The sequence below is a fragment of the Myotis nattereri genome, assembly GCF_964212035.1.
Source record: "Myotis nattereri genome assembly, chromosome: 8".
Lineage (NCBI taxonomy): Eukaryota > Metazoa > Chordata > Mammalia > Chiroptera > Vespertilionidae > Myotis > Myotis nattereri.
Window position 1 is genome coordinate 89625449 of NC_138083.1, and position 104233 is coordinate 89729681.

At 39.5% G+C, this 104233-nt stretch overlaps 1 protein-coding gene and 1 pseudogene across 3 annotated transcripts; one reads left to right on the top strand and one right to left on the bottom strand.

The window, feature by feature from the left end:
• Positions 1–15849: 15849 nt before the first annotated feature.
• Positions 15850–88525, top strand: TRAPPC8 (trafficking protein particle complex subunit 8; the record flags this gene model as incomplete). 2 transcript variants are annotated; one of them, XM_081097593.1, is made up of 30 exons in its annotated part: positions 15850–16006; positions 22642–22836; positions 33092–33181; positions 34460–34634; positions 36750–36903; positions 39408–39501; positions 39955–40211; positions 41034–41149; positions 41869–42019; positions 44719–44819; positions 46541–46646; positions 52784–52804; positions 53679–53810; positions 55407–55631; positions 57310–57418; positions 59017–59211; positions 59631–59761; positions 61924–61998; positions 62472–62598; positions 67698–67852; positions 73264–73706; positions 75424–75571; positions 76846–76942; positions 79219–79287; positions 79376–79434; positions 82196–82363; positions 84177–84278; positions 85294–85439; positions 86442–86531; positions 87504–88525. In XM_081097593.1, the coding sequence occupies 30 exons, from the start codon at positions 15850–15852 to the stop codon at positions 87736–87738; spliced, it is 4323 nt and encodes a 1440-aa protein (XP_080953719.1). In that variant the 3' UTR covers positions 87739–88525. The 2 variants fall into 2 exon arrangements, with proteins under 2 accessions (XP_080953719.1, XP_080953720.1); XM_081097594.1 differs by lacking the exon at positions 52784–52804.
• Positions 83649–83990, bottom strand: LOC308523633 (small ribosomal subunit protein eS12-like; annotated as a pseudogene). Its single transcript has one exon. The product of its transcript is annotated as a small ribosomal subunit protein eS12-like (transcript).
• Positions 88526–104233: the final 15708 nt, after the last annotated feature.

Sequence of the window (104233 nt, forward strand, 5' to 3'; positions counted from 1 at the left end):
TGTGACCCTCCTCCGGCCCTGGCATGGGGAGAAGCGTGTGCACCTGTGCGGCGTGGCCTCTGAGCTCCGCCCGGGAGTCCTGTCTGTGAGTGCCAACTCCTGTCCCCGAGTCTGATCTACTTCAGTCCAACCCGGATTACTACCGAGGGGACTGTGGTGTGGACACGGAGAGACGTGCAGGCCACTGACCGTCAGGAAGCAGCACCCAGGACCCAGCTGCTCACCCTGCCTTGCTTTTGATCACTCATTTAAATCCCGGGGCTTCTTCCAGGTCTGTGGCCAACACCTCTTTTCAAGCTTCCTCCAATCCAGCCATGCTAAGTGAGGTAACCTCCCTGGGGCCAGAGTGGGAGACCCCAGGGCCTGCCCTGCACAAGTCCTTCCGCAGCTCCGGATTTTTAACGTCTAGGAACGACTTGGTAACTAACTAGGCTGAGATACTGTCGCGCTGGACAAGTTACTTCACTCTTCCGGATCCCAGTGCCCGTGTCTAAAATACAGAGGTTGGCCCTAACCGGTTTGGCTCAGCGGATAGAGTGTCAGTCAGCCTGCGGACACGAGGGTCCCAGGTTTGATTCCGGTCAAGGGCATGTACCTTGGTTTCGGGCACATCCCCAGTGGGGAGTGTGCAGGAGGCAGCTGATCGATGTTTCTCTCTCATCCATGTTTCTAGCTTTCTATTCCTCTCCCTTCCTCTCTGTAAAAAAATCAATAAAATATATTTTTTTAAAAATAAATAAAAAGTAAAGAGAATTAGGTAAAACTAACTTAATAATTAACATATTAAAAAATAAAAGTAAAATACAGAGGTTGGACACTGCTTTGGGAGGCCCCATCCTGCATCAGTATTTGGGTCTTTAATCTGATGTTCTTGCTTTTAAAGTAATCCTGAAAAAATGTTCCCTCCTTGCCAGGCCTTGTATCGACTGCTGGCGAGATGACCAATAACGTTTGCATCCTGTCCCCAGCAGTCACCAGCTTGGACAAATTGTGATTTCAAACTCTGACCTTGGTGCAAGAGCATTTTGAGAAGGGCAGACTTGTACCTGGTTACTATCGTGACTACAGAAAACATGCCTTCGTCTCACAGAAGCATCTGCTCTGCTCAAAAAAGAAATGTGAGTGATGTTTACATTGGAGAATAGATGGTGCCAGTTTTGTTTCTTGTTCTCTTCGAGAAGAGCCGCGATATCAAGGAGTGTCTGGCCAAGGGCCGCATTGTATTCATGCTCTGACTAATCCTCTCTGGTGCCATTCTCTGTTCAGGCAAGAATCACTTCTGAGCAGCCAACAGACTGCTTGAAAATGGAGTGAAATTAAATTAGTTACTGATGCAACTATTTCTGAAAAAAGGGTAGAATACCCATGCTAAACCTGAATTCAAATATACTGAGAAGGTGGGTACAAAATTAAATGTCCCATAAACCTTTAACCGTATATTCTGTAAGTGTTCTTAAAAACACACACACACACACAAACAAAAACAAAAAAAGAAACAAGCAAAACATGCTGGCTTTTTATTTGACAACATCCAGGCATATTTTTGGAGTGTCTGCTACGTACATGGCAGTCACTGTCAAACTTGTTTTGTTTTTTTAATTTCTATTTGTAAGCGAAGTCCTCTCCAGACGATGGGAGACAATAGCTGTATTGTACCGTGTACTGGTCGGACCACATCTGGAACACTGTGTCCGCTCTAAGCACTGCATTTTGAGAGGAACACAGACAAATGAAAGTCTCCTCTGAGAAGTGAGGGAAAAATGGAGAGGGAACGTAAATCCGTGCAGAAATGGAGCTGCCAAAGAGGGTGTGTATTTTTAGACCGGAGAAGAGCAGGTTATGAAGGCACACAATAGCTAGGTAGCTCTCTTCCGATATGCAAACGTAGGCAGTGTTCTAATTTATTGCTCTGGAAAGCAAAACGCAGACAACAGGTTGAAGTCGTGCAGAGCCACGGCTGAGCTCAACCCCAGGTGCAGCTCAGTCTTTGCTTTGGTGCTAGTACTGGTACTTGATCACAGAGGGAACCAAGCACAGGCTGGGCTATCACCCGGCTGCAATGGGGTCGCTTCTGCTTCTGTTTTGAATATTAGATTTTATGTCCCTTCTTGCCTTTCGGTCAATGTGAAACCCAGAGTTGGATGAAAAATTAGGTCACGTGGTACAATTCTAAAATCCACGTGGAAACTGTAGCTGGTCCAATCTGGTACGGGACCCAGGTCTTCGATGGAACCCCGTCTCTCAGCTCTAACCTCACTGCAGAGTTGCGCCTGACGTCAGTCATCGCTCTGATGTATGTTTCCAAACACAAGCAGTAAACACTCTCTCAGATTATTACCTCAAGGACATAATTTGAAGACACGAATAAGTTGCAGGGAGAGCTGGAAGGGGTCTACCTCAGCGAACGTACCTCAATCAGAGTCGACCCCTTCCAACTCTCCCATCCACACTTGTCTTTTGTACTTGTTTCATCCCTCCTTTCTTTCCTATATGTCCAAACCATCTCAACATACCTTCCTCAACCCTCGACACTGCACCTTCTTTCACTCCACAACGTTCCCTGTACATGCGCGCCCGCACGTGGCATTTTGTGGAAGAGCCACGCTCAAGGGACCAAAGAGCCGCATGTGACTCGCGAGCCGCAGTGTGCCGACCACTGGCCTATGAGACTGCTGCTAGGAGACAGTGGGAAGAGTAAGTCGCCCCTTTCCAGGAGCACTTAGCTGCATGGCAGGAGAAGGGCATACTCTCAGATGTCAGTCCATCGGTGTTGAAGAATAAAGAAGCCTACAGGTTCTGATGATGGTTAAAAAAACACGACTTCATATTTGAATACTAGCATATATTTGTCAAAGTTCGTTCACATGTTATGCGACCAAATAGAACATTGTAAAAACTTTAAAATAGTCTTGAAATGTTCGGAGTCCGAAACACCAAGTTCTGGGTACCCAGTGAAAGGCCAGTGAGTGTGGTGGGTATCAGGGATGACCTCTGCATTTTACCTTTGCAGTAACCAACACAAAGACCATTTCCCGGATTCGCATTTTGGCCGACTGTGTCGTTTGGGCGGTGAGAGTGAGTTTTGTGGTGCATATGTATTGTCCAGAGGGAAATCTGACCAGGTAATTGACACAATTGCTTAAAAGCATGGACAGCAGGTCCAGGCTGCATTTCATAAGTCTATTCTGGTTGGTTCTAATAAATCTTCTCGTTTTAGGGCTTGGGACAGTGAATCCTCAAACAAAAGCAGAAACATTGAGCACTATTTTTTCAAATTATTATTCCTTTTTTAAAAAATATATTTTATTGATTTTTTACAGAGAGGAAGGGAGAGAGACAGAGAGTTAGAAACATCGATGAGAGAGAAACATCGATCAGCCGCCTCCTGCACATCTCCCACTGGGAATATGCCCGCAACCCAGGTACATGCCCTTGACCGGAATCGAACCTGGGACCTTTCAGTCCGCAGGCCGACGCTCTATCCACTGAGCCAAACCGGTTTCGGCACAAATTATTATTCTTTAGACCTGTGCTACTTCTCAGAAAAGGTCAATTCTAGTATTTCTCAAGTGCAACATTAAGAATTTGATTCAGCCCAGCCAGCATGGCTCGGTGGTTGAGTGTTGACCTATGAACCAGGAGGTCAAAGTTTGATTCCCAGTTAGGGCACGGCAGCCGATCAATGATTCTCTCGTATCTTTGTTGTTTCTATCACTCCCTCTCCCCTCCTCTCTGAAATCAATAAAAATATATTTTAAAACATATTTAAAAAATAATTTGATCCAGGTCCACTCAGGAAGTATTTAATGAGGAGAACGTACAAGCTCTGACATTACAAAGAGTAGTGGCAGCAGCAGAGGCATAGCCTGTAATAGACAAAACTGTGGAGTCAGGGCCTGACAGCTGGAGTTATTTTACTTTTTTTTTTTTAATATATTTTATTGATTTTTACAGAGAGGAAGGGAGGGATAGAGAGTTAGAAACATCAATGAGAGAGAAACATCCATCAGCTGCCTCCTGCACACCCCCACTGGGGATGTGCCCGCAACCAAGGTACATGCCCTTGACCGGAATCGAACCCGGGACCCTTGAGTCCGCAGGCTGATGCTCCATCCACTGAGCCAAACCGGCTAGGGCGGGAGTTATTTTACTTTTAATTTATTTTTTTGACAGCGGGAGTTTAGCTTCTAACTCCACCACTGACTGCAGCCAGTTAGTTTCTCTCGGCCTTGGCTTCCTCAGTTGTGAAGTGGAGATAATGACAGCACCCACTTCTGACTAGAGTTGCTGCGCATTTTCAGCGAATTCACACATGTAGAACACGCTCACATCTAACCTTTGGTGAACGGTCTGGAAGTGCCAGCTGTCATTATTCAAGGATTTCTACTCGGAGTCCTAAGAATTAAGCAAACATTTCCTTAACCCTACCATGTCATTTGAACTATCAGGAAAGAAATTTAGATCCTAGACCTTTTTTAGAAATTACATTTTCACTGTCTTAGAATTTCAATCATAGATGGACAAATGTAAACATAATAACACTTGGCTATTTAAAATAAAAGGATTTCATGTTTAAAAAATGAGAGACTTTCCCTGGCTGGTGTGCTCAGTGGTTAGAGCGTCAGCCCTCACACCCAAGGGTTTTGGGTTTGATTCCCAGTTAAGGGCTCATACCTGGGCTGCAGGTTCGACCCCCAGCTCTGGTCAGGGTGGGTGCGAGAGGCAACCAATCGATGTCTCTCTCTCACATTGATGTTTCTCTCTCTTTCTCTTCCTTCCTTCCTTCCTTCCTTCCTTCCTTCCTTCCACTGTAAAAATCAATGAGGAAAAATATCCTCTGGTGAGGATTATCAAAGAGAGGGAGGGAGGGAGGGATGGGGGAAGGCGGGAGGGAGAGAATTTAGGTATATGTAGATTAAGGGACTTACTGGAGATGGACAGAGGAAGACTATACTAAGGGATTCTGTTTTCTGATAAACTCTAAAGCATTGCTTAAGTATATAAGCCATAATCTGCAGACAAAAATAAATAAATACCCAGAGCCAACTTTGGATCACAGATACTATTAACCCTTTTGTGCCCTTGGTGTTTTTATAAACACAGCTTTCAATAGAAGGTCAAAGCCCAGCTCGAGTTTGCACAAGCGAGTTAAGTCACATACCTTCTGGGAAATGTACTCATTTGCTTTCTTTAAAAATACATTTTATTGATTTTTTACAGAGAGGAAGGGAGAGGGATAGAGAGTTAGAAACATTGATCAGCTGCCTCTTGCACACCCCCTGCTGGGGATGTGCCCACAACCAAGGTACATGCCCTTGACTGGAATCGAACCTGGGACCCTTCAGTCCGCAGGCCGACGCTCTATCCACTGAGCCAAACTGGTTAGGCCCTCATTTGCTTTTTTATTCCAGCAACATTAAAATAGCATCTATACACAGGCAAGGTGGAATGGCTAACTGGGGAAAGCAAACCATACAATTCAAACCAAATGACTGCCTTTGGTCTGAGTTATCCAAATAACTATGACTAAATTGGCTGTTCTTTGTTTTATTTTGTTGGCGTTCTTTCTGAAACAGTGGGGTCAATGGGAAAAGTAGATGAACAAAATTATTCAAATAGTTGTCCCAATTTTCTACCCAGGGACAGTCAGTGCTGGCCCTTAAAATAGATAATTTGAGGTACGGTGGAAATGTTTTGCCCAAACATAAGAACCTGAGCTCCTGTCATTTTACTGTTACAGCATAAGTTCTATTTAAATTTTATGTTTTAAAAATATTGACACTACTCAGATGTTTACTTTAAGCTAGTATCAGCCCAAACCTACATTTATGGTGTCACTACTGCCTGTCAGCAGAAAGCAAGGCTAGCACATTGAGTTCTAAATGCTGTCTAGGAGGAGAAAAAGAGTTCAGACATGACATATAAGAGAGGACCAGTGTTTTTCAGTTTTTGTTTTAAATTGTTGACAGTAAATTGATGTCCTCCAATTCCTTCCCCTTTACCCTCTTCCTCCCAGCCCTGCCCACCCCAGGCCACTATTATCTGTGTCCACTGGTTATTCTTAATCTCTTCCCATCTCCCCTCGGAGACATATTAGTCTGTTCCATGCCTCCATGTCTCTGGACTTATTTTGTTCATTAGATTCCACTTATAAGTGAGATCATGTGATGTTTATCTTTCTCTGACTGGCTTATTTCACGCAGCATAATACTCCCCAGGTCCATCCATGCTGTTGCAAAGGGTGAGAAAGCCCTTTTTTACTGCTGCATAGTATTCCATTGTGTAGATGTACCACAGTTTCTTTATCCACTCATCTGCTGATGGGCACTTGGGCCGTTTCCAGGTCTTAGCTATTGTAAATTGTGCTATGAACGCAGGGGTGCGTATATTCTTCCTGATGGTGTTTCAGGCTTCTTAGGATATATTCCTAGAAGTGGGATCACTGGGTCAAATGGCAGTTCCATTTTTAAACTTCTGAGTAAATTCCATGCAGTTTTCATAGTGGCTGCACCAGTCCGCATTCCCACTAGGGTTCCTTTTTCTCCACATCCTCCCAGCACTTGTTTGTTGAATGTAAGGCTATAAAATTTTCTCTGAGCACTGCCTTAGTTGCATTTCCTCTCCACCCCAAATAAGTAGCTTGTATTTTCGTTATCGTTCAGTTTGAAATATTCTACAATTTTCCATTTTTGTTTTTTTATTTGGCCCATGGATTACTTAGAAGTCTGTTGTCTAACTTCTAAATATTTGAAGATTCACAAATATTATCGACTCAATGTTTGTGTTCCCCCTCATTCATATGCTGCAGCCCTAACGCCAATATAGCTGTATTTGAAGATGGGGCCTCTAAGGAAGCAATTAAGGTTAAGTAGGGTCCTAAGGGTGAGGACCTGATCCAAGAGAATTAGTGTCCTTATAAGAAAAGACACCAGGGGATGCAGAGGGGACCCTAAAAGGCCTTGGGGCTCCCCAGGTCGTACTTGAGGGGGAGCCTTTCGAAGAGACACTCATCCAGCCCAGCCTGGGGCCCGCTGCCTGCAGAGGTGAGTCAGGTGTCACCCATCTTCCTGATGAGTTTCACCTCCTCACCCAGGAAGTGGTACTCGGGGAAGTGAGGAGTTGAGCTCTGCACAGGTAGAACCAGGGCCTGCAGATCCACTAGGGCAGTGGTTCTCCACCTTCTGGCCCTTTAAATACAGTTCCTCATGTTGTGACCCAACCGTGAAATTATTTTCGTTGCTACTTCATAACTGTAATGTTGCTACTGTTATGAATCGTAATGTAAGTATCTGATATGCAGGATGGTCTTAGGCGACCCCTGTGAAAGGGTCGTTCGACCGCCAAAGGGGTCACGACCCACAGGTTGAGAACCGCTGGCCTAGGGCCTGGGTCAGGTTCCTCTCCAAGGCCAGGGCAGCCTTCATGGTGGCCTGAGTTTTGCCCACTGATCTTGGGGAGGCTCCTGCACGTCCTGGGGAGAATGCGGCCACCACGCTGGTTTTGCATCTTTAAGAGACGCTGGGCGCCCTGGTGCTTCTTCTCTGCCAACTCGAGGAAAAGTGGTCCACGCCCTCCAGAGCCATATCATCACGGCCGGTCAAAACAGAAGCCCAGAGAGAGGTGGCTGACCACAGCCTGCACCTCGATGGAATAATTCTGATGAATCTGGGAGCTCATGGTTGTTCGGCAACAAGGAGTTAAGGTAGGAAAAAAACCCGGTGTGTTCGCTGGTCTCAGATGTGCTTTTGAAGGTGGAGACTGGATAAGACACAGGAGAGTGGCTGGAGGGACTCAGGGAGGCTGGGTTCCTGGGTCTATTCCATCCAAACACTGTTGAAGCCAGAGACAGATCCGGGACCACCAAGGAAACTGTCCATAATCTTCTTTTTTAAAAAACTGAGTCATATTCCACATGTGTATATACCACAATTTCTTTATCCAATTCTCTGTCGATGGACATTTAGGCTGTTTCCACATCTTGGCTATAGTGAATAGTGCTGCAATGAAATTGAAATGCTAAAATGTCTTCAAGATACTGAGTTGAATTCTTTGAATCCAACAAAGTAGGACTGTTGGATCGTATGGTAATTCTATTTTTTAAGTTTTTTGAGGAACTTCCATACTGTTTTATTTATTTAATTAAAAGACTTTAAAAAATTGATTTCTAGAGAGAGGAGGAGAGAGGGAGAAAGAGATAAACATCAATGTCAGAGCAAAACACTGACCAGCTGCCTCTTGCATGCTACTAGAGCTGGAGCCTGCAACCTGGGCATGTGTCCTGACTGGGAATGGAACCTGTGACCCTTCAGTGCAAGAGACAATGCTCCAACCAACTGAGCCACACCAGGCAGAAACCATACTGTTTCCTATAGTAGCGGCACCATTTTGCATCCCCATCAACAATGAATATCACTGCCAACATTTGTCTTCTGTTTTTCTGATAATAGCCATCCTGACAGGTGTGAAATGTTATCTCATTTGATTTACGTTTTCCTGATGATTTTGTGATGTTGAGCATTTTTTTCATAGGACAATTGATCATTTGTATTTTTTTTTTTGAGAAATGTCTATTCAAGTGCTTAGCCTATTAGTTTCTTTGCTATTGAGTTGTGGAAGTTCTTATATATTTTGGAGATTAACCCTTTATCAGATATAGAATTTGAAAATATTTTCTCCCATTCCATATGTTGCCTTTTCATTCTATTGATTGTTTCCTTTTTGGTGGAACTTTGCAGCTGAAACTATTTGACAATAATCCCAAAAGAAATCTCCTTTTTTTTCTGCCTGAATCTAAGTGGCTATGCCTTTGCCATGATTTGTCTTCCTCCGGATTCCACATTTCTGTCTTACTACTCTCTCTTCTCCGCTCTGCTTCACAATACTGGGGAAAGATTACCTAGGGCAGTGGTCGGCAAATTGCGGTTCGCGAGCCACATGCGGGTCTTTGGCCCCTTGAGTGTGGCTCTTCCACAAAATACCACGTGCGGGCGCGCATGTACAGTGCGATTGAAACTTCGTGGCCCATGCGCAGAAGTCGGTATTTTGTGGAAGAGCCACACTCAAGGGGCCAAAGAGCCATATGTGGCTTGCGAGCCGCAGTTGCCGACCACTGATAGGGGATATTAGTGAAGTAGACTGTGTCGTGTTGGGTGTAAGTATGGTTCAGAACCATGGAGAGCGGCACTCAGGGTTCAAACCTCTAACAGCCATGATCTATCTGATATTGACACGTCTTTGTTGGCCTGTTCTAAACCCTAGAGTTTAGAGCAATGCCTAACATATAAAAAGTAGTCAGCAAATATTTGTTGAATGAAATGAAATGACCTGCATTCTCCCTAGTGGAATCAATGTGTGGAGGACTATGAACATTTCTGTAGCTCTTGATACATGCCACCAAATTCTTTTCAGAAGCGGGACATTAATTTATACAGCCACCAAGTAAAACTTTGATTTTTCTCTTTATATCCTTCACTCATTTTTCTTGTTTATTAAAGTACTAGAGGTCCGGTGCATGAGTTTTGTGCACTGCGGGAGGGAGAGGCCTCAGCCCGGCCTGCGCCCTCTCACAGTCCGGGACCCCTTGCTCCTTACCACCCACCTGACTCAGAGGCAGGAGAGCCTCCCACCGCCACTGCTGCACTTGCCAGCCATGAGCCAGGCTTCTGGCTGAGTAGCGCTCCCCCTGTGGGAGTGCACTGACCACCAGGGGGCAGCTCCTGCGTTGAGCATCTGCCCCCTGGTGGTCAGTGTGCATCATAGCGACGGGTCTATAGATTTGCATGTTAGGATTTTATTATATAGGATATTTGACAAACAATATTATATTAGTTTCAGGCGTACAACGTAGTAGATCGACATTTATAATCCTTACAAAAATTTGTGCACTCGGGGGAGGGGCGGAATCCCTCGCCTGGCCTGTGTCCTCTCGCAGTCTGGGATCCCTTGGGGGATGACCACCTGCTGACTTAGGCCTGCTCCCGGGGAAATTGGGCCTAAGCTAGCAGTCAGACATCCCTCTGGCAGCCCGGGAGCCCTCGGGGGATGTCCACTTGCCAGCGCGGAGCAGGCCTAAGCTGCAGTCGGACATCCTTAGCACTGCTGAGGAGGCGGGAGATGCTCCCACCACCACCGCTGTACTGGCAGCCATCAGCCTGTCTTGTGGCTGAGCAGAGCTCCCGCTGTGGGAGCACCCTGACAACCAGGGGGAAGCTCCTGCATTGAGCGTCTGCCCCCTGGTGGTCAGTGTGTGTCATAGTGACCAGTCATTCCCAGTCGTTCTGCTGTTAGGGTCAATTTGCATATCACCCTTTTATTATATAGGATGATGTGATCACCACAGTAATTCTAGTAACCATCTGTCACCATACAGACTTATTATGATAATATTGACTATTTTCCCAATGCTGTGCATTACATCCATATGACTTATTTTTCATAACTGGTGGTTTGTACCTCTTATTCTCCTTCATTTTTTTTTTTTCCAATTCCCCCACCTCCCTGCCCTCTGGCAACCTTCAGTTTGTTCTCTGTATCTATGAGTCTGTTTTTGTTTTGTTTGATTTGTTTGTTTTTTTATTGCCCATTTAAGTGAAATAATATGGCATTTGTCCTTTCTGACTTACTCATTTAGTATAATACCCATTTAATGATGTTAAGTCTTCTGATCCATGAACATGAGATGTCATTCCATGTGTTTAGGTCTTTTTAATTTTTTTTTCAAATTGCATACACACACACACACACACGCACACACATATATTTAACTTGCATAGCTAGTTAGCTAAAAAAATAAATAGCTTTTGGGTACTGATTAGCAGCTATAACTATCCCTGTTATTTTTGTGTAGCTAAAATAATTTTTAATGTATTAGAATTAAGAATATTTACAAAGAAGTACTCATTAGTCCTGGCTGGTGTGGCTCAGTTGGTTGATGGTCGTCCTATGCACCAGGTCACCAGTTCGATTCCTGGTGAGGGCACATATCTGGGTTGTGGGTTCAATCCCTGGTCAGGGTGCATATGGGACCCAAGCGATCGATGTTTCTTTTTCTCTCTCTCCCTTTCCCCCCTCTAAAAAAAAAAGGAAGTACTCATTAAAACAATACTTGTTGCTCTAATTAATTTCTTAAATCAAAAGAAACTGATTTAGTTAATATATAAAATTTAGTTAATATATAAACTGAGAAAAGTATAATGAAAAGTGCTTGAGACTGGAAGTCAGGAAATTGGGAAGCTTTTACTAGTTGTGTGCCTAAGTAGGCTTATAACCTTTGGAAAAATTATTTTACCTCTCTAGGACTGTTATCTCACATTCAAAATAATATTGCAACTTTTCCTAAATAGGAAATCAAGGGGCTATGATAGTAATCAATATGGCATGCAACTATAGAGAGATAGAAACATCAATGATGAGAATCATTGATTGGCTGCCTCCTGCACACCCCACACTGGGGATTGAGCCCACAATGGAGCATGTGCCCTGACTGGGAATCGAACCCTGACCTGGTTCATAGGTTGACACTCAACCACTGAGCCAAGCTGGCCGGGCCTGTATTTATTTTTAGATCAAATCTTGAGAAATAAAGTATTTATAAACTGTTTGCAGTTGAGATGTTCAATATTTCCATGCACCCTCCCCCCATCTTAGAAGTATGAGTGAAAATATATATTTTTACTTGCTGCAGATTAAATTAGAGGAAGCTATATATGGAGGTTAAATACCTATAAGTATAAAATAAAATTATGGGCTTTAGAATGCAAAATTATGGTTATGATTCATTCTTAATATAATTGAGAAATAGATGTCATCTTTTGTAATCAGAATATTAATGTTAATAAGTTGTCTTAAAACATCCAGTACAGTAAATAAAATAAAGTATGGGCCAATATGCAGATTATATACTTAAACCTTTCTTTTTTAGTGTTTTAAAGTAGCATAACAAGACATTTTCCAGCTTAACACACTTTAACATGCAACTTTTCTGGGCACCCCCTGACCTCCCATTCTCTGAGTAGGTGTCTCCTTTGAAGAAATGTATTTAGTAATTAGAATTGTTTTATTGGGTTTTAAAGCCAGTACTCAATAGCACCATCTACTGTTAACACAGTGAAATTTAATAACAGTGGAAAGAATGTTATATTCTCAGATCTTCACGTTGAAACAAACACAAGAAATATTCAAACCCCAAATTTCTAAGCTTACAGATAAAGAAAGCGAGGCTCAGAAAAGATAAGTAACTTGATAAAAAGTCACAGATAATACTATTGCAAACTAAAATTTCTCTAGGTGCTTTCAAAGCAAGGAAACATGGAAAAGCAATTTATCGTACTTATCAAGTCTCCAGGGTTAAAAACCAAGCTGGCTGTTTATGGCTCCCGTGCTGACTATCTTTCCGCAAGTTAATCAACGGCTTTGTGCTACCGTTTCTACATCTGAAAGCTGGTGACACATCCTTTTGAGGGTTTGTGTGAGAAACAGAAGTAGGGGACAATGTATATAATGTACCATGCTTGATACATGTGTATCGGTAATGATGACATTATTTTTATTCACAAGTGGTAGAACTGCTTTTAAATCCAGATGCTTCTGGTTTCAATGTCTGTGCTGTTTAAAACTGACCACACCAGCCAACAGTCTTATTATATGTACAAAATAAAACAAATCATGAACATTTGCTAACACAGCATGTAAGCCCATTGACATTCTATAGGATTCTTTGATTTTGGTGAAGAAGAAAGCTGAGCCTCACCTTCAGTACTTGGAACACAGATCCTTAATTTCTTGTCTTATTTAGTCCAGCAAGCTTCCTTTCTTTCAGTCATAGAAGCTGTCCTCTCGGCCTTGAGGGTGTGCACATGGCCAAGGCCTGGCCAGTCATAGCACCGAGTTTGTCCTGGACACAGAGAATGGTCCAGAGGACATGGATGCAAAAAGAGCCAGTGTCTGGAGGAGTCAGAGACGCGAGAGCAGTGTGGTATCTTTGGCCCCACGCAAATACCTTCCTCAGGGTACCTCCCTCTTAATACAGTGTGCTGGGGACCCTGGACTGTTATCCCATATTCGTTTTCCTCCTCTTCATGAGCCCCTCCGAACCCATGTCTTCCGGTCTCCTTTGGAGATAGGTGTGGCCAATAGGCTCACTGGAGCCAATGGGATGCGAGGGAAATTGTTGAATGCCCTTTCTACAGTTTGCTGTTACACCATCAGTCCATGTTTCCCAATGTGTCAGTGACTCAGCTCTGACGTTTAATGAGAGCAGCACCTGAGGAAATGGACACCTTGGATTAACTGGGAAATAAATGGATTTTTACAGTGAATGACTCACGGAAAACCCTGTGTGTGAATGTGCTGGGAGATGGTAAAGTCCAAGCAGAAGATCACTTAAGCTCAGCCACGAAAAAGGAATGAAGTACTGATTCATATTATCACAACATGGAGGAGCCTTGGACACATGAAGGTTCAAACACAAAGACACATGTTGTATGATTCTACTTATATGACATGCACAGAATAAGTAAATCTACAGACAGGTGGAGAGTGACTGGGAATGGGTATCAGGTTTCTTTGGTGGTGATGAAAATGTTCCGGAATTAGACAGGAGTAATGGTTGTACAACTTTCTGACTATACTAAAAACCGCTGGATTGTATACTATAAAGGGGTGAATTATATCTCAAGAAAATAAATTTAAGCTAAATTGCCCTTAAAGATCCTTCTTTAAAAATGTAATACAGCCCTAGCTGGTTTGGCTCAATGGATAGATCTTTGGCCTGCAGACTGAAGGGTCCCAGGTTCGATTCCGGACAAGGGCACATGCCTGGGTTTTGGGTTTGATCCCCAGTAGGGGGGCGTGCAGGAGGCAGCCAATCAATGATTCTCTCTCATCATTGATGTTTCTATCTCTCTCTCCCTCTTCCTTCCTCTCTGAAATCAACAGAAATATATTTTAAAAAAATGTAACACAGCTTGTTTTATCTTTAGTGTAAAAAATAAATCGCCTTTTTACTTTTTGAATTGAGCACCAGATAAAGTAGTACGCTTGCCTTTAGGAACCCTGTTTCTAAAAATATGTATCTTTTAACTCATCACATTCAATTGCATGAGATTCTTACATTATAAAATGCAAGGGAATGGCATCAGAGGTATTCAAAAGGGAACTTATGTACCTCCGGGGATGCAAGAAAAATTTCCAAGAGGTGCTCTGGCACGGATAGTTTTAAGAAAATTAATTTCCGGCCGAAACTGGTTTGGCTCAGTGGATAGAGCGTCGGCCTGCGGACTGAAAGGTCCCAGGTTCGATTCCGGTCAAGGGCATGTACCTGGGTTGCGGGCACATCCCCAGTGGGAGATGTGCAGGAGGCAGCTGATCGATGTTTCTCTCTCATCGATGTTTCTAACTCTCTATCTCTCTCCCTTCCTCTCTGTAAAAAATCAATAAAATATATTTAAAAAAAAAAAAAGAAAATTAATTTCCGTATCCTCAACGTGCAGGTATTACCTTTTCACAACTGATCTGCGGCTAAAGCGGCCATGTCGTTACCATTCCTCAGTTTACAGAAGGAAGTCATACGTCTCACCTGTCCTACGTTCCTACCATCGCACAGACCTCACGGGGTCAAACAATCCGACAATTTGCGTTCCTGCTGTTGGGGAAACCTCCTTTATATCAAGGCACCATAAACCGCCATGGAACATGGCATTTTCCCTTGCCTTATGCTTTTGGCCCATAATTCAGAAGCAATGCAGACAACTGAGTAACGCTATGGTAAAATTCATCCCGTTCCCTTCTACCCATTCAGAGGAACAGTCTGTAAAAATGGAAGCCAGGGATGGAAGCCGGTCCAGGGCCTCACAGCCCCCGCAGCACCGCAGGCGCAGGGCGTTCCCCTCCACCCCGTTAACTGCAGGGCACGCAGGGCTGTTCTCGGGTTCAGTTCGCATTCGTGTCACTGTGTTTCCAAAAGGCAGGCTGTGGTCAAACGACGCGTGGCCTCATCAGGCCGCTCCAGGGGACCCCCACGCCCCGGGCTGGTGTGAGAGTGTGGGGGGCAGGGGGTAGTGAGTGAGGGCGGGGCAGCACCCCCTCCAGGGAGCAGGTGCCCTCGCCGCTGCACCGGGAGCGTGGGAAGGGCCGGGCAGGGCTAGGCGAGCGAGCAGAACACCGTTTACCTAGTTTCCCAGAGAGCCTTTGGGGTCCCACAGAGGCCGGGGGGCGTGGAAGGTGGGCGGTGCCTTTGCCACTGGGACAGCGTGGATCCTCCGCGGGGGCCCGCCCGGGGGCCCCACACCGCGCTGGGCTCCGCCGAGACCCTGCGAGTTAAGCGGCGGTAACACCGCCTATCGCCTCGCCTGGCCCCGCCCACCACGCCCGTAGCCCCGCCTACCACGCCTGTAGCCCCGCCCCAACCCCGCCCAGCGGGAGGGTGCCAGCCGCCACACGACTTCCGGTGCTAGCGTCCAATCGGCTTCCGCCGCTCCCCACTTCCTTCTCCTCCGCTCTTTCCCCGCCCCCACTGCCTCCTTCAACGCCGTCACGTGAGGGGCGGGCGCGGGGGCCGTCGGGACTAGTTCTGCCGGTGGGTCAGGGTTCGGCCTCAACATGGCGGTTCCGGTCGGGCCGTGACCGAGGTTTCGCGGTCGGAAGGACTCCCCGGGGCTCGTCGGCGTGTCCGCCTCATGGGTGGGACGTGAGCCGCCGTGGCGAGCGCGGAGGAGCGACGGTGACGGGGCGGGGTCGGCGGCGTGGGCCCCGGGCGCCGAGACGGCGGAGTCGGGTCCTCGGGTTGGTCTCGAGGCTTCCCTGCGGGGCCCCGCCCGGCCGGGCTAGGCCGGCGGGCGGCGGCCGTGAGCGATGGCCCAGTGCGTGCAGTCGGTGCAGGAGCTCATCCCGGACTCCTTCGTGCCCTGTGTCGCCGCGCTGTGCAGCGACGACGCCGAGCGCCTCACTCGCCTCAACCACCTGAGCTTCGCGGAGCTGCTGAAGCCCTTCACCCGCCTCACTTCCGAGGGTACGTGGTCCTCTCCCGGCCCCCGGAGCGTCGGCGCGCGGGGCCGGGGGCGGGCGGGGCGAGGGCGATGTTTACAGCCCGGAGGGCGGCGCGTGCTGGGCGGCGGGGCCGGGAGGGAGCCTGTCGGGGCCGCGCCGTCCTCCCCTCAGTCCCTCCGCCGCTTCCTTCCCGCCTCGCACCTGCCGCCTGTTCGGTGGTTCCTGTCACGGAAGCGGGAGCCGCCGCGGGGGCGGGGAGCTGTCGGAGGCGAGGACGGTCCGGAGCGGAGGCGCGGAGCCGGCCCGGCTGTCAGACGGCACGCGGGGGACTGGCTTTGAACAGCAGCGAGGCGCCTCTCTTTCTCAGCTCCTGTTTGCTTATTTTGCTTTTTTGTTTTCTTCGAAAACTTTAACTTTTTCTTATATTCCTCTATCATATTTTACTTCTCCAGAAAATAAAAGAAGTGTTATGGAAATAATAGAACTTGACACAGCCTCTGCCTAATGGGCCAGGGAGGAAGAAGAAATGGTTCATTGAGTCTGGACGGAGTCATCTAGATGTATAGGGAAGGGAAAGCCCTAAAATTTGGTGTTTCAGATCGAAATTAAATCATTAGTAGAAATGTGGCTTTTATTGAGGAGGTACCTGATTTTTTACAGCTTTAGACTGCAGTGGTTCTGAACCTTCTGGCCCTTTAACTACAGTTCCTCCTGTTGTGACCCAACCATAAAGTTATTTTCGTTGCTGTTTCATCACTGTCATGTTGCTGCTGTGATGAATCGTCATGGAAATATCTGATCTGCAGGCTGGTCTTAGGCGGCCCCTGTGGAAGGAAGGGTCGTTCGACCGCCAAAGGGGTCGCGACCCACAGGTTGAGAACCGCTGCAGCTTAGAGTCTTTATTAGGGGGAGAGAAAAAAAATAGGTGTAACAAAACCCCAGGTGTGATTATCCAGTGCCTTCATCTGTACTTCGCACACGGAACCTAGGGAAGTGCGTGGGAAGCCAGGGCTTCATGCAGCGCGGCTGTGCACGTGGACGCAGCGATGATGGGGATGTGGTTGTGGGCACCTGTGCGCGGAGCGGAGCCACAACCTGCCGCAGGCCACGCTCCGGGCGGGCAGTGCCTGTCGGTTCCCCTTTAGTTAGCATTGGAAGGGCAGGGAAGGGTCCGCACAGCTTTTGGGAGCCCTCGGGTCCCGTCGGCCTGCGCCGTGGCCAGCGCCTCCGGGGCTGCACCGAGTCCACAGGAACAGCCAAGTGCCCTACATTCTTCAGGGCTGTGAGAGGCGTGCGCGCTCTCCTGCGCGGTGAATAAGTAATAATGCCAGTACCCGATACCTGTTTTCCGAAGCTTTCCTCCTGTCGTCCTTAGGAGCTCCATGGGGCAGATAGTGGTGTCCTCATTGCACATTTGAGGACACGGGGGAGGCAGGGAGCCGACGTGCCCGGTCTTACAAGTGGGAGAGATTTACACAGGCGCCCTGTGACTCCAGACAGGTGGTCATCTTACCTCCTGGCATATTTTTTTATTTTTTTTTAATATATTTCTTTATTGATTTCAGAGAGGAAGGGAGAAGGAGAGAGGTAGAAACATCAATGATGAGAGAGAATCATCGATCGGCCGCCTCCTGCACACCCCACACTGGGGATGGAGCCCACAACCCAGGCATGTGCCCTTGGCTGGAATCGAACCCGGGACCCTTCAGTCCGCAGGCCGGCGCTCTATCCACTGAGCCAAGCCGGCCAGGGCATCCTGGCATATTTAGAATTACTCACTCATACTGGGCAGCAGCACTGTCCAACAGAGATATAATGTGAGTCACGTATATAATTTAAAATCATTTAGTGTTCCCGTGATAAAAAAGTGAAAAGAAGCAGGTGACATTAGTTTTAATGACTGATATGCATCTTATTTAACCCAGTATTTCCAAAATGTTATTTCAATATATAATCAGTATTAAACAATCATTTACAAAAATCCTCACTTGAGGATATGGTGTTTTGTGCCTTTTTTTTTTTTTTTTGGAGGATATGTTTTTATTCATTTGAGAGAGAGGAAGGGAGAGGGAGAGAAAAAGAAAAACATCAGTTGGTTGCTTCTGGCAGGTGCCCAGACCTGGGATCGAACCCACAACCTGGGTATGTGCTCTGATTGGGAATTGATCTGGTCACCTTTTGGTGTGTTGGGGCTCCACTGCAACCAATTGAGCCACACGGGTGAGGGTTAAAAAGATCTTAATGAGGGGGCTGGGCGGGGTGGGGCAGAGGAGGGAAAAATGGTGGACATCTGCGATACTGTCAACAGTAAATAAAAAAAAAACCAATGAATGCATAAAAATGACTTAATTTTTATCTGAAAAACCAGATTTTAGGACTTTGCCTTCTCTATAAATCTAGATGACCCCATCTAAATTAAATTAAAAACTTGTTCTTATTCCCTGGCCCATTAGGCAAAGGCTGTTTCAAGTTTTATTATTTCCATAATACCTTTTTCTTAGATATATACTATTTTTTATTTCCCAAGTTTATTTGAACATGGGATCAATTTTTCAGAAACAAGCTCTTAACTTTCTTGAGGAAGCAGTATTCCATAGAGCAGCATATACTGGGAAATATTACTTCATAGTAAAGTATTCAAGATACGATCTGGTAACCTATAAAATTAAGAAAATGGTAGATTTGAATTTCATTTTTTTAACTTTAATGGAATTTTATTGACTTTTTTTTATTTCTCTTCCATCCTCATTTATCCTTCCTATATCCTCTTTCACACCCCTTTCCCCTTTTCCAGAAATCACCACACTGTTGAATTTCATTTTGAAACTGAGATGTTATATGATATACTAGTGACCTGGTGCATGGATTTGTGCACATTGAAAGGACATTAATTAGAAGGTAGCCGGCGGGGCGTGTCTGGGCGAGATGGGCTGGAGACCCAACTGCCAATCTCCTGCAGTCTGGGGAGTGAGTGGGGTCCCTCTGGCAGGTGGCCTGCGGGGATTCTGCTGAAACCAGCTCTCTGACATTCCCCACGGGGTCCTGGAGTGCCAGAGGGCACTCTGCGAAGTTCTGCTGCTGCCAGGTCCCCGCAGCTCAGCTGCTCCTGCGTTGAGCATCTGCCCCCTGGTGGTCAGTGCGCATCATAGGTACTGGACAGTTGGATGGTTGCTTAGCCTTTTTTATATATAGATAGTCTCCTTTTGTGCAGTTATAATCTTTTTTAAATATATATTTTATTGATTTTTTACAGAGAGGAAGGGAGAGGAATAGAGAGACAGAAACATCGATTCAGCTGCCTCCTGCACACTCCCTACTAGGGATGTGCCTGCAACCAAGGTACATGTCCTTGGCCGGAATTGAACCTGGGACCCTTTCGTCCTCAGGCCGACGCTCTATCCACTGAGCCAGACCCGTTAGGGCAGTGCAGTTATAATCTTAACAAAACCTTGATATAATTTAGTTCTGAAGCTTTTGAATTTAAGAGATTTCTCTTAATTATAATTAGCTCTTATGTTGTGATATTCCTGTTTCTATTATCATGTAACAAATGACCCCCAAACTTAGTACCTTAGAAACAAAAACATTTATTGTTTCTCAGCAATCGGAGTGGCTTAGCTGGATGCTTTTGGCTCAGGGTCTCTCTTGAAGTGGAGCTGTCAGCAAGAGCTACAGTCATCTGGGGCTTGAGGATCCTCTTCCCAGCTCACTCATGGTTGCTGGCAAGTCTCACTTCCTCACTGATATTGGCCTGAGACTTCAGTTCTGTGCCATGTGGGCCTGTCCATAGGCTCCCTGAGTTGCTGTGGCATGGCAGTTAGCTTCATCCAGGGGGAGTGATCAGAGAGAGAGAACCAGGATAGAAGCTGTGCTCTTTATAACCTTATCTCAGAAGTGCTATACCATTGCTTTTGCTGTGTGCAGTTGGTCACACATAGCAACCCTAGGATGTGGGAGGTGACACAAGTGTGTGTAACAGGAAATGTCAGGATCATTGGGGGCCATTTCAGAGACTGGCTGCCACACCTGTTAACTCATTTCTGGATTTATTAGTAGGGTTACCTAACTGATAAGCCCATTCTGAATATAGTGCAAAACTAGAGCATCCTTTTTGTGTTAATACTTATGAATACTAAAAGATATCTGGCCAATTTACAACTTTGAGAGAGGTTTATATATATATATATATTTAATATATATATTTATTGATTTCAGAGAGGAAGGGAGAGAGAGATAAAAAACATGATGAGAATCATTGATTGCTGGCTTCCTGCATGCCCCCCACTGGGAATGTGTCTATATCGGAATTGAACCAGACCTCCTGATTCATACGTTCCACGCTGAACCACTGAGCCACACTGGCTGGGCTTGAGAGAGGTTTAATACACACATGGCTACTCACGTTATTCAACAATTATGAACTGACTTTAAGGAAAATACTTGTTTCTAAAAATGTCAGAAATGTACCATAGTATTTTCTTGTTTTTTGGTTTCTCTGTTTCATAGTTAGACTAGCTGGGAAGTTTAATTAGGGAGAGAGCTCTGTGTGTGTTTAAGTTAGAAAAAATAAACAGTTACAGAAGAATGCAGAGAATACAAGAAACATCCAGCTTCCCACTACCCAGAACCAACAAATATTAACCTTCTTATCATATTTACTTTGTGTCTTTTTCTTTCCTTTGAAAAGAAACCAAACATTAGAGATACCCTTGAAGTCACCTTTAAACCTTTCCTTGGTCTCATTTCCTTCCTTCATAGGCAACCATTATAATGGAATTTGCATGTATTTTATTTGTACTTTTGTACATATATTTATAATACAAGTGCACATATTTATTCCATATAGTTTTTATAAAATTTTGTTTTATTTTTTTTTAATTAAAAGTTTAGAAATCAATAGAGGTTCACAGGAAATTTAGGAAGACAGTTTTTACAGATGTAACCTTATTTAAAATTTAGGCAGGCCTGAAATTAAAAGTTTAGTATAAAGCATTTTCCATTGGGAATAAAAGTGTTATTTTATTTATTTATTTTTTTAATATATTTTATTAATTTTTTACAGAGAGGAAGGGAGAGGGACAGAGAGAAACGTGGATGAGAGAGAAACACCAATCAGCTGCCTCCTGCACACCCCCTACTGGGGATGTGCCCGCAACCAAGGCACATGCCCTTGACCGGAATCGAACCTGGGACCCTGAGTCCGCAGGCAGACTCTTTATCCACCGAGCCAAACCGGTTTCGGCAAAAGTGTTATTTTTTATGGGTAGGTATCCAAAGCCAGTTTTCCAGAGTTGCCTCTTATTTGTATACAGTGATTCATGATGTTCTTATAATAGTGTGTTATACCTGCTGCCTGCATCACCTCTTGAACACTTCACTACATGATTATGTATGTGCCAGGCATGGGGCTCAGTGCTTTACATTTACTATCTCATCCAACAATATCCCACGTACATCTTTAAAACGCTGTGAAGTAGGTTTTAGTCACGTTACAGGTGAGGAAATTGAAGAACAGAAAAGTTAAAAGTTATTTAGGGTAACCTGGTTAATAAGTGGTGGGTTGGGATTAAAATAAAGTCTGACTCCAGCCGTTGCTGATTTGGCTCAATGGATAGAGCGTCAGCCTCCGACTGAAGGGTCCCGGGTTTGATTTCGGCCAAGGGCACATGCCCGGGTTACAGGCTCGATCCTTAGCAGGAGGTAGCAGATCAATGATTCTCTCTCATCGATGTTTCTATCTCTCTCTCCCTCTCCCTTCCTCTCTGAAGTAAATAAAAAGGTATTTTCTAAAGAAAAAAGAGTCTGACTTCAAAAATTGGACCTTAATATAATGGGCTGTTCTAATACTTCTCCAGAAACTGCTTGAATATATTTTATGAAAAGATATGCTCACATTTCGTACTGTGCACTGTGGATACTGTCTCGGTATAATCTCCTAAGAACCTACATCTTGGCCTGACACTCTGAGCCACTGGTTATAAATCCCATGGACTTGAGGCAAGACCTGTAACAGGGTAGCGGCAAGAGCTATTAGGGATGGGAGAAGGGATTTGGGTGTTGATTTTTTAAAATACGCTTTATTTTTTAGTGCAGTTTTAGGTTCACAGCAAAATTGAGCAGAAAGAATAGAGAGTTTCTGTATACCTTCTGTTCTAGTGCCTTCCCACTATCAACATCCCGGGATTTTTATGATAGTACAATAGTGGCCGAGAATGCAGGAAGCACACTTTGGGAAGTAGAGGAATCCCCAATGCACCATTTAGCTCCCCTTTCTTCCCCTTTACTATTTTCAGCATTGATATCACAGACTTCACACTGCTCTGGACAGCCTTAGTGTGAGGTGAGAATTAGCAACGTGGCATGTATGGTGGTTGGTCCCTGGCAACTCCAAACAGGAAGAAGGAAAATACTTAACTGTAGGGACATGAGCAGTAGCATTGCGAGAGAAGGTTAGACTGTCTGGCTAACCCTTTTTTTATATGAGAATGTTGTAAGTCAGTTGTATTTATGGAAGACTCTTCCACTAGGAATTTCTGGTTTCTGATTTGATCATCCTTTTTGTTTGTAAAACATTAACCCAATTTTTTTTATTGTTGTTATAGTTGGGTTGTTATGAATTGTGTAGAATTAATTTCATGTTTTTTTTTCCCCCTAAAGTTCATATGAGAGATCCTAATAATCAGCTTCACATAATAAAAAATTTGAAGATAGCAGTAAGCAACATCATCACCCAACCGCCTCAGCCTGGAGCCATTCGGAAGCTTTTGAGTGATGTTGTTTCTGGCAGTCAGCCTGCGGATGGACTAGTAGCTAATGTGATTACGGCCGGAGATTATGACCTCAACATCAGTGGTATGTAATAAGGTTTATTATTTTTAAAAGGAATTTTTTTTTTTTAGAAACAGTAAATTCTGTAACTTGGAACTCATTTAACAAACGCTTACCTGCTTACTGAATGATAGATCTGGAATACAATGTTGAAAATAGCAGTTACTGCTTCTAAGGAAGTTATAATCAAACTAGAGGCCCGATGCACGAAATTCATGCAAGAGTAGGCCTTCCTTCCCCTGGCTGCTGGCACTGGCTTCCCTCACAGCCCCGGCTTCATCCTGAAGGTCCTCTGGTCTAATTAGCATATTATGCTTTTATTATTATAGCTAGATGAGTAGGCAGCCATTGAAACTGAATTACATGATTTTATTTTTTCATAATAAAATTGATTTATAGTTCTACTTGTGAAGCTAATAGATGCTCCATGAAGGCATGGACTTTGGCTCTTTATTTTACTCCTAGCACCTAAAGTAATGCCTAGAACATGTATATAATAAGTATTTCTTTCTTTCTTTTTTTTTTTTTTTTTTAAATATATATTTTATTGATTTTTCACAGAGAGGAAGGGAGAGAGAGAGTTAGAAACATCGATGAGAGAGAAACATCGATCAGCTGCCTCCTGCACACCCCGTACTGGGGATGTGCCCGCAACCCAGGCACATGCCCCTGACCGGAATCGAACCCGGGACCCTTCAGTCCGCAGGCCGACGCTCTATCCACTGAGCCAAACCGGTTTTGGCAATAAATATTTCTTGAATGAAAGAAAAATAGTAGATGAAAAACGACATATTCTTTTGTGACATAAATAGTACTATAATAAATAGTACTATAATTAATGTATGGATAAATATTTAATATTTTCTGAGTGCTTTAGTGATAAATATTTTTTTGATAAGATTGGTGGGTGAGATGATATATTAATATGTAAAGTGAGTTAGCAGTATTTGGTGTGACTCAATATGAAAAAGAGGGACAGGGGATAGGTTTTTAGAGGGAAAAGATTAAAAGTACATCATTTAATCAAGATATTTCAGTAGCCTAATAAAATAATCTTTTTAGGTCAGTGCAATTTGTAATATAATATTTTAATTTATTTAAAATAATTGCATACCATATTTAAAGATTGTGGTAAACATACCAAGAACTTAAGTGGTTTGTTTTAGGTCACAAAGTTAGTTGGTTATACTTGTATAGATAGAAATATTTGTAAAATTATTTTGTTTAAATGTTCATAATTTTTCTCCTGTGTTAATTTTAATTACAGCAAGCTACATTGATAATTTCAAGTTTAGACTATTATGGTTATCTTTCCATATCAAAAGATCGCCTTTCTGAAGTCTTCTTCTACTCCATGGGGAATGATGTCCTTCAGTGGGAGAGATAGTTGGGGGACAAAAAATCTAGATATTACAATGGTTTGTGGCTCTCCAAAGGACTGTGGTACATAAATAGATACACAGTATATCTGTGGTATTATTTAAAAGTATTTTTTTGGGGGGAAGAACCAGTTAGGAAAGAAAAAGGCTCATGGGGGAGATAATGAAATAAAAGTTGCAAAACACCATTCTTCTCCATTTTGGACTGATTGCTGTCCAAGGCCTGCTCCACAACTGTCATCTTTGGGATTTCCTTCCCTTCCCTTCTCTGTAGTCTCTTATTCATATCTTTTTTGGCATATTTCCTGGGTTTGGTGAAGGACATCTCCAAGTACCTTCCTAAGAAACTGCTGGGAAGGTAATTTTTTTGAGAAATGAATGTCTGAAAAGTTTTTTTCTTTTATACTTGATTATTGATTGGTAATTTCACTATATATATTCTAATTTAGAAATAATTTCTCACAGAATTGTTTCACTTCTGTAACTTCTAGTATTGTAAAGAAACTGTATGCCATTATGATACTTATCCCCTTATTCCCTTCAACTTTTAGAAGCTCTTCTGCTTATTTTGAAATTTCATGTTGGACCCGATTTAACTCCTTTTTCACTCATTGTATTGTGTAGCCCCTTTTGATAATCTGGTCATGCATAATCTTTAATCCTGAGAAATTTCTTGTGTTTTTCTTTTTCTTTGTTAATTTCTTTGTTGTTTTCTTTGCTCTTTCTAGAAGGACTACTGTTAGCTGGATGTAGGACTTCCTGAGTTATTCCTCTGATGTTTTCATCTTCTAATATTGTCCATCTCCATCTCTTAGGTCTTTATGTTTTACTTTCTGGGGGTATCCTTGATTTATTTTCTATCTTCTATTGAAATTTTAATATTCCCTTGCTCTTGGTTTTTCTTTCATTTTTAGAAAATACATTTTTTATTGATTTCAGAGAGGAAGGTAGAGAGAGAGCGAGAGCGAGAGAGAGAGAGAGAGAGAGAGAGAAAGAAGCATCAATGATGAGAGAGAATCATTGATTGGCTGCCTCCTGCATGCCCCCCACTGGGGATTGAGCCCGAAACCTGGGCATGTGCCCTCTCCAGGAACCTGTGACCTCCTTGTTCATAGGTTGACGCTCAACCACTGAGCCACTCCGGCTGGGCTGATTTTTCTTTTTGTGGCATGTAGTTCTTGTTTCCTATTGTGGTAACTTAATTCTGAGAATATTAATAAATTGTTAAGTTTTCGTCTCTTACGATTTTTCTCTCATTTGTATTATTTTTCAGTTTGTTTTGATCTCTCTTTCATATTGGAATCTTACCTCAAATGTCCGGTGAGCCTGTGGCGTTATTTTCTGTTTCTAATTGAAGCATTAAAACCCTGACTGGGCATAACAAAACTTGTCTTCTCTATTGGGTAGTGAGACTGTAATAGGCTTGAATGTTACCCTGCTTTTATTACTCACAGTTCTTTAATATGGGGTCATTTATTTTCTCCAGAGTAAGTTTCTCAAATCTGATGCCTGGCTGCTAGAGGTGGGCTTATTATTTTTTTAAATGATGTATTAAAGTGGTTTGATAGTTTATAGGAACAATATGGTCATGATTTGGCTGTGAGAAATTATTTTATCCAGCTGACTGGCATGGCTCAGTGGTTGAGTGTCAACCTGTGAACCAGGAGGTCACAGTTCAATTCCCGGTCAGGGCGCATGCCCAGGATCTGGGCTTCATCCCCCGTGGGGGACATGCAGGAAGCAGCTGATCAATGATTCTCATTATTTAATGTCCCTCTCTCCCTCTCTGAAATCAGTAAAAATATATTTTTAAAAAATGTCCTGTATGTTAATATCTATTAATAAAATGATTGCAAAGTAATAGTTTAAAAATTTAGTTTATCCAGTTAAATTAATTATATTCTCAGGCCCCTGCTAACACTCCACATAAGGAAGGATTGAGTGCTGTTTGTCTTTAAACACAGGTGGAGGCACTGCTTTATAGGCGATGCCTTTAGGCAGATTTTAAAAAGAACCCCCGGTGCTTTGGATAAGCTACATCGAAGACATCTCCTATGTCGGTCTTGAAGACTGGGAATGGGATATGCTGAAGCACTGAATGCATTATAATAAAATTACGTTATAACAGTGATACTCTAGAGATGTATGAGTGATTTCATCCGTTTCAAATAAGATATTCTCTATGTCTAGAAAAATACTTTTAATTTTTGCCATTAATGTGAGCATACTTTTTACCCATTCTATTTAAGAAATACATGTTATATCTTTACTTCATGAGACTAGCTTATCAGTGCCATGTTTTCTTCATCAGATCGGTCAATTAAAGCTAGTGTTCCTTGGTACAGTAATTGGAAAGACACATTGATGGAAATGAAAGAATCCTCATTAAATACAGGTATTTTCTATATTGGTCTGAGTTTTCCAGATTGTTCTCACTCTACTCCTTGCCTATTATCTTTTTTCTACTCAGCTACTTAAAAAAAAAAAAAAAAAATTTGTCCCAATTAACATGTCTGCCTAACTTTTCTAAAGCAGAGGCAGTCTGGTGATGCGTGTGCAACTTATGTTATCGATCCTATCTATTGTTTATTGTTTACTCTTGATTTACATTATCTTCTAAATCCAGATATTGTTTTAGAATAGTATAATTTGGGTTACACCTTGTTTTGATAAGGAAGAATGTTTTTTCCTACTTTCTTCTCTGGAGAGTAGTCATGTGTAAACACTATTTTAGAGGATTGTTTAAATATTCTTTAAAATTTTTTCCTAAATTTTTATGTAAGAATAAAAAGCATAAAGAACGCTTTTAAAAATGACAGTTATTTAAAATGTCTAGTGCAATATAAGAACTTAGTGTTCTTATTTTTCCAATATCTTAAAGTATTTTGCTATTTTTCATCATCCTGTGAATTATTATCAATTACTGTCAACTAAGAAAGTGCAAGAACGATGAAATTGCCTAGATGATACAGTAGTGAAATAAATCATTACTACTATATCACCCTTCAGTTTTAAATTTTGTGTTGCCCAAAGTATATTGCATCTTTTTATTTTACATACCAAAATTGGTTTTATTGGTGGCCTTTTAAAATGTTTTTATCTAAGAATAATCTGTTTCTTCTAATAGCTTTCCTCTTTGTTGTGATCTTTGTCATTTCATACCAGTTGCTTTCTTTCAGTTTTTGCTAATTCATGGTTTTCTGCTTAAAGGTTAAAATAGGTCAGAAAAAAAAGGAAGCATATTGGAAACATACTGAAAGTTTTGGGTTGTGTAGGTGCTACTTTTCAACAGTCGTCTCAACATTTTCTTTCAAGAAGTTATAAAGGAAGAATAAAGACATATTTGTAGCCATTATCTTTGTTTTCATCTTTTTTCCTTTGAACGCAGATGAGTATAGAGAACTTTCATTTTTAGTCCATATTGGCAAAGAAAATAAATTTGACAGTGGAAGACACAATTTTTCACAATTAGCCAAATCAGAAATGAGGGCAGTGTAACAGTAGCATTCTAGACTAGCACTGTCCAGTAGAAAATTGTGAGCCACTTACATAATTTTTAATGTTCTGTAGCTACAGTCCTATCTAATAATAGACAAACATGGTAATTAACCGTACCTTCTCTATGCCTCCCATGTGCTAATCAGCACTATATGCAAATTAACCAAACCAAGATGGCGGCCAGCAGCCACGCAGCTGAAGCGAGCAGGAGGCTTCCTTGCTCCAGTGATGGAGGAAGCCAAGGTTCCCTGCCTGCCGCAGCCCAGCTCTGAGCTCTGAAAGCAACAAGTTTTAATTATAGAAGCTAAACAAACCCCAGATACCTGCTTTCAGCAGGCCCTGGCCTCAGGGCTGGAGCAACCGGCTCTTAGCAACAAAGTTTCAGTTATAGAAAGTAAATAAATCCCAGAATAAAAAAAAAAAAGAAAAAAAAAAAAAGGAGGGGCTGGGAGCTTCAGTCGCAGGCCAGCCTGAAAACGGCCCTCAGCCCCTCACCCAGACTGGCCAGGCACCCCAGTGGGGACCCCCACACTGAAGGGGGTGTGGCCAGCCTGAAAACAGCCATCAGCCCCTCATCCAGGCTGGCCAGGCACCCCAGTAGGGACCCCCACCCTGAAGGGGGTGTGACCAGCTACAAACAGCCATCAGCCCCTCACCCAGGCTGGCCAGGCACCCAAGCGGGACCCCCACCCTGATCCAGGACACCCTTCAGGGCAAACCAGCTGGCCCCCACCTGTGCACCAGGCCTCTATCCTATGTAGTAAAAGGGTAATGTGCAAACTGACCCTAACAGCAGAAAGACTTGGAATGACTGGTCACTATGACACACACTGACCACCAGGGGCAGACGCTCAATGCAGGAGCTGCCCTCTGGTGGTCAGTGCGCTCCCACATGAGGGAGCTCTGCTCAGCCACAAGCCAGGCTGATGGCTGCCAGTACAGCGATGGTGGTGGGAGCCTCTCCTGCTTCCTCAGCAGCGCTAAGGATGTCTGAGTGCAGCTTAGGTCTGCTACCCGCTGGCAAGTGGACATCCCCCGAGGGCTGCCGGGCTGCCAGAGGGATGTCTGATTGCCAGCTTAGGCCCAGTCCCCCCCGGGGAGCAGGCCTAAGCCAGCAGGTGGTCATCCCCTGAGGTGTCCCAGACTGCGAGAGGGCACAGGCCGGGCTGAGGGACACCCCCCCCCCCCCCCCCCCCCGTGCACAAATTTTTGTGCAGCCAGCCTCTAGTAAAGAATATTGAAAAACACGTGAAGCCTGGCCAGTGTAGCTGAGTTGGGCATCGTCCTGTGCACCCAAGGGTTGTTAGTTCAATTCCTGGTCAGGGCACATGCATGCCCAGGTTGTGGGCTCGATCCCTGCTTGGGATGTGCAAGAGGCAGCTGATGAGTGTGTCGCTCTTACATCAATGTTTCTCTCTGTTTCTCTCCCTCTCCCTTCTTCTCTTTAAAAATCAATAAAAAATCTTGTTAAAAAACAGGTGAAATTAATTTTAATACTATATTTTTCTTAATCCAGACTATACAAAATATTATTTCAACGTGTAATTGGAAATTTTACTTTTTTTGTACTGCCTTTGAAATCTATATCACATCTTGATTCAGACAAGCCACATTTCAAGTGCTTGCTAGCCACATGTTGCTAGTGGCTAACTACTTACTGGACAGTCCTGCAAAAAAATTTTACTATTTTTCTTTCTTTCTGTGCCTTTATTCTGTAAATAATCTGTATAGTGAGTAAAAAATACAGTAAAATATCAAGGGTCAGTTAGATCCAGTTAGTAAACGGCAGTGACTATTTTTTCCTGATATACTGAGGACCAAAAGGAATATAGTTTGACTAGAGGACAATTTATTTTTAAAAGATCTTCCACTGTGGTGTCTTAGAAATTTAACAGTAGGGCGTAAATAATCATGACCCTCATCTCTTTGGAATACTTTGATTTTTGCTGATTTTTCTGAAAATATTTGATTAGAAATAGTCTCCTCAAGAATAGTTCTCATGGGTGTTGTGAAAATATAAGGTTAGTATTTCTTAGTTTTTATTACCTAAGATCTTTTATGATTTGCAAAATGCTCATAAGTTTTATGATTTCTGATTTCAGTTTTTTGTAGCTTTTATACTAAGATTCTTTGTATTAAACAGTGTTTTCTGATAATCATAATGTCAGATATTCTTTACTTTGAGGCTATACATTTATATAATTAAATATTTTACATTTAATTGTTTAATTTCTTTCCTTTATTAGGATATTTTTATTCTGAATATATACAGGGTGGGGCAAAAGTAGGTTTACAGTTGTTCATATGGAAAATAATAAACTGTTTTATCAACTAAATATTAGGTTTAGAATATTTATGTAATGTTCTAAATATATTTAAAAAATAAATCCTCTGTCATTTCAAGAAAATAACAATAAATAATACTGTAAGAATAAACTGTGTTTTGTGTCCTCACAACTGTAAACCTACTTTTGCTCCACCCTGTATTTAATTTTGGTATATCTGCTACTGTTTATCTAAAGTTGCATAGTCATAAGTGCCAACATTATTTGTAACATTTCTTAGTTTGATAGTGATTTTCTGGCACTTTCAGCTTTTGTATATACCTAGGAAGGGTAAATACGTGATTTACAGGTGATGCTTATATTTCGGACATTCGATCTTTTTCACCTGCAGATTTGGGGTCAGTAAGTACTTTTGGTTTCAGTAGAATGAGGACCCAAGTTGCTCTCGGTTTAACTCACTGCTGTAGCCCTTGTTAGACATTTGTTGGGAATAGTAATAACTTCATGTCTCAGAGCACTGACACCGAAAAGGGAACCAAGAAGGATGGCTGGGGGTAGCCCATCCTGTTGTTTTTCTGGCCCTTCGCTGCCTTCCTAACCTTCCTTACCAAGACAGACTGCATTCTGCACAGAGAAGCTGGTGGGATAACATGGGTGCTCTTTAAATTCCAAAGAAAGAACATACAGAGGTGGAAAGGGGTATGGGCAAAGTACTAATTTCATCCCCAAATAAGTATAAGAGAATTTATTAAGGGAGAGAATCATCACTAAATGTTGAAGTCTTTTGTTAACAGAAGACATTTTGGGTTACTCTACAGTAACAAGACTATTATGTTTTCCACTTTCTACAAAAATGTCATTTGAAAAAAAAAAAAAAGAAAGGTTGCCCTTGATTTATTGGCATGTAAAGTAACTGAAGGAGGACTTCTTAATTAGCTCCTTAAGGAAATAAAAGGCTGAAGGGAAAATTTACTCTCTCTTTGTGAAAGTGACCTTCTTGAAAGATAAAACCCACTTTTGCCATATATATTTTTAAAACTTTCCTTTGTTTTTCCTTTCCTTAGTGAATACCCAGTATCTTGTTACCAGTATTTAGAAAGTATTATTTCAATTTAAGAACTCATGTGTGTATACTTGCTTTTTTAAAATTTAACTTTATTTTGAAATATACATATATTTTTATTGATTTCAGAGAGTAAGGGAGAGAGAGATAGAAATATCAATGATGAGAATCATCGATCGGGTGCCTCCTGCACGCCCCTTACTAGGGATGGAGCCTGCAACCCAGGCATATGGCCTGACCAGGAATTTCGGTTCACAGGTCGACGCTCAACCACTGAGCAACACTGGTTGGACATAATTTTTGCCACTTTTTATATAATAATATTTCTGGCAATGTTTTTCTTTTTCTGTAGCAGTGAACATGAAATTGTTACACTAATAGCCCTCCTAAACAATACTAATATATGGGTTATTCTCATAACGCATTTGTTGGAATTAAAGGTTTGTGTATGTATGCTACCAGGTGAAATGTGCTATTTGGTCACGCTGAATAGCTTTTTTCTCTTCAACCTTCCCACTCATTTAATGTAGTATTAAACAGGAAATCTATGTGCTGTTTTCAGTGATTAAGATGAAAACAAAAAATACATATGACTTGGTAATCAGCTTAAGAAACTAGGAATAGAGTGTCCTTTCAGAAATACTGTGATTTAGATCCCTGGTCGGCAAACTGTGGCTCGAGAGCCACATGCGGCTCTTTGGCCCCTTGAGTGTGCCTCTTCCTAAGCCTTAGGAGTGCCCTGATTAAGTTAATAACAATGTACCTACCTATATAGTTTAAGTTTAAAAAATTTGGCTCTCAAAAGAAATTTCAATCGTTGTACTATTGATATTTGGCTCTGTTGACTGATGAGTTTGCCGACCACTGATTTAGATAATCTACTTAAACCTAGTGAAATGACTAAGTTTAAGTTCAAATAAAAAATGTTAGCCCTAGTTGGTTTGGCTCAGTGGATAGAGCACCAGCCTGTGAACTGAAGGGTCCCGGGTTTGATTCCAGTCAGGAGCACATGTCCAGGCTGTGGGTTTGTTCCCCAATAGGGGGCGTGCAGGAAGCAGCCAATGATTCTCTCTCATTGATGTTTCTATCCCTCTCCCTTCCTCTCTGAAATCAATAAAAATATATTTAAAAAAATGTTAGAATAGTTGTAATGTAAAATGCTTAGCATGGAACAAGAGGGATTTGATATTTTAAGAAACACTTAATATACATGTATACAAAAAGTGAAAACACCTATCTTTTATATTTGATTATAAGGTAAATATGCTTTGAAATTCCATTTAAAGAGGTTTTGTTACTGTCATAGTCAAGTAATTAAGTTATAAAGTAGTGTTTGTCAGCCTTGCCACTATTGACATTGAGCCATATAATTCTTTGAAGTGGGGGCTGTCTTGTTCTGTTTATTGTAGGATGTTTTGCATCATTCCTCTTTCCCTTGATGCCAGTAGCACCCCGTCCTCACTCCCAGATGTGACAACCCAGAGTATTTCCAGACATGGCTAAATGTTTCCTGGTGGTTAAAGCCACTCTCAGTTGAGAACCAGTGTTCTGAAATATCATTTATGACACTGTGACTAGTGGCAAGAACACAAACTGTATTTCTAAAATTGTTTTACTCATGTAGGTGATAATTAAAGCATTAATAGGTAAGTAAATTGTGGGATTATTATGTAGGTTTGGGAATAATTCAGTTTTATATTTGCAAATATATAGGGTGTGCCAAAAAATGTATACATATTTTAACAGCTGATTCTATTACATTTTGAAAAGAAAATGTATTTTAATAAATACTGCCTTTATAAGTATTCAAAGTGTGTATACATTTCTTTGGGACACCCCCTGTATGTACTCCCATATATGAATGTATTTGTGTATATGGCTTTATACATACAGATACATCATATGTATATATTAAATAAAGCACAGGTGAAAATGCTTGTTTATTGCTAGAAATTACTAATTTATGCCTTTAAGGAGTATGGACTTGAAATTTTGTCTGTTGTAAACTGATTCTATTGAGAAATTTTAACTGTTTTGTTTATGATTAATTTTAGCTACTACTCCATGGTTTGAGTCTTACAGAGAGACCTTTCTTCAGTCAATGCCCGCATCAGATCATGAATTTCTGAACCACTATTTAGCGTGTATCCTTTGACCTTTTTGTTCTCTTAAAATCAAATATTTTGAAAGTTACTAATCTCAAAAATAGTTATATGAAGTCGAAATTATTGAAAGGATATAGAGAATGTGGTTTTTAAAAAAAATATATTTTTATTGATTTCAGAAGGGAAAGGAAAGGGAGAGATAGAAACATCAATGGTGAGAGAGAATCATTGAATGGATGCCTCCTGCACACCCCCTACTGGAGACCGAGCCTGCAACCCTGGCATGTGCCCTTGACCAGAGTGCAACCCGGGACCCTTCAGTCTGCAGGCGGATGCTCTATCCACTGAGCCAAACCAGCAAGGGCTGGATTTTTTAAAAAGTGATAATGCTTCAGAAGTTTTCGTTATTGTTGTGTTGTTAAGTGGTGTCCTACATAGGGATTGGTGTAATAAATTAATTTTTGATTATAAAATAAGAATACTGAGGGATTGTTTATTGTTTTTCTTTATCCCCCAACTCAAGTGGTTTATGCATAAGTGTTTTTTAAAATAATATGTTTTTAATTATTTTAGAGAGAAAGGAAAGGATAAGGAGAGAGAGAAAGACATCGGTGTGAGAGATACACATTGATTGGCTGCCTCCTGCGCATCTCTTACTGGGGATTGACTGAAACCCAGGCATGTGCCCTGACCACGAATCAAACATCGACCTTTTGGTGCATGGGATGACTCTTAACCAACTGAGCCACACAGGCCAGGGCATGCATAATAAATTATTAAGCCATTTTAGAAAGAGAAAATGTAGACTGCAGTGTTAATTGGCTTGTGAAGATTGCCTCAAAATTAATTGCTTTTGCAAAAGCTCATATTTAAAAAGTTTTTCAGTTTTTTAGTAAGCTGTTTTGTAGCTATTAACCTCCTTTGACAGTTAATGGTTTTTTTTGTTTCTTTAATGAGATTACAGAGAAAAGTTAAGAGGTAGGATAGAATATGAAACTGCAGGGAAATGGAATGGGGAGGAGCAAGTTTCAGCAGAATTGTTGGATATATTGATAGTTGTTCGATTTTGATACTGTCCGTTTTTATTTTCTTGGATTTCCATATTGATATGTAAATGACCTAACAACTGTCAAGAAAAAATCTTTATGATTTAGAACCTTGAATAATATTGAGGTGTTGGAGACACTATTTTGTGCTTGCTGTGAAAACCTATGATATCAATTTCTTTGGCTCAGAAATTACCTTCCTAAGTTTAATTTAATAGGATATTTTTATCACTGAGTGCTAAGTGATAGTTACCTTAATATGGTTTATAAGGTATGCTGGTAGCATCGTCTAGTGAAGCAGAACCTATGGAACAGTTTGGAAAGTTGTCACAAGAGCAGCATCGAATTCAGCACAATAATGACTATTCCTACCCCAAGTGGTTTATACCAAATACACTTAAATATTATGTGCTCTTACATGATGTAAGTGCAGGAGATGAACAGAGGTAAGCTTTCCATTTTTAATTAAGAGATTTTCTTCTTTTAAATGATACAACTTTAATTTGAAAATGGTTAATTTAAATTTTAAGTATATTTTTCATCTGAGAAAGTAAAAATTTAGTAAAAAAACATATAACTATCTTTTATTTCAGAGTTATATTCAATAGCTGAATCATTTTATGTTAGATTTCATATGCTTACCCAAACTTTTCTCTCACTGTGAATCTCTATTAGCCTAATCATTGTACACAAGTGCTTGCCATTTTACACCTATATGTCTAAGGTGTTATTTCTTACTTTATATATAAAATTATTTCTCACTTTCTCTCTTTTTTCCTTCCCAGTTTTCGTCTGACTTTTCACTTCCTGGCTGTTGCTTATAGGCACTTCATTTTTCATTCTTCACTCTCTTGTCACTTTATATTTTTTAGCCTTGATGTTTTTCACAACCTCAGAAACACCCAAACATTTCTTTCTTATGTTCCCTTTGCTATTAATTATTAGTGATTTGCTGTAGTCCTTTTATCTTTCAAGATAAGTGAATAACATATCTTTAAAAATTTCTTAAAAAATAAGATAACATTAAAAGCAATGTTACTTACGGAGTTGACTTTGACTTTTGGTTTAAGATGTGTATCAAATCTTTTGTTTCTCACTTTTCTGATGTCACAGTGACATTTACAATATGCAGTTAAGTAATTATTTCTTGCCCTTATTTTGAGCACAAGCCATCTTTTTAATAAATTTTTCTCTATAAAAGCAAAGAATTATTTTGAGGATTACTAATCTTTGAAATCATAAATAGTCTGTAGCCTGTAGGATAAAGAATAGGAATAATTTTGAACTGGCTGTTAAGATTAGTTTCTGTCAGTTAAATACGTTATGTATCTTCTAGGACATTTAAGTGGTAGTTCGGGTATTAGTGATTCATATGTTTAGCAGTATCATTGGTAAATCGAGTTTAGTTTATTGTACTTGAGTATATGTACATGCATGTATCCTTCCTTATATCTGTGTTTATAGAAATTTATAACTACTTTACTTTTCTAGCCTTAATTTTATAGTATGTACTATGGTTTAATTGTGTGCTAGGCTTGTTATTTGCATAGTATTAGCAATTTAAACATGATATATAGGGGTGTTTTTTTGTTTTTGCATCAGATGGCTGATTGACTAAAAAAAATACCTGTTTTGTTTGTTTGTTTTTGCATCAGATGGCTGATTGACTAAAGAAAAAAATACCTGTTTAAACTAGATTAGCTCGAACTACCAAAATTTCATTTTCCATCAGAATGTACTGTTTGCTTCTTAGGCTGTTTTGTCATTTGAATTATTTTGTTTCCCACCGGCGAGGAGGTTTAGCTAACATAAAGTATGGAAATCAAAATGCTTTTTGTTACATCTGATATACTGCTCATGGATATAGCTATTATACATTTTGTAAGAAAAATGGAATGATTTTATGTAATACATTCTGTGGCTGCTCTTGAGTTTCCTCTTTCTTCTGTACTGTGTCCCTTTGGAGACAGCTAAGTGAAGGGTAAACTGGCAGCTAAAGATTTGTAAGTGTGGGGTACTATACTTTTCTATTTTAGCACTTGGGTTTTTGATAAATGTCTGTTCTCTAAGACAGAATTTCCCAAAGTCATATTTCTTGAAATCCTCAGAGTTGAAACAGTTAACAGTACTGTTTGCTGCTCTTTGTAAATTCATAGTGCACATTAATAAATGGAAGACTTAGAGATGGTTTGTTGCAAAGAAACGGACTGTTTACTGTAATTTCCCAAACTAGTTTGACCACCAGAACTCTCTTTGAGTAACATAGGGGTAGCTTGCAAAATTTTATTCCATGAAACACTTTGGGAACCTTGCTTTATCCAAGCTAGATGAATTTCAGTTAAGATCATTATCTTTGTTTTCAGTTCAAAAAATCAGTCCATTGAGCCACACCCACCGGGCAACACACTGTTAAAAAAGCATTGAAAATTAGTCTATCTCTAATTTTCTGTTCTGCCCTTTTAGGGGATTATTTTTACATCATCTTAAAATTATTTTAGTATCTTTTATTGCTTAAAGTCTGCTCCCTACTTACTATAAACGTTTTTAATTTTTTAATTTAGAGCTGAATCCATTTATGAAGAAATGAAACAGAAATATGGAACTCAGGGTTGCTATTTACTTAAAATTAATTCTCGAACATCTAATCAAGCATCAGATGAACAGATACCAGATCCTTGGAGTCAGTATCTTCAGAAAAATAGTATTCAAAACCAGGTATATGTAAAAAACAACAATGAAGCAAACCATAAAAGCTCTATTTCAGTTTTATGACATAATGGTATCTGTAGAATTTTTTTATATTTTAGTTTAACTAATATAATTAATAATATTTATTTTGGAATCTGGCTAGCTTTCATTCATCACCATGTGAACTCTTAAATCAGTGGTTCAAAGCTATTTTTAACTAATAATAATCCCTATGTTACTCCTTTCAGGCACATACTATCAATGTTAATTGATCTTTTTTCCTTAAAAGATGAAAAGTGAATTACACATTGAGAATTGAATTATGTACATTTAATTCATTATGAACGCTTACAGTCAGTTCTTTATTATTCACATGCTCTGGGGTTGCCTTCCTTCATTTTCAACATGCTGTTCTTATGGCCACCTTTTAGAGCTCATACTTTTTTAGGTGGTGGGTGGGCTTTTTTCCATAACTTTCCGTGATTCTTTTCCTTGGAATTTTCAGGAAGTGTTTCTTCCTAATCTACTTCCTTAATCTAGAGTTCTATACTAATGTTAACTGTTGTCTGAAATGGGTTGGTATATGGTTTCACACGGTCAAACTTTCTAAAAAAATATGTTTTTATTGATTTTTTTAGAGAGCAATGCGAGGGGGAGAGAGTGAGAAATATTGATGAAAGAGAAACATCGATAGGCTTCCTCCTGCACAACTCCTGTTAGGCATCGATCCCACAGCCTGGGCCTGGGCCATGACCAGGAATTTAACTGGTGACCTCTTGGTGCATAGCACTAGGATCAGTCCATTGAGCCACACCCACCGGGCAACACACTGTTAAAAAAGCATTGTCTACCGCTTGGTAGTAAATAGTCAAATGACAAGTTCCTAAGATTAGTTAAGATAATCCAGAGTTGACTGTTTTTTGTTTAGAAGTAGGATTTCTTAAGTAAATGGAAAATATTTTTATTTTGTATAATTAAATAACATTATATTCTCTATATGTGATCTTTTAAAAAATATCAATTATAAAGTTTAACTTTTGATCTACTGTAAATATTTAATAATCTGTTTATTTGCCCTTTTTGATCCACATATAGTTCTGAACTGATATTTGCAATATTAAGATGATTACTGACCATCTTTAAGATAATGCTGGGGGAAGGTAGAAAGAAAGAACCAGTTGGATGTGAAAGGGCTCTGTTTTAAAATGGTCCTAAGGCCACACTCAGAATAGGAATAGTAGTGGAATATTCAGTTTAGAGCCCAGTATCTAAGGTTGAGAAGGGCAACATAAGTCAGACTGTTCAGTTTGAGAACTTTTAACACAAGACCAGAGGTATCAACAGTTTTATAGCTTATAACGCTAGAGGCCACGATTGGAGGATAGTTTAAACGTTACTGAATCTAACCCCTGTTTTAATGCTTTCCTTTCCTTTGAACCTATGAATGAATGACCTCAGTTACAGTACGCACTATCTTCCCAGGTGACCCTTTCCATGTCTGAACAGCTTGAGGGTCAACCAAGAATTTTCTCCTTTTGTTTGTACTCATTTGTCCTGTGAGGACTGTATAAGTTTTCTGTTAAGACAACTTTTAAGCCGAAACCGGTTTGGCTCAGTGGATAGAGCATCGGCCTGCGGACTGAAGGGTCCCAGGTTCAATTCCGGTCAAGGGCATGTACCTTGGTTGCAGGCACATCCCCAGCGGGGAGTGTGCAGGAGGCGGCTGATCGATGTTTCTCTCTCATCGATGTTTCTAACTCTCTATCTCTCCCCCTTCCTCTCTGTAAAAAATTAATAAAATATATTTTAAAAAAAAAGACAACTTTTAAAATATAGGAGGATGGCGTTCATGTCCCCTTCTGTATTTTTCCAGGCTAAATATACCAAGTTTCTAAAAAAAATTTCTTAAAGGGTTTAGACTTTTGTCAAGATCACTTTCCCGTTATTAAATTGTATTTTATATAGAATTTGGAATATTTGGAATAATACCTCACACTCACTGGTCTCATTGACTACACCAAGTATATTTAGTTTGTTTTCTTTGTTGACTGAGAAAACAGTGTATTTGTTCAAATAAGCATTGCATTGGATATTTTTCCAAAACATTTTGATATGTTCAGTATGCATTTCAACTTATTAACCCTGGGTTCATGGCCAGGAGATTCCCTGCCATCTCTTTTTTCCCCTGGCTTGACCTTAGTAGTACATTTCTTTTGCTGTTATTCCTTACTTAGATGCATACACAGATATTCATATTGGCTTGTACCCATCACATATAAACAGATAAACTGGGATGGAGATAATTTGATTCCAGAAGAATCAGGGTAATAGATTGGATGTGAAAGTAAATTTAAGAATATAGTAGGTGTGGACTGGAATGCTAGAAAAAGCTGTATAGAAAAAGAAGAAAAGAGTCTTGCTGTAGCAAATAAATGAGGCTTACAGTTAGCAGAGCAGCCATATTTGTTGATGGATTTAGAGTTATCTTAGATTAAGTATAAGTGCTAATGCTGTTTATTTTGTTTTGATAGGAATCATATGAAGATGGCCCTTGTACTATATCTTCAAATAAGAATTCTGATAGTAACTTGCTTTCATTGGATGGATTAGATAACGAAGTCAAAGGTCTTGATACCCTTTCTGTAAATTTCTCTTTTTGATTGAAAATATGCACTGTTGTCAAAACATGCTAAACTTTATAGATTAAAGATAGGGGAAATATTCATAATAAAAAAGATAATCTACAGGTTAGCTTTTCTGAAGATTTTATTGAGACATTTGGATTGTTTTTATTTGACATTTAAATTTTATTTTATGATTATTGAAAATAATTCTTTATATCTAAAAACTGTATTTTTCCTGATTTATTTACATGACTTTTAAAATTTCTATTATGCTTAACAAGTAATAACCCAAGCCCTGTAATTTTAAAGGGGAAAAGATTAATGTTATTGTATCATAGATGTCTAAGATATACAGAAAAATAAAGGATTCCAACATTCTTTTTTTTCTTTAACAGTATGATAGTAATATTGTTACATTAACAATAGAGTAAAAGAAAGGTCTTTTTTTCAGTAGATGGCTTACCAAATAACTTTAGAGCCCACCCACTTCAATTGGACTCATCTAGTGACCCTTCTAACAACATTGATGGCCCAGATCATGTAAAATCTGCCTCCTCATTACATGAAACAAAGAAAGCAAATCCTGGAATTATTCATGGTGCATGCTTAACCCTTACTGATCATGATAGAATTCGACAGTTTGTACAAGAATTCACATTTCGGGGCCTTTTGCCACATATAGAGAAAACAATTCGGCAATTAAATGATCAGGTAAGATTTGTTTCTTTTTAGATTAATATTTTTTTTTTTAAAATATATTTTATTGATTTTTTACAGAGAGGAAGGGAGAGAGATAGAGAGCCAGAAACATCGATGAGAGAGAAACATCGATCAGCTGCCTCCTGCACATCTCCCACTGGGGATATGCCCGCAACCCAGGTACATGCCCTTGACCGGAATCGAACCTGGGACCCCTCAGTCCGCAGGCCGACGCTCTATCCACTGAGCCAAACCAGTTTCAGCTAGATTAATATTTTTTAAAATTTTAGTACATTGTACACTTGAGAATATAATAGTATAAGTTTTTAAAAAGTATTTAAAATGTTTTGTTTTTTTTCTGCCGAACCGGTTTGGCTCAGTGGATAGAGCGTCTGCCTGCGGACTGAAAGGTCCCAGGTTCGATTCCGGTCAAGGGCATGTACCTGGGTTGCGGGCACATCCCCAGTAGGAGATGTGCAGGAGGCAGCTGATCGATGTTTCTCTCTCATCGATGTTTCTAACTCTCTATCTCTCTCCCTTCCTCTCTGTAAAAAATCAATAAAATATATTTAATAAAATGTTTTGTTTTTTTTTTAAAGAAAGACCAATATTAGGTTTTAGTAGCATTACTATCTCTAATGAAATTCTGTTAAATCATTTTCACTAGGGATTTTTCAGCATATTCAACAGTTTATAAAAAAAATCAGTGTTGTTAAAAATAAATATTTTCTTACTATTAAAGCTTTTTTACTTATTTAGAATAGTTTTCTTTTGTATGTAAAATAAAAATATTAAATTCTCATATTTGTCAATGTATTTAATCTTTTCTTTTAGCTTATATCAAGAAAAGGTTTGAGTCGATCTCTATTTTCTGCAACTAAAAAATGGTTTAGTGGCAGTAAAGTTCCAGAAAAGAGCATTAATGAGCTGAAAAATACATCTGGATTGCTGTGAGTGAAATAGTATCTTTTTTTTTTCTCCCCGTGTTTAACTCTATAGTGTTTGGCTATACGATGACCTGTAAAAATATGACTGTTTTTACACTTTCTTACTTTCACATTGGTCAAAACTCAGGTAGGTAAGAACAGTGACTATAGGTAAATTCCATTAATTAAAAAAATTTTTAAAGTAATTGGGTGTCTAAAAATAAAGAAGATACCTGGGAGTCACTTTACGTTGGTTCTGTTTTCCTATTTGTAAAAAGGTGCTTTTTTGTGTGTCTTTGTAAGATTAGGTGTTCATTAATGATTCTTCTGTGGTAAAATATTGTGGTCTTGTGATTCTAAGACAGCCTGTACTTAGAACATTTTATTTAATATAAGATATTGTTTTAAGGTAAAGTAAAAGCACGTTTTGGATTTAAATTTTTTTCCTGGTTGTACATAAAACTGGTATTAGCTATTTACTTCATAATTTGACCATGGAGAAAGTGTTTGCCTGTTGTTGAGAAGTTCTCAGTATAGGGGTATAAATTATTTAAATATAGATATAACTATAGTTCCAAATATCTTTGAGACATGACACTCTTTCCTTGGAGATAGGATTTTTGTAAAACATGATCGGTTTTTACAATGTTCTGGGCAGTTAAGCAGCTATTAAACATTTGATAATACTTAGTGGTGTATGGGTCATAAATCACAAATTACTTTCTTATATTTTGTATTTATAGGTATCCACCAGAAGCACCAGAGCTTCAAATCAGGAAAATGGCTGACTTATGTTTCTTGGTGCAGCACTATGATCTGGCTTACAGTTGTTATCATACTGCAAAGAAGGATTTTCTTAATGATCAAGCTATGCTTTATGCAGCTGGTGCCTTGGTTGGTATTCTGTATAATTTATTTCCGCTACCATAGCTGTAGAAATTTCTGCTAATGAAATGGCAAACAAAATACCTAGGGATAAAGTTGTACTCAAAGAGCATACAATGCTTTATAGGTTTTGAATTAGCTGAATTGATGGATTTTCCTCAAGCTAGTGCTTTTAAACATGGTAGTAGGTAAAGGTTGATTTCTTAGTTTTGATTAACACTTTCTAATTTTTCTGTATGTTTTCAAAATTTAATTCCAATTTCAGTTACTATATTCAAAGTGTAAAGTTTACTTTTTTTAGAAGATGCTTTTATTTTGGACTTCTTGAATAGTCTTTTAAAATTGCTTGAAATTTTTTTTTCCTGATGTAAGACTATAAATTGGTTAAGAACATGTACTTTGACGTAAGACAGACTGTTCTCTTATGTAAATTACTGAGTATTTGTAAGTTTCGGTTTTCTTGTCTATAAAATATAAATCCTAATGGCACAGGATTCAGTAAGGTATAAGGCATGTAAGGTGCTTAGCATACCTCTTTGTATGTAATAAGCTGTCAGTTAGCATTGTACCACCTATGGTACAACGTCAGTAATTGGTATGTAAACTTAGGTGTTTTAGAAAGAATTTCCTATACCTGTTATCACCTTTCAGTATTTTTGAAAAGTTGTTTTAAATATATATATAAAATTTGCTTCCTGTGCCTAGAAAAGAGTAAAACTAGCATTGTTACTTTCTACTTAATCTTCTTTAAAACATGCAAGCTTATAAACAAAAGTGTGAAGAACAAACTGTATAAGAACTTAACCCCAAAATGCCGGGGAGCGCGATCGCGCTCCTCTTGCTCCTCTTGCCTTTCGCCAAAAGTGCTGGGAGCTCTATCGCGCTCCTCCTGCAGTGTCACTATTAGATGCTAGTAGTTCACTCTTTATGTGGGGAAAAAAATTTAAAGACCTTAACTCAAAATGCCTTGGCAATTTTAGCATCGTTCCTAGGATATTGGTTGGCACTCAAAGGGTTAAAATACTCCGTTGGGCCATTATGATGTAGACACTTGTTTAATTGCTTCTGTTTTGTATTTTATAATCCTATGTATATATAAAACTAAAATGGGTAATTTAAAAATGTGAAGCTAAAATAGCAAAATTATATTACAATTCCCTTTTATTTCTGTAATATTTTCAGTGAAAAAGTCAACTAACTTGTTGACCATCTTGTTCAGGAACAGAAAATATGCTGTGTTCAAGTGTTTTAAAAAATTATGTGAGCCCTGACTGGTTTGGCTCAGTGGATAGAGCGTCGGCCTGTGGACTCAGGGGTCCCGGGTTCGATTCCAGTCAGGGGCATGTACCTTGGTTGTGGGCACATGCCCAGTGGGAAGTGTGCAGGAGGCAGCTGATCGATGTTTCTCTCTCATCGATGTTTCTAGCTCTCTATCCCTCTCCCTTCCTCTCTGTAAGATATTAATAAAATATATTTTAAAAAAAATTATGTGAACTGTTCTTGGTTAGACATTCTCTGATTTTTCTATTATAGTCATCTAATGTAAGTTACTGACATCACACATACTGAATGTCATCTCATTAATACCTTATAACATAGGTTTAAATTTACAATTATTAAATTTTACATAATGTACCTGCAAATTTAATGTTTGTATGGAGGTAAAAATCTTCTAAAGATATGGCAAAAATTTCTATGATTTTATGACACTTAAGTTTTTTCATTTTTTATCTGTAGTATGATAAATACTGCCTTAAGCCATTTATTTATTTATTTATTTTTTTAAAAAAATATATTTTATTGATTTTTTACAGAGAGGAAGGGAGAGAGATAGAGAGCTAGAAACATCGATGAGAGAGAAACATCAATCAGCTGCCTCCTGCACATCCCCCACCGGGGACGTGCCCGCAACCCAGGTACATGCCCTTGACCAGAATCGAACCCGGGACCCTCCAGTCCGCAGGCCGACGCTCTATCCACTGAGCCAAACCAGCCTCGGCAAGCCATTTAGATGAAGATATTAATAGTAGCTATATAAGAGAAAATAGTTTAGCACTGAAAAATAAAGGCTTATTGCTATGACATAATGTGTGCGTGCGTGAAAATCCTGGTAGTCTGTAAAAGCTGCCCTAAAAGTAATGGGCCTTGAGGAATCGGAACAGTCCTCTTAAAACATGTGTCTCTGTAACTGGAACACAGACAAAAACATAAGTAGTAAGTATGTATTTTTTGTATAATATAAGTATAGTATAATTCTACATGGTCAATATATTTGATATTTTTATGCAACATAGAACTATGTAAATTCATTATATTAAAATATAAACTAGTTAAGAAAATACATTTCAGAGCTGTAGAATATTTTGTCACACATGGATATGACATAGTTTTATTTGGTTTATTCACTAAATTTTGGAGCAGGCACTTCTGGGTGCTGAGGATACAGAGGAACTTTGAAACATACAGTTCATATTGTCATGGAAATCATAGTCTGTCTCATTTAAATACTGAATAACAGACTTGGGAATTTGACTAGAGAATTTAAAATTTAAAAGCTTTAAGTATATTTTTAAAGTCAGTGTTAGGCTATAAAATTTGTACATGCACATGCATAAAAATCTCATCAAATTTCATTCCAGTATTTAGGCTTCCTGAATGCTGAACCACAAGCGTTTCTGAAATAGTGTAAATAATGTCTTTTCTTCCAGGAAATGGCAGCAGTGTCAGCTTTTCTTCAGCAAGGAGCAGCGAGGCCATACCCTGCACATTACATGGATACGGCAATCCAAACGTACAGGGATATCTGCAAGTAGGTGACTAGAATATTTATGTTCTTTCCATTTAGAAGTAAATTGGCATTTATATTCTTATTGAATATAAATGGTTCTGTGTTTTTCATGCAAGTTAATATAGTCAGAGACAAGATGAGGTAATTTTCTGAAACTAGTGTTTCCTATTTTATTTGGATTTGTGCTCAGGAATTGGTTATGTGTAATGTCGAGGCTACATGTTATATTGCGGGTGATTTGTATTGTGGGAACATCTAACCTTAACCGCTGTTAAACCAGGAGTTAGCCATTTTGAACTTTCCAGGTTAAATAGGCAAAACACAAACAGTTCAATAATAGTCCAGGGAAGGAAATGAGAGATGTTTTGTACACATCGTGAGAACTGTTAGAACTCATTACTTATAATGAGACTGTGAGCTGGTCCAGAAGTAGTCAGGGAGTTTCATGGGATGGTTGGGGAATAGACCTTGAAAGAAAGGTGGTTGGGATTTGATGGACATAAAGACAATTCAGAAATTGTGATTGGCAGGAATGATGTTTTGGATGCTGCCTGACTAGAGAAAGGGAATTGAGCCCTGGCGAGGTTAGGGGGTTTGAGAGTATTAAAAGTGTTGGGTGGTGCATATGGTAAGATGGTATGCGAGAAATCACTGTGGGGAGCCTCAACCCTCTATTGTTTAAGCTGAAGTTAAGAGTTACGTAGTAGTAAATGGGAACTTACTGAATATTTGAGTACAGCCTTGACATAATAAAAGTTGTTTTTCAGGAAGATTAATTTGACTTTTCTATGTAGCATGCATGGGTTGTCTTAGAATGTTGTTGGAGTATAAGTAGTACTTGTCATGGTGTTATATTTACAGCACAACACTAATACTAATAATTGACATTTATTGAATGTTCAGCATTTGCTACTATGCCGAAGTAGTTTACATGCTCATTTAATCTTTTCTTTTTATATATACTTTTATCGATTTTTTACAGAGAGAAAGGGAGAGGGATAGAGAGTCAGAAACATCAATGAGAGAGAAACATCGATCAGCTGCCTCCTGTACACTCCCCACTGGGGATGTGACTGCAACCAACGTACATGCCCTTGACCGGAATCGAACCTGGGACCCTTGAGTCCGCAGGCCGACGCTCCATCCACTAAGCCAAACCGGTCAGGGCATCATTTAATCTTAAGCCTATAAAATGGTACGATTATTATCTGTATTTTACAGATGAGAAGACTGAAACTTAAGAGTTTAACTTGCCCAAGGGCACACAGCTAGTAAATGGTGGAGCCAATATTGAATTTTACCTATTATACCTTATGTAATCTATTTGAGAATAGATTTGGAGATTCTGGCAGGAGATACAGCTTTCTGTGAAGAAAGAGGAAGGATTGAAAGAGACTGAAAAAGAGCTAGGAGAGTGAGGTAGCAAAGGGAGCCAGAAATAAGAGTGAAAAGTTTGTATTCATTTCTGTTCCGAGCAAGTTTTATTTGTTAAATAGCTGCTGGTTTATGGATACTAGATAAGTCTTAGCGTTTTGCACACTGGAAATGTTACTTTACTTAGTAATAGTTATGAGAATTCTTAGGGTTCTTTTAAACTTTTTTGGTAAGTGGAAAACAAGGACATGGATTTCTTTTTACTCAAAAACTAGAATTGGAAATGTTTGTTGAACACATAGTTGCTATGATGTATAAAGATATTATTGTAGTGCTAATTATATTTTTCTTGTCTTTTATTTTTTTAGGAATATGATATTGGCTGAAAGATGTGTATTGCTTAGTGCTGAAATCTTAAAAAGCCAAAGCAAATATTCAGAGGCTGCAGCTCTTCTAATACGGTTGACCAGTGAGGTACTGAAACTGTGTAGTATTTGTTTTAATTAGTGTTATTTCATAATTTTTAGAAAGTGTCCCCCTTTTTTTGAGGATGTGTAAAGCAAAATTAGAGAGGAATCTCTCTTTGGGAATTTATAACATGGCTACTTTAGTTATTTGAATAAATTTTATATGCAATATTTTATAAACTGATTTTATTTATAGATTTAAGTCTACATTATTATTAACCACAAACGTGTTGTATATATTCTGTGAATTAGGTTGTGACCTATGCATAACAACAATTAAACAAGCTTGTGCATCATTCCTCATGTAAAATTGATACTTAAAAGAGTGATCACTCAGGAATTTTTAATCTTATTTTAGTAGTATGATGTTAAAAAAAATTACCATAAGCGTTTAAAAAATCTATATGAATATTTCAAAATAGAAAAAATAATCCATTTATAGTTGCCATTAAAGATTTATAACATTAAGTTGCATTTCTACAGACTTGTAAAGAATGATAGTAATTTATTTAAAAGTATGTTTAAAGACACATTTTTTTAGATGAACGTGCATAAGAACAGAAGAACGAAATCAAACACCTCCTTTGCTCCTTAAATTTTAATGTAATGTACACATTTTTATTTATTTATTATCATCACCCGAGGATATGTTTTTATTGATTTTTAGTGAGAGAAGAAGGCAGAGGGAGAAAGGGAGGGAGAGAGGAAAAGAGAGAGAGAGAGTGAGAGAAACATCAATATGAGAAACATCCATCAATTGCTCCCCGACCAGGGATTGAACCTGTAACCTGGTATATGGGATGATGCTCCAATCAACTGAGCCACCCGGCCAGGGCTATTACTATTCACTATGATTTTACTTTTTGGACCATTCTGTACTTTTCACTCTATATATTTTGGGGGGTGATTTGTTCATAGGCATGATTTTCACTCTCAAATCTGTCTCCAGCCCTGACTTTTTGAGTTTTAGATTTGTATGGCCAACTGCCCTTTAGACTTATCTTTAAGTTGACATACCAATGAGTAGACATATAAACTTCCTTACCTTATAGATCATGATCTTAAATGGTCATAACCAGGTAGCTTCTCATTTGCTCAAGGTTTTGAAACTAGTTGAGATGCGCCCATATTCTCTTACCTGTCAGTAACACAATTGGGGGAGGGGGTGATTAACTTCTTAAATATCCCTCCTTAATGTCCTTTCTCTGGCCCTTTTTCTGTTATGTCCTTCATATAGTCATCTGCAGTACACCAGGTTGTCCTAAGTGTCTGCCATGCCCTCTCTTACAGTGCTGTGAGACCTGACTTGTCATATTACATTTAAGTTATGAGCTTTTGAGAGTAGGGGACTGTGCTACCTTCTATATTTTTATCCTTAGTGCCTAACACAGGGCTTGGCACATGGTATGTGATTTACAAATGTTGAACTGAACCTTAATTGTTTTCAAAAGGTTTCTGTATGATATAACTAATTAGGTTGAGAGATGATATTAAAAATGTTTAATAATTGATTCTGCATGAACACTGACCAGTATGAACTGTTGCCAGACATAAACTGTTTGATAGAGCTGAATATAGGCTCCTGTGTGTTGATGTTCTGTAATATAATAAGTAATCTTTACTTGGGTTTGAGTGTGTTGCTGTTGTTTTCAACCTAGGGATTCTCAGTGAATATAAAAGGAATTTGTGGTTTAGGAGCTTGGATAAAATTTTTTTAGAGCAAATTCTTCTGTCTGCATTTTAACCTTGTAATTTTCTGTCCTTGTTCTCTTTTCCTTTCTATCTCTTTGCTTTCACCTTTCTTTTTCAAACTTGGATGATTTATTTGTCATGAAATTCTAGCAAACTTATCATTGTCATTTACTACTTTGGAGTAATGTGTGGCTTCTATTTCTCTAGAAATTGTGATTCTCAGTGGCCTTCTCTGCTGTACCTTTCAGATATTTCTTTGAGACAGTTTAAAAGTAAAGACTTCTAGGCATAATGTATATAAAGTTACGTTAAATTTTAACTAATGTGTATTTATTGTATGTATTTCATTAACTAGGAGGGCTGCATAATATCGTCAAAAGTTCACTCGTCTTGAGGATAGGGAACTGCGTTACATACTCTTGACATTTATGAATTGTGCTTGTTAGATTTTGCTAATACCATTATAGCAAAAGAAGCTGGGAGGCCTGGGTGAAAAGAGCTGTGCTTTGACTTTCTATTTTGGACTGCAAATGGATGGGCAAGTGGATGGTATATTGTGTTGTTCTTAGCGTAGCGGAACAGTCTCAGCTTAATGACAAGGCATGCCACATTCACCTCCACATAGGAGAGTGGGCTGGAACTTGCTGTTTAAGAAGGGATGCTTTTTCTCTGCTTGTGTCTGTTTCTATGTTGAACATTTATTCTAGTCTTATAGCTCTTTTTGTCTACTACTGCATTTAAAGACATTAAATCAGTTTCCCAGGGAGAGTAATAGCAACAGTTTTTATAAATTTCTCCAGGTTGGGAGGAACTGTCCTGTGTTAAATTGATCAGCTGGTAGCACCTTTCCTGGTAACCTCACAATTGTGTGAAGAAAAAAATCTTACAGCCATCCTGGGAGTTGATTTCAGTTAAGCTTGTGTTTATTCACAAGATGGAGGTGTTTATTCACGCCTCCTAGCTTAGATGATTTCCCCCTATATTTATCCTCATAATTTAAGTTAACGTTGCCCTTTCAGCTTTTTTTTTTTTTAAACATTCTCCCGAAGGCAGGGTTTTTAAAAAATATATATTTTATTGATTTTTTACAGAGAGGAAGAGAGAGGGATGGAGAGTTAGAAACATCAATGAGAGAGAAACATCGGTCAGCTGCCTCCTGCACACCCCCCACTGGGGATGTGCCCGCAACCAAGGTACATGCCCTTGACTGGAATCGAACCTGGGACCCTTCAGTCCTCAGGCTGATGCTCTATCCACTGAGCCAAACCGGTTAGGGCCCTTTCTGTTTTTGTTAAAATTACCTCTTGTTTGTGGACAAAGTTTATAGGCTAGAGTTCTTGTTAAAGTGGTATCATAGGTTTGTTTTTTTCTTCTTCTTCCTTATAGTATATACTAGAGGCCTGATGCATGAAATTTGTGCAGGGGGCTCGGCCATTGCATCCCCAGCTGCCTCGGCCGGCCCTCGCAGCCTCAGATGGCCTTGCAGCCCTTTGCAGCCCTGGCTTCATCCGAAGGTCATCCGGACGGTTGTCCAGAATGTCGTCTGGATGGTCGTTTGGCTGTTCGGTCTAATTAGCATATTAGCTCTTTATTATATAGGATAATAGTCTTGTCATATCATGAACTACAGAAAATAAAATATTCTTCAACTCATTCATAGCTTCTGCTCTCTGAATAAAACTCTATCACTAAAATTCTTTCATTTTCCTTTCAAAAACATTCATGGCAGTTGTCATTCTTTTCAGGGCTTTTTTTATGTGTTTCAAAGCAGTGTTTTTTTCTACTAGAGGTGTCACTGAAAGAGATGAGCTAACAAAGAACTAAGCTGCAATGAGATATGAATGTAGTTATTCAGATCTGAAAATTCATTCTTTCTCAGACAACAGCTTTACTGGATAAAAGAATCAAATTTTGCTTTAGCTAAATTCATACATGCCATGGACTTCCAGGTCTCTCCTAAATTGGTCAGTCCTTGCGGGTTAAATTTGAGAAGGCTGGGGATTTACTGTGCTCGTTCTCATCTGGATTATATATTAGAGTCATTTACACACTATCAAAGATATCTATGGCATATCCTTATATTAATCAGAATGTCCAGGATTGCTGCCCATCCAAGTTTTGCAATTTAATGATGTTTCATTGGCAATTTAAAAATACGTATTTATTCTGTGTGTGTGTGTGTTTGTATGTTATGTGTGCACACATGCTAGGAATAAACTTAAGAAATATATAGGACTGAGAGAAAAAACTATGAAACTCTATTGAGAAGTCTGAATAAAGTTCCAAAATAGAAAAAGTAATTAGAGGGAATTACCTGTTCTATTTATTAAAATGCATTTGAAGGCTATAGAAATTAAAACTGTTTACAGTGATAAGAATAGACAGGAATGGAATGGAATGAGAATTTAAATACATATGATTAGGTGTCATTTAATTTAGTGAAGAGTGTTAGATAATTCACTGAATGCTATTGTGACTTGTAGCTAGCTGTTTGGGGTTGGATTAGTCATTACATGATAATATAACTATAGCTGGATTATAATGTGAAAAATAAAACAAAACAAAAAAACTAGAAGAAAATACAGGAGAGCATTTAAAAAATCTAGGAATGATAACATCCTTTCCGAGTTTGATGTAGTATCCTGAAAACAATGGCAAATATAATATGCTTGACTTCTAAAGAATAAACTCCTTCATGTCAAAATTGGGAAATACTATTTGCAAATGTATGATAAAGGCTTGATACTTATTAAGTGTACAAAGGGCTCTTACAAACCACATAATCACAAAAACCCATTCACAAAAGAGTATAAATAGGCAATTCACAAAAAAAAGTACAAAGACCTTTAAACATAGGAAAAGATTAGCAGCCTACTGTTAAAGAAATGCATGTTGAGAAAGAGTCATTTTCCTTTTATTAAAGAGATAGATGTTAAAAAATGATCTTGGGCTGAGTAGAGAAAATATGTACTCTCATTCTCTGTTGACAAGAATATATATGGGTACTTCTTTTTGTAGCAGTTTGTCTGTCTTGATTAGAATTTGAAGTATAAGCATAGCTTTCATTAAGTCAGCAGTTCTATTTTTAGAAATTTGTCTAATAAAAATTCTATATAGTAAGAGCGTAATATGCTAAGTGTCTGAACAATTGTTTGACCATTCAGTTGATCACTGACCAGTCGCTATGACACGCACTGACCACAAGGAGGCAGATACTCTGACAGCTAAGGTTAGCTTGCTGCTGGGGTCTGGCTGATCGATCAGGACTGGGCGAAAGGGCCAGACTCCTCCTGGAGCCCTCCCAAGGTTCCTCCCCGGCCGGCCGGTCCCCATCACCCCTGAAGGTGACTGGGTGAGACAGCCCCTATCTCTGGGCAGGCTGAGGGACCCCACCCATGCACAAATTCATGCACCCGGCCTCTAGTATTTATATAATTAGTCGCATTTGTTTAGAAAAATGTAAATATATTTTTATTGATTTCAGAGTGGGAGAGAGAGATAGAAACATCAGTGATGAGAGAAACTCATTGATTGGCTGTCTCTTTCACACCCCCTACTGGGGATCGAATCCGCAACCCAGGCATGTGCCCTTGATCAAAATCGAACCCAGCACCCTCCAGTCTGCAGGCCGATGCTCTGTTCACTGAACCAAACCCGCCAGGGCTAGAAAATGTTTATTGAAGTATTTTTTCTTAGAAAAGTTTGAAGCAATAATAAATCAGTTGGAGACTGTTAATAGATTAGGGTATGTTTGTGTAATGGAATACAATGTAGCTTTAAAAGAAATGAGAAATGGGAGATGTAGATGTCTTGGAAAGATGTCCATGATAATAAGTTTAAAAAGCAAAATAAAGAATACTCTAATATCATTTATGCATAGAAAAGAGTGTGTTTTTAAAAAACTAGCATATAAGCACACATGTAATATATATACTAGTATACCACTTTAAGCTGGAAAATTGGATGAGGCATGGGATGGGAAAGAAAGATGTTCACTTTTTTTCCTTCAAACATTTAGCCTTTAAGGAAAAAAGAGTTTGTATTAATTTAAAATAAAGAAAATATTGTCCTAAGAAAATGAAGATGTAAGCTTCCAACCCTTCCTCTCCCCCCCCAACCCCCATGGTAATTCTGATGCATTGATATAGAACCACTTGTTAATTGTATATTCCTAATTTCCTCACTAGCTTTTGGCTCTTAGTTACCAGAAACATTATCTGATTATTTAGTTTTTGTCCTGAGGAGTTTGAAATAGATAATATCTACCGTTTACTGAATGTTTCTGGAGTGTTTCCTCATATCTGTTCCAACTCTAATATAATTTTATGATTGCTGCAGAGATAGTTATAATAGTGTCTGAATACTTTTTGATGTAACTATAATCTGTTGAAATGATTTCATTTAAAGTCAATGTTTTCTGTTTTCAACTTTCCCTGGGGAAAATAATGGCAGCAGAACACGTGGAAGGGCATGGTAAGTTCTGCTTGAGAGTAGCTGGAAACCTAGAGAAAGTTTTGGTGAAAATGTTGTTGATACTTGATCAGCAACCTTCAGTACTTTCTCTCAGTGATTTAGAAAGTAATGATGGCTCTTTCAGTTGAAAGATTTTTCTTATGGATTAGGATGTAAGTGCAGTATGTGGTTTTTGTAGACACTGTTGTAAGATTCAGTTGAGGTGAAATAATTTGAGTTTTGCCATTCATTAATATAGCAGGCAATACTCCTTAAAGGGGAAGCCTTCTGAACTTTTTAATGCAGTAGCTTTTTTGGTCCACTTGAATCACAGCAAAAATTAAGAATTCTTTTCAAATACAATAAAACTTTATGGAGGATAAAGTAATAGATTAAATTATTTTATAACTTACATACATTGTTTTATTTTTCCTTTTTTTTGGAGGGAAATACACTATTGGATGTCACAGATCAATTTGCAGAAGAAATTAGATAGGTGTGAATCTTTTTTGTGTGTTTGTGTGTGCTCTATTTTCTGGTTTATCATTAATCAGTATATCTGTATTAAGTTATCAGTTTACATACTGTTTTTTCCATTTGAAAAGGGATTGCATTTCTTCAGAGGCTTTTTTACATGGTGTATGTCATAACCAGGCATTTGGCTTTATGAAAAGCAAAAGAAAATACTTCATGGTAGAGTGTTTTCTGAAGGTTTTTTTTTTAATGTGCTTATTGGGAAAAAGAATTATCAGGATTGGATTACTTACCCCTTGCTCTCTGCCCTCAGATACTCTAAGTTAAACATTGAATATGTTATTTATTAAGAAAGTAAATGTTTTTCACCCATTTTTTTGTGTGTGTGTGAAACTCACCTTTTCTCTTAAACATTCAACAGGACTCTGATCTTCGAAGTGCTCTTCTTTTGGAACAGGCGGCTCACTGCTTTATAAATATGAAGAGTCCCATGGTTAGAAAATACGCGTTTCATATGATATTGGCAGGCCATCGGTTTAGTAAAGCAGGACAGGTGAGTGCATTTTCTTTAAAAAAGAAAACAACTTATTATTTTAGTTTCTATTTGTTATAATTTGTTATTTATTTTATAAATGTATGTCATTTGTCAATATTTTATGACTTAATATTAATCCTAAAGACAGATACAAATTTTGTTTCAAGGTACTGTGTAATATTTTATGTTGATAAGAGCATGAGATTTGGATTTAGGAAAGTCTGGGATTCAGTCTTGAAATTCTGTGCATCTATTTGACAGACCTGGAGCAGTTACTGTTGCTGCCAAGGTTCCAGTGCAGATGCAAGATAAAAGGGTCCTCGCGCTTTCTATCTGTCTGATTGTGGCAGCCAAGATTGAATGGGGGAGTACAGTGAAAAAAATACCTTGATGTTCTGCTTACAACTTGACTTTGGTAGAGCAATTTTTCTGAGCCTCCTTTATAAAAAAACAACAAAAACATTTGGAATTTTGCCCCAATTTGTGTAAGGCTAACCCAAATCATATATGTGAAAATCCAGATAAGATGAATGCATTCAAACAGCATTTACTATTGAGTAGGGGTTGAACCTTCCCCCACTTCAGCTCTGCTCTTCTGTTGTCTTCCAGGGTGCTTTATGATGGCATTTACTAAGTAGTAAATGAGTAGAAGTCTTCTTTGTCCCCAGAAGCAGTTGGGTTGGCGAGATCTTCATTAACTCCCAGGGTCCATTCAAGCATTAGTTGGAGGGAGCTTTGCTGGAGGTAGAGAGTGGTAGCAGCAGTCAGATGGTGGTTCCCTGCATGCTGTCAAGTGGTAGATGACTGTAGTTTGCTTTCATTATCGCTTTATAAAGAAAACATTTCTTAAAGAAACAAATAATTCTGGCAATACATGGTGCAAAGTTTGTAATCTACCCTGGGATGGGAAGTGGGTACAAGGGTATTTTCTGAAGCGAAAGGTTTAGTGGAGGGAGGCCTCTTCCTTGGTACCAAATTCCATCTTTAGGAAGGTGTCTGAGTTCAGCAGGTGGCAGTGATTATAGCTGATTAATTCCAAATATCTGCTCAGATGTGGCAGGATGCAGGGGGCAAAAAAAGAAAGAAAATAATACCAAACAAACAAAACAGTAGTTTAAAAATGTGTGTGTGTGTATACAACTCACATATGCATATGCAGTTTTAGCATATTCACATATGCAGTTTTAGCACACATGGGGTATTTCCATTCAGCCCAGTGCAGTGGTATAAAGAGAGATGACCCTAACAAAATTGAGACTTCATAAGATCACTCTCGTTTATAAGCTAACAACCAAGCCTCTAACTAATCCGTAACTCCATAACGCTACTGCTTTGGAAACTCCCAGGTGGTGTTCCATGAAGTCATCATTATTTCTGACTTTTAGACTTCTTGCCCTTGGACAAAACAGCTGCTTGCTGTAGGACCTCTTGGTTTTTAGTAGTAATTGTTGAGAGGTTTTCCAAAATGTTGGTTTTGTTTTCTTCATTATCCCGGCCTTGGAAGGACCCGTTACTAGTTACTTGATTTTGTGTGTGTGTGCGTATTTATTTTTTTCAGTCCCAGAGAAATTTGAATTTGTTGTGTAATACTTTGTTGTGTTTATTTTCTTACAGAAAAAGCATGCGTTACGCTGCTATTGTCAGGCCATGCAAGTTTACAAAGGAAAAGGCTGGTCTCTTGCAGAGGATCACATTAACTTCACTATTGGGCGCCAATCCTATACTCTTAGGCAGCTGGACAATGCTGTGTCTGCTTTCAGGCATATTTTAATCAACGAAAGTAAACAATCTGCGGCTCAGCAAGGGTCCTTCCTCAGAGAATATCTTTATGTTTACAAGGTGAATACATAGTTTCTGGAGTAGATACTAAAATTTTAATCATTTTTAGCAAAAAGCTTAATATTTAGTACTATCCAGCAGGAGTCTAATAAAGTTTTATTAGAATATCTATATATATAAAGCCCAAGTGACCGTTACGACTGGTCACTGTGACGTGCACTGACCACCAGGGGGCAGACGCTCAACGCAGGAGCTGCCCCTGGTGGTTAGTGGACTCCCATAGCCAACCTCCTGTCGTCACCGGGTCTCTAGTAGTCTGTGAGGTCCGAAAGGTTGGTGACCACTGGTTTAAGGAAACCTTTGGAGCAGCGGTAGCCAGCCAGTTATCCGTGGACCACTGGTGGTCCGTGAAGTCCAAAAGGTTGGCGACTGCTGCTCTAGTGTATATATAATTATCTGTCATAATAAAATGTGACAAGCTGTTTTTTGGTCATAGCTCGGAGTTGCATTGCCCTTCCAGAGTTCTTTAAACGATAAAATTTTTTAAAAAATATATTTTCATTCTTTTCAGAGGAAGGGAGAGGGAGAGAGAGCTAGAAACATCAGTGATGAGAGAATCATGGATTGGCTGCCTCATGCATGCACCCTACTGGGGACGAGCCTGAAACGGGGCATGTGCCCTGACCGTGAATCGAATCTGGGACCCTTCAGTCTGCAGGCCGACACTCTATCCACTGAGCCAAACTGGCTAGGGCAAAAAAGAATTTTAATATTCCAGTATATATTTGATTTGTGGCTGTTCTTAGAATCTTAAAGAAATTACATGTTTTCTGGACTGTTTCATTATTATGCTTTTGGAGTTTTTTAAAAAAATCTTAATTGATTTTATAATATATTGGGTCCTCATATCACCCTGTGGAAAGTATGTCCCCTCTGTTTTTGCTATGAAAAATGAGGTATGGATCTGTGGGAAGTAGACAAATTATTATAGTGTAATCCAGAAAAATTGAAGGAAAAATATTTCCCTGACACAGAAGGATAAGAGATGTAAAGCATTGTTTTATGGGGAAAATTGGAAGTTACAATTTTTTTGTATAGTCCTTTGAAGAGTGAATATTATCGCATTCCTGTCCTGTAGGAAGTAATTACCCTTTATGCTTTATTATTTAAAATCATGTGGATTAAAATTTTGGCAGATAGGATGCTGTAATGAGTCATAGGAAGTAAAATGCATACCAAGATAATGTTTGGAAGTTTAGCATCCAAAGAGAGCTAACTAGCTGAATAATCTTAGAAAGACTTTCTTGGGCCAGAATAAATCTCTAAATTCTATATCTCTGATCTATTAAGTAAAACTAGTAATTCTTTATCTTACTATTTTTGCTTAACATGCTTTTAATTCCTTGTGTATTAAAACACGGGGAAGCAGCCCTGGCTGGTGTAGCTTAATGGTTAGAGTGTTGGCTTGTGCACTGAAGGGTCTTGGATTCGACTCCCAGTCAAGGGCATGTACCTGGGTTGTGGGTTCGCTTCAGGCAACCCATCAATGTGTCTCTCTCACATTGATGTTTCTCCGTGTATTCTCCCCTCCCTCTCTCCCTTCCACACTGTGAAGAAGCTATGGGAAAAGTATATCCTCAGGTGAGGATTAACAACAACAATACAAATGGGGAAACAAATATAAGGAAAATGGAGTTTACTCAGAAATTCTTTTTTATTTCTTTTGTCTTTCTCTTAGAATGTAAGTCAGCTATCACCAGATGGGCCCTTGCCGCAGCTTCCTTTACCGTATATTGACAGTTCAGCCACACGGGTTTTCTTTGGCCATGACAGACGACCAGCAGATGGTTAGTAAAGGTTTTTTTGGCCTTGTTTCCTAGTGACTATTTTTTTGAAGTCTTTTCCTCTCTCCACTTAAAAGAATGTGTTGTTGTTAAAGAATATTTGAAAATAAATAATCCTATACCATAACACCTACCATTCTGCCATCTGAAGATAATCATTGCATTGTTTTTTCTTAGCCGTAAATTAAAAACTACTAAGTAAATAGCTATAATTATAATGGCTTTTCTCATATAAAGAATGCTCCTGTAATTGTATAATCTTGGTAATTTTTTAATGGCTGTAATATATTACATTCAGTGTATAAAAGTACTTTATTTTCACATTTGCTTGTTATATATAATTTGACTGTTTCCATTCTTTTTTATATAAAATCCTGTTGTAAGAGTCATCTTTATGAATAAAACTGTTCTTAACTTTTTATTATGGAAGTTTTCAAATGAACATAGACATACAGAATAGTTGCCCCTATTCTGTTGTTCTTGTTGTAAGGCTTTCTAAAATACAGGATTTTTCCTTAGGATTGAGCCTTAGTATGGCAGTACTGGGCCAAAATTAAAATACAATGCATGTTAAAGTAAAGTAATTCTAAGCTTATATTTAAGCTTAATATGTTTCTTGAGCTAATTTAGTGTTTTATTTAAAAAGTATTTATAGCCAAAACCAGTTTGGCTCGGTGGATGGAGCGTCGGCCTGCGGACTGAAGGGTCCCAGGTTCGAATGGTCGAGGGCATGTGCCTGGGTTGCGGGCACATCCCCAGTGGGAGATGTGCAGGAGGCAGCTGATCGATGTTTCTCTCTCATCAATGTTTCTAACTCTCTATCTCTCTCCCTTCCTCTCTGTGAAAAATCAATAAATATTTATAACAACATTGTTTTTATAGCCAAAAATGAAACAATAGGAGCACAGGAGTTGACAGATTTTGGTATTTTCATATAAAGGATTCATGCTGTAGAACATGAGTGAACTAGTTCTACATGTTTCAACATAGGTAATACCTACAACAAAATGCTGAGTGAAAAAAGTTAGAATGATAGAGCAAATACAATTTCATTTATATATTTCAAACATAAAAACCAATTCTATGCATTGTTTAGTATATACCCATATATGGTAAAGTAAAAAAAAAAAAAAAAAAGGATGAGGATGCTATACTTTTGTTTTGGAGCAACTCCGGGAAGAAGTGGTGCCAGTGGAGATGAAGGATTGAAGAGGGTTTCACAGATCTGAAACATTTATAAAAAAATAATTTTGGGGTAATATGAAAATATACTTTTGTTAAATTTTGATATACAATTATTTGTTACATTAGTCTTCATGGGTTTTGTTGTTTGTTTTTATATGTTTGAAGTATTTTATATAAAATTGCTGTGGAAAATGAGAGAAAATATATCCTTTCAGAGTCAGGAGGAAAAGACCAGAAGAGTTCCAGATAGGTGAGGATTAATAAGAGGATATCTTTTCTCATAGTTAATTGGAAATAGGCAAGAGTGAGTGTATATATTTGTATTTGGATAACTTAGATTTTTATTTAAAGTGTCTCATTTGAGTGTAGTTAGTAATAAACATGTATATTTAATTTTGATACTTTTTTTTTTTTAGGTGAAAAGCAAGCAGCTACTCATGTAAGTCTTGATCAAGAGTATGACAATGAATCCTCTCAGCAGTGGCGAGAACTTGAGGAACAAGTTGTGGCCTTGGTTAACAAAGGAGTAATTCCACCCAATTTCCATCCCACGCAGTACTGTTTGAATAGTTTTTCAGATAACTCAAGATTTCCTCTTGCAGTTGTAGAAGGTGATATACTGGAATTTTTACACATGGTTTTTGTTAGTTTGTTTTACTTACAGTAGATTCAACATAATGTTTTGTATGCCCCAAGTCACCAGAAGCTGAGGATGCAAAAATAAATTAGGAACTCAAAATTTAGCGAGCTGCATTTATAAAAGCAGGCGGTGGGGCTTCCAATATAGGTAGATGCAAAGTGCTGTTAGAATGCCAAAGAGAGAATGCCATCTCTAGTACAGAGAAATGGAGGAACTGCTTTTGAGGAGGTAGTTTTAAAACTAAATCCTGGATAAACAGACATTTACAAGTTGGTAAAGGATAGTCTAGGCAGAAATTCAGAGCTATGAAACAAGGTGTATTCAAAGAATTTGCACACAAGATGAAGTATAGGATTATTAAAGTTACTGACTGAGGCATTTCTTTTATAGAACCAATCACAGTGGAAGTGGCTTTTAGAAACCCTTTGAAGGTTCCACTTTTGTTGACTAATTTGTCATTGCTTTGGAAGTTTCAACCTAAAGATTGCAGTGGAAAGAATGATGAAGAAGTTAAAGAACTAGTAAGTTATTAAAAGGTATTTGTAATTAGCTTGTTTCAGTGATAGCATAACAGATGCTGTAATAACATTTCAACTTCTCTGTTTAGTGGACTGTACTTACTCTTTTTTAAGCTTTTTTCCCCTAGTTATAGAAAGTATGTTATATACCTATTGTTGAAAATTGAAAATGCAGAAGAATATAAAGAATAAAAATAAAAGTCTCCTCAGTTTTTAGAAGTAGCCATTTTAGCACTTCACTGTTTATTCAATAACTTATATTTGTATTTTTCCCTCACATAATGGGATTGTTCTCATATAGTTTTTTCATTTTATGTTGATTTATTTGCATATTGTAATTTTGAAATGTCTTGCTGTTTCATTTTTGCGTAATCATCGTACAAATGATCTGTAAGTTATTTTATCTCTCTATTGGTAGTTATTTTGGAAGGTGCCATTTGTTTACTATCAGTCAGTCCATGAAAATTTGGGTGCACAGTATTTTTTATAATGATTATTTCTGTAGGAAAGATTCGTAGGCATGAAGTTAGAACATTTTTAGGGAATAAATATTTTCATATTTTATTGGTTTTTCAAAAAGTTATACCAACGAGTTTCTCACCAGCACAATATGGGGTTTGGTATCTCATCTTTGCAACATGAAGTCTTCTTATTTATAAAAAAAAAAATCTTGAGTTGATAGGTTAAAAAGTGCCATCTTATACTATTTTATATTTTATCTTCTTGATGGGCAGTAAAGTTGAAATTCTTATATTTGTATTTCTTTTTGTTTGAATTATATTTCTTTTTTACTATGTCTGTAGTAAGCTCTTTATATATTTAAGATGTTATTTTTGAAGTAGGAATGTCTGGAACAACGAATTTTTGTTATCCAGTTGATAGTATCAGAAAGAACTTGGACAAAAAAAGAAAGAACTTGCACAAATACAGTTTTTTACCTAGTTATTTATTAGTTCATTTACTGATACCTTTTATATAAATTTTACTTCTTAGTACTACCTTCCTGTGTGCTTTAATAATGTGGTAAGCATTATTTTGGAACTGGGAAATATTCCAACATGTTCATGTTCATTTATGAAGGGAGAACCTGAAAGACATCTGTTGTATTAACTTTGAACTATTTAAACTTTTCTTTTGAAGTGTTTCATTTTTTAAAAAAAAGATAGGCTTATTTAAAACCTTGCTGTTTAAATTAATTGAAGACATTTTGTGATTACTTATACTCATTGTGAATAGTTTGAAAGAATGAGACTTACAAGGCTCTATTCTGACTTGAATTTTAGTCATTTTTCTAACGTTTTATGGATACCTGGAATACATATTAGAAGAGTATGAACCCTTTACTCCTGGAAAAAAATTTAAATATCTATTAGCTTTTAAAGTATATTAGTCTGTTTAATAATTAGATTTCAAAAGAGGTTTATTAAAGCCAAGTAAAAGTTTTTATTGCTTATATTGAAGGTATTCTTTTTTCTATAAATTTCAAACTCTGGATTTCTTCATGAATTTCAACTGATGGACTAGATGCTGAACTGGAATTTAGGGAAATTAATCCATGGAAAAAGTAAATCTGTGGTCATGAGGATCAGGTTTACTCCAGGTGTGAGCCAGTTAGTTGTGCTTGTTACATGGCCAGAGACTAGAGTTCCTTACTGATGTCATTGATTGGAGTAGACAGGCCTTTTTTGCTCTCCCCACAGCCCTTATTTTCCACCAATTTTTTAAATATCCTGCTTAGGCTGCCATTACTTTTCCCATGTGTAATTAACCAATTTGGAAAAAGGTGCTGGTTGGAGTGAAAGGGAGAAATTGCTCTTATTGCAAGATTAAGATAAATGGCCATTTTGACCATTGTTGATAATAAGCAGCTGAACTTTCTCTCTTGAGGTTTTAACCTCTTGGTGGCTGCAACTTCACTTACTGTCTTTAGTTGAGTTGTACTGAATTAAATTGGGGGGAAAAACAAGTGCCCCCTACTGAATGGCTTTACTGCCCTTGTAAAAGTAAAACTCTTTGCATATTGCTTAGCTCCTTAGCACATAGTAAGAACCTAGTAAATACTAACTATAATTATTGTTGTTCTTAGTGTTGATACATAGGAATGTTAATAATCTGATAACTTTATTTATTAGAATGTATATTTTACAAAATAATTTATTTTTTAGGTAGCAAGTGAACCCGAAATGATTGGAACTGAAGTTATTTCAGAATTCTTAATTAACAGTGAAGAATCTAAAGTGGTAATTATTGATTATTTTTCAGTCTTAAGTCTTTCTGAAAGAAAGATGACAACTTTTTAAAAAATCAGTTTATTCAGTTTGTTTTAGGTCCTGGTTTTCTTAAAAACTAGAATTTAAGAGATTAGGATACTGGGATTGCACAGGAGGAAATTGGTGGAAGAATAGGTTTGCAGTGGTCTTTGGTTTGTTTTCTAAGAAGCCTGGTGAAAAGTTTTTGCTTTTTTCTTGCGGTCAGTATATTTGGTCGACCAGAAGATTTCATTATTATTAAAAGTATCGATGAGGATCCAGGCATCTGTTGAATTTAGAGACTTCCTTTTGAAGAAAATGTTTCCCAATAAGAAATATTAGTTGATAATTTAAAAGTTTAGGTCATGAGTTTATATTTCTGCAACATTACAGAATTTAGATGTTCTACTGTTTTTATGATACTGTGAAAACAAATAATGAGAGTGACTTAAATATCTCCACAGGCCAGACTAAAGCTCTTTCCCCATCACATAGGGGAGCTGCATATTCTGGGAGTTGTTTATAATCTGGGCACTATTCAGGGCTCCACGACAGTAGATGGCATCGGTGCTCTTCCTGGATGTCACACAGGTAAAGCTATGGCGTTACTAAACAGTTAGGAAACTAGTACTTAATTCAATCTCTATAGAATAAAATGAATATGAGGTATTTTAAAAATAGGTTTAATGTACTTTCAATTCAGCATTTAGTCAGACGGGAGAATGAATAATTTGGATTATTTTAAACTCCGACATTTTTCAAAAATAAACTTTATTCCCTTCTAATGTATTTACTTTTGATAATCTTTAGTTTCTACCATATGTATTTCTCTTTCCTGTTATTGATCCAAACTTAATAAAGTCTGACCAAATATATTTAAACCATTGAGATTTCTGCTGCCAATACAAAAACCATCTTAACATATTCTATTTTTGAATATTGTCTTTTAGCAAATTAAAGACCAGTGTTTTCACATCATTGGATATTAAACATCTTAAATTCTGTCATCTCTCCTATGAAGAAAGTAGGATTTTAGTGTTAAGGTGATATTTTTGGTCTCCCAGATGATGTTTTACAAATTTTAGAAGAGTAAAACTCTAAGATACATATTTAACAGAGTTTACTTTTTTCTTTAAACTTAGGGAACACTTCTAGATCTAATATTGTAATTGTTAATATGTAGTTATTTAAGTTGACAAGATGCTACACAGTTTACTGTAAAATCCCTTCTTTTGGCCCTTCATTTTTAGTAGATAAGGCTTATTTTTTTAAAACAGACTTGAATTTAAATATAAATGATTTTTGTACAAAGTAAACAGAAGTGGAATGAATCCATAAGAATTCAGAATTAAAAACAAAAAATTTACACTGAAGTTGAGTATGGTATTCTGCATTTTAGTACTATATTTTTAATTCCTGGGCAGCGTTTATAAGTAATCTTCCTAATTTATTGCACATTTTAAGTAAGTAAGCTGAGTGTGAAGAATCCTAAGATCTTTTTCTTTTCCACTTGTACATACTTAGGATCTTAATCTAATACCAGTAATTTATGGTTTTCAATAAACTATAGATCATAGTTTCATTTATGCTAACAAATATATTTATTAACTAGAGGCCCAGTGCACGAAAATTCATGCACTGGGGGAGGGGGTGGGAGAGGGTCCATGTGCTGGCTTAGGCCTACTCCCCAGGGGGAACGGGCCTAAGCTGGCAGCCAGACATCTCTCTGGCAGCCCGGGAGCTCTCGGGAGATGTCCCAGAGGGAGCAGGCCTAAGCTGCAGTTGGACATCCTTAGCACTGCCAAGGAGGCTCTTGCCACCACTGCTGCGCTCGCAGCTGTCAACCCAGCTTATGGCTGAGCGGAGCTCCCCCTGTGGGAGCGCACTGACCACCAGGGGGCAACTCCTGCGTTGAGTGTCCGCCCCCTGGTGATCAGTGCGCGTCGTAGCAACGGTCGTTCCCAGTCATTCCGCTATTAGGGTCAATTTGCATATTACCCTTTTATTATATAGGATATTATAATTTACTAGGTATATCAGTTAATGCGGATTTTTTTAAATAGATGGAGTTACACATATGTTGATATATATATGTGATTTGATATGTATGCTGTTTTGTTGTATTGATAACAAGCTTCAAAATTTCATAGGTCAAATTTGCTGAAGGTGTTAACATCATAGATATTTTTACACTTAAAAATGTTGCATTTTGTGCCAAAAAAAGAGCATTTGCGGTAAGTTACAATTCATTACTTTATTTTGAAGAAAAGTGCTGCTGAATACTTCAGGAAGCTTTTGATGAACATGCTCCATCTCAAGATATTTGTGAAAGCTGGTTTAAACGCTTTATAAGTGATGATTTCGATGTGAAAGACAAAGAACATCCAGGTCAACTGAAAAAGTTTGAAGCCCAATGACAAGTATTATTGGATGAAGATGCGTGTCAAACTCAAAAACAACATGCAGAAAGATTAAACGTTGCTCAGCAAACAATTTCTGATCATTTACAAGCAATGGGAAAGATTTTAAAGGAAGGAAAATGGGTGCCACATAAACTGAACGAGAGACAGATGGAAAAACGAAAAGTCATCAGTAAAATATGCTTCAATGGTACAAAAGAAAGTCTTTTTTGGATTGAGTTGTGACTGGCGATGAAAAGTGGAGAATCCCAAATGCACAAAATCATGGGTTGATCCAGGTCAACCATCAACATCGACTGCAAGGCCAAATCGCTTTGGAAAGAAGACACTGCTCTGCGTTTGGTGGGTTCAGGATAGTGTGGTGTATTATGAGCTTCTAAAACTAGGTGAAACCGTTAATACTGATCGCTACCGACAACAAATAATCAATTTGAACCACGTTTTAATTGTGAAACAAACAGAATATTCCAGAAGACAGGGCAAAGTAATTTTGCTTCATGATGACGTGCCATCACACACTTCGAAACCAGTTAAAGATGCGTTAAAAGATCTTGCCTGGGAAGTATTAACACACCCGCTGTATTCACCAGACCGTGCTCCTTCAGATGACCACTTGTTCCGATCGATGGCACATGCACTTTCTAAGCAGCGCTTCAAAACATATGAAGAAGTGGAAAATTTGGTCTCTGAATGGTTTGTCTCAAAACAAGAAAAGTTCTATTGGGATGGTATCCACAGATTACCTGAAAGATGGAGAAATGTGTAGCTAGCGATGGACAATACTTTGAATAAAGCACTTTTGATGTTTCTCTTGAAATTATCCTGTTTTCTTGGATTACAAAATCTGCATTATTTACTGGTAAACCTAGTATACTAGAGGCTCGGTGTACGGATTCGTGCACTGGTGGTGGGCATGGCTGGTCAGCCAAGTGGCTATGGACCCTCCCTCTGAGCAGCTGCTCCTCCTGTGGGAGCAGCTGCTCCTTGTCAGCTGAGTGATGCTCCCACTGTGAGAGTGCACTGACCACCAGGGGACAGCTCCTACATTGAGCATCTGCTTCCTGGTGATCAGTGCATGTCATAGCAACTGGTCGACCGGTTATTCTGCCATTCTGTCGGTGGTCTTTTATATATATAGATGGTATTTTAGGACGTTAATGAGAACAATCCCTGAATTCACTATTGAAATAAGTTGCATCTTGTAAGCAGACTTTTCATGATTTAGTGTAGTTTATTATTATGTAAAATGCTAATAGGGATATAGATCAAACAAAGTATAGGAAATGCTACATTATATGTCTGCTCTGGGAATATCACAGTCACCATCTGAACATAAAAAGCTCTGAGTAGTCTTGCAGGAAAGATAGTTGAATACCCTTGATTTTATTTCCACTGTGTGGAAGCTTTTGGGAGATATCTCATATGAATATTAAATGATTTTAATTGTCTTTGTACAATCTATTGAGATCATGTAGTTATCCAGAAATATTAGTATATGCATTTCTATCAGTATTTATGTTAGTTTACTTATATGTTTGAATATGAGTAAAAGGGAAAGTTGTAGTTATAAAGAAATATTAGCACACATTTATTATCAGTATATGTATTAGTATAGTATATTTGAATATGAGTAAAAGTGAAAAGTTGATCTCTTTCAATATTTTGGAATTTTTCCCTTTGAGAATAGATATATTTTTTTAAGATACTATTTTTAAAAAATATTTATGCTTTGTTCTTATACCTTTATTTTTATTGATTTCAGAGAGGAAGGGAAAAGGAGAGAGAGAGAGATAGAAACATCAATGATGAGAGAATCATTCATTGGCTGCCTCCTGCACACCCCACACTGAGGATCAAGCCCGCGAGTCGGGCATATGCCCTTGACCAGAATTGAACCTGGGACCTTTCAGTCTGCAGGCCAACACTCTATCCACTGAGCCAAACTGGCAAGGGCGAGAATAGATCTTTTTCATAACCTGAATCTAATTGTTGGTCCAACACAGCCATTCTCTTAGATAGAAAAATTTTGGATAATAGCCAATATGGTTAAATATAGGTTTAAAAATACAGGTTCCTCCTCTCGGCCACTGGGCTACCGTTGCATCGAAACACATCAGGCCAGAAAAGAATGGACGGAAATTTACAAAGTGATGCAAAGCAAAGGACTGAATCCAAGAATACTCTATCCAGCAAGGCTATCATTCAAACTTGAAGGGGAAATAAGAAGCTTCACAGACAAAAAAAGGCTAAGGGAGTTTATCACCACCAAGCCAGCAATGCAAGGAATGCTAAAGGGACTGGTATAAAAAGAAGAAATAAAAAGCTCAGGAAGAAAACAGCCACACAGAAAAAGAAATGGCTACAAACAAGTACCTTTGAATAATAACTTTAAACGTAAACAGACTAAATGCTCCAAACAAAAGACATCGAGTGGCTGAATGGATAAAAAACTATGCTGCTCTAAAAAGGAAGGAACTCTTCCCATTTGCAACAGCATGGATGGAACTGGAGAGCATTATGCTAAGTGAAATAAGCCAGTCAATGAAGGAAAAATACCACATGATCTCACTCATTCATGGATAATAGAGACCATTATAAACTTTTGAACAATAATAGATACAGAGGCAGAGCTGCCTCAAACAGATTGTCAAACTGCAGCAGGAAGGCCGGGGAGGGTTGGGGGGCAGGAGGTAGGGGGGTAAGAGATCAACCAAAGGACTTGTATGCATGCATATAAGCATAACCAATGGACATAAGACACTGGGGGATAGGGGAGGCTAGGGGACTGTCTAGGGCGGGGGGGGGGGGGCGGGAATGGACACATATGTAATACCCTTTGTAATACTTTAAGCAATAAAATAAATAACACATTTGTAAAGTTAAAAAAAAAAAAAGACGTTACGAAATACGGAGGATAGGAATGTTCAGCAGTCACCAAATGGGCATTTCAAAGAAAAAGCAAATTTGAAAGCATGTGAGGGGAGACAATAAATTCAATAAAACATTTTTAAAAAGAAAAAAAAAAAAATACAGGTTCCTATTTAGTGATAGGTAGTCTTTCTGCAAAGTAAGAAAATCTAATAAGATGAGAAATTAAGCAGCATAAAATAGGTATAATGAAAATAAAGCCTAATTCTTTGATTAACCATGCTAGTCAGTAGTCTAGAATTTTCCGAGAAATAATCTGAAACTTGAGAGTATTCATATATTCAGGCTAACCTGATATTAACATACCAAGTTTGCTAGGACATTGATTGTTTTTTATTTCAGGGAAACAGTCCTTGGGCATGTCAGTTCGAGGGAGACAAGATTTAGAAATTCAAGGTCCTCGACTTAACAGCACAAAAGAAGAGAAAACATCTATAACATATGGTCCTGATCGACGATTAGATCCCATAATCGTTGAGGAAATGCCACTGTTGGAGGTATTTCACTTTTTAAAAATTTGTGGGTTTAATTATTTATTTATAAGTTCAGATTATACTTTGAGTGAATTAATTTTAGGCTTTGAGGTTATTGATATTACATTGATCTTTTAAAATTATTAAGCTAGGATTAAATTCAATTCACAAAGATAAAGGTAATCATGCAACTTGGCATTAAGTCACAGCCTGGTTATGAAATATGACCCTCAAAATATGAATGTAAATTGGGAAAACACTTCTAAAAGAAGATTTTTGTTAATAAAATCAATGGCTTTTTTTGTGTATGTAAAGATATAAAAGTAATATGGGAATGCTGTAAAAATTTAAAGCAATATGAATAAAAAGCAATGTTCCCTTCAACTTGTTTGTTTGTATCCCCACCCCACTTCTGCATTCATGCCGAAGGACTTCAAGGTCTTTTAGTTGCAGAAGACTCACTGATGCTAGTTTGCAGAAGCCAAAAAAGAGAAAACATTATTTAGTTGAAGGGTATTGGATATCTCCTGCCAACTGAAGTAGTATAGAATAATAAGTCCCAAAGAAAAATAAGGACTCAGCAGCTCCAGGGAATGTAGCAGTAAATGTTTGTAAGCCTTTAAAAGTATTGCTTTGGATATGGCCTTAGTCTTATAACTTACAGTTTTCGTGCCACTTTAATACAAGTTTCAAATTTCGGGGAGAGAATTCTGGCCTACCTTGGATCAGGTATCTCTAACTGTGAGGCAGAATAAATGCAAGGTTATGAAGGCTAAGGGTGAACACTGGAAGGCAGTCCTTCCTCTTGCATCCTCAAATTTCTCTAATAAGGGAAGTTATAAGCTTAGTCATTTCCTCCGGCACCCGGGACCCAGGCCTTTGGTCCGGCCACAGAGGAGAAGCCAAGCCTCGAGGCTAGGCTTCTCTGCTGCGGCCGCAGTGAGGCTTGGCTTCGTTACTGACATTTTTTCGGTAAACATCATTATGTATATATTGTGTCCATATTCTAGTTTAGATTAAACTTTAGAAATGAAATTGCTTGGTCAAAGGGTATAGGAATTTAAATTTTTGCAACATACCACAAAATTACCTTCAGCAAGGCTGTAGCAGTTTGCACTTTTCCTTGGAGTGGGACTGCGCATTGCCATGCTATGTATTTTTTAGTTGTTTTTTTTTTAACTTTGGCAAATCAGATTGGTGAAAAATGATATTGTTTTCATTTACATTTCTCTGATAACAAGGCTTGTCAATCTTCATATTTTTTTGTCTATGTGATTTTTTTTCTCCCATATGTTCATATAATTCTATTAATACCCCTTTAATTGGTGTTATTTCCCTTTTCTCATTGGATGATTTTTGTGGGTACTAATTCTATACCTATAGTAGGATAGGTAACAACTCATGACAGTGGGGATGTGTGTGTGCTGAGCATAGGCTGTTACTGAGCTGCTTATATTCTTTCCAGGTTTTACACGTGCTTAATTATGTTGCATTTAGTGTCGTGTAAATAGGGCCAATAAAAGACTTATAGACTGATTTCAGTGCTAGTTTCTGTTTATTCCTATTTTGCACCTATTTTAACTTTAATGTGGTGTCTTTCACCATGCTAAGGTTTTTTTTGTTTTGTTTTAAATATATTTTATTGATTTTTTATAGAGAGGAAGGGAGAGGGATAGAGAGTTTGAAACATCAATGAGAGAGAAACATCGATCAGCTGCCTCTTGCACACTCCCCATTGGGGATGTGCCCACAACCAAGGTACATGCGCTTGACCGGAATCGAACCTGGGACCCTTCAGTCCGCAGGTGGACACTCTATCCACGGAGCCAAACTGGTCAGGGCCATGCTAAGGTTTTAAACATATATAAAATAATATCTGATAGTCTCTTACTTTGTCACTTCTAAGTTTTATAATTACACAGACTTACCTGGTCAAACTTCTATGTGTTTTATTTTTAATCCAAGGGAATTTTATCTTCTGAATGTCAAGGGGTAGGGATCAAACTTTGTTTCTAGTTCCAATTACCATTAATTGAATATTGCAAGCTTTTTATACTTTCTAATATACTAATATCCTGAAAGTATGCATACCCTGTTTTATTTTGTTTTCAGGTGATACCTGTTTGGCTCAGTACTGTTCCCTCATTCCTTTTTGTGTCAATACTGTACTCTTGTGTGTGTGTATATATATATATTTGACTCATAAAGGAAGGGAGAGGGGGAGAGAGATTTAGAAACATCAGTGATGAGACAGAATCATTGATCAGCTGCCTCCTGCATTCCCCACACTGGGGACCGAGCCCACAACCTGGCAATGCGCCCTGACCAAGAATTGAACCATGATGTGGTTCGTAGGTTGATGCTTAACCACTAAGCCATGCTGGTTGAGCTATTCCTAATACCTTATGTCAGAAACATTTTATAGAATTTGAAGTTTAAAGGAGTAGTGAAAGAAGTTACCAGTCTACAGTCTGATGAAATAATGTCTTATTCTAGAGGCTCTGTACACTAATTAGTGCACAGGTGGGGTCCCTCAGCCTCCCAGCAATCAGAGCCGATCGGGGCCATCTCGCCCAGTCCCAATTGGGGCTGATGGGCCCGGCCGGCCCGGGAGGGACCGCAGGAGGTTGGCTGGCCAGCCAGGGAGGGACCACGGGAGGGATCCAGGGCATGTCCGGCCATCTCACCCAATCCCAGTCGGCCGGACCCCAGCACAAGCTAACCTACTGGTCTGAGCATCTACCCCAGGGGTGGGCAAACTTTTTGACTCGAGGGCCACAATGGGTTCTTAAACTGGACCGGAGGACCGGAACAAAAGCATGGATGGAGTGTTTGTGTGAACTAATATAAATTCAAAGTAAACATCATTACATAAAAGGGTACGGTCTTTTTTTTTTTTTTTTTTTTTTTTTTTTTTTTTTTTTTTTTTTTTTTTTTTTAGTTTTATTCATTCCAAAAGGGCCGGATCCAGCCCGCGGGCCGTAGTTTGCCCACAGCTGATCTACGCCCTGGTGGTCAGTGTGCGTCATAGTGACTGGTCCAACGGTTGACTGAATGGTTGACCGATAGGTCGGCCAATTAGCATATTATGCTTTTATTATCTATCTATATAAAAGCTTAAGCGACCGTTAGAACAGAACTACTGGTCAACCAGTTGCTATGATGTGCACTGACCACCAAGGAACAGATGCCCAACGTAAGAGCTGCCCCCTTGTGGTGAGTGTGCTCCCACAGCCAACCTCCTGCGGCCCCTCTTCCCTGCTGGCCAGCCCCTTGATAGGCCTTGATCACCGGCCAAGCCGAGGGACCCCACCTATGCACGAATTCATTCACCGGGCTTCTAATATAGGATATTTATCAAAACAAGTGAGGATGGCCCTGGCCGGTTTGGCTCAGTGGATAGAGCGTCGGCCTGCGATCTGAAAGGTCCTGGGTTCGATTCCGGTCAAGGGCATGTACCTTGGTTGCAGGCACATCCCCGGTAGGGGGTGTGCAGAAGGCGGCTGATTGATGTTTCTCTCTCATCGATGTTTCTAACTCTCTATTCCTCTCCCTTCCTCTCTGTAAAAAATCAATAAAATATTTAAAACAAAAACAAAACAAATGAGGATGAAAATTTCTGAAGCTCATTGGAAAAAAGATAAAAATTAAAATGTTGTGTATATACACTACCATTTTAATATAGAAAAGCAGAGAGAAGAGCAGGCCCATTCAAGTTTCCACTGACTTTCTTGTATAGACTATGTTGTGTATATATCTAGTTTATTCAGCCAGACTTGTGTGATAGATGTTTGATTTGTGTCTAGTCCTTTTCCCTTACAGATAAAACCACAGTGAATAAGCATATGCATATCATTTTGAATATTTGTATTTACACATGTATTTTTAAGATACAGTAGTAGGTCTTAGTCTTACTTTTCCATTTAAATTGAAATTGTTACCAGTATCGACTGTTTAAAAGGACTTTGAGTAACTGTGCTTTTGAAATAAAGGCTAGATATGTTGATTCTTCTTAAAGAGCCAACTTATTATATTTAGTAAAACTTTTATTCTGAAGATACATTACACAACATCTCCATATGGTATATCACTGAACTGTTACTTATACCATCGCCTTTCCCATCTTTACCAATGCCGTAGCCTTGTTAATAGTATCCAGTTGTCTGTATATTTTAGTGTGGCTGTGGTACTCTGTCTCACTAGTTACTCATGTAGTTGTTTTGATGTAACATCTCAAAATTGATATTCCTGCACATATATTTGGTAACTTCACTTAAGTTTATTTGACACTAGCCAATCAGTTCAGGCAGTGTCTTCAATATAACGCTATGCCTGCTTTATTTTTTCCTCTTTTTAACCTATAATTTGGATTCTACACTAATCCCTTATTTTCTCATATCCATTTTAAAGCTTCTAATACCCACAAATTTTATCTGATACCTTAAACTCTGGTGATAATGTAGTTCCATTCAACCGTTGATTAAGAAACACAGGTATATCCCTTGGATTTTTTATAACTCCTTTGGGATTGCCAGCCGTAACTTTATTGGAACATTTGTCCTCATACTGTTTATAGTTGTCCTTTCTGATATACTCTCAGCGTAGTTCTGACATTTATACTTAACGATTCTTTAAATGCAAGTAGTTGTCAGCCCATGTTTCTACCTCTTAGTGTAGGTCCACAATATCTGAAAATCCCGAGGCCAGATGTGTGTTGGAATTCACTTTTTGTCTTAATTTTTAGAAATTGTGTGAATATGTTCATATTTATGTCCAAAGTGTTATGTAACTCCTGTTGGGCTTGTGGCAGCACCTGGTTCTCAAGCTCATTTCTTGAGTGAATCATAGACTAAATGAATAATACACTAAATGGGAAAAGCTATATAAAGTCCACATTAGTCAACTTCAGCTTTTGCTCCCATGTGAGTTCCTGAAAGCTTGAGGTTCTTCGAGCTTTTGGAGTTATCAGATTATGGGCATGGAATCATGGATCTCTGTGTTCTTCCCTTTTAAGACCTATAATGTACTAGTATCTTTTCATTTTAATGATGTATAAGTAAATGAGCTATTTTTCAAGTTGATATTGATAAGGAGTTTTTGACTGATAATTATTTAATTCATACTCCGTATAACCATATTAAATTACTTTTGACTTTTCTTGTCTGTAATCTACAGAGTTGTGGAAATTAGGCCAGTAACCCTCTGTTAGTGACATTTTTCCTTTAATTCATAACTGAACTCTGCTACTGAGTAACATTGGTTTTTATCTCTTATCTAAAATGGGGTTAATTGCCACATATTCAGGGAGATACCAAAGAGAATAAAATATTTGCAATCCTTTAGTAAAGAATACAGCATCTTAAAGTGTCATTCATTCACTAGGGGGTCAGAATTGTTAACAGACAATATAATACTATTTTTTCCCTCCAATGCAGGTGTTCTTTATACATTTCCCTACAGGGCTCCTGTGTGGAGAAATCAGAAAAGCATATGTAGAATTTGTCAATGTCAGCAAATGTCCTCTTACTGGATTGAAGGTTGTTTGTAAACGTCCAGAGTTCTTTACTTTTGGTGGTAACACGACTGCTCTAACACCACTAAGTCCCTCAGCTTCTGAGAACTGTAGTGCTTACAAGACTGTGGTGACAGAGTCTACCTCTGTGTGTACAGCACTCACCTCGTCAGCGTCTTCTGTAGACTTTGGCATTGGCATAGGAAGTCAGCCAGAGGTGATTCCTGTTCCCCTTCCAGACACTGTTCTTCTACCTGGAGCTTCAGTCCAACTACCACTGTGGTTACGTGGGCCGGATGAAGAAGGTGTCCATGAAATTAACTTTCTGTTTTACTATGAAAGTGTTAAAAAGCTGCCTAAAATACGGTGAGCATTAGGAATCTTCTGATTTAACCTCTTCGTTTAATATATGTGTACAAATTCAAATAAACATTTTGATATTTGCTAACATGTCATTTTTTTATGAATTACTTCTTCCAAATGCTACATGATGTTTATATTTGAGGCTGTTCCTAATATAGCGAGCTGTAAGTTCTAAGTGGCCAAAAGTAGAAAAAATTAAGCTACACTAATCTTTTAAAAGAAATATATTTTTATTTGATTCAGGGAAGAAGAGAGAGAGAAGAAAACATCAATGATGAGAGAGAATCACTGATCAGCTGCCTCCTGCATGCCCCCTATCAAGGAAGAGCCCTCAACCCAGGCATGTGTTCTGACCAGGAATCGAACCGTGACCTGGTTCGTAGGTCAATGCTCAACCACTGAGCAATACCAGCCAGGCTAGCGTAATCTTTTTAGTGGCTTCTCTATTTATAAACTTTATGATTCTTTAATAAAACTGAATTTTTTGGCGAGAGTTATCACATAATAATGAAGTTCACAAGTGTCGTTTGTATATGAAGACAACATGCCTGCAGTCATTCTGTTCTAAGAAAATTATTTTAACTTTCTTTTTCCCTTGTGCCCTCCCCTGCCCCACAAGAATCTATGAAAAAAAAGTATGTATGTGCTTGACAGGTGATTGGGGTGGTGTTTTAATGGTGCTCACTGAAGAAATCAAACCTGCCTCTCACAAGGACTGTGGCCTGTCCTATTACACAGTAGAATATTTTCTTTGTATTAATGCATTGTCATTTTTATAAATGGAGTGATTGTGCTACATTTATTATTTTTATTTTTATTTTTTAATATATTTTATTGATTTTTTACAGAGAGGAAGGGAGAGGGATAGAGAGTTAGAAACATCGATGAGAGAGAAACATCAATCAGCTGCCTCCTGCACACTCCCCACTGGGTACGTGCCCACAACCAAGGTACATGCCCTCGACCGGAATCGAACCTGGGACCCTTGAGTCCACAGTCCGACGCTCTATCCACTAAGCCAAATCGGTCAGGGCTGTGCTACATTTCTTTAATGGAGTATTTAAAATATAAGACTCTGAGGAGAAATGATACAGTATTTGCAAGCATAAGAACATTTCAGATCCTTGGTCAGTGCTAATTCTCCTCAAGAAGATGATAGAGAATACTTTGGCCAAGACAACAGGGAAGGCTTTATGGAATATAGTAGAGATGAAATGAGCTTCCAAGAAAAGTGAAGATTTCAGAATTTGCATATCGGGGGATAGGCAAGAGCATAGTGGGTCTTCCGGGACTATATGTATGAAGATTTACGAGATTTACAACCTGAATGAGTGAGTTTGGCCACAGTGTAAAACATAAAGGGGGAAGTAAAGGGGAGTAAATACAGCTTGAAATGTAAAGCTTTATTGTGGAGGGCTTAGAGTGCCAGGTGAAGTGTGGAGTTGACTTGGTAGGTAGTTTCTTTGGAGCTGCTACCACAGAGGAGGCAGTCAGGACATTACTACATGAAGATGGTTTTCCTAAGTCAGAGAGACTAATCGTACCCTCCAAATGAGGAGAATGGATTGAACGTAGGCCAGCTGGGTACTTGTACTCTATTATACATGTATATTTTTAAATGATTCTGAGAGTGATGAGGTTTTAAAAGCTTTCTTTGGAATTAGAGAGTCATACACAGGAAGAGGTGTTTAGATTAAATTTGCAGTTTTTGTTTCCTCAGTCACAGGATATTGAGACACACAGCAGTTATTTGCACCAGCCGGTCTCTGAACGCACGTGCCACTGTTTGCAGAAGTAATTCTCTGGAAGATGAGGAGGGCAGAGGAGGCAATATGCTAGTCTTTGTGGATGTGGAAAATATCAATACTGTAAGTTGGTTTAAAACTAAATTTTGTTATTAATTCTATTTGAAGTATTTCCTTTGTTTTTAGTAATGGATATTTTTCCATTCACAAGAACAGAGTATGAAAACATACTAATTCTCCATTAGCTTTATAATTTTAAGTCTCCAAATAACAGGATCTGGTGGCATAAATATGGTACATTTGCACATGATAATGTAGCCTCATATGCTAGTAATTCAACCCAAAAGAGCTCTCACCATTGAGAATCTCTTTTGTAATTAAATTTATATAAAGTTCTGTTAGGATTTCACATTCAGTATTAATTTGATAATCCTTCACATACATTTCTGACAGTACAATTTCCTTTATATAAAGCTTTTCAAACATTTTAGCATTCCTGTTTATGTACTCAAAATATAAAAATAAATATTCTTTAAAAAAGGAATGCAGTCTCATACTTAAAATAGGATCTGAGCTTTAGAGTGGTTCAATTCAAATACTTATTAAAATATTAATTCTGTAATGTACTTTGCTTTTAGCTTCATAAATATGTAAGGGCACTTCTTTTTAGGATATTTAGGGTTAATGCACTAATACTTTGATTATCTCCCCCCCCCCCCCAAATCAATAATTGAAAGAGAAAATTTTAATTTTCATATTGGCTCTTCTTCAGGAGAATAAAAACATACGTGATTTAAATAACTTTATATTGGGATTCTGTTTTGTGAGTTGTGTTTTTTTTTCCCCACATCATTTTATTTTTATTTCATTTTTTAAATTATTGTTGAAAGTTTTACATATATCTCCTTTTTCCTATTGACCTCTCCCCGTTCACTCCCGCCCCCTAGCACTTACCCCCCCCTATTGTCTGTGTCCATTGGTCATGCTTATTGTTGTAGAGTTTTTTGTTCATTTTTTTTGCCTTACTGGGAATGGGTTATATCAGAAAGATGAGAAGAAATAAAACGATATAGTTTTGATTAAAAATTGAGAACAAATAATTCTCGATCTATTAAACACTACCAATAACTCATTATGAATATTTTTAGTGTTTTAAAATTTGCCACTAGGAATACATTATAAACATTTCTTAGATGGCAGTGTTGGTTTGTGTGTTTTAAGAATGTTAAATGAATTTAAATAACAAACTTTCTGAAATGTGTATTATTAATTTTAAAATAATATTTTCATCTTATGTTAATCGATGTTGACTTTGGTACCAGTGTTTGAATATTGTTTTCATTAGAATACGTTAGTGCTCCTAAATCCTGAATGATTCTTTCATTTCTTTTTGATAGAGTGAAGCAGGTGTTAAGGAATTCCATATAGTACAAGTGTCAAGTAGTAGCAAACACTGGAAGTTACAGAAATCTGTAAATCTCTCTGAAAACAAAGGTTTGTGCCTTTTTCCCTCTTCATAGTAAATTCTGACATACCTTCATTGCTTGACTTTGTTTTTCCCTAGAGTAGTACCATAATATGGTACCTTCCTTATAATTGATTTTATTAAGCATTAAATTGTGCCTTCATTAGTTTACATAACTATAAATCAAATTACTTGTTTTAATTGATTCTTTTCCATCTTTTTATTCTCTTCAAGATCTATTTGCATTATTTTTTATTCACTTGTAAAATTGGTACCTGGATATACGATCACTGTCAAAATTTCAAACAGTACAGAAACTTAGAGACCAGAAGATGGATGTTTCCTTTGCCACTAGAAGGCTGGGTTTTCTGAATATAAACATGCATGTACTCACTGGCTCTTCTGTGTGTTTCCATACCTATTAACATTGAAAAAAAAGAGTATGCATACTTGTGATATATATCGACAAATTGTTTTCCAGAATATTTCTATCAGTTTATCATCCTGCCAGTAATGAGAGTATCTAGTAGACTGGAGGCTGGAAAAATGGTATTTGCTCCATCTGGAAATGAATTGTATGATACATATTTAAAAGATATAAAAAATGTTTAAACCCTTAGCCTTAGGGTCATCCTTGTTTTGGACATTTATATAAAGGAATTAACAAAATAAGGGAAAGCCCATACAGGTCAGAGCAGTTTATTGCAAGATTTATGCTCAGGGAAAAATTCAGTGTAGCTGTAATGTAAAGTAAGCTGCAACTAAAACTATTTTGTGGTAATTAAAATATATTAGCATTTTAGAGGCTTTTGCAGTGGTGAAAAAATATATTCTAGCAAATTACGTGCATATAACAATATTGGTATAAATCATGCATATTATGCCCTAACTGGTTTGGCTCAGTGGATGTAGTGTTGGCCTGTAGACTGAAAGGTCCCAGGTTCAATTCCGGTCAAGGGCATGTACCTTGGTTGCGGGCACACCCCAGTAGGAGGTGTGCAGGAGGCAGCTGATCGATGTTTCTCTCTTATCAATGTTTCCAACTCTCTATTCTTCTCCCTTCCTCTCTGTGAAAAATCAATAAAATATATTTAAAAAAATAAATAAATAAATCATGCATATTATGAAGAAACTAGAGGCCTGATGCACGAAATTCCTGAAAGGGGCTTGGTCCTCACAGTCATGGTGGCTGCCTTGGCCCTCACAGCCCCAGCTCTGTCCAGAAGGTCGTCCGGCCTTCCGGTCTTATTAGCATATTACGCTTTTATTATTATAGATACAGAAAGGAAATGCGATAATGGTAGAGTGGTGGGATTGTAGACTTCCTAGCCCACAAATTCTAATCTTTCAAGCTTTCTGTCTATCTATACTGTTATATAGATAGACAGACAGACATACGAACATGTATTTCAAGAAAATTTAATTTTATCCTTTTAAAGAGCTGAGATTTACTTCATTGAGATGAAAGCAAAGACATTTTTCTTTAAACATCCTATATAATAAAAGCCCAGTGACCGAAATGGTGGAACGGCCAGAGACCAGAACGACCACAGCCCCTCGCCCCAGCTGGCCCCACCCCCCAGGGAGCGGTTAGGGGCGATCAGGCAGGCAGGCAGAGGTGGTTAGGGGTGATCAGGCAGGCAGGCAGGCAAGTAGGATGTCCGACTGCCGGTTTAGGCCTGCCTGTGGGATCAGGCCTAAACCGGCAGTCGGACATTTCCCAAGGGGTCTCGGATTGCAAGAGGGTGCAGGCTGGGACAAGGGGGACACCCCCCCCCCCCCGCACGAATTTGGTGCTCCGGGCCTCTAGTCTGTAATATACAAAAGCCTAAGCAAACGACCGGTCAACTGGCTCTGTGATGTGTACTGACAACCAGGAGGCAGATACTCAATGCAGGAGCTGCTCCCTGGTGGTCGGTGTACTCCCACAGCCAACCTCCTGTGGCCAGCCAACCACCCGTAGTCCCTACCCCCAGCTGGCCAACTTTCTCTGGTCCCTCCCTCTCCTCCCTCCCCCCCCCCCCCCAGCCAACCTCCTGCAGCACGCCCCCTGGCCAGCCGGCCCCAATGATCCCTATTGGAACGTTCCCCCCCCCCCCCCCCCGCCCGCCAACCTCCTGCGGCCCCAATCAGCCCCAATCGCCGGCCAGGCTGAGGGACCCCACCTATGCATGAATTCGTGCACTGGGCCTCTAGTTAATAATTATGAATTATTTTCCAATTTGACTGAGGAAATCTGAATAATGAATTGCTTTTAACATGTCATAAACTGAGAACGATCTTTGAAATTTTCTTTTCTTTCTAGATGCCAAACTTGGCAGTAGGGAAAAAGGAAAGTTTTGCTTCAAGGCAATACGATGTAAAGAAAAAGAAGGTAAATTCATTTTACTTTAACCTTTCTTTGTGGTCATTTTATATTTCATGGCAGTGATATGATTAGGTTTTCCCCCTCTATTTTTCAGTTGCCACACAGTCCTCAGAAGATTACACCTTTGCAGATATCATCTTTGGAAATGAACAGGTATGCAAATAAACACAGTAGCATTTAATTTTTTTATATAATTTTTTTTAATTGTCTAAAGTTTTACACAGTAGCATTTGATTTTAAAAGTCACAGTTCTCAAAAATAATAAAAAATAAAAAAATAATAACAATAAAAGTCAGAGTTTTGGAACATCTACCTCTTTTGGCAAAACTGTTACTTTATTAATCCCCAAATTCTTTGGTGAATGAACTTGTCAATTTTGTTGGGTTTTACAATTTGACTTCATGTCCCACAAGAGACCAAAAATGCTATAAGGGTTATACTATTTTAATTAATTACTTAAAATTAACTTTCTTTTAAGAGTATCATGAAATAAGTATAGTTCTTGGGGCTAAGAAAAGAAACAGGTTTATATGAAGGAACCTGTCTACTAGAGAAAGTGGTCACAGTGGAACACAGAGATGATACTCCTCTGGATTTTGTTTACCATGACTGAGACCCAAATAATGAACTCTTATGATTTTAAGTGTTTTATTGTCTAGAGCAGTGATACTCCCAACTTCATTATTTGTAAGAATTCCTTAGAGTAGTAGTTTTCAAACTTTCAAAATGTGCATATGAGTCACCTGGGGATCTAAAATGCAGATTCTGATGTAGCAGAACTGGAGTGAGCCTGAGAGTCTATATCAGGGGTCCTCACACTTTTTAAACAGGGGGCCAGTTCACTGTCCCTCAGACTGTTGGAGGGCCGGACTATAGTTTAAAAAAAACACTAATCGGCTGCTAAGTAACAGGCAGCGGCGGCAAAAACACCCGGCGGGCTGGATAAATGTTTTCGGCGGGCCGCAGTTTGAGGACCCCTGGTCTATATTATTATACTGGAGGCTCAGTGCACAAAATTTATGCACTCGGGGGCGGGGGTCCCCTCAGCCCACCCTGCGCCCTCTCGCAGTCCTGGAGCCCTGCTGGGGGAGTGGGCCTAAGCCAGCTGTCGGACATCTTTAGCGCTGCTGTGGAGGCGGGTCCCGCCACTGCCACTGAGCTCACCAGTTGTGAGCCTGGCTTCTGGCTGAGCGGCGCTTCCCTGTGGGAGCGTACTGACCACCAGGGGGCAGCTCCTGCATTGAGTGTCTGTTCTCTGGTGGTCAGGGCACATCATAGTGACCAGTCCTTCTGCTGTTCAGTTGATTTGCATATTAGCTTTTTATTTTTATTTTTTTTTTATTTTTTATTTTTTTAAATATATTTTATTGATTTTTTACAGAGAAGAAGGGGGAGGGATAGAGAGTTAGAAACATCGATGAGAGAGAAACATCGACCAGCTGCCTCCTGCACACCTCCCACTGGGGATGTGCCCGCAACCAAGGTACATGCCCTTGACCAGAATCGAACCTGGGACCTTTCAGTCCGCAGGCCGACGCTCTATCCACTGAGCCAATCCGGTTTGGCCTAGCTTTTTATTATATAGGAATCTGCCAGGTGATCTTGAGGTTATCTGCAGACCCTATTTTTTACTTAGAGAATTTTGTAAAAATGAGAGCTTTGCCTTTCCACCTCTAAAGCTCCATTTCCTTATGTCTTGGGTGGAGATTGGGAATATGCATTTTCAACCAGCCCTGCAGATAATCTGAAGAGGAGATCTGGGGATCTGCTTCTAAAAAATTCTGGACCAAGGACGTAAAATTCTGTGTTGTTGTGTGCTGTTATTGGTATTATTTCTTCCTTGAGTTTTTCCCCTTGGTAATTCCAAACATCCTTTTATTTTTGTTTTTGTATTTCTCTTTATCATTTGCCTTCATCTGTCTTACTCTTTGTGACTGTCTTTTGACATTTTGAGGAAAAAGCTATTTAGAAATAGCTCAGAGCACCAAAACCCCAATAATTCTAAAAGAAGTATGACTTTTCGCAGCTACTGTGCTTCCTGAATGGTTGAATTTAGCTTCAGGACTTCAGTTGTTGTATTTTGTTCATTTTTTAATTTAAAATATCTAGAAACATCATCAGGACTCTTAAATTATGTTCAGGTTGTAATTGTTATTGTATTGTTACTGAATAGTTTTATACGGGAACATTGAAGACAGAAACAAAGGCATTTTCCCTTCTGATGAATCTGGTTGAGTAGAACTTACCAAGCATTGCAGATCAATGAGAAAACTATGGGACAGTAGTTTACCAGAAAAGTTCACTCCTAATGGGGAAAATGTATATTTTTATTAATAATTATTAAATCTAAGGTTGGCATCTATATAATACAGCCTGTAATGCAGGAAATCTAAGTAAGAGATTTTACAGTGAAACAATATTCCATTAAGGGAAATCCTGTAGTGCTGAGTCCATTTAAAATTCTTTTCTCATATTCTCTCCCTTTAAGTGAAAAAGCCAAATTAATACCAGAGACTCACTTGCATTCTGGTTGGTGAGATGTTGCCTAGTGTTCTAATTATTTGAATGAGAAATACTTTAATATTTTAATAGTAAAAAAAATTACTTTTCATTCAACAATTTATTTTTTAATCATTTTCTTAGAACTACTCATTCATCGTGGATACTTGAAAGGTCAAACCTAATGTCACAGCAGTGTAGATTAATTATTTTGAAGTAACATCTTTTAAGATTCCGGGTAATTTGTACCAGATATTTTAGGTGTTTAAGTATTCGTGTGGCCTCTCTACAGTCAACACATTGACACGAAATTATCGAATAAGCCTTTTGGATATGTACAAGTTATAGAAATAAAAATTTGGCAGGGTATATTCAGTAGAAAACATTTATTAGATAAGTGATATTCTTTTAACAGATAATAAGTTCCGCAAGCCCGTGTGCAGATTTCTTTTATCGAAGTTTATCCTCTGAATTAAAAAAAGCCCAGCCGTCAGCACATACGGAAAAACAGTCAGTAGAGGACGCTGTGAGATTAATTCAGAAGTGCAGTGAGGTGGACTTGAATGTTGTCATATTGTGGAAGGTAAGTGTTATTACATTATTTCAGCAAGCATTGCTTATGTATTTGATTCTTGAGCCGAAGAACAAATGTAAACTGCTACTTATGTTTTTTCTGTGTCAATATTCCAGTTTCAGTATTACGGTTGTTTTATAACTTTTTTAGTAGTTTCATAATGACTTTTTTTGCCACAAGGAAGAATTCTTTCAAATTCAGTCGCTTTTCTCTGTATTATTAATATTTCTAAGTGGTGCTGAGAATACTGTACACATGATGAGCTTCATGGCAGCAGATATTAGTAAACTCTTTACTAATTAGTAAACTCTTTCCAAACACTGAAAAAGGGGAAATAGCAGCATGAACCTCTTGGTACCCATTACTCATTTGTTGCTATTCATCTTTCATCTATTCCATTTGCCAGTCGCCTTTGTTTCCCTTTATTTTTACCTTTATTTTTTGCTGTAGCATATTTTAAAAATTATTTTTATTTATTTATTTTGGAGAGAGAGAGAGAAACATCAGTTTGTTGTTCTACTTATTATTGCATTCATTGGTAGATTCTTGTATGTGCCCTGGCCGGGGATTGAACCTGCAGCTTTGACATATTGGGATGACGCTCTAATCCAGTGGTTCTCAACCTTCCCAATGCCGCAACCCTTTAATACAGTTCCTCATGTTGTGGTGACCCCCAACCATAAAATTATTTCCGTTGCTACTTCATAACTGTAATTTTGCTACTGTTATGAATCGTCATGTAACTATCTGATATGCAGGATGTATTTTCATTGTTACAAATTGAACATAAAGCATAGTGATTAATCACAAAAACAATCGCGACCCACAGGTTGAGAATCGCTGCTCTAACCAACTGAGCTACCCAGTTGGCCAGGGCCTGGAGCATTTTTTTTGTTTTATAATGACAGAACATTTTATCTTGTGGTGAATGTTCCTTCATGTGCTTCCAGCAGATAAAGAGGAATACAATAAGCCTTTGCCTCCATGGGTATTCCAGTAAAGAAAAGGAGTTTGTCTCATGACACTGTTTGTTTGTACTAGTGCCTTCGGCGCTCTAGAGCAAATTGGAAAAGATTTCAAGATGTGTCTCTGAAGCATCCAATCCAGCTGTGTTATATTGAGGCAGACAGATTTCAACACATACTTTATAGATTCAATGAATAAATAAAAGTAGAAATGCTGACACAGCCATGTTAGTAATTGATAGGTAGTAGCCATAATATTCCTACCTTCCATTAAATACTGCGTTAGTTACTTTTTTTTTGGGGGGGGGGGGGAACAAAGCTGAGTTTATTCATTTCTTGCATTTGAAATACTCCTCGGTGACATGCTTGACCTGAGACTCTTTGCCATAGTCCGTAACCACCGCACAGCTGCAGCCAACCATTTTTACGGGCTTCCCTCTCTGTCGATTTTATAGTGGCTGATTTATTCCCCTAGTTTCTTGTTGTCAAGGTAATTAGGTTGATTTGGCGTTGGGCACAAAGGGCCTCTGCCAACTGGACATATAGAGGCTCCTCAGAGTGGAGGCAAGCACACAGAGATGGGCTTGGCGCTTGGCTGAGGCTGTGGCAGCTCGGAGAGTTCCGCACGCGGGGCCACGGTGGCTGAGGGCGGTCTTCAGCACCGAGCAGCATTAGCCCCATTACACCTCCAGCAGCGATGCGCCCTCAGCCGTGGAGGTGGGTTATGGATGGAGCCAAGATTTAAACGCACCCAACCCCACCGCAGCCTGACTCCGCAGTAGCAGGGAAAGAGAGTCCCTGAGTTGCTTTTCAGGTTGCTGCTAAGCAGGGCGACATTCCTATGCTTTGTGTCTTAGGCTTACGTAGTGGAAGACAGTAAGCAGCTTATTTTGGAAGGTCAGCATCATGTCATTCTTCACACTGTAGGAAAAGAAGCCTATTCGTCTCCTCAGAAACAGGTACTAACTGTTTGCTTTGGGGCTTTCCTGTAAACGGGGGGTGAAGGAGGTGGCGGTTGTTTTTTGTGTGTGGGGGCGGGGGTTGTATTTTTGATGCAATCTGGCTTGTGCAAGTCTTTCTTTCTGTTGGGATTTGAGTTGATGGTTGGTTGAGAAGACTGATTAAAATGAGAAATGAACATAAATTTCTTATAAAATTCATTAACCCCTTTTAAGAGTATTAAGATGCATTTGTGATGTTGAGGTTTCCTAAGGGATACTCTATATTGAATCTATAATTCATATTATATAAAGAATTGCTTTGCTTGGGAGAACAGTGTTCTCTATATTTCCTTACTTGTTGTGACAGGCCCGCCCTGTTGTGGGATTCCAGGGGCACCTCTTAAAATGTAACAGGCGCCCTCTGGGGTCAGGCAGCAGCTGGGAATCGTGTTCAATATTTTCTTATTTCTCCTGAAATGCTGTTTGATCTTACCAAAAAGTTCTCACAGTATCTGTGAGCAAAAGTTAAGCACGTTTAGTCCAGTAATTCAAATAGTTATCTTATATTGTTTTTATAAATACTAGATCTTAAATTTTCCAGCTTTAAATTAAAAAATTAAACAGATGCTATTATGAACCCCTATTTACATATGAGGAAGTTAAGTCTTAACATATTAAATAGTTTATTTAAGATCATAGAGCTACTATGTGAAGTTGCTGGAATTCATGGAGACAGCCAGTCAATGATTCTCTCTCCTTGATGTTTCTATCTCTTTCTCCCTCTCCCTTCCCTCTTGGAAACCAATAAAAATATATTAAAAAACAACATTTAAGTTCAGCACATAATAAATGATAAATGAATAAGTGATTCCATATCCTAGTTTCTTTATCCTAAATTATATTGCAGATGATTCCAACTGTTTAAATAACAGCAGAAATAGTGTCTGCTTTACTTTATTGGTTTTAACTTTGTATTCATTATACATTATAATAAGGCAGTACTTTTATTGTCATGTATTTTTTCTTTTTTCAGGAGCCACCAGAAATGGAACCATTAAAATTTTTCAGGCCAGAAAACACTGCAGTTTCTTCAAGACCATCCGTAGAGCAGCTTTCTAGTCTCATTAAAACAAGTCTTCACTACCCAGAGTCACTTAACCACCCATTTCATCAAAAAAGGTTTGAGGGGTTTTTTGGTTAAAATTTTTATACAACACACACACACACTTCTATAACTGACAATGGCATTAACCCAAATGCTGAAGGAGAAATTTAGAATAATAATTAATCTATAGGTATTGGTGTTAGTAATTTACCCTTTACTGCAGTTCTCTGTGTTGCTGCTGTGGTTAAAGATGGATATTGCCTCAGCCACTTCAGTTGCCCAAAGTTTCCTTTTAAAGAGCAGGTTTATCATTAAGTCAGAAACAAGGAAAAAATATTATATCATTTTGTGTTTGTTTTGGAGACTGAAATTAAACCCAAGACATGAATGCAGTATAGACACATCAAAACAGTTCAAATTTCGACAGCATTAATTACTTAAGACTTACCAAGTGGTAAACTTCCAGAGGAAAATGAAGAGGGAGTGAAGTGCCAGGTTCCTGAGATGTTTGGGTGAAAGAAGCGACAGGAATGAATGAAGAGGAATAGAAAACCAGGAATGGGGTGGGGCTGGCGAGGCAAGAGCCCCATTCCCAATGAAAAAGCACTTGCTATCGGCCTGTTCACTGAGAGACTGTGAATGGAGGAAGAGACAGGGTTACGTGTTGGCGTTTCCATGATTTAATTTTTTCTCCACTGGCCTTTTGTAGTTGAGATTCTTTACTTTTGTTTTTCATTTTGGGAAATAACCACCTAGAAATATTTTAGTGTTTTGGTTTTTTTTTTTTAAAGATTAACTATAATACATTGAAATAAAAAATGGTTTTGTGGATGTGTATATTCTTCAGGATGTGTATATTGTGGATGTGATACTTATTCAGGTATTGTATTACTACGTTTTACTTTATTTACATTCACAATTTGTCTTAAGTGGTTTTGGAACTCAGTTTTTTTTCCCTTCTTAAGTCTAGTGGTTTTTAAGGAGCTTCTTCTCTATTAGGTACTTTTAAGTGTTATTTACTCGAAAGTTGGTTTTTAAAAACACACAGCTAATTACTGTGTTTCTTTCTTCCGTAGCCTTTGTTTAGTCCCAGTCACCCTTTTACTCTCCAATTGTTCTAAGGCTGATGTGGATGTAATAGTTGATCTTCGGCATAAAACAACAAGGTAAAGGTTTATGTGGTGTAAGGTTATTGTATAGTTTAAGGTTGATTTGAGACCAATTTAATATTTTGAAATTCTGCAAATAGTTACTAACATGGATAAAGTTTACTCAGGCGTGTCCTGATTTCTTCTGTTTGGTGTTGTAGAAGTGTTAGCAAAGGGTTACGGAGGCTCGTCTTAGCATAGGATAGGGACAAAAGAACGCATCCCCCAAAGCAGCACATTAATTTGACCAGAGCTAAAAATTTTTATAGAAGTTTGTTGGTGAGAAAGAACTCTAAAATTGAAAACCAGCAAGTTTGTGATAAAAGGTGTGTTTGGGTTTTTTTTTAAGTTTTATTTTCCTGATTGTAAATAATACTTAAAAAAAAATGCTGGTTCATACTCCTGCAATTGATATTCCAAGAACTGGTGCTTTTTGGAATTCAGAAATTTTTGGATTGTTAGAAAAGTAATGTGAAACATACACTGATTATTGTTGATTAACATCCCAGGATCGGAAGCAGCTCTCTGAAATCCAAACACATTCTCTGTATGATTATTTGTATTGTAATTAAGGAACTAATGACTTATTGGTAGATACTGGGTTGCTTTCCACTTTTCAGTATTATAAACAGTTTCAATATTATAAGCATTCTTATATACACATGTTATTATGTATGGATAGCCAGGTGGTGGTTAAAAGCTCGGGTTTGAAAACAGGTTCCATCATTTGCTAGCTGCTGTTTTGAGTGTTAAATAAGATAATTCACTCTTAGCCTTGTACCTAGAACATAGTAACTGTTCATAAATGTTAACTAGTATAGCAATAGTAGTAACAGCATTGCCATTATAGTTATCATTAATAAATAGTTGGCTTCATAAAATTATTTCTAGAAATAAAATTGCTTGATAGAAGGGATGTGTTAATTGGGACTTTGGGGATAAATTTATAAAGAAAAAACCCTTCAACTTACCCTTTCCCTCCTTCCTTAGTCCAGAATCATTGGAAATCCATGGATCGTTTACATGGCTTGGACAAACACAGTATAAACTGCAGCTTAAAAGCGAGGAGATTCACAGTTTGCAGCTGAAGGCATGCTTTGTCCACACAGGTGTCTATAACCTTGGAACCCCTAGGGTATTTGCCAAGTTATCGGACCAAGTTACAGTGTTTGAAACAAGTCAGCAGAACTCCATGCCTGCCCTAATCATCATTAATAATGTGTGACAGCTTATAAAGTTGTACTGAAATCCACAAGAATCAGTTTATTTTACTGACTGACTTTTACAGCAGTATTTGAAATACCTAACTTGTTCTGGAGGTTGGCGTCGGATCACTGCAAAACACTTGTCAATTTGTTGATGATGTAAAGCACGTTGGACTGAGAATACTGATATTCTTCTTTTGTATTTCTTTAAACCTGGTAATAATTTACATGCTCATATTGCAGAATTTCAACATATCCATGCACCTTATTAAGCACCATCTTAAAAATCAGTGTCTAAGTCTACTGTTACAACTTACTGATGGTATGCGAACATTAGACGATTTTGAGGAAGAAAAGGCCTCGTTGGCAGTACTCCTATTAAGCCTTTAGTCAAATTCCAGCTTTACTGTGAAGTTCAATAGAATATGAAATACAAATTTTCCTGTCTTGCTTCACATGGTTCTCTAAAATCAGGTCTGAACTTTGGTTATAAAGTCATGGTTCAGTACCTGGTGGTTCCTATGGCTTATACATAACTTTGTAAAAAGAAATTTTCTGATGCTTTGAATATAGTTTTGAAAGGAGTTTGACCTTTTTTCCTCATTCATCTCAGCATAGTGTGCAGTATTTCACAATATGAGATTTTTGTCATTTAAATTATCATATTCTTTATTATGTAACTTTAACATTTGAGTTGATCTGTTTAAAATATAAATCTCAGTTAATAAAAAAATAAGCTTTTCAAAAATGTATTATATTTATAACAAATGTACTGTAAATAGAATAAAGACACACTATTCACTGTATACATTTATTAGATGCTCTTTTTTTTCTATTCTGAGGACCTGATATATTCTTTATTTAAAATGAATGCCAACTGTATTATGATGGCAGGTACTAGACCGATTTCCTGAGAAAGCATTATATCATCTTTGTTTCCAAAAGCGAAGCACGGTCTTTGTTCCTGCAGTCCTTGTGACCTTGTTACACGTGGGCACATGAGTCTTGTCTGTCAGTGTGTTGTGTCTGATGCCCAGTTACAATGTGTAACCCTCTTCTATCCGGGAGAAGGAAGACCTGTGCTCACTGAGCCTGTTAGAAATGACCACCTGCCGAAACCGGTTTGGCTCAGTGGATAGAGTGTCGGCCTGCGGACTGAAAGGTCCCAGGTTCGGTTCCGGTCAAGGGCATGTACCTGGGTTGCGGGCATATCCCCAGTGGGAGATGTGCAGGAGGCAGCTGATCGATGTTTCTCTCGCATCGATGTTTCTAACTCTCTATCTCTCTCCCTTCCTCTCTGTAAAAAATCAATAAAATATATTTAAAAAAAAAAAAAAAAAAAAAAAAAAAAAAAAAAAGAAATGACCACCTGAAGACCGGTGCTGGTATGGCAGGCCAGGTCATCCAGCCTTCCTGCTGAAGCCAAGCAGAAAATCCAAACTACATAGAAGAAAACATCTTCACAAAAGACAAACTGTGACCAATGTAGCAGTTATAAGAGGACCAAAGTCCGGAAGGAAGTCCAGAGATGAGACCGTCCCTTGGGACTGCTTTCCTTGAAGTGTGTGACCACGTCTGAAGCAGCAGCCGAGAGGCAGAACCTTGCACTGGACATACGTGAGGAGGAGGACAGGTCAGGAGAAGTCATCTGAACTGAAGCAAGGAGAGGAAAAGGGTGGAAAATGGGTGAGAAAGATGAGTCAGTGAGAGATCCTGTCTGTTTATTTGGAGTCCTAGAAAGGAGAAAGGATAAGGCAAAAGCAGTATTTGAAGAGATTCTTCGAGGATTTTCCAAGATGCACATCAAGTTAGAGATTCAAGTAGTTCAATAAGCTCCAAACAATACGAGTGAAAAGAAATCTCTGTATCCAGATGCATCACAATGACACGGTAGAAATTAAAGATGGGAGGAAACTATCTTGAATACAGAAGACAAAACTTACTTGGATGGTAGTAATTCAACAAATACCTGACTTCTCCCCAAAAATAATGGAAGCCAGAAGATAGATAGTGGGGTGTCCTCACAGGGTTGAAACCAGCTGCTAAGCCAGAATTCTCCACTCAGCAAGAATACCTTTCAAAATGGAAGTGAAACTAAGATATGTTCAGACAGAAAAACCCGGAGAGTTCACTTCAGGTGGCCGCAGGACAGTGGTGTCTGCCCAAATCAAAATGTTCCCATTCATTCTCCAAATAAGTGTGCCAATCAACTAGAAGAGCAGGTAAATCCACACCTGACTTGTGCTTTCAGCATAACTAGGCAGATTATTGCTCACCTGATGTCTGTCCAGGGAAGTTTTAGCACTGATTCCCACCTGGCTACCAGCCTCTACTGGGAGCTTTTGTGGTGAAAGGAGGTGGGGAAGATGGATCCAGAAAGCCTGGGTAGAAAATAAGACAACAGAAGACTTCAGGGTGAGTTGAAGTCACTAAACAGAAGTTGGCACTAACTGTGAAAGTGTTGAGTGAGAGGGCTGGTGGAGCAGAGCTCTGGTGATAGGCAGGTGTCTGAGTCTCTGCAGCAGCAAGGAAGAGGGACCATCCACACAGCTGAAGACATGCCTCCTGACAAATTACCTTATCAGTCAGCTGCTTAGACTATTGAGCATTCTGAGGCTTGTGCAGCCCACGTAACTTTCGATGTCAATTGAAATTCTTCCATTCAAGATTCACACCCTTAGGCCTGATTTCCAGAAGACTCCATGAAGTTGCACATGCATGTAGGCACCCTAAGAGCATGCCCCAATCTGTCTTCCAAGTGCCAGGCTTGCCAGCAGCTTACAGGAGCAGTGCCTCCAGGGAGGAGAGGAGGCTGGTGGGGCAGCAGGAGCGGGGCAGGGACTAAAGGGGAAGTGGTAGGAAGGATGCTGACGAAAAACGTGGCCCATTTCATGATTTTTCTCAGGGTCAAGCCTGTTTGGTGATGCTCCATCGCAGGAAAACTATGTCGTGCCCCCTACCCACCTCCCAGCCCTGTAAAGTTTTATTCGCTTTAACTCTAAGTGGCATTGTCTTCGTATCTTGGGAACCTGGACAAGAGCAAAGGAGGAGAAAAAAGAGTGGACAGAGCATAGGGCGAAGGGATGCCTCATTCCTTCCTAAGGCGGGTTTCACTTAAAACCTAGCAAGTGAGTTCTGAAACCACCTATGTCCACTAGAGGGCACCTGGAGTACAATATTGCATCAATACTATCTTTACAATTTGCCTTTAAAATGTTGAAATGAGCATTTTATTATGAGGTAGTACTTAGTGGAGTTGGAGTTAGCATTAAACATTTTGTGGCTACAGAGAATTAGAACCAGGCAAGTTATATGATAATAATTTACCAGCCTAAGGTACCAAAGATATTGAGCCAGGAAATACTTTTTCATTAAAACAGTTGTTGACATTTTAGTAGTTTTTATCTCATCCATCCAGAAAATCAAGACAGATGGCTTTTCTTGAATTTTTTATATTTTAAGACATTTTTATTGTTCATAAAGTCATTTAATTTGTCACAAAGCAGTCTAAAATGGAGACTCAAATAGAAAATTGTTAAATCAATAAAACCTCAGATAAAAAATGGGTAAGAATTCCTCTGTCCCACTTGTCAGCTGTGGACAAATCTCTTTGTTTCCTTATAATACAGCATTTTTAATGGTATTTAAGTGAGGTAATGGGTTTTAAAGTGCTTGGAACATGGGGTTGAATGCATAGTAAATCATGGCTACCTGGCCAAATGCCGTGTTGGTGAGCCACACGTCTCAATGTAGCTGGAGGACTCCTGCCTGTGGGAGATGGTGATATTGAGCGAGAAGACTGCAACCAGAAGGCCCCAGACTGAGAACAGAACATTTACCAGTTTGAGTCAGTCACTGGGGCAGCTTTCTGAAGTGTCTCCCAACTACCCAAAAGTCTAAATCTGGCACTGGTTAGAAGTTGGCATACATAATCTTTCAAATTTTAAAACAGAAGTTACAGTAATAAACTAAAACATTGATTTCAAAGTCAGGACTGAGGTATCAAGTGTAATCCTTAAATATTTGGGTGTTTCAAGGCAGGTTGTAATATTTTCTAAACAGTAAAGTAAGGTGTGCGTGCGATTGGAGTGGATGACTTTACTGTGGATAATAGGCCATAATCTCTGCAAACAAGGCTGCATTGGGAGATCTCGTATGAACAGCTCCCACCCGGCTTTCCTCCTGACCGAATGTGAGACCTTGAGAAAGTCAGTCACTTAACCACCCATCTTCGTTTTCTCCTCCGTGTGGTGTGCCTGCAGTGCCTCCCCTCTCATGGGACATTGTGAGGAGCAGTTGACTTAATTCCATTAATGTCTTAGTTCAGTGACTGACAGGTGGTAAGTATGCAATAAATTATTATTTTTAAGCATGCTTTACTTAAATTCCATTTGAGAATGCTCTTTGTGAGCCCTCTATTAGATGCATCTGAAATGACTCTGAGCCAAAAACCCATAATCAATTCTGTGGGTAGCAGCCATTGTGCTATTTTAAGTTTCCAATTTTGTTCATGATTATAGGCTTATTTTGATTGCAGGCTTGGGCCGCATGTACCTGGACCATGAGATTTGCATCCTTCCTATCATCTCTTAATACTTAGAGTCATGCAGGATACACACTGGAAATTCTTACCGAGTTGAAGCATGGAATTGATTAAATTACCCTTGTCCATTAAAGACTGGATGGATTTTGTGATTAACACAATAGCTCTTCGATGGCTTTACTATAACATATGGAATGCTTTGTAAATGACAAATACTCCTAATCCTGGCATTTAGTTTAATAAGAAACGAGCTTTTAAAACTGAATTCACTCATTTGCATGCCTAGAAATTCATTTGTAACAGTTGTTGCATTGAAAACTTTTGTTAATGTGATGGGTACCACTGTCATGCTGTGCTCGTGCTGTGTATACCCAGCCATCTCTTGATATCTGAAGGCACTCTTCATATGTTTTTGCTTAAGGGGGAAATCACTTCGTTTTCATTAGAGGCTTTCATGAAAGCCTTGTTATGTACTAAGGAGTGGGTGAGATAGTTTTCTCCTCATGCCTTCACTAACAGACTCAGTTTGATGCTGCTTTCTTATTTCTTAGTTTTTTGCATTGAAAAATGCAATATTTTACCTTAAAACAATCCAAAACCCTTATTCTGTCCAAGAAAATGGTTCCCCAAAGCATTGCAAATGTCATCAGCAATAAAAAATTAGGTGAGCCTTGGCTGGTGTGGCTCAGTTGGTTGGGCATCATCCCGTGCACCAGAGGATTGCCGGTTCGATTCCTGGTCAGAGCACATGCCCAGGTGGTGGGCTCAATTCCCAGTGTGGATATTAGCGTATATTGGCCTTTTCCGAAAGGTAGTACACGGTGGTGGTTCTCCGCTTAAGGAATTTTACTCTCTTCTACCGTTTGCCCTTGTCTAATATAATTTCACTCTGTTCCCATTTCCATGCCCCCACTGTCTCCAAACAGCTAAGTCTGCCCTTGCTGCCAGGAAGCAGGGAGGAGAGGCCTGCAATGTTCTTTAGCGCTTTTCCTTCTCTTTAGGGAAATAAGAGCAGCATGAAAATGAGCATTCCCCAAACTAAACAAACAGACACAGAGCACACTCATGGTTGCCGGAGGGGTGGGGGTTAGGGAACTGGTTGAAAGAGGTGAAGGCATTGAGACATACAGATTGGTAGTTAGAAAATAGTCCTGGGGATGTAAAGCATAGCAAATCTATAATAATAAAAGCGTAATATGCTAATTAGACCGGCAGCCGAACGACCTTCCGGACATCCTTCCAGATGAAGCTGTGGCAGCAAGGGCTGAGGTAGAGGCGGTTAGGGGTGGTCAGTCGGCAGGTGAGCTGTTCGGGCGATCAGGCAGGCAGAGTGGTTAGGGGCAATGAGGCAGGCAGGCAGAGGCAGGGGTGATCAGGCAGGCAGGCAGAGTGGTTAGGGGCAATCAGGTAGGCAGGCAGAGTGGTTAGGGACGATCAGGCAGGCAGGCAAGCAATTAGGAACCAGTGGTCCCAGATTGAGAGAGGGATGTCCAACTGCCGGTTTAGGCCCGATTGGTCCTAAACCGGCAGTCAGACATCCTCCGAGGGTTCCCGGATTGTGAGAGGGTGCAGGCTGGGCTGAGGGACCTCCTCTCCACCCCTCTGTGCACGAATTTCGTGCACTGGGCTGCTAGTATAGTCAGTAAGACTAATAACTAGGTATGGTGCCAGGTGGGTACTGGAAATGTCAGGGGAACAATTTGTAAAGTATGACTGTCTAGCCACTGTGCTGCACACCTGGAACATACAAAATAATACCGAATGCAAACTAACTGAAACATAAAATAAAGATTAAAAAAAGAAAATAAGCATTCCCACTGCCCCAGCTGCACACAGATATTCTTCTGAGAAAAAGGGTGCCATTTCTGCAAATTAGTCTACTTTAAATGAAAAGGATAAGACGGTAAGAAACCTAACCTTTGTTTAGCATGTTCCTGGACTCTTGCAAAACTGTTACACACAGTGAAATGCATACAGTAGAAGGTCTTAATGAACAATTACCCTATGAGACACCGGATTTCAATAAAGAGGAAGCAATTTGAAAAGACAGGTCTGTGGCGGGGGTCAGCAGCAGCTCAGGAGGATGTGTGCTCCGTATTAGAGAAAGAGCCTGGTGCAGATCACAGCCTGCTTAGAGGTTTCAGACTCTGTTCCAATGGTTTTTATTCTTAACCATGATTTTGTTTAGTTTGTGATTCATAGATTCTCCATTTCATTTAACTTGTAACAAAGAAAAGTCATAATGAAACAATTTGGATCTTAATTTTTCATGCTGAGGAACAGGCAATTTTGCTAATCCTATAATCATATCAACAAACAAACAAATGAGTGTTTATTCAGTTTGTTAGAAAATTTGGGATCTCACTTGAGCAGCTGGCTGTCTTTGCCCACCAGATTAATTGTAATGAATGATCTAACTTCTTAAGTAAATGAATTTGAGAAAATTCTGGATTAGATGGGTTTGTGACGAAGAGGCAGAATTACTAGGTTGCCCTGGGTACCTGAGAGATCTCACTTTGGGGCTTGGAGTTCTATTAATAAATTCCACTGGATAATGAGATTTTCCTTGGTCACCAGTCAGCTCTCAAAATTAGGTGAAGGAAGCAATTTGAATATAATGTAGCAGTGTGAACCCGAGGGCCAATGCCGCAGGTAAGTAAACATGGGCTGCATGTTCAGTTCCTATTTTTTATTTCCTTTTCAAAAAATATGATTTTGTTGATTTCAGAGAGGAAGGGAGAAAGGAGTGAGAGAGAGAGAACATCAGTGATGAGAATCTGGCTGCTTCCTATACATCCCCTACTGGGGATTGAGCCCATAACCCCGGGCATGTGTCCTGACCAGGAATTGAACTGTGACCCCTTGGTTCATAGGTTGACACTCAACCACTGAGCCACGGCAGCCGGGCTCAGTTCCTATTTTTAAAGGATGGGAGGGTTTGGCATGTCCTGGCAGCTTGGGCCCTACATGCCTGGCCCATCTCCTTCTGATTGTACCCAGCTGTCCCCGTAAGTAAAGAAGCCCAGTGGCCGTCCTTCTGGGACAGCCTGTGGCAGTAAGACAAGGCCCTGGCATGTGCTACCTTCAGATGCCACCTTCTGAAAAACCTGAGCCTACTTACAAGCAAAATAGAAAAAAAAGGTACCAAAAGTGCTGTGTTTAATATGATGTTATGGACAAGACTCTCTGATGTCAATCATGACGAGAGCCTAAGACCCTCCTTTTAGGACCACATTCATTCGCAGTTTCAAATCTGCCCATGCCTCTCTCTAGCAAGACCTGCTCCCAGCCACTGCAGCCCTTCCGTGTGCGTCCCAGGGTTGGGGACCGAAGCCTCTCCCAGGCTCGAACCACCCGCCATGGTCTGCGTCATGCTTCTGCTTGAGGCTCTCAGTGCCTTGCACCAGCAGCAGTTCTTTCTGGATTCTCAAGGCTGGTCAACGTGCAGCCTGAACATTTCTTTCCTGTCCTGGCCAGTAGCAAGTTCTTTGAGGTGAGAATGAATCACTGGTCACTTCTTCCTCTTTTAAACCCTTACTGAAATGTGTCCTTATGTAATAATGTGCAAAACATGTAACATTCATTAAAATAGGATTAAGTAAAGAGACTTGGTAACCCTTTAGAGAAGATTTTAAAAGGTAATGAATATTTGTATTAAAACAATTTTTTTTTTGGCAAAACAGACTTATTTTTTTTTGCCAACTTCATATTGTTTTAATGCTACAAATATTGTTAAACTTTTCATATTTTTGAAATTGTCAATAAGGAGTATGTCATTTTCTAATCAGAAATAATACATCTTAGTTTTTTAAAAAAGAAATTAGTTGGAAATAAATATGAAAATATTAACAAAGACTGTGATGGCAGAAATATGTGTTTGTTATATTGTTAAATTATAATATACTAGAGGCCCGGTGCACAAATTCATGCATTGATGGGGTCCCTTGGCCTGGCCCGTAGGGATCGGGCCAAAACCAGTTCTCTGACATCCCCCGAGGAGTCCCAGATTGCAAGAGGGTGCAGGCCAGACCAAAGGACCCCACTGATGCATGCTTGGGGCCGGGGAGTGACCACGGGAGGGCTCCAGGGTGTGTTCGGCCCATCTTGCCCAGTCCCAATCGGCCGGACCCCAGCAGCAAGCTAACCTACCAGTCAGAGCATCTGCCCCCTGGTGGTTAGTGCGCATCATAGCTACCAGTCAAATGGTATATATATATATATATATATATATATATATATATATATATATATTTACATTTCAAAACATTTTAAAAATTGTTTATTTTCCATATTTTATGATTAACTTGCAAGTCCTGATTACAAAGTCCTTTCTGTACATTTTGGGTGTGCCAGGATTTAAAATCCAACATCCCAGTTATTATGTAATTCATTATTACGTCATTGGCTATGCTCATAGATATAAATGAATAATCATTCTACAATTTTATTTTCTAGTTTTATATTTTTGGCCAAAATTGAGTAAAAGAAAGTATCAATATTTCACTAGTGATTGAAGACCTACTCTCAATGCTAACATATCTGTTTCGTAGAGATTTCAGTAGAGCCGGGGTTCATTCACGTTCTGATTCTTCCTGTTGTAATAGCCATTTACTGCCCACATTGTGGGAACCACCACTGCCAGCTGAAATGAAAGCATGTAGCCAGAGGACAACATCCGAGCTCAGCCATCAGGCCTGTGTGCCTCATCTAGTAATTGGAAGAGGACAGATAAAGGGTTCAAGAGGCAGGGTCATGTCACGTTCTTCTCAAAGCAGCCTCCAGGGGGCAGAAGAATCACAAGCCCAAGAGCAACTCTGCCACCCGAGATTCCACATCCGTCTTTAACATTATGGGCTGTGCTCTTTCATTTCATTTCAAATTGATTTATTTTCACGATATACGGTATCAAATTTCAAAGTCACAAAAAGATGTTCTTATTCCCCAGAAACAACCAATATTATGACTTTCATATATATCCTTCAAGAGACTATATGTGGGAGTTACTCTACTCCCTCCATTATACAAATGATAGCACCCATATAACCTATTCTGTATCTTGCTTTTTTCACTCACTATTGGATAAAATTCAGTATAAGAACATAGCTTTTTTTTTGTTTATGGATGCAAAGTATTCTAGCCATGGGTGTGCCATAATTTTTCTTTTTTTTTTAAATTAAATCTTTATTGTTCAGATTATTACATTAGTTACTCTTTTTTCCCACCATAACTCCCCTCCAGCCAGTTCCCACACCACCCTCCGCCCTCACTCCCCACCCACTGTCCTCATCCATAAGTGCACGATTATTGTCCAATCTCTTCCCTCACCCCACACCCCTTTCCCCCCCGCCCAAGAATAGTCCATTCCCTTTCTATGTCCCTGATTCTATTACGATCGCCAGTTCATACTGTTCATCAGATTATTTATTCCCTTGATTTTTAGATTCACTTGTTAATAGATGTGTATTTGTTGTTCATAATTTGTATCTTTACCTTTTTCTTCTTCTTCCTCTTCTTAAAGGATACCTTTCAGCATTTCATATAATACTGGTTTGGTGGTGATGAACTCCTTTAGCTTTTTCTTATCTGTGAAGCTCTTTATCTGACCTTCAATTCTGAATGATAGCTTTGCTGGATAAAGTAATCTTGGTTGTAGGTTCTTGGTGTTCATCACTTTGAATATTTCTTGCCACTCCCTTCTGGCCTGCAAAGTTTCTGTTGAGAAATCAGCTGACAGTCGTATGGGTATTCCCTTGTAGGTAACTGATTTTCTTTCTCTTGCTGCTTTTAGGATTCTCTCTTTGTCTTTTGCTCTTGGCATTTTAATTATGATGTGTCTTGGTGTGGTCCTCTTTGCATTCCTTTTGTTTGGGGTTCTCTGCGCTTCCTGGACTTGTAAGTCTATTTCTTTCACCAGGTGGGGGAAGTTTTCTGTCATTATTTCTTCAAATAGGTTTTCCATAATTTTTCAACTAACTCCACGAAAGGGCCTTTAGTTGTTTCTGTAGTAGTACGGAACACGCATACTAGATACTTTTAGGTACTACCGAACCTTGAACACACATGCTTTCAGGTACTGCGGAACCTGGAACACGCATGCTTTCAGGTACTGCAGACCCTGGAACACGCATGCTTTCAGGTACTGCGGACCCTGGAACACGCATGCTTTCAGGTACTGCGGACCCTGGAACACGCATGCTTTCAGGTACTGTGGAACCTGGAACATGCATAATTTCACTTGCAAATTGAATGCATCTATAGGTTACAAACAGAGACTTGCTTCATGCCACAGGCTGGCCAACCTGGAATCCATAGGTGGCGAGCAGGCTGGAGCCTCAGGCAGGCAGCCCTGTGTCTGAAATGTGTGCAGCAGGCAGGCAGGCTCAGGAAGGAAAGATTTTAAAACATGTAGATGGCGAATTCACTCATACACTCCCTTCTAATTCCGCCAACAAATATTTACTACATGGCAGGCTCTGTGCCAGGCACAGGGTACATAATGTGAGGAGACGCCGACCGGGGCCCATTCTCCAGGGGCTTCCTGACGCTTCTGACAAACCAGGCCTCTCTCCGGCAGCTGCAGGCTCTCCCGCCTCTGCCCTCACCGACTCCAGGGTGTTCCCATCTGCCCTGCTCCTACTTCGACCCCCGCTCTGAATGGCGTCACCGCGCTCCTCCTCCCCTCCTGCCCGCAGCCCCACTTCACAGAGGAGCAGAGCTGCTGGCTGGCATCTCCACTCCGGCACCTCTGCAACAGGAACGGTCTGCTGGGAGCTGAGCTCCGGCTGCTGTGAGCCCGTCCCCTCTCCCTCCCAGTGGCCCCCCCACCCCCCCAGCAGTTCCCTCCGGGGTGGGGGGTGGGTGGGAGGTGGGGGGGGCATCTGGCAGTGCTGTCACCTGGGGCTTTCCTTTTCCCACCAGAGCAACCGCAGACTGAGGGGCCCTCCTGGTGGTGCTGTGCGGGCCTCAGGGGCCCTGTGCTCAAGAGAAACCACTCTTCTTACCCTTCAGACACGCTTCAGCCTCACCCCCGGGCTCTGGGGCTTTCACAACCGTGTCTTGTCTGTGGGTGGTTGCTGGCTGGCCTTCTTTTTTTTAAATATATTTTATTGATTTTTTACATAGAGGAAGGGAGAGGGATAGAGAGCTAGAAACATCAATCAGCTGCCTCCTGCACACCCCCTACTGGGGATGTGCCCGCAACCAAGGTACATGCCCCTGACTGGAATCGAACCCGGGACCCTTCAGTCCGCAGGCCGACGCTCTATCCACTGAGCCAAACTGGTCAAGGCATGGCTGGCCTTCTTGTGAAGCGGACTGAAGTCAGGAATGACCTCTGGTGCCCTCTGGATGACATCACCGCCAGAAAGGATTGCTCTGTTACAGTCTTGAGGCAGAATTCCTTCTACTCTGGGAAACATCAGTTTTTGCTCCGAAGGTCTTCCAACCACACCAACAACAGCAATCCCCTTCACCTGTGGTGTTAACTGTAACCTACGAAATGCCTTCACCGCAGCACCTAGATGAGTGTCCAACCAGATAACTGGGCACCACAGTTAACACAAACAATTTAACCCTCCTCTCCAGGTCCTCTCCACGGCGGCCGTGCCAGTCACTCTCTTTCCCTGGAGTGTGTGAGAGTGGCATGTCCCAGGCGGCCGTGGAGGAGCCTTACCAAAGCGTTACAAAGAGACCCTGGTTGGCGTCCCACGCCTCACACGACTACGCGAGTGACAGCCGTAGCTCTGTGACAGCTCCTCCAGTGTGCCGGGGGCTGAACTTACTTTTGCTGGGGAAGGTGGGGGGCACGATATGAAACTGATTTTCAAAAATCTCCTTCAAACTGTAAGTTTCCTCTGTAGACAATGTTCTTCCCAAGGAAATCTCTCTCCCCCGCAGGACACTGCTTTCTCCGGAGGTCTGACAGCTCGCTTGCTGTGCGCATGCTCTTGGCTGCCCAGCAACTTGGACCATCCTCAGCATGATCACTGTCACCCATGCAATCCCAATGAACAGAGTAAGACACTCTCCTCCAAAGAGAGGACAATTGCTATTTTCTTTCAATTCCAGTGTATGCCGATTTAGGGGTAGGAACACATATTTATTGCCTAAATGTTTTACTTTGGTAAGTGTACATCTGTTATATAATATGAATCTGGAAATGAGTCTAGAAATAGCTTGTGAGGCCATCTGATCTCTACCCCTTACATTCCCATGTAAGACAACCATGTGAAAGCAGCCAACACATAGGCCCACGGACTCTATTTCTACCAACTCGGATGTCTTCTTAAAGGCTAGAGCCTGATGGTTTAAACGTCAGTCCAAAAAGGACCTTGAGAAAATAAATTCTTCAAGGGTCTTTTCCCTGGTCAAATATTGAAGATAATGCTCTAGGCTCCATATGCCTCAGCTACTGGTCCACTGAAAAGTTCTCAATCTGATTACCATGAAAGTAAATGAGAAAACCGACAAGAGCACTAAGTATTTGGTGCAGTTTGCCGTGAGATGCAACAGTTACCTGCTACCCAGGGGCACTGTTCCAGAGTTTGGGCGGTTAACAGAGACAATTACTCCCAAAATGCCTCTATACCTGAGCTTTTCTAATGAGGGTCAAATGTCTGTGGAAAGAAGTAATTCGCTCTCATGCAGTCTAAGGGTGGGCTGTTTAATTACTGAGAACATGAACGGAGGTACAACATAGGGCTGAACATACACCCTCATCCCTGCATCAAATGTTGATGGAGAATGATATCAAGACATAACGTGTCTGAATGGGTACCTTTCAATCCAGTGTCGGTATTCAGGGGTATTATAAGAGTCAGGATCTTAACGGGTCATAGAAAAGATTAAACATGACACGAACGAGAATAGATAGATGGTGCTATGGCTTCGCTAATGCTCTGGAAATGGGTGCTGCTAGTTGTCTTTCTGAGGACTGGATGAGTCTCTCCTGGCGGCACACTAATATTCTAGGCACGTGTGGATGTGTGAAGACTTGGGCTGCCGTCACGAAATCACTCCCAACGGCAAAGAACTCATAGAGGCGCGTTCCGGAGGCAGCTCAGCTTCTGCGGCACCACCTGGCGTGTAGTTGGGGGGCCGGGTGGCATCTCTCTGCTGGGGCCTCAGGGCCTAGGCTTATGGTTTCGTTTCTCCCTAGTTCCTCTCCGTCCCCAGGGCAACCCTTCTCTGACCCTGCTCACTGCCAGGGAGCCCGTGGTGTCAGATCAGGACAGAGCTGCTCATTAAGTCACTGTCAGGAGATTCCAGGCTATGAGCCGGGCAGTTGAAGTAAATTACAGGTATAGTGTCTCATTACTCAGTTTAACAACAGTTTCGAGCATAACTCTTTCAGGCGCTCTCTGTCATCACGCTCATTACCGGTCCCAAGGCCAATCTCTAGACCAGTGGTTCTCAACCTTGGCTGCACATTAGAATCCCCTGGGAATCTTTTTAAAATCCTGATTTCCGGGCCCCGTCCTCCGGAAATTCTGTTTCTTTGTTACTAATGTTGTGGCCCCGCCCCATAACAAAGAAACAGAATTTCCGGAGGACGAGGCCCAGAAATCAGGATTTTAAAAAGATTCCCAGGTGATTCTAATGTGCAGCCAAGGTTGAGAACCACTGCCCTAGACTTTTCTGATTGTATCACTCAGTTCTGGGTTCCAGGTCAACAGCTGCCCTCCAGCTTCCCAGCTGACCGGCTGACTGCTGGTTCAGAGAGTTGTGAGCCAACAGAATGGTCATTGGCTAGTTAGCCATACTTTTGATGAAAAACACACACGAAAAAACCTCAGAAATGTCTCTGACTTACGTTAATCCTATTTCTTTCATTTTGAAATAGGGCTTGAAAAATGAATAATAAGAGTTTACCAGGTGGGCAAGGGGAGAGAGTCATTCCATGGTCAAAGGCTCAGAGACCTAAAGGAGTGAAGAAAGATGGAGAAACTTTATTCTCCAGAACCTGGTACACAGGCAGGGCTTGGGGGATGGCTCCCATCAGTAGTAGAGTCATGTACGTATAATGATTTTGGAATTTGGGGAAAGAGAGGGGACATGAGGGAAGAACTGAACATGATGTGACATTGTGTGGAATGGGATATTATCTTTCCTCAGTGCGACCCCCTATCTTAAGTAACCTTACTAGACTTAAGAGAGGCTGGATGTTTGGGAATTTTTTCTGGATTCCAGTCTTAGGGAAGAGCTGAGACAACAGGGCCAAGGGCAAGAGAACAGACACAAGGAACCATTTTTGTAAGAATTTTTAAGAGAGAAACCAAGATGGCGGCATAGGTTAATGCCGGAGGTTGCTGCCTCGAATAACCACTTCAGAGATATAACTAAAGGACAGAACAGACATCATCCAGAACCACAGGAAGGCTGGCTGAGTGGAAATTCTACAACTAGGAGGAAAGAGACTATCATACCCAGACTCAGAGGAGGCGCAGTGCTGAAGTGAAATACTCAGGTGCGGAGTGCGCGCGCAGAGCAGGCTGGCGGCGGAGGGCGCGGTTGTTGTTTTCAATCGGGAGGGAGTTTCAGACTCTGAGCTCCAGATCCGGGCGAGTCTCTGGGGACCCAGACTCAAACGGGAGAAGCGGGACTGTCTGGCTTCAGTCGGAACTCGAAGGCAGCTTTCTCTCTGAGGTTTGCAGCAGTTGCTGGGACTCTGTGAGGCAGAGCCCCTAAGGACGGAACTGAGAGCAGCCATAACTGCTTGCTCCGGCCCGCCCTGTAGATCCCCGGGGACCCGCCCTGCCCAAGCCCTGCGCAGAGCCATTTGCCGGATAGCCTCAGGCAAAGGCTAGATTAGCACCGCCCTAGAGATCCAGCACAGAAGCTCTCCCACTGCAGACACAGCTGACTCTCATAGCCAGTTAGCCTGGAGGTCAAATCACCCCTGGTATTACCGACAACAATCAAGGCTTAACTACAAGACTGCACACAAAGACCACTACGGGGTGCACCAAGAAAAGATAAAAAAATGCGGAGACAAAGAAACAGGACGCAAATGTCAGAAATGGAAGATATAGAGCTCAAAACCACACTTTTAAGGTCTCTCAAGAACTGTCTAGAAGCTGCCGATAAACTTAGTAAGGCCCTCGAAAAGACTGGTGAGACCGCCGATAAATGTAGTGAGATCCTCAAGAAATCTAATGAGACTCTCGATGTTATGATAAAGAACCAACTAGAAATTAAGCATACACTGACTGAAATAAGGAATACTATACAGACACCCAACAGCAGACCAGAGGAGCGCAAGAATCAAGTCAAAGATTCAAAACGCGAAGAAGCAAAAAACACCCAACTGGAAAAGCAAAATGAAAAAAGAATCCGAAAATACGAAGATAGTGTAAGGAGCCTCTGGGACAGCTTCAAGCGTACCAACATCAGAATTATAGGGGTACCAGAAGGAGAGAGAGGGCAAGATATTGAAAACCTTTTTGAAGAAATAATGACAGAAAACTTCCCCTACCTGGTGAAAGAAATGGACTTACAAGTCCAGGAAGCGCAGAGAACCCCAAACAAAAGGAATCCAAAGAGGACCACACCAAGACACATCATAATTAAAATGCCAAGAGCAAAAGACAAAGAGAGAATCCTAAAAGCAGCAAGAGAAAGAAAATCAGTTACCTACAAGGGAATACCCATACGACTGTCAGCTGATTTCTCAACAGAAACTTTGCAGGCCAGAAGGGAGTGGCAAGAAATATTCAAAGTGATAAATACCAAGAACCTACAACCAAGATTACTTTATCCAGCAAAGCTATCATTCAGAATTGAAGGTCAGATAAAGAGCTTCACAGATAAGGAAAAGCTAAAGGAGTTCATCACCACCAAACCAGCATTATATGAAATGCTGAAAGGTATCCTTTAAGAAGAGGAAGAAGAAAAAAAAGGTAAAGATACAAATTATGAACAACAAATATGCATCTATCAACAAGTGAATCTAAGAATCAAGTGAATAAATAATC